The sequence below is a fragment of the Salvelinus alpinus genome, chromosome 25, assembly GCF_045679555.1.
Source record: "Salvelinus alpinus chromosome 25, SLU_Salpinus.1, whole genome shotgun sequence".
Taxonomy (NCBI): Eukaryota; Metazoa; Chordata; class Actinopteri; order Salmoniformes; family Salmonidae; genus Salvelinus; species Salvelinus alpinus.
In genome coordinates, this window is record NC_092110.1 from 15,598,134 (window position 1) to 15,706,081 (window position 107,948).

The 107,948-nt window shown below is 42.2% G+C and overlaps 3 protein-coding genes and 1 long non-coding RNA gene across 6 annotated transcripts; 2 read left to right on the forward strand and 2 right to left on the reverse strand.

Moving 5' to 3' along the window:
• Positions 1 to 12,589: 12,589 nt before the first annotated feature.
• On the forward strand, positions 12,590 to 46,854 carry LOC139553441 (gamma-aminobutyric acid receptor subunit alpha-2-like). 3 transcript variants are annotated; one of them, XM_071365759.1, is made up of 10 exons: positions 12,590 to 12,702; positions 13,138 to 13,223; positions 13,917 to 14,038; positions 22,573 to 22,640; positions 24,620 to 24,840; positions 25,163 to 25,245; positions 36,528 to 36,671; positions 36,971 to 37,123; positions 43,098 to 43,300; positions 46,240 to 46,670. In XM_071365759.1, exons 2-10 carry the CDS (start codon positions 13,153 to 13,155, stop codon positions 46,543 to 46,545), a joined length of 1,371 nt encoding a protein of 456 aa, XP_071221860.1. In that variant the 5' UTR covers positions 12,590 to 12,702; positions 13,138 to 13,152; the 3' UTR covers positions 46,546 to 46,670. The 3 variants fall into 3 exon arrangements, with proteins under 3 accessions (XP_071221860.1, XP_071221859.1, XP_071221861.1); XM_071365758.1 differs by having other exon boundaries at positions 12,638 to 12,762; XM_071365760.1 differs by lacking the exon at positions 12,590 to 12,702 and having other exon boundaries at positions 13,144 to 13,223; positions 46,240 to 46,854.
• An 8,860-nt stretch (positions 46,855 to 55,714) lies between these two features.
• Positions 55,715 to 71,641, forward strand: gabrg1 (gamma-aminobutyric acid type A receptor subunit gamma1). The gene is made up of 9 exons (XM_071365761.1): positions 55,715 to 56,077; positions 58,572 to 58,735; positions 59,444 to 59,511; positions 62,448 to 62,668; positions 62,972 to 63,054; positions 63,608 to 63,745; positions 63,870 to 64,022; positions 64,168 to 64,367; positions 67,826 to 71,641. The coding sequence occupies exons 1-9, from the start codon at positions 55,977 to 55,979 to the stop codon at positions 68,102 to 68,104; spliced, it is 1,407 nt and encodes a 468-aa protein (XP_071221862.1). The 5' UTR covers positions 55,715 to 55,976; the 3' UTR covers positions 68,105 to 71,641.
• Positions 71,642 to 93,031: 21,390 nt separating this feature from the next.
• LOC139553443 (putative nuclease HARBI1) lies at positions 93,032 to 95,497 on the reverse strand. Its single transcript, XM_071365762.1, has 6 exons — positions 95,411 to 95,497; positions 94,925 to 95,323; positions 94,271 to 94,825; positions 94,086 to 94,201; positions 93,878 to 93,989; positions 93,032 to 93,783 (listed from the first exon to the last, which is right to left on the reverse strand). The coding sequence occupies exons 3-6, from the start codon at positions 94,740 to 94,742 to the stop codon at positions 93,413 to 93,415; spliced, it is 1,071 nt and encodes a 356-aa protein (XP_071221863.1). The 5' UTR covers positions 94,743 to 94,825; positions 94,925 to 95,323; positions 95,411 to 95,497; the 3' UTR covers positions 93,032 to 93,412.
• Positions 95,498 to 95,515: 18 nt separating this feature from the next.
• LOC139553444 (uncharacterized) lies at positions 95,516 to 96,807 on the reverse strand. The gene is made up of 3 exons (XR_011670654.1): positions 95,996 to 96,807; positions 95,732 to 95,908; positions 95,516 to 95,641 (listed from the first exon to the last, which is right to left on the reverse strand). It is a non-coding gene; the product is annotated as an uncharacterized lncRNA (long non-coding RNA).
• Between the last annotated feature and the right edge of the window lie 11,141 nt (positions 96,808 to 107,948).

Here is a 107,948-nt window from a genome sequence, read left to right on the forward strand (position 1 = left end):
GGTTCAGGCGGAGCGGTTATTTGAAAAGGGAATAAGGGATCTGAATTATCTATCTGAACACATGAGGAATCAGCTTCATTACAATATGTCTCACTGGGACTCACTAGGGTCTGCACACAGTTATTTCTGTGTGGTGAGTTACTTCTGTAATATTTTTTACTTTCACACTTCATATGAACAAAAACTAAATAAAGTAATACATTTTTGGAAATTAGACAACAAGAGCCCCCACACCCTACGGGTCCACAGAACCAGGCTTGAAGAAAGCTGGAATAAACATTTTCTGACAGGAAACTATTATATTTGTCTGGCATGAAATTTGCATATTAATTGTACTGTGGTACAGTTTCCACATGATGCTAAATATGTATGGCCTCTTGAGTAATGACTATTGGTTTAGGTGAGACAGAAGGCAAGCCATCAGAGATAAATTAATCCTCTACACAATACCTAATGAATACTTAATGACCAAATATGTGAATTTTAACATTTTGCCACTTTAGCCTTCTTTAACTCATGTTACATGCGTCACAAGTGAAAGCAGATGTTTCGCAATACGGTATGTTTCAAGATCATGACAATTTCTGTGTTGACTAATCAAAGCTTATATGAATCATGGCCGTACTGTCAGGGCCAGATTAAGAAATAATAGGCCTGTGGCTTAAGGTTCGGGTTAGGGTTAGTGGAAGGGTGAGCTAACATGCTAAGTACTTGAAAAGTAGCAAGAAGTTGAAAAGTTGTCTATGATGAGACTAGAACTCACAACCTTTGAGTTGCTAGACATTGGTGCTATATGCTTACCCATCAACCCTCACCAACCACCATACTTTTATCTTTGCCTTATGCAACCATACCAAACATAACATATCATACTCATTTGAGTGTGCCGGATTTACATTTACAGGTGTATAAAATCGAGTATACAGCCATGCAATCTCGATAGACAAACATTGGCAGTAGAATGGCCTTACTGAAAAGCTCAGTGACCTTCAACATAGTCATAGGAAACATCTACAGTAGGAGCAACAACGGCTCAGCCACAAAGTGGTAGGCCACACAAGCTAACAGAATGGGACCGACGAGTGCTGAAGCAAAAAAAAAAACTGTAACGTTTGGTGGAGGAGTAATGGTCTGGGGCTGTTTTTCATGGTTCGGCTAGAACCCCTTAGTTCCAGTGAAGGGAAATTTACAATGACATTCTAGACGATTCTGTGCTTCCACCTTTGTGGCAACAGTTTGGGGAAGGCCCTTTCCTGTTTCCTCATGACAATGTCCCCATGCACAAAGCGAGGTCCATACAGAAATGGTTTGTCGAGATCGGTGTGGAAGAACTTGACTGGACTGCACAGAGCCCTGACCTCAACCCCATTGAACACCTTTGGGATGAATTGGAACGCTGACTGCGAGCCAGGCCTAAACGCCCAACATCAGTGCCCAACCTCACTAATGCTTGTGGCTGAATGGAAGAAAGTCCGTGCAGAAATGTTCCAACATCTAGGAGGCTGTTATAGCAGCAGAGGGGGGACCAACTCCATATTAATGCTTATGATTTTGGAATGAGATGTTCGCAGGTGTCCACATACTTTTGATCATGTAGTGTATTCATTTTTTAATCATTTTTTTATATAAATATCTTAATGTTAGAAATAGATTAGGTCATTAACAATCATAAGGTCCTGAAGCCCTCATAATAGTATCACAAACCTCACATATTAAAATTCAAGATCCTGAAAAAACTAGATACTGAATCCTGTCATATTTATATGCATGTCAGATGCTGTTAGATAAAGTTTATACAGTGATGTCATTATTTCATAGACCGCAGACATTGTAGACGCTTCCGTCACCAGACCCAACATATCCCAAGCTGCCTTTCCTGCAGCTCAACTCAGCAGCCAAATTAGTTATGACGTGTTCAGTGCAGTATACACATTTCTCCTGAGGGTAAAGACCCTTTTGCTCATAGGGTCAGACTGGGAATTTTATCTTGCTGCCTTAATGGCTCAAGTCATATACGGAACAGATACAAATTGGGGAAATGTCCCTTTCAAATAATTCTTCAGGGTGTAACACAGTAAAGATGTAATCTATAGCAACATTTTTAGTGCCTATTGAGCGTACTTGTATTGAATTGTAATCACACTTCTGCAACAGTGTCACAACCACAGCTGGGTTATGCTACAGTAATTTGAGCATTCGCTTACAGTGACAAAAGAGGTCAAGCTGCTGTAACTCTACAGAGTCTGTTGTGAGGTTATTTCAGCTCTGTCATGGACCGCAATAGCATTCAAAGACAGAAAGTTTGAGCTCTTTCTAAATCGAGTCTAATTCTAGGTTACCATTGATTCATATGATTCATAGCTACTCGACCAGGAGTGTTTCAAAGGTATCCTAGGTTAGGCTATATCTAGATCAATCTCTTTTTATGGTGTTAATTACTGTTTGGTCCTCCTAACTTTTTAAGGTTGGGAGCACCATTGCTACTAATTTTTATTTTTATTTAGAGCTCTGCTCATAGATTCTCTGGCTACTAAAGACTTGACTACACATAAGCTGTTAACTAGACTTTTTAATGGGTTAACATGGTCTTCTCTGGTTGGTGGGTCACTAACAATTCTTGTTAAAAAACAAGGCTGTGGAAGATAGTGTTATTATTTGGTCCCTCACTATTGAATTCTTGTTTTTGTAAACCCATGGGACCCAACCTCTGTGCAGTTTGTTGTGATAGGTCATTGTGATCCCACATTCACAAAGTAGACTCTCAGCTGGTGGCTGGTAATTACCCTTTTCTAAAAAAAAAAAGAATTATTCATACTTTAGAGGGAACACACTGCTCTTTCAGTCACTCATTCTCCTGCTAAACTACTGATTGTTATTCTTCCCAGGCCCCTATCTCACCCCATAGTCCATGTGCGTTAATTGCCCCTTCTCGCTGGGCAGGGCAAAGCTTGCCAAAAGACACCATGAACAGAGCAGCATGTCCCCAAACCCTTCATCTCTGAGAAAAGGAGTTGGCCTATTCTCAATCAAACACCCTAACATCATTGCAGGGAATTTTTATAACCAAAACTCTTTATGGCATGTTATTCAATGGAGCAATTTCAGTACCAACATAAATTGTATTCGAATTCCATAATTTAGAAATTGTATTACAATATTGAATTTGAATGTAATACTTTTAAATTTGTAACGCACAAATGTAATCATTGAAATCATAAATTGAACATGTATTTCATGACTTGAAATATATTGAATTCTGTTTTACAATTCAATTTCAAAGTAATTCAAAATCAATATTTATATATTCAATATCAATATGGTACATATTGTATTCATTGTCTGTGTGTCAAGTTTATAAACAATCATTTCAAGTTGATCAAAGTTACATATATTCAACTTCTCAGATGCATTCAGATTCAGTTTTCAGATTCAGTTCTCTATATTCAGATCAAAACCAGAGACAACACAATGGTACTTTTCCAGCCAGGAAAGGTAGAAGAAAACAGATAGAATCGAACACTCACTGTGGTAAACAGATGGGTCCGTGCTATCCGGGCTCATTGGGATGTCGCTATCTCATTGAAGTTGACATTTAAAATGGTTACGGTAAAGGTTAGAGTTAGGTAAGGGTTATGGCTAAGGTTAGGGTAAGGGTTATGGTTGATGATCACAGTCCGCGTTAGAAGGGAATGTCACAAAAAATGCAATTTGGCCCCCATAAGAATACAGTTGAATAGCCCTATCATAGCCCTTCTAAGGATAGCCTTTCCACTCTCCATTTCATTTTGCTATTGTGACTGACTGGGTTCAAACCACGTCTCCTGCATGTTTCAAGACTGTGTTAACCCACTTAGCTAAAGCCTATTGGAATAAGTTCAGGAAGTTAATGTAAAGGACGACAAGCTACCTGCCATAGAGCAGCATGTAACCTAGTGGTTAAGAGCGATGGACTAGCAACTGGAAGGTTGCTGGGTCAAATCCCTGAGCCAACTAGGTGAAAAAAATATATCAATGTGGCCTTGAGCAAGGCTCTTACTCCTAACTGCTTCAGTAAATTGCTCTGGATGAGAGCGTATGCTAAAAATGTAAATTAATTTGTATTTGTCACAGGCTGTGTACTGTAGACTAACAAAAACTGCAATAAAATGCTTACTTATGGGCCCTTCCCAGCAATGCAGAGAGAAAGGAGATAATAGAAAAGGAAAATACACAATGAGTAACAATAACTTGGCTATTTACACAGGGTACCAGTACTGAGTGAATGTGCAGGGGTATGAGATAATTGAGGTAGAAATATACATATAACTAGGAATAAAGTGACATAATACGCAGCAGAGTATATGATGCAGATAGTTACCTGGACGAACTATTGATCAGTCTTATGGCTTGGGGGTAGAAGCTGTTCAGGGTCCTGTTGATTCCAGACTTGGTGTATCGGTACCGCTTCCTGTGCGTTAGCAGAGGGAACAGTCTATGACTTGGGTGGCTGGAGCCTTTGACAATTTTTAGGGCCCTCTTCGGACACTGCTTGCTATAGAGTTCCTGGATGGTAGGGAGCTCGGCCCCAGTGATGTACTGGGCTGTACACACTACCCTCTGTAGCCTTGCGGTCGGATGCCAAGCAGTTGCCAAACCAAGCGGTGATGCAGCCAGTCAAGATGCTCTCAACGGTGCAGCTGTAGAACTTTTTGAGGATCTGAGGGCCCGTGTTGGTGTGTGTGGACCATGATAGATCCTTAGTGATATAGACATTGAGGAACTTGAAGCTCACCCCCACTCTACTACAGCCCCGTTGATGTGAATGGAGGTGTGCTTGGCCCTCCGTTTCCTGTAGTCCACAATCAGCTCCTGTAGTCCGTCTCATCGTTGTCGGTGATCAGGCCTACCACCGTTGTTTTGTTGTCAAACTTAATGATGGTTTTGGAGTCGTGCATGGCCACGCAGTCGTGGGTGAACAGGGAGTACAGGAAGAGAATAAGCACGCACCCCTGAGGGGCCATCGTGTTGAGGGTCAGCGCGGCGGATGCGTTATTGCCTACCCTCACCACCTGGGGGCGGCCCGTCAGGAAGTCCAGGATCCAGTTGCAGAGGGAGTTGTTCAGTCCCAGGGTCCTTGGCTTAGTGATGAGCTTGGAGGGCACTATGGCATAGAACACTGAGCTGTAGTCAGTGAACAGAATTATCACATACATGTAGGTGTTCCTCTTCTCCAGGTGGGAAATGACAGAGTGGAGTGCAGTAGAGATTGCATCAACTGCGGATCTGTTGGGGCAGTATGTGAATTGGAGTGGGTCCAGGGTGTCTAGGATGATGATGTTGATGTGAGCAATGACCAGCCTTTCAAAGAATTTCATGGCTACAGATGTGAGTGCTACGAGTCGATAGACATTTAGACAGGTTAACTTGGCTTTCTTGGGCACAGGGACTATGGTGGTATGCTTGAAACATGTCGGTTTAGACACTTGTCAGCTGGTCAGCGCATGCTCCGAGTACACGTCCTGGTAATCCGTCTGGCCCTGCGGCCTTCTGAATGTTTACTTTTTTGGGGTAGATCAGCTTTAATATCGCAGATAGATTGTGGGTTCTATCAATGTAATTTTTTGCATAATTTCTAATCTCCATTATTTTTATTTTTTAAATATATTTTCCTTCTTTATTATTTTCCATAACCCTACCACCACTCCCCTAATTGGAGTAAACTAATGGACAACAATACTTTGACTTCTACTTCCAGCTTATACTATATACATTTTAGGGACACAATACATTTGACATTGGTTATCTTTTTTAGTCCCACACTTCAGCTACCTTCAACCCCTCCCATGTACTGTATCTCTGAAAACCATCCACTTTTGAGTTCTACTTGCCATTCTTTTTTCAACTGTGCTGTAATGTTTCACAAAAGTTCTGAACCTTTCTATTCTAATATTTTGTACAGATTGTAAATTAAAGATTAACATTTTTACTAAGAGTATTATTATATTATACATCGATTGACTATAGATTTTCAAGACGCCCAACAGTGGTATTTTCAGAGTTAGTTTTAGGTAAATGTTGTGATTTTTCAGCCAATTCCTACATATGGGCAGCACCAAAACAAGTGATCTAATAATTCTGTCTCTTCGCAGCAAAATCTGCAGAGCTGGGATGGTTGTACCCCCCATATACATAACATTCTATTGGTCGCAAAACTGTTGTATAATCAATTACAGTGGCAAGAAAAAGTATGTGAATCCTTTGGAATTACCTGGATATCTGCATAAATTGGTCAACAAATTTGATCTGATCTTTATCTAGTCACAACAATAGACAAACATAGTGTGCTTAAACTAATAACACACAAATTATTGTATTTTTCTTTACTATATTGAATGCATAATTAGACATTCACAGTGTAGGTTGGAAAAAGTATATTGGAATGCATTTCAATTAATAGGTGTGCCTTGTTAAAAGTTAATTTGTGGAATTTCTTTCCTTCTTAATGCGTCTGAGCCAATCAGTTGTGTTGTGACAAGGTAGGGGTGGTATACAGAAGATAGCCCTGTTTGGTAAAAGACCAATTCCATATTATGGTAAGAACAGCTCAAATAAGCAAAGAGAAACGACAGTCCATCATTACTTTAAGACATGAAGGTCAATCAATCTGGAAAATTTCAAGAACTTTTAAATTTCAAGAACTTTTAAATTTTCTTCACAGACAGTTGCAAAAACCATCAAGCTCAATGATGAAACTGGCTCTCATGAGAACTGCCACAGGAAAGGAAGACCCAGAGTTACCTCTGCCGCAGAGGATATGTTCAGTAGAGTTACCAGCCTCAGAAATTGCAGCCCAAATAAATGTTTCACAGAGTTCAAGAAACAGACACATCTCAACATCAACTGTTCAGAGGAGACTGCGTGAATCAGGCCCTGCCAAATTGCTGCAAAGAAACCACTACTAAAGGACACCAATAAGAAGAAGTGACTTGCTTGGACCAAGAAACACGAGCAATGGACATTAGACCGGTGGAAATCTGTCCTTTGGTCTGATGAGTCCAAATTTGATATTTTTGGTTCCGACCGCTGTGTCTTTGTGAGATGCAGAGTACAGTAGGTGAATGGATGATCTCCGCATGTTTGGTTCCCACCGTGAAGCATGTAGGAGGAAGCGAGATGGTGTGGGGGTTCATTTGCTGATGACACTGTCAGTGATTTATTTAGAATTCAAGGCACACTTAACCAGCGTGGCTACCACAGCATTCTGCAGCGATACGCCATCCCATCTGGTTTGCGCTTAGTGGGACTATCATTTGTTTTTCAACAGGACAATTACCCAACACACCTCCAGGCTGTGTAAGGGCTATTTGACCAAGAAGGAGAGTGATGGAGTGCTGCATCAGATGACCTGGCCTCCACAAATCACCCGACCTCAACCCAATTGAGATGGTTTGGGATGAGTTGGACCGCAGAGTGAAGGGAAAGCAGCCAACAAGTGGTCAGCATATGAGGAAACACCTTTAGGACTGTTGGAAAAGCATTCCAGGTGAAGTTGGTTGAGAGAATGCTAAGGGTGTGCAAAGCTGTCATCAAGGCAAAGGGTGGCTACTTTGAAGTATCTCTAATATAAAATATATTTTGATTTGTTTTGCACTTTTTTGTTTACTACATGATTCCATGTGTGTTTATCATAGTTTTTATGTCTTCACTATTATTCTAAAATGTAGAATAAAGTAAAAATAAAGAAAAACCCTTGAATGAGTAGGTGTGTCGAAACTTTTGACTGGTACTGTATGTTCCGGGGAGGGTTGTCTTCCGGGGAGGGTCGCTCGGGGAGCGCCAACTCTCCCAACAAATCACAAGGTAGACATGCCAAAACGATGTGATTCAAAACCAAAGTCGGCAGGCAAAACTTTTGCAATGGTTTTTGTGAAAGTAGTTGTTGCAAACTAACGACTTGCGAAATTCACTCATAAAAAATCTTCAAAGGTTGCATTTTCAATCGCTTCATATAGCGACAACATGTGGCCAATTGGCATGGTATTGCATGAGAGGGTGTGGCCCATGACCCTTGATCACCATGCAAGGTTGTACCCTCCTAGGTCTTATAAATCTCACAGGAATTTGCCTTTTTTCACTGTAGTATCCTTAAAGGCTTCTTAGAATAACGACTCATGAGACTTACGGTTTAGTATTTAATATTTTAGTATTTAATTGTAACTTAGAATTACATTCTCTTATGCACCTGGCTTAAAACTACCTGAAGCTTTCTTAATCATAGTTAAATAGGCATACATAGGAAATAGCTACGGATAGCTGGAAGCAAACCACCGTCTTGAGTCAATACTGCCATCTATTGGTAAACATAAATATACCAGGTTACTACATTCACCAAAATGGCAGAAGAACTGGAATAACATTAGTGGACGTAAAACAGTAGGGAAATTCAACACAGCTTCGCTGCTTGAACCCCTAATAAAATACACTTCCCGACCCCACCCTGAGAGCACACATCTTATCATTATTGCATGGTATTGTTTACAGATGTCATGAAAATAAACTTCAATCTAACAATGTGTGGCAAGTCTAAAAGACAAGGCCATAATTCGCTGCAGGTTAAACTACATACAGTGCATTTGGAAATTATTCAGACCCTTTGACTTTTTCCACATTTTGTTACGTTACAACAATTGATTAAATTGTTTTTTTATCCTCTTCAATCTACACACAATACCCCATAGTGACACAGGTAAAACTGGTTTTAGTAACTTTTGCAAATTTATAAACATAAAAGTGTATTCAGACCCTTTAATCAGTACTTTGTTGAAGCACCTTTGGCAGTGATTACAGCCTTGAGTCTTCTTGGGTTTGGCGGTACAAGCTTGGCACACCGGTATTTGGGGAGTTTCTCCTATTCTTCCCTGCAGATCCTCTCAAGCTCTGTCAGGTTGGATGGGGAGTGTTGATGCAGAGCTATTTTCAGGTCTCTCCAGTGATGTTTTATCAGGTTCAAGTCCGGGCTCTGACTGGGCCACTCAAGGACATTCAGAGACTTGTCCTGAAGCCACTCCTGCGTTGTCTTGGCTGTGTGCTTAGGGTTGTTGTCCTGTTGGAAAGGAAACCTTCGCCCCAGTCTGAGGTCCTGAGCGCTCTGGAGCAGGTTTTCATCAAGAATCTCTCTGTACTTTTGAGTTAATCTTTTCCTCGATCCTGACTAGTCTCCTAGTCCCTGCAGCTGAAAAATATCCCCACAGCATGATGCCGCCAACACCATGCTTCACCGTAGGGATGGTGCCAGGATTCCTCCAGGCGTGACGCTTGACATTCAGGCCAAAGAGTTCAATCTTGGTTTCATCAGACCAGAGAATCTTGTTTCTCATGGTCAGTCCTTTAGGTGCCTTTTGGCAAACTCCAAGCGGGCTGTCATGTGACTTTTACTGAGGATTGGCTTCCGTCTGGCCACTCTACCATAAAGGTCTTGTTGGTGGAGTGCTGCAGAGATGGTTGTCCTTCTGGAAGGTTCTCCCATTTCCACAGAGGAACTCTGGCGCTCTATCAGAGTGACCATTGGGTTCTCACATGACCATGACCAAGGCCCTTCTCCCCCGATTGCTCAGTTTGGCCAGGCGGCCAGCTCTAGGAAGAGTCTTGGTTGTTCCAAACTTCTTCCATTTAAGAATGATAGAGGCCACTGTGTTCTTGGGGACCTTCAAATCTGCATAAATTCTTCCACAGATCTGTGCCTCTACAAAATCTTGTCTCTGAGCTCTATGGACAATTCCATCGACCTCCTGGCTTGGTTTTTGCTCTGACTGTCACGCCCTGACCTTAGAGATCCTTTTTATGTCTCTATTTTGGTTGGTCAGGGCGTGAGTTGGGGTGGGCATTCTATGTTTTTGTTCTATGTTGTCTATTTCTATGTGTTTGGCCGGGTGTGGTTCTCAATCAGAAGCAGCTGTCTATCGTTGTCTCTGATTGAGAACCATACTTAGGTAGCCTTTTCCCACCTGTGTTTTGTGGCTAGTTGTTTTCTGTTTTGTGTCTACACCAGACAGGACTGTTTCGTTTGTTCCGTTTTGTTATTTTTTGTTCTAGTGTTCAGTGTTATTAAAAGTCATGAACACGTACAACGCTGCACCTTGGTCCTCTCCTTCTTCCTCAGACGAACGTCATTACAGAACTACCCACCACCAAAGGACTAAGCAGCGTGGTGTAATGGACTCCTGGACATGGGAGGAAATCCTGGACGGCAAGGGACCCTGGGCACAGATGGGAGAGTATCGCCGTCCTAAAGAGGAGCTGGAGACAGCTGAGGCGGAGCGGCGACGCTACAAGGATTTGGCTCGAGGAGGCGTGCACGAGAGGCAGCCCCATAATTTTTTGGGGGGGGCACACGGGGAGATTGACGGAGTCAGGTCATAGACCTGAGCCAACTCCTCGTATTTGCCGTGGGGAGAGATTGACCGGGCAGGCACCGTGTTATGCGGTGATGCGCAAGGTGTCCCCAGTGCGCACTCATAGCCCGGTGCGCTACATCGCAGCTCCTCGCATCGGCCGGGCTAGAGTGGGCATCGAGCCAGGAGGGATGGTGCCGGCTCAGCGCATCTGGCCTCCAGTGCGTCTCCTCGGCCCGGGTTATCCTGCACCAGCCCTACGCACGGTGTCCCCGGTTCACCAGTACAGCCCAGTGCGGCCTGTTCCAGCTCCCCGCACTTGTCGGGCTACAGGGGGTATCCAGCCAGGACGAGTTGTGCTAGCTCTGCGCTCGAGACCTCCAGTGCGCCTCCATGGACCGGTGTATCCGGTGCCTCAGCCAAGGAAGAGGCCTCCTGCATGTCTCCCCAGCCTGGTGAGTCCTGTGCCTGTGCTAAGCCCTAACCCTCCTGCATGTCTCCCCAGCCTGGTGAGTCCTGTGCCTTCTCCCAGAGCCAGGCCTCCTGTGTGTCTCTCCACTCAAGTGGTGATCCATGGCAAGAAGCCTCCAGTGATGATCCATGGCACGAAGCCTCCAGTGATGATCCATGGCACGAAGCCTCCAGTGATGATCCATGGCACGAAGCCTCCAGTGATGATCCATGGCAAGAAGCCTCCAGTGATGATCCATGGCACGAAGCCTCCTGTGTGTCTCTCCACTCCAGTGATGCCAATGTCTCTATTTTGGTTGGTGTTTTGTGGGTAGTTGTTTTCTGTTTTGTGTCTACACCAGACAGGACTGTTTCGTTTGTTCTGTTTTGCTATTTTTTGTTCTAGTGTTCAGTGTTATTAAAAGTCATGAACACGTACCGCGCTGCACCTTGGTCCTCTCCTTCTTCCTCAGACGAACGTCGTTACACTGACATACACTGTTAACTGTGGGACCTTATATAGACAGGTGTGTGCCTTTCCAAATCATGTCCAATCAATTGAATTTACCACAGGTGGACTCCAATCAAGTTGTAGAAACATCTCAAGGATGATCAATGGAAACAGGATGCACCTGAGCTCAATTTCGAGTCTCATAACAAAGGGTCGGAATACTTATTTAAATAAGGTATTTTTGTTTTTCATTTGTAATACATTTCCAAACATTTCTAATAACCTGTTTTCGTTTAGTAGGAAAAAACACACATTTTTTGTGACTTCATTCAATGCATGATGGGCAATGGTGTTCTACACTGCCTTTTTTGTGCCCCACATTTATTTATATATATAAATATATATTTATAAATATATATTTATATATATAACAAACATTTGTTAACAACCCAATATTTTTTATCAACCAGGTTGTCACCGACATAATTGTAATATAATGGTAGCTTTACGATAATTGCATTTTTATTAATGCCAATATTATTTTCCGTGCTCACGTGTGGTTCAGTTGGTAGAGCAAGGCACTTATTTCGCCAGGGCTGTGGGTTCGATTCCCATGGGGGACTAGTACGGACAAACATGAAAATGTATGCTCTCACTACTTTAGTCTGCTAAAATGTAATAAGGTTATGTCATCCAATTTGTATGCTATTTTATAACTGGGTAAGATACAGTCTAATATAGTATATGTCCTAGAATGCATATGATATTGTACAACTGCTATTCTATTCATAATGTAACCTAATATACAGTATTATACTAAATGGATTGTCACAAAATAATACCAATTGCCCTGAGACCATGTTTATTTCTGAATTAATTACGATAGGCGAAGTCACGCAGCCTCTTGAGCGCATCCAAAGTGCCTCAAATAGCATCTATCCAACTCCTTTACTTGAAACCAGTTCTAGTTTTTACATGGTGGTGGTGTGCTTTGTGTTGCAGAAAAATAGCTTTTCCAAAACCCACAAACATAAATTTGTCACTGGAAATCACATCTGGGATTTATTCTGATGGTCAAGGGTGGAAGCTATCTCTAGGACCTAGTATATCTGCCTCGCTCGTCTTCCTCACTTTTGTCAGTGGCTCGAGCCACGCGGAATTGGGCGCGCGGGTGCATCTGTTACAGGTGAAAGGCGGGAGCCAATATCGAATATAATTGTGAACCACGGCACTTGGATACAGATGGACAGACCTACATTCGGTCTTTTGGATTTTTTAGGGTTTGGAATATAATCATAATCTTTACGCGCACTCCGGGTGCATTGCCAAATCTCCGTGGTGTAATTTAGATAATGCACAGAGCTCTTGGGCGCAACTTTACAGCTGAGTTCTCAGAAAGAAAATCAAAGGGGGATACCTTGCGCTAGTCAGGTAGCCTAGCTGTCAACCGCCTCATTGTTTTGCTGCGACTAAGTGACAGTTGCCTTGAAGGTTTGATGATTTCCAAAACGTTTTTAAAACATCTTCTTGCTCTCCATTCCAGCAAATAATAATGGAATTTTCAATAACTTCAATACGTTTAAAAAAATAATGTATCATGTTTTTTATGGAGTGGTCGAATTTATTTGTGTTTGCATGTTGCCATCACATTTGATGTCTTTGCATGGACTTTATAGAGTATACAGCGCATGACTATTTGATTTTGGATAGAGAAAACAGTTTATAGAATTAGTTTGCATTAATTTGTTAACATAAGGCAATAATTCAGAATGAATGGTATTGCTTAGCATTTCAATCGAATGTCTTCATGAATGGAATTTCGGGCTCTGAATATTGCCTTTAATTGGGCATCCTCCCATTCTATAGGTTTGGATTTCAGCAATGAGCAAGCAATTGGATTTATCACATTATCTAGCGGTGTTCTTCTCTATGATGGTACTGTGGCAGTCAAGGTAAGTTTCGTTGTATTTTCTTTATAAAAAATAAACAATCAATAGATAAAACAGTAAGCGGTGTTTGCGTGCACTGCATCTACACGTTCTAAATCTTCTAAATTTTGGCCAATCTAAATGGTTCTCAGATTGGAATAAAGCAGTCACGCGAAATTACTATTTATTTTAAAATTATCGTGATAACATGGTGGCACAATTTGTGTGGAGAGCGGAGACACCAATTGCGCGGTGACCTGCGAAGTAGACTCTAGGTGGAGATTGCGCACAGCTCCAGGAAGTTAGAACATTTGTATGAATCTGAAGAAAGAAAACTCAGTAATGTGATAATCGACTAATGCATTTCTTGGTGCCTTCCTTCATTTATCTTCGGAAATGTTTAGGAATTTCTTTGGTGAGGTGGAAATGTCTGTTCTATAATGAACAAATGAGAGCGAGAGGCTGGTTGTCTTTGCAAGAAGCCAACTGAGCCACATTAATTCACTTTTGTGGTCTTTAATAGTTGGCTACAGAACAATTGTTTGCCGCGTAGTGCTCTGTCCCATTTCAAGAGAGGAAGTTGGCAGAGAGAGGTTGAATTAGGTTTTTATGTTCCTTAGGAAAACACACAAAAACAATGTTTTTCCCACATGTCAATTTTCCCCTCACATCTCTCCTAATCATTGATGTTTCTGCTACTTAATGTTACCTACATAGATCAAGAGTGGAATCATCGGCATATGCCTCAGAAGCCTTCAAAAACAATATCACTCTGTTCACCCGGATCTTGGACAGCCTTCTGGATGGCTATGACAACCGATTACGACCTGGACTTGGCGGTGAGCAGTTAACATTGTATACTTTCCATATAAAACGAAAGTTAAATTGGTTTTAAATGTTGATCAGCTGCTCAGCAGGACCTTGATTAGTATAATCAGGTGTGTTAGAGTAGAGCTGGAACAAAAGCCTGTAAACCCAGTAGGACTCCAGGACATATATTTTATTCAAAGTTTTAAATATCTTTGAGATTAAACATGTTCTTGTGTCAATCTCTTGCATTTCCCCAGATAGAAGCTTGTTTAAATTCCCAAATAACTTGTCTGGTGTCAGAATGAGTTACTGAGCTTGTATTTGCATCCCCCTTATCACCAAGACAACAACACAGAAGGTATTATCTGCTGTAACAGAAGAGATACTGTAAGAGCTATTCTAGGCTGTTTTATTTAGGGAATGACCCAGTCACATTGAAGTTTTGTTTGCGTGCATCCATTTGAACCGTTGACACTCAAATTTCTCTGTGTGTTTTGGTGTGTCTGGCTCACCATGATGATTGAGTTGTGTATGAGTGTACGGTTCACTATGATTGTGGAATCTCTAATTCATAATGTCCCAGGGTGCATGACTCACAAGGCAAAATAGCTCCCAATACCTCAATGGCTCCCTTTGTCCCAGTTCTGATGAGCAGCATAGACACTGGATGTAGTGTACAAAGATTAGTCTTAGTGACAACTAGGGAATTCTGTTAGAAAAAGGTAAGATAACGAAAAACCAAATGCCTACTGTGCCAATGTGATTATCCTGATAACTGTGTCACAAGGCTTTGCTGAAAATTCACATCCAGAAAGATACAAATTTACATTTGGGACAGCCCTTTAGTCATGTGGTACTATACCTCCAACTGTAAATTGCTGGCAAGGATGTACTTTGCTTCTGGCTTCTTACTGATCCAGGAGCAGCCCACATTAGGTGTGAGTGGTGTGATTTATTATGCCTGGTCCGTAAAAGATGACTGATCATAGTTATACAGTAGCCTCTCACTGATCCCAGTACAGTCACTGATCCCATTTGTGTGATTGAATATGCTTTCTTGACTCGTTTAATGAGGACTTACTGAGGTTTTAACTTTTCATGGATCCTATAATAGCCCATAAGGTGCTATGATTTATGTTGATGTTTATCTACTGTAGTTGTAGATATTCCTTCATGACAGAAGCACTCTACAGTCAGGCAGTAAAGTTAATTTGGTTTCCCCATGAGACCAAAGAAGACAGATGCACCAGATGTGTACTGGGAAATGGCTGTTTTATTTATGGGAAATGGGATTTTTTTCACTGAGAGATTTTAGAATCGCACAATAGCTCCCAGGTTTGGCTTAAATCAAGGCTTACAGTTGTAGACAATTCAGTGCAATTCAAAATAAGTAGACTGTTTGTTTGTTTTTCACTCCTGAAATGTAAGAAGCTCAGCAAACCTCATAACAGACAAAAAATGCATGAATTCTGGCACGTTGAGATGACAAAGAATTTGAAATAAGTGATAATGATTTTCAAAACAATTACCAAAAACTGTTGTTGCACAATTTGGGAAAGTCAATGTAAACCTTGTTTGAGATTACCCAGGGCTCCAATGTTTCTGCACCCGGTCATCACACAGGTTTTAGGAAAATCCATGTTCATGGTGTATTTAATAAAAGTGAAAACATATTTTTCAAAATGTTTGCAAATGTGTTGAAAATGAAATACAGAAATATCTAATTTACATAAGTATTCACACCCAAACTCAATACATGTTAGAATCACCTTTGGCAGTGATTACAGCTGTGAGTCTTTCTGGGTAAATCTCCAAGAGCTTTGCACACCTGGATTGTACAATATTATTTTCTAATTTCTTCAAGCTCTGTCAAATTGGTTGTTGATCATTGCTAGGCAACCACTTTAAAGTCATGCCATAGATTTTCAAGCAGATTTCTCTCCTCTACTTTGAGCCAAGAGAGATTAACATGCATATTATTAATGTTAGCTCTCCGTTTACATTTAAGGGCAAACCGTGCTGCCCTGTTCTGGGCCTATTGTAATTTTCCTAAGTCCCTCTTGGTGGCACATGACCACATGACTGGATAGTAGTCCAGGTGCAACAAAACAAGGACCTGTAGGACCTGCCTTGTTGATCGCGTTGTTAAGAAAGCAGAACAATGCATCATTATGGACAGACCTCTCCCTATCTATTAGCTACTGTTGCATCATTGTGTTTTGACCATGATAGTTTACAATCCAAGGTTACTCCAAGCAGTTTTGTCTCCTCAACTTGCTCAATTCACGTATTATTCATTACAAGATTTAGTTGAGGTTTAGAGTTCAGTGAATGATTTGTCCCAAATACAATGCTTTTAGTTTTGAATAATGTAGGACTAAATTATTTCTTCCCACCAATGTTTTAACTGCATCTCTTTGTTAAGATTTGCAGTGATTTCACTTGCTGTGGTAGCTGATGTGTTTAGTCATCAGCTTACATAGACACACAGGCTTTACTCAGAGCCAGTGGCAGGTCATTAGTAAAGATTGAAAAAATTAACGGGCCTAGACAGCTGCCCTGGGGAATGCCTAACTCTACCTGAATTATGCTGGAGAGGCTTCCATTAAAGAACATCCCCTGTGTTCTGTTAGACAGCTAACTTTCGATCCACAATATCAAATCACATGTTATTAGTCACATGCACCGAATGCAACAGGTGTAGACCTTAGAGTGAAATGCTTACTTACGAGCCCCTAACCAACAATGCAGTTTAAAAAAATACGGATAAGAAATATAGTAACAGGTAATTAAAGAGCAGCAGTAAAATAACAATTGCGAGACTATAGTATATAAAGGGTACTGGTACAGGATCAATGTGTGGGGGCACTGGTTAATTAGGGGAATATGTACATGTAGGTAGAGTTATTAAAGTGACTATGCATAGATGATAACAGAGAGTAGCAGCAGTGGGGGAGAAGTGGGGGGCAATGCAAATAGTCTGGGTAGCCATTTGATTAGGTGTTCAGGAGTATTATGGCTTGGGGGTAGTAGCTGTTTAGAAGCCTCTTGGACCTAGACTTGGCGCTCCGGTACCGCTTGCCATGCTGGAGCAGAGAGAACAGTCTATGACTAGGGTGGTTGGAGTCTTTGACAATTTTTAGGGCCTTCCTCTGACACCGCCTGGTATAGAGGTCCTGGATGGCAGGGAGCTTGGCCCCAGTGATGTACTGGGCCGTTCGCACTACACTCTGTAGTGCCTTGCGGTTGGAGGCCGAGCAGTTGCCATACCAGGCAGTGATGCAACCAGTCAGGATGCTCTCGATGGTGCAGCTGTAGAACCCTTTGAGGATCTGAGAACCCATGTCAAATATTTTCAGTCTCCTGAGGGGGAATAGGTTTTGTCGTGCCCTCTTCACGACTGTCTTGGTGTGCTTGGACCATGTTAGTGTGTTGGTGATGTGGACACCAAGGAACTTGAAGCTCTCAACCTGCTCCACTGTAGCCCTGTCGATGAGAATGAGGGCGTGCACGGTACTCTTTTTTCTGTAGTCCACAATCATCTCCTTTGTCTTGATCACGTTGAGGGAGAGGTTGTTGTCCTGGCACCACACGGCCAGGTCTCTGACCTCCTCCCTATAGGCTGTCTCGTCGTTGTCGGTGGTCAGGCCTACCACTGTTGTGTCATCTGCAAACTTAATGATGGTGTTGGAGTCGTGCCTGGCCGTGCAGTCATGAGTGAACAGGGAGTACAGAAGGGGGCTGAGCAAGCACACCTGAGGTGCCCCTGTGTTGAGGATCAGCGTGGCGGATGTGTTGTTACCTACCCTTATCACCTGGGGGTGGCCCGTCAGGAAGTCCAGGATCCAGTTGCAGAGGGAGGTGTTTGGTCCCAGGGTCCTTAGCTTATTGATGAGCTTTGAGGGCACTATGGTGTTGAACGCTGAGCTGTAGTCAATGAATAGCATTCTCACATTGTTGTTCCTTTTGTCCAGGTGGAGTGCAATAGAGATTGCATCATCTGTGGATCTGTTGGGGCGGTATGCAAATTGGATGTGGGTCCAGGGTTTCTGGGATGATGGTGTTGATGTGAGCCATGACCAGCCTTTCAAAGCACTTCATGGCTACACACGTGAGTGTTACCGGTCGGTAGTCATTTAGGCAGGTTACCTTAGTGTTCTTGGGCACAGGCACTATGGTGGTTTGCTTAAAACATGTTGGTATTACAGACTCAGACAGGGAGAGGTTGAAAATATCAGTGAAGACACATGCTAGTTGGTCAGCGCATGCTCTGAGTACACGTCCTGGTAATCCGACTGGCGCTGCGGCCTAGTGAATGTTGACCTGTTTAAAGGTCTTACTCACATCGGCTGTGGAGAGCGTGATCACACAGTCTTCCGTAACAGCTGATGCTCTCATGCATGTTTCAGTGGTATTTGCCTCGAAGCGAGTACAGAAGTATTTTAGCTCGTCTGGTAGGCTCGTTTCACTGGGCAGCTCTCGGCTGTGCTTCCCTTTGTAGTCTGCAATGGTTTGCAAGCCCTATCACATCCGATGAGCATCAGAGCCGGTGTAGTACGATTCAATCTTAGTCCTGTATTGATGCTTTGCCTGTTTGCTGGTTCGTTGGAGGGCATAGCCGGATTTCTTATAAGCTTCCAGGTTAGAGTCCCGCTCCTTGAAGTGGCAGCTCTAGCCTTTAGCTCAGTGCGGATGTTGCCTGGTTGGGGTATGTACGTACGGTCACTGTGGGGACGACGTCATCGATGCACTTATTGATGAAGCCAATGACTGATGTGGTGTACTCCTCAATGCCATCGGAGGAATCCCGGAACATATTCCAGTCTGTGGTAGCAAAACAATCATGTAGCTTAACATCTGCTTCATCTGACCACTTTTTTATTGATCTAGTCACGGGAGCTTCCTGCTTTAATTTTTGCTTGTAAACAGGAATCAGGAGGATAGAATTATGGTTAGATTTGCCAAATGGAGGGCGAGGGAGAGCTTTGTATGCGTCTCTGTGTGTGGAGTAAATGTGGTCCAGAGTTTGTTTTCCTCTGGTTGCACATTTAACATGCTGATAGAAATTTGTCAAACGGATTTAAGTTTCCCTGCATTAAAGTCCCCGGCTACTAGGAGTGCCGCCTCTGGGTGAGTGTTTTCTTCTGGCGGAATACAGCTCATTCAATGCTGTCTTAGTGCCAGCCTCTGACTGTGGTGGTATGTAAACAGCCACGAAAAAAACAGATGAAAACTCTCTAGGTAGATAGAGTATCTCATGATAAACTGTAGACCACACTATCTCAGGCGAGCAAAAGCTCGAGACTTCCTTAGATATCATGAACTAGCTGTTTTTTACAGAAATACATAGTCCGGCGCCTCTTGTCTTACCAGACGCCGCTGTTCTATCCTGCCGGTGCAGCGTATAACCAGCCAGCTGTATGTTGACAGTGTCGTCGTTCAGCCACGACTCTGTGAAGCATAAGATATTACAGTTTTGAATGTCCCGTTGGTAATTTAATCTTCCGCGTAGGTCATCTATTTTATTCTCCAGAGATTGCACGTTTGCTAGCAGAATGGAAGGAAGGCAGCCCACCCGTTTGCCACTTTTTCTCCACCTCCTCTTCACGCAAATCACGGGGATCTGGTCCTTTTCCCGAGAAAGCAGTATATTGTTCACGTCGGGCTTATCAGACTCGTTAAAGGAAAAAAAGGATTCTGCTAGTCCGTGGTCAGTAATCGCAGTACTAATGTCCAGAAGTTATTTTCGGTCATAAGAGACGTTAGCGGCAACATTATGTACAAAATAAGTTTAAAAAAAATAAGTTACACAAAACACAAATAAATGAACCAAAAAACACTATCGGTTGGGGACATGTAAAACGTCTTTCTCCTGTGACATTTTTAGATGAGGGATGTAAAGCAGGGTATTGGATAGCCATGTTTTTTCAGCAGCAGATTATGATCTATAATATCAAAAGCTGCGCTGAAGTCTTACCAAAACAGCTCTCACAATCTTTTTATTATCAATTTCTCTCAGCCAATCATCAGTCATTTGTGTAAGTGCCGTACATGTTTAATGCCCTTGCCAGTAAGCATGCTGAAAATCTGTTGTTGGTTTGTTTACTGTGAAATAGCATTGAATCTGGTCAAACACAACTTTTTCCAAAAGTTTACTAATAGCCTGATTGAGCCTGTATAGGGTGCTTTGCTATTCTTTGGCAATGGAATTACTTTTGCTTTCCTCCAAGCCCGAGGGCACACACTGTAGGCTTAGATTGAAGAGATGGCAAATAGGAGTGGCAAGATCGTTCGCTATCATTTTCAGTGATCTTCCTTCCAAGTTGTCAGACCCAGGTGGCTTGATGGACAACAATACTTTTTATCACCTCTTCCACACTCACGTCACAGAATTCGAAATGTTAATCCTTGACTTCCATAATTTGGTCAGTTATGCATGGTTGTGTAGGTTCAGAATTTGTTGTTGGCATGTCTTGCCCAAGTTTGCTAACCTTGCCAATGAAAAAAAAAATCCTTAGGTCCATTTAGTTTATTTTTTATCCTGAAACTTCCCAGTCCTTAACAATTACGAGCATATTCAGAACATGATGCAGACACCACCATGCTTGAAAATATGAGGGGTGGTACTCAGTGATGTGTTGTGTTGGATTTCACCAAACCTACCATTTTGTATTCAGGACAAAAGTTAATTGCTTTGCCACATTTTTTTCTGTATTACTTAAGTGCCTTATTGCAAACAGGACGCATGTTTTGGAATATTTTTATTTCTCTCTACAGGCTTCTTTCTTTTCACTCTGTCAATTAGGTTCGTATTGTGGATTAACTACAATGTTGCTGATCCATCCTGTAACTTTAAAATCACCATTGGCCTGGGCGGCAGGTAGCCTAGTGGTTAGAGCGTTGGACTAGCAACCGAAAGGTTGCAAGATTGAATCCCTGAGCTGACAAGGTAAAAATCTGTCGTTCTGCCCCTGAACAAGGCATTTAACCCACTGTTCCTAGGCCGTCATTGAACATAAGAATTTGTTCTTAACTGACTTGCCTAGTTAAAGGTAAAATGGTGAAACCCCTGAATGTTTTCCTTCCTCTCTGGCAACTGAGTTAGGAAGGATGCCTGTATCTTTGTAGTGACTGGGTGTAATGATACATCATCCAAAAATGTAATTAATTACTTCACCATGCTCAAAGGGATATTCAATGTTTGCTTTTTTTTACCCATCTAACAATAGGTGCCCTTCTTTACGAGGCATTGGAAAACCTCCCTGGTCTTTGTGGTTGAATCTGTGTTTGAAATTCACTGCTTGACTGAGGGACCTTACAGATAATTGTATGTGTGGAGTACAGAGATGAGGTAGTCATTCAAAAATCATGTTAAACACTATTATTGCACACAGAGTGAGTGCATGCAGCTTTCTACTCCTGAACTTATTTAGGCTTGCCATAAAACAGGAGTGGAGTACTTATTGACTCAAGATATTTAATTTTTAAATTTTTAATTAATTTGTAAAAAATGTGAAAACGAAATTCCCGCTTTGATGTTATGGGGTATGGTGTGTAGGCCAGTGCCAAAAACACCTCAATTTAATCCATTTTAGTTTCAGGCTTTAACACAACAAAATGTGGAAATTTCTGAAAGCACTGTACTCAGTGTTATTGGTCACTGGGGTGCTGCCTGAACAATTTTGCTTTTGGCAGTTGTTTGCTGTTCCTTCACTATAATTTTGAGAGTGTGAATTATGAGTATGACTGTATTTGTGTGTGAGGACCTGTGTTTGTGTATGTGTGTGATGGCCAGTGTATCTGTGTGATGGCCTCTCTATGTGTGTGATGGCCTGTATTTGTGTGCACGCATGCATTTACTGTATATAAGAATGATCATTGATGATACTTTAGTGTTAGATTGGATTTGTATTGTACTTTTCAGTAGGTATCATGTGTCCCTTACTGGGATATTGCTTGGGAGTACTCCCATATATGGGAGTACATTAAATCACCCTACCCATGATCAATATGTAACTCCGACCTGGTAAAAATGAACATTGCTTTTACTATACTTAGGTCAGAATTAATTCCTTTGCATGGAGAGTTGGAGACCAGGAAAGGAGGCCACTTTAGCCAATTGAGATGCCCCTAAAGTGTCTGAAGGGCAGTGAGGAGAGTGAGTGTGTTTTCCCCATGAGGACAGCGCAGACGTAACATGATATAGTGCATGTTCCCATCCCACTGTTCACCAGGGAGTCTGAGGCAGGAATATGAGCGATGAGAAAATGTAAATGTGGAATCATGGACAAAGCGTTGCCATGACAGCACAGACATCTAAGTTTAATGTGAAATCATGGCTTTCAGTGGCTGGATTGATCTCAACCACATCTCATTCCAGATGTACCTCACTGTTCTCAAAAACATGTGTTTTAACATGGGATTTGCGAATGGATGCCTTGTTGACATGAACAGATTGACCTAAAAATATATGTATGAATCATGAATGAAGCATTAAAAACAGTTGTTGCGACTATATAAAAACAACAATTTTAAATATTTTTTGTGTTTATATATTTTACAGATCGGGTGACAGAGGTGAAGACTGATATTTATGTCACAAGTTTCGGTCCAGTGTCAGACACAGACATGGTAAGTGTTATACTAGGTATTAGACTACTATGATAAAGCTCTTAGTGAAATATATTCAGCTTCTTTACAGTAATTGATTATTTCATTATTTTTATATATAAGCTTATGTTTAACAATAGATATAAATTGATATATGTTAAGTATTTCACATATTTTGAGTAGGACAGAGACTGACCCTTTAAATTGTGATTGGTCCATCAACATTTCATGTGATTTTGGGGTAGCATCACTACTGTGTCTGTCTCTGTTGCCGTTATAGGTGCACTTTTTTTTCTTAGACACACACACACATACTGTAAATACACAGGCATATCATCTTCACAGAGTCCTCACTCTCTGTGTCCCATTTCTTTTTTCTTTCTCTGTCTCACCCTCTCGCCCCTGTCCTTTGGCCTTGTTCTCCAAGCTCCAGGCTCGTACCTGCTGGGCTTTAAAAGCTTTTCTCAGTTTCCCTCCATCACACTCTCAGCCCTCCATTTCAGCCTGCTCTCAAATATTTAAACCATAAAGAAGAGGGGAAAATGGTTGCTACCGAACTAGCGCCTTAAAAAAAAAAAAAAAAAAAAAAAGCCTTAAAAAAGAAGAAGAAAAAATGGCACATGTATAATTCATTTAGAGGCTCCTTCCAGCTCACGGTGGATAATTTCACTCTTGGGCCATCACTCTGCTTTGATAGTGTTTCTCTGATAGTGGCATCTCTCTCTCTCTCTCTCTCTCTCTCTCTCTCTCTCTCTCTCTCTCTCTCTCTCTCTCTCTCTCTCTCTCTCTCTCTCTCTCTCTCTCTCTCTCTCTCTCTCTGTCTCTCTCTCTCTCTCATATATTTGACAGCATCCCTGCTGCTCCCTATGCTTTTTGTCTGTAAATATATGGCTTCTATATTTCCCTCTCTCCTTATTGTGATCCCTCCACGGAGCTCTTGTGGCATAGAATCAGTGTTATAGTGTTAGACAAAACGAACCATTATTAGGCCGAATATTGGACGATACAATTCTAGACTACTTTCATTTGACTGACCAGGGCCCAGTTTTTCCAAAGTTATCTATTTAGATTTTGCCTATCAGACATTAAACGCATAGAAATAGAATGAATAGAATGGACAACTCATTGACTTGAATGGGGACACCAGTTCTGTTCATTTTATTTCTATGCATTTAATTCTATCCAATAGCTGAAATTATCCGTATAGATAACTTTTTAAAAATTGGACCCAGGTGATAATAGTGGATTGGACTGGTTCAGAGCGTTTCGCTAGGCTTTCTCATAGGGCTTTCTCTGTTTGGGGTAACTCAACCCATTAACATCCATTGTGAGACATCACAGTGCTAACTTGTGCTCTTGGAGTGTGTTAACAAAGAAAGTAATTTTCTCTGGTATAAATGGATTGCAACTTCACAGTTGTCATTGAAGTCTTTGAGCATGTGTTTTTGTTTAAGGGCTTCAAATTCAAAGGGTTTCAGAGTCCAGGAATCATTTACCCTTGTGTGTCGCCCCATGAACTGCTCAGTAAAGCCCTTTGGGGTCAGGAGCCTGGGGGCTGTGTGTATGGGAAGGGGGGCTGTACCCATCAGACCCCAGAGGGTCAGATGTTGACGGGATAGGGGGTACTGATGTAAATCCACCATGACATTTGCCAGAGGGCAGGGAGCAGGCATCCACCACTGACTCTGCATGTCCCCAGACATAACAAACCAGGTGCAACCTCAAACACTGACTCAGGAGGCACCACTTTAGAACACACTTTTTTAATTTTATTTTATTGATTGAGGAGATTTAATACCCTTAACGTTTCACTATACTTATTCAATTATTCAAAACACATGTTATGATGTAGCAGTAGGTTTACCAGATCGAACGTGTTTGTATAACACCCTCTGCCATTGCAGTCTCTTCATTACATATTGTGAGAATTGTGATTGGGGGGGGGACATTACCCATATCTCAACCTGTGCTGAAGTCTTTTGTACTCTGCTCTTTGTCAGGAATACACTGTGGACGTGTTCTTCCGTCAGAGCTGGATTGACGAGCGGCTGAAGTTCAATGGGCCGATGAATATCCTGCGGCTGAACAACCTGATGGCCAGTAAAATCTGGACGCCAGATACCTTCTTCCACAATGGGAAGAAATCTGTCGCTCACAACATGACCATGCCCAACAAACTGCTCCGGATCATGGAGGATGGAACACTGCTGTACACTATGAGGTAACAAGTGCTTGTTTTTTTATTACTCCTGGTTTCATTAGAGGGCTAACAGAGCTGTCCTCAGGTCTAAGGACAAGGTGATGTCAGTGCAGCAGCCAATGCCAGCATTGAGATCTACTGCTATTGTACAGGCAGTCAGCATCACCCTATGAAAACCATACAGGATGTGTACATACAATGTCTCAGCATAGCCTGAAAGTGAGGAGAGATGAGGCCATTCAAAAGAAACATGGTAGCACAACAAAACAACTGCACTGCGAGAGTAGCCCTGAGGTTCTGGGGTGATGTGAACTCTTGCGTCTGTATTTTTGTATTTACTCAGGTTAACGGTCCAGGCGGAATGTCCCATGCACCTCGAAGACTTCCCTATGGATTCCCACTCCTGTCCACTGAAGTTTGGCAGTTGTAAGCTTATCTCCTCATTCTTTCTTCTATTTTACTTTGTAAGGAACTGATTGAGCTAGAGGCAGGACTTTGTTTCTTGCTGGATGTTTAACTGGTTGCCTGTGAGACTGAAACATCTAGTTAGTTGGGTTCATTCTGAGTTCACAAGTAAAATTAGGCTTTTCATAAACAGCAATGCGGTACAGGTACAGGATGGCAACAACAACTGCCCGATTTACACCAGGAACACACAATCCCTCCATCAGTGCTCAGACTGTCCGCAATAGGCTGAGAGAGGCTGGACTGAGGGCTTGTAGGCCTGTTGTAAGGCAGGTCCTCACCAGACATCACCGGCAACAACGTCGTCTATAGGCACAAACCCACCGTCGCTGGACCAGACAGGACTGGCAAAAAGTGCTCTTCACTGACGAGTCGTGGTGTTGTCTCACCATATGATGGCTGCGTGGTCCCATGGTGTTTATACTTGCGTACTATTGTTTGTACAGATGAACATAGTACCTTCAGGCGTTTGGAAATTGCTCCCAAGGATGAACCAGACTTGTGGAGGTCTACAAGTTTTTTTCTGAGGTATTGGCTGAATTCTTTTGATTTTCCCATGAAGTCAAGCAAAGAGGCACTGAGTTTGAAGGTAGGCCTTGAAATACATCCACAGGTACACCTCCAATTGACTCAAATGATGTCAATTAGCCTATCAGAAGCTTCTAAACCCATGACATAATTTTCTGGAATTTTCCAAGCTCTATAAAGGCACAGTCAACTTAGTGTATGTAAACTTCTGACCCACTGGAATTGTGATACAGTGAATTATAAGTGAAATAATCTGTCTATAAACAATTGTTGGAAAAATGACTTGTGTCATGCACAAAGTAGATGTCCTATTAGGACCTGGAAGAGGTTGTGCCACAGATTATTTTCAGAAGGAGGAACCACACCGTGCGGTTACATACCTAGGTAGAGACGGGTGGGTTGTATTCTTAACGGCCAGAACACCGTTGTGTCAGAACACAAGTTAACTATCTTGGTATTGTCACTGATTGCGAAGAGACAAGGAGTTGTGTGCATCAGTTCCTGTCATGGTGCCCTTCGAATTCACTACAATGTTATCCTCAATCCCCTGTGTATGCCACCACCTTGCATAGTATCTTAGAGAGTAACAGCTAGGCCAGCAGCCTATTTGTTGAAACGAAAAGTAAAATAAAATAATATTTGTCACATGCGCCGAATACAACAGGTACAGATAGATCTTACCATGAAATGCTTACTTACAAGCCCTTAACCAACAATGCAGTTCAAGAAATAGAGAAAATATTGACTAAATAAAGTAAAAAATACAATAAAAAGTAACAATAAAACTACATAACAATAACGAGGCTATATACAGGGGGTACCGGTAATGAGTCAATGTGCGGGGGTACAGGTTAGTCGAGGTCATTTGTACATGTAGGCAGAGGGTAAAGTGACTATGCATAGATAATAAACAGCGAGTAGCAGCAGTGTAAAAACAAAGGGGGAGGGGTCAATGTAAATTGTCAGCGTGGCCATTTGATGAATTGTTCAGCAGTCTTATAGCTTGAGGGTAAAAGCTGTTAAGGAGCCTTTTGGACCTGGAGTTGGCGCTGCTGTACGGCTTGCCGTGAGGTAGCAGAGAGAACAGTCTTATGACTTGGGTGACTGGAGACTTTGACAATTTTTCGTCCTTCCTCTGACACCACCTAGTACATAGGTCCTGGAGGGCAGCCAGCTTGGCCCCAGTGATGTATTGGGCCGTACTCCCTACCCTCTGTAGCGCCTTATCATCGGATGCCGAGCAGTTAGGATGCTCTCAATGGTGCACCTGTAGAACTTTTTGAGGATCTGGGGACCCATGCCTCATAATTTCACTCTCCTGAGGGGGGGAAAAGGTGTAGTTGTGCCCTCTTCATGACTGTCTTGGTGTGTTTGGACACCAAGGAACTTGAAACTCTCAACTGACTCCATCAATGTTTTATTTTTATTTTATTTAACTAGGCAAGTCAGTTAGAAACAAATTCTTATTTTCAATGATGGCCTACAGTGGGTTACATGCCTTGTTCAGGGGCAGAACGACAGATTTTGACCTTGTCTGCTTGGGGATTTGATCTTGCAACCTTCCGGTTACTAGTCCAATGCTCTAACCACTAGGCTACCTGCCGCCCCAGGTAGCCTCTACCTCTGTTAATGGGGGCCTGTTCGGCCATCCTTTTCCTGTAGTTCACAATCATCTCCTTTGTCTTGTTCACATTGAGGGAAAGGTTGTTGTTGTGACACCACACTGCCAGGTCTCTGACTTCCTCCCTCTCATTGTTGTCGGTGATCAGGCCTACTGTTGTGTCATCAGCAAACGTAATGATGGTGTTGGAGTCGTGCTTGGCCACGCAGTCGTGGGTGAACAGGGAGTACAGGAGGGGATAGAGCAGGCACCCCTGAGGGGCCCCGGTGTTGAGGATCAGCGTGGCAGATGTGTTGTTGCCTACCCTTACCACCTGGGGACAGCCCGCAGGAAGTCCAAGATCCAGTTGCAGAGGGAGGTGTTTAGTCCCAGGGTCCCTAACTTAGTAATGAGCTTTGTGGGCACTATGGTGTTGAATTCTCACATGGGTGTTCCTTTTGTCCAGGTGGGAAAGGGCAGTATGGAGTGCGATTGAGATTGCGTGATCTGTTGGGGTGGTATGCAAATTGGAGTGGGTCTAGGGTTTCCGGGAGGATGGTGTTGATGTGAGCCGTTACCAGCCTTTCAAAGCACTTCATGGCTACCGAGTTGAGTGCTACGGGCGGTAGTCATTTAGGCAGGTTACCTTCGCATTCTTGGGCACAGAGACTACGGTGGTCTGCTTAAAACATGTTGGTATTACAGACTCGGTCAGGAAGAGGTTGAAAAGGTCAGTGAAGACACTTGCCAGTTGGTCCACGCATGCTCTGAGTACACGCCCTGGTAATCCGTCTGGCCCTGCAGCCTTGTGAATGTTCACCTGTTTAATGGTCTTGCTCACATCGGCTACGGAGAGCGTGATCACACAGTTGTCCAGGACAGCTGGTGCTCTCATGCATGCTTCAGTTTTGCTTGCCTCGAAGCGAGCATGAAAGTAATTTAGGTCGTCTGGTGGTTTCCTGTCACTGGGCAGCTCGCGGTTGGGTTTCCCTTTGTAGTCCGTCATAGTTTGCAAGCTCTGCCACATCCGATGAGCGTCAGCTAGAGTGTAGTAGTGTGTATTGATGTATTGATGCTTTGCCTGTTTGATGGTTTGTCTGAGGGCATAGCGGGATTTTTTACAAGCGTCTGGATTAGTGTCCCACTTCTTGATAGTGGCAGCTCTAGCCTTTAGCTTGGTGCGGATGTTGCCTGTAATTTATGGCTTCTGGTTGGGATATGTACGTACGGTCACTGTGGGGATGACATCGTCGATCAACTTATTGATGAAGCTGGTGACTAAGGGGGTATACTCCTCAATGCCATTGGATGAATCACAGAACATATTCCAGTCTGTGCTTGCAAAACAGTCCTGTAACGTAGCATCTGCGTCATCTGACCACTTCCTGCTTTAGTTTTTGTTTGTAAACAGGAATCAGGAGGATAGCGTTATGGTCAGATTTGCCAAATGGAGGGCAAGGGAGAGCTTTGTATGCTTCTCTGTGTGTGGAGTAAAGGTGGTCTAGTTTTTTTCCCTCTGGTTGCACATGTGAAATGCTGGTATAAATTAGGTAAAACGGATTTAAATTTGCCTACATTAAAGTCCCCTGCCACTAGGAGCGCCGCTTCTGGATGAGCATTTTCTTGTTTGCTTATGGCCTTATACAGCTTGTTGAGTACGATCTTAGTGCCAGCATTGGTTTGTGGTGGTAAATAGACTGCTATGAATAATATAGATGAGAACTCTCTTGGTAAATAGTGTGGTCTACAGCTTATCATGAGGTACTCTACCTCAGGCGAGCAATACCCCAAGACTTCCTTTAATATAGACATTGCGCACTAGCAGTTATTGACAAATAGACACACACCCCCACCCCTTGTCTTACCAGACGTAGCTGCTCTGTCCTGCCGATGTACGGAAAACCCAGACAGCTCTATATTATCCGTGTCATCGTTCAGCCATGACTCGGTGAAACATAAGATATTACAGTTTCTGATGTCTCGTTGGTAGTATAGTCTCCACCGTAGATCATCAATTTTGTTTTCCAGTGATTGCACATTGGCTAATAGAACTGATGGTTCTATTAACTTACAAATTTGTGCATAATGGCATGGTGTTTTATGTACACTTCCAAGTAATCTTACAGACCTAGGTTTATAATCTTGTGAATGTAAGTCACGGATTGCGTGGAGAAGGATTGCGTGGAGAAGGATTGCGTGGAGAAGGATTGCGCGTTTCGGTTGGGCTCAAGGGCTGCCGCAAAACCCCTGTCATTGACCTTGCATAGTCACGGGGCAGGGGGTTTGGGCAAAGCCCCGTCTGAGACAGCAATTTTTTATCTAATAGGTCTAGCCACTAGCCTCTATAAGGTGAACAAGTGGTAGCCTAAGTTAGCGGTATATAGCTGAGACAAATAGCCTATAACGGAGACAATGCCCCTGTTTTGGGATTACCCATGTGTCCTTCATTCCTCCCATCCTTGAAGACATCACCAATAGATGGATAGTGAAAAGAGATTTTACTCTAGACTACCAACCAAGTCATGTCAGATCAGTGATTATTTATTTATACATAGCCTATGCTCATTGATCATCATTGATCTAATAGGCCTATATTTATATCAAGGATTATTTCAAGAAAGGGAGAATCCATCAATTAATATATTCAAACAGAGCCTAAGAATAGCTACTTTAAACATGCAGGAGTGGTCCTTGAGATGCCTCTTCTCCCACAGACAGGTGCTATAGGTTTATAATGGGCTGCAAAATAGCGGTGTTGTAGCAGCTTGACATGAGACACATACACACGCATAGCCCTCGGTCTTCAGGATCCCAAGATAATTTGTTTAATTGGGTGTGCTCACATAGCCTAGCCTATAGTCGTTAGAAGGAAATACTACTGTTAGTAAAACACCATGGATAAGGTCATTAATGGTTGCCATTATGCACAGATGTTTTATTCCCCTCTATTCTGAACTTTCTTTTCTCATATAGGTCTAGCTGTAAGACTCTCTAAGCTACTGTCTGTAGTCTATGCAAGGTGTTCGCCTAAGATACACAGAAGAACATTGTAGCAAATTCAGAGGGCAGACTGACAGGGACTAATACCCCTTTTACATCATGGCGTAATGCATATGTCATCTTCACGGAGTCTCGCCCCACTACTGATCAGACAAGTGTAGTGATTGTAACGCAAGAGAGGCGACGCTGTCTCTCGACAGAGATTGCATTTATTGTGGGAGATTGCTAAATATTACCTTTTTATCGAAGACAGGATAAATATATTGTTTCAGGTGATAATAAAACATGTTTTGTTTAGTTACTTTATCCTCAACTTGTTTCTCTAACTTTATAGCATGTCAAGCAAGCTAAAAGCCAACGCTAGGTTGAATGTACCATTGTAGCTAGCGACCTCACCTAGTAATGACTTTTGGTTTTTATAATAATTATTATCACAATAAACTTCAACTGAAGGCAAGTCATATAATATAATGGGTATTATTTAACCTGAATATTAAAATATGACTCACTTTTATGGAATGGGTAAAGTTGCTAGCGATCCCATAAAGCCATCAATATTTTAATCTTCTTCTATGGTTTGGTAACTTCCTGTTCTTTGACGGACTGAAAACGACTCAAAGTTATAACAATTTCAAAGTATGCTCTGTCCTTCTCGCAACGGAGCCTATAATCACAAGGGCGCGTTGCGTTTCCACTCTGTTGTGGGTGCAATGTAACAGAGTTCGTTGGGGTAATGTGAACAGGGCTTAATGCCTTGATCACACCGACAGTGTCACTGCATTTTAGTACACCAGAAGTACATACATTTCCAATGGAACACTGTGTTTGCCTTGCAGAAATACATTGCAGAGGCAGTTGCAGGGTATTTTGTCTGGTGCATAGTTGGATTTATTCAACGTATGCGTTAAACTGTATGCATAGATGGCTTGACAGGAATGACAGCAGAAAGTTGAGCTTTTGTTGCACACACATCCTATTGATGCTGTGTACCATTTTAAGCAATGACGCTGTCGGTGTGATCAAGACATAAGGCCTCAAACACACCTACAGCACCATTGTGCAAAATGGTACGCAGCATCATCTAGATATATGTGCAACATACAGTACCAGTCAAAAGTTTGGACACACCTACTCATTCAAGGGTTTTTCTTTTTACTATTTTCTACATTGTAGAATAATAGTGAAGACATCAGAACTATGAAATAACACATATGGAATCATGTAGTAACCAGAAAAGTGTTAATCAAATCAAAATATATTTTAGAGTTTAGATTCTTCAAAGTAGCCACCCTTTGCCTTGATAATAGCTTTAAACACTCTTGGCATTCTCTCAACCAGCTTCAACTGGAATGATTTTCCAACAGTCTTGAAGGAGATCCCACATATGCTGAGCACTTGTTGACTGCTTTTCAACATATTTACCTCTGCAATGCAGTACTGCAAGGCAGTGCTGCAAAGCAAGCACAGCGTTCCATTGGAAATTAAGGTACTTCTGGTGTACCAAAATGCAATGACGCTGTAGGTGTGATCGAGGAACCCCAGGTCTCTTCGCAGTCAGTGACAGAGCCAAGAAAGTTTTTTGTTTGCGCTCATAATGCACCATGGCCTTTAGAAGAACATATGCCTATAGTATGAAGTTTTCAGGGGGAAACTTGATGTGTGTGTGTGTGCGCGTGCAGTGACACCTGTTTGAACTGAGTTATTAGATAATTAGACTGATAAGCGTGCGCACGCAGTGACACCTGTTCCAACAAGTGTATTAGATCATTAGATTAATGGCCATTTGTTTGTTTTGCCCCTACCCTTTAACACCCACACACCTACCCATCTTTACCTATGTATGTAACCACACAGACTTGGATGAAATACCTCATCCAAGTCTGTGTGGTTCCTCCTTCTGAAAAGACCCAATCAACCTCTTGGCTCAACCTCTTCCAGGACCTAATAATTATAATAATACTTTTTGGGGGGATACTACATTTGGCCTTTAGTACCACATCCCATAGAAACACATTTATTTTATTTAACCAGGCAAGTCAGTTAAGAACAAATTCTTATTTACAATGATGGCCTAGGAACAGTGGGTTAACTGCCTTGTTCAGGGGTAGAACAACAGATTTTTACCTTGTCAGCTCAGGGATTTGATCTAGCAACCTTTCAGTTACTGGCCTAACGCTCTAACCACTGGGCTACCTGCCACCCCAAATAACACATCCATAAACGGCAAAAAAGACAGTAAATAAAAAAAAGGAATAAGGGTTTGAAGTATCTGTCCCATACATAATTATTAACTTTTTTTTACACATAACCCCTTTTTTATGATAGGCACAAAATGACCTCCATAATTCCATAACAAATTTTAACCGGTATGGTTACCTTCAGACGAGTCCGTCACACTTGTGGGGGTCATAGAGCAAAATGGAGAACACCATAGTGTTTGTGAGAATCTCCCCTTTCCATAGAGTGTGGTTTTGTCTACCTTCGCAGACGATGCAAAAAAACATATCTCTAGCTTAAACTGACGTATTTTGATGTGGATCTTTTATTATACTACTTATATTGACGCACCAGTGATAATTATGTGCTAAAAGAGCAAGGATTTCCAGTGTTACTGAAGCCGATTTTAAAAGTATAGTTTCACCAGTCATCTAACTCCGGCATTTCAAAGGTGGCGCGCACAGCAACAGGGAGCCAGAGAGGTATGCAATTAATAACCAAATCCCTTACTTTAATCGCACGTTGACTTTTATTGCCAAGAGTCTTGTCCTGGAGGCAGAACTGAGCGATTTCCCATTAGATAGGCCAGCTATAATGTCAAAATTGGCTAGATTATGAAAACAAAAATTAGTTTCTAAAGTACTATCTCTTCACTTGGTCATAATTCAAAATTACAGTGCTTGTCTTTCATAATTTGGTCAGTTATGTATTATTTTTTCAATATTTTTATTTATTTCACCTTTATTTAAACAGGTAGGCCAGTTGAAAACAAGTTCTCATTTACAACTGCGACCTGACCAAGATAAAGCAAAGCAGTGTGACACAAATAACAACACAGTTACACATGGAATAAACAAACATACAGTCAATAATATAATAGAGAAAGTCTATATACAGTGTGTGCAAATGAGGTAGGATAAGGGGGTGAGGAAATAAATAGGCCATAGTGACGAAATTATTACAGTATGTCAAAATAAACACTGGCGTGATAGATGTGCAGGAGATGAGTGTGCAAGTCGCAATACTGGGATGCAAAGGAGAAAAATAAATAACAATATGGTGATGAGGTAGTTGGATGTGCTATTTACAGATTGGCTATGTACAGTGATCTGTGAGCTGCTCTGACAGCTGGTGCTTAAAGCTAGTGAGGGAGATATGAGTCTGCAGCTTCAGTGATTGTTGCAGTTCGTTCCAGTCATTGGCAGCAGAGAACTGGAAGGAAAGGCGGTCGAAGGAGGAATTGGCTTTGGGGGTGACCAGTGAAATATACCTGCTGGAGCGCGTGCTGTGGGTGGGTGCTGCTATGGTGACCAGTGAGCTGAGATAAGGTGGGGCGTTACCTAGCAATGACTTATAGATGACCTGGAGCCAGTGGGTTTTGGCGACGGATATGAAGCGAGGGCCAGCCAACGAGAGCATACAGGTCGCAGTGGTGGGTAGTATATGGGGCTTTGGTGACAAAACGGATGGCACTGTGATAGACTGCATCCAATTTTCTGAGTAGAGTGTTTGAGGCTATTTTGTAAATGACATCGCCGAAGTCAAGGATCGGTAGGATAGTCAGTTTTACTAGGGTATGTTTGGCAGCGTGAGTGAAGGATGCTTTGTTGCGAAATAGGAAGCGATTCTAGATTTAATTTTTGATTGTAGATGCTTAATGTGAGTCTGGAAGGAGAGTTTACAGTCTAACCAGACACCTAGGTATTTGTAGTTGTCCACATATTCTAAGTCAGAACTGTCCAGAGCAGTGATGCTGGACGGGTGGGTAGGTGTGGGCAGCGATCGGTTGGAAAGCATGCATTTAGTTTTGCTTGCATTTAAGAGCAGTTGGAGGCCATGGAAGGAGAGTTGTATGGCATTGAAGCTCGTCTGGAGGTTAGTTAACACAGTGTCCAAAGAAGGGCCAGAAGTATACAGAATGGTGTCGTCTGCATAGAGGTGGATCAGAGAATCACCAGCAGCAAGAGCAACATCATTGATGTATACAAAGAAAAGAGTCGGCCCGAGGATTGAACCCTGTGGCACCTCCATAGAGACTGCCAGAGGTCCGGACAACAGGCCCTCCGATTTGACACACTGAACTCTGTTTGAGAAGTAATTGGTGAACCAGGCGAGGCAGTCATTTGAGAAACCAAGGCTGTAGAGTCTGCCGATAAGAATGTGGTGATTGACAGAGTCGAAAGCCTTGGCCAGGTCGATGAATACAGCTGCACAGTATTGTCTCTTATCGATGGCGGTTATGATATCGTTTAGGACCTTGAGCGTGGCTGAGGTGCACCCATGACCAGCTCGGAAACCAGATTGCATAGCGGATAAGGTAGGGTGGGATTCGAAATGGTCGGTGATCTGTTTGTTAACTTGGCTTTCGAATACCTTAGAAATGCAGGGTAGGATATATATATAGGTCTGTAGCAGTTTGGGTCTAGAGTGTCTCCCCCTTTGAAGAGAGGGATGACCGCGGCAGCTTTCCAATCTTTGGGGATCTCAGACGATACGAAAGAGAGGTTGAACAAGCTAGTAATAGGGGTTGCAACAATTTCTGCGGATAATTTTAGGAAGAGAGGGTCCAGATTGTCTAGCCCTGCTGATTTGTAGGGGTCCAAATTTTGCAGCTCTTTCAGAACATCAGCTATCTGGATTTGGGTGAAGGAGAAATGGTGGAGGCTTGGGCAAGTTGCAGTGAGGGGTGCAGGGCTGTTGACCGGGGTAGGGGTAGCCAGGTGGAAAGCATTGCCAGCCGTAGAAAAATGCTTATTGAAATTCTCAATTTTCGCGGATTTATCGGTGGTGACAGTGTTTCCTAGCCTCAGTGCAGTGGGCAGCTGGGAGGAGGTGCTCTTATTCTCCATGGACTTTAGTGTCCCAGAACTTTTTGGAGTTAGTGCTACAGGATGCAAATTTCTGTTTGAAAAAGCTAGCCTTTGCTTTCCTAACTGCCTGTGTATATTGGTTCCTAACTTCCCTGAAAAGTTGTATATCGCAGGGGCTATTCGATGCTAATGCCGTACGCCACAGGATGTTTTTGTGCTGGTCAAGGGCAGTCAGGTCTGGAGTGAACCAAGGGCTATATCTGTTCCTGGTTCTAACTTTTTTGAATGGGGCATCCTTATTTAAGATGGTGAGGAAAGCACTTTTAAAGAATAACCAGGCATCCTGTACTGACGGAATGAGGTCAGTCATGGTGTACAAATACACCATGACAGCGCAATACACAAGGGGTGGAACAGTGGCAAAGGTACCCACAGGACAAACAGAATAATATTAGTCTGAGGAGAGATTAAATAGCATTAATACAACAAAAATAATTCTAAACACACCTTTAGTTTACAAAGTTAAACAGATGTATTTTTTCTTCATAATAAGCTGACATCCTCTACTGACATAATAATCCTTCTAGGATACCCGAGCCAGGTCGATTTTAGAAAGGCCTGCTCGCTGAAGTGTTTTAGGGAGACAGTGATGAGTGATGGTCGCTTGACCGCAGACCCATTACGGACGCAGGCAATGAGGCAGTGATCGCTGGTTGAAGACAGCAGAGGTGTATTTGGATGGATATGTTTGGCTATGAAGGTTCAGAGTTTGTTGTTGGCATGTCATGCCTAAGTTTTCTAATCTTGCCAATGAAAAAGTCATTCAAGTAGTTGGCAATATCAGAGGGTTTTGTGATGAGTGAGCTATCTGATTCAATGAAGTACAGTATGTAGCTGAGTTTGCCTTTTTGCCCCAAATTTATTTTAATGTGCTCCAAAATAATTTATCTTTGTTTCTTAGTACAGTTTCTTCTTACTTTTGTTTAGTTTAGTCACATTTACAATTAATCAATTTACAGTACATTTGCCAATCAGCTGTTGTGGCAGACTTATTGTACAGACTTATTGACCTTTATTACTTTCTGCAGATGCTTACACAATGGCTGAAGTGACGTACATTTGGACTCGAAACGCATCAGCGTCAGTAGAGGTAGCAGGAGATGGATCCAGACTGAACCAGTATCACCTTCAGGGACAAACTGTGGGGACAGAGACCATTAAATCAAGCACAGGTGAGTCTAGACCAGAATAATCAAAAAATGGTGTGCTCAAATCAAATAGTCTTTTAAAGAAAAGTATTTCGGTGAAGGGTTGGAAAGGAAACATCAACTGGAAAATGAAAACCCACACTCACTAGTAATAGTAACCTGTGAGTGTGTGTTTTCCAGTTGATGAGTCTACACCAGTACCCATTATTGGATCTGAGCAGCGACACCAAGCAGAGACAACAATCTCCTGAACCAATATAAAAAAATACAATTATCACAACACACTCTCACCTGTATTTGTTCTGCTTCTTCCCTGTCTGCAGGTGAGTACACCGTCATGACAGCCCACTTCCACCTAAAGAGGAAGATTGGCTACTTTGTGATCCAGACTTACCTGCCCTGCATCATGACCGTCATCCTCTCCCAGGTCTCCTTCTGGCTCAACCGAGAGTCTGTACCCGCCAGAACTGTATTTGGTAAGCACTTTCTCACACAATTTCTTGATCACAGCAGATAGGGATTACTACCACAACGGTGCCATGTTTGCAACGTCTCATATGTGATTTTGTCTTTAGTCAGGCTGAACATGTTTGCCTATGTAGTCAAGTAAAACATATTATTCCACTGGAAGTCTCTGCTCTTTAGTGGTTGAGAGTGCTCCTCAATGTTCAGGTCAAACACATTGATGGTCATGTCATACACATCATATGTTCCATTTTTCTAGTCAATCAGCCCTTGTCAGATAAAATGCATTCCACCATAGCTAGTTCGAACACCTGTTACTCTACAGTCAGGCCAAACACCTGCTCTTAAATAACAGCCTGGTCAAATGGTCAGATAAGTCACATGCTGCACATACACTCCTATCCCTGAGCAGGAGTGTTACATCTGACAGGCTAACACTATCAGAGCATCACAGCATGCTTATCACAAGAAGCCCAATCGACCCACAGAAAAAATAAAATAAAAGCCCAGACCCTTATATCCTGTTTGGAAATATCAGGGACCTGTCGGTCTCTAAACTGGGGCTTCTATACACTCTCTCCGTCTGCCCCATAATGTAGATTCCCCTCATATAATCAGTGCTAATTATGCATTGGAGTTCCATGTATTCAGATCCAGTCAGTGTATTCACAACCTTAATGACATGAAGATTATGTTCTGAATCAGTTGAATGGTTTAACATTAGGGGAACTGGAATGGTTTTTAATAGGCCTTTAAGAGGAGCAAATTCATGGCTTTTAAGTTGACTTAACATAAAACTACCACTTTAGCCCTCAATGTAACCATAGACCACAGGCGTATTAAAGATCAGTTACTCTAAATGCCCATGGTTGCCAACATAACAGACAACATATGAACAAAAACGTTATCAATTTTGTCTTTATATGCATTGTTGTTGGTTTAAATTATTGTAGAATAGTTTCTAAAGTTTTAGGAAATAGTATATCCATGTATTTGTTTTCCTTTGAATACTTCTTTCTATATTATGAGTCCTTTCTTTTTCTTATTGTTTACATTTTGGGGTCAACTCACCATACAAATTCAACACCTGCAGGATTTTCTGTCTATACTTTTAATTTGTCCACAATTCCCCCTCAGTCTTCTAGTGTATCAAACAGATTGATAACTATACTAAACATGTTCAATGATAATCCTCATGAATATCACTCATTGACACAATCTAGCTCAGCATTTCCTAAACTTGGTCCGCCCTTACACTACAAAGCTGATTCAAATGATCAAAGCTTGATGATTAGATTATTATTTGAATCAGCTGTGTAGTGTAAGGGCAAAAACCAAAACGTGCACCCCTTGGGGTCCCGAGGACCGAGCTTGGGAAACCCTGGTCTAGCTATTCATGCAAGGTTATTAAACATTTCAAATTCAGATAATAGCTGTTAAATCCAGCTTTCTAGAGGGGTCAAAGAACTGTGGCTGATTGCTCCTTTTTTTCATTGGGATTTGGCACATTCTACACTGAAAGAGTGAACAGGTTTCATGAAGTTTTTTTATGAATATGCTTCAAAGGGGGGCTGAACTTCCTGATCTAGCCTCGGTTTCAATTATCCTCATTATGAGATGCCACTGATAACGAGGCGTGCTTTGATGTGGGTGTCTCTTTTGTGTGTTCGAACGTGGGAAGCGATGGCACATTCGCTCTGCTAAAACAGTACACAGTTAGTCATTCACCCTTCCAGATAACTTAAAACAGTCTAACCAGGTCTTGTCTGGAAGTAGGCTAGACTAGCTAGCAAGCTAGCCAACTTCTTTCACCAATTAGCTTCAGCCGGCTGGTGTGCGACCATGTGAAAGTTGGTTTGACTTTGAATAGCCTAGCTCTGTGGCTAGTTAGGGACCGTCAATAAATTACACAATATGTTCATGTTGCATATCTTTAGTTGTCTCATTAAATGCTTTCAATATTTGCATATTAATTTCTAAAATTTATAGTTGGTTTGAGGTTTTTAAGTCATTGAAATTTGGAGCTATTGACATTTAAAAGATTGTCTCATGTACTTTTACTGATGGTCCCTAACTAGCCCCATAGGGATATCGAATGTCAAACCAAATGGACCATGGGCATTACAATCGGGTCCCATGCAGCTGCGCTCCGAATTGATGATTACTTGGGTGCTGCCAGCTGTGGGCATGTGGGCAGGATTGAAATAAACCCAACCCAAGGAAAACTGTTACGGTACCCTTCATTCTGTGACATACAATTTTTTCCTAATTATCTCGCAAATCTCAGTTTTGGATGAGATTGACTTTATGACGAAAATTATCCTATTTACACTAGTAGTAGTACATTTTGACACTACGATAATTGTTTCTGACTAATATCGATGCCACATTGGCCGTTTTCTACCAGAGAAGTTGTTTATTGCCTTCAGTTGCTCTTTAAAGGCACACTGTAACTTGTAACACTGTGGTAGCTAGGAATGAGTTACATAAACAATGATGTTCGACAAACTCCTAACAAATATCTCACAAATACACTGTAACATAAAGGGCTCGATTCAATCCGTAGCGCTGAAGATCTGCGCTGTAGCGCAATTGAAATTTAAAGGCATTGTTCTCGTGTTCGCGGCGACTGCATTCATGGTAAACGCTGCATATATTGGCTCAATCGGAAATAAATCACGATATAATGCAGATTTTCAGCAAAGGCCATCTAAGGAAAAGTGTTCCTTTTTAGAACTGTGTTCCTTGTTGTCTCTGTTCTGTGAGGTCTGGCTCTGTGGTGGTGTTCTGGTTAAATTATTAATGTAGTCACCACTTCAAGCCTCCACAGCACATCCCCACTGGGCATTTTATCCTCGCAATCGGAGGATTGTTATTTTACGTTAGCCTGCGGTATGTTGTTTGATGTAGTTTCATGTTTCCTCAAATGCATTGAAAAAAAGCCACAAAAAAAACCTATCCATCAGCAGCCATGTGGGAAAAAAACACCCATTATTTCACTATCAATGTCATCTTAGTCAGAGGTTTGAAGGAAGAAATGATAACTCGTTGTCTATTTACATGCCTGTGTTTGCATGTTTAGAGTACACAATGACAATGTGTAGATTGTCAATGGAAAACATGTTTTCCAGATTTGTTTATCCTCTCACCTTCACCTGCAATGCAGTAATCTAAGTGTATTTTTTCTCTCTGAAAATGATGAGGCCAGGCAATTAATAAAGAGACAGGGAGATGCTTTGCATTTTGCTTTGACTGAATTCATAGAACAGGGACTTAATTTAAGGGGGAGAGACACCTATTGATCATTTCGGAGGAAACTCAAGGAAGCGGAGGAAATATGGTAGATGCCTCTATGTGTGTGTGTGTCTGTTATTTCTGTGTGTATTCCCGTGTATGTATGAGTACATGTCTGGGAAAACACATTATCCTCTCAAAGCATTGGAGTGGTTTGATAGGGTGGGATTCCCGCATGTCCTCCAGCAGCTGACAGTCTTTAGTGCACCATGCCGAGTACTTCGTATCAGCCTGTTGGTAATACTTTACTTGAACTGCGCTGCCGAAATGCCTTCTTAAACACATCATGGAAATGATGTGCTAGACATCATAAAAGGTCATGACAACAGCTCACCTTTGACTTGAGACAATTGAACAGTAAAACATATTTTTCCAGATATTTATCTATATATCGTGACTGTGTTATATAAAGATTATTTTTGTTAGGACTGTCAAAAGTAAATGCGTTAATAATGCGTTTAACTCGTGACATGTTTATCGGTGTACATTTTTGGGACGCCATTAATTGCATCTTTATTTCTTCACTGCACAGAATCTTAACGCCTCGATCGCACTAACAGTGTCTTTGCGCAAAATGGTACGCAGCATCATCAAGATATGTGTGAAACATAAGATCAACATTCACCTTCTGCTACCATTTCTGTCAAGCCGTCTACACATACAGTTTGATGCATACATTCGATAAATCCAACGTATGCACCACACAGAACGAACTGCAACTGCCTCTTCAATGCAATGCTGCAAGGCAAACACAGCGTTCCATTGGAAATGAATGTACTTCTGGAGTACTAAAATGCAATGATGCTGTCGGTGTGATCAAGGCGTAAGTGCACATGTTTCCGCACGGACCCTTTTTAAGCGCAAAGCACAACACTTACCACAACTACGGTCAATGGGTGTTTCTAGAAGGGACACATATTTTGTCAAAATTGACTTGTCGGAGAATTTACGCAGCAGGGTAAATAACGTAGGGTTAGCTAAAAACTACTTTTGACATCATTTTGACAAACTATTCCATCTAGACATGACCTAGTCATGCTTGCGCCTTGACATGAAACCCCTTTACATCGCAGAAGACCTTGTGCCTCTAGCCAAAATCATGTAAAAATGATGCCCAATATTACCAGAGCTGTTTTTCTTTCTGCCGCAGATTTGTGCGCATGTCACGGGCCACTCGCGAGCCACTATTTTTTGGGGTTTGATAACAAAATATATTTAGCTAGCTAGTTATGTTACTTGACCACAGGAAGAACTGACATTTTATTTTTTATTTTTTTATTTAACCTTTATTTAACCAGGCATTCTTATTTACAATGATGGCCTACCAAAACGCAAAAGGCCTCCTGCGGGGACGGGGGCTTGGATAAAACTTTTTTTTTTAGGACAAAACACACATCATGACAAGAAAGACACCACAACATAACATAAAGAGAGACCTAAGACAACAACACAGCATGGTAGCAACACAACATGACTTCAACATGGTAGCAACACAACATGACAACAACACGGTAGCAACACATGGCAGCATCACAACATGGTAGCAGCACAAAACATTGTGCAAACATTATTGGGCATAGACAACAGCACAAAGGGCAAGAAGGTAGAGACATCAATACATCACGAAAAGGAATAGGCTACTCAAAAAGATGCTTTAAAGGTAGGCTGCATATGCAAGAGTGGGGTGTTTGTGATTGTGTGTGTGTGAGAGAGGATGTGTGTGAGAACGGGATTAAGTGGGAGAGTTCGATTTGCCTGGCCCGTTTCCTGGGTGAATGGAGATTTCACTGAAGGATCAACGGAATGGCCTAAAATGTTCAAACTCCGCTCACCCCGGACACTGAGCCATGCAAAATGAACTTGCCCAGCAAGAGCGAGAGGAGGGTGAAGGTGGGAGAGTGTGTAGGCCTATGAGTGTAAAGTTATCTGAACAGTACAGATGGTAACAGTGCTTTCATAACATTGTTAGACAAGTTTAAAAGCTCTTTGTTCTTTGTATCCATAGAGCCCGTTCTTTTTTCCTATAGTCACACTCATTTAGAATGTTTGAAGCTTTAACAGTACTTAAAGCTGTATGTATGTGTGTGTGTGTGTACGCGCGCGCACGCAAGTATTAAACTTCAAGAATATTGATAAGAGAGAGTTAGCTTTCTTAACCATCGGGAGTGTTAATAAGCTGTATGTTGTGTTTACTGTGAAAATGCTATTAAAACAGTCTAATTTTGTGTTTCTGTCCCCAATCAATGCATAGTATGCCTGCAACTCAATGCAAAGTTTTTTTTTTTATGGAAAAAGCTTTCTTTAGGGCCATTAACTTTATTTAATTATTGTAATCGTTTGACAGCCCTAATTGTTGTGCATGGTATGGGGATGGGCATTTGTAATGCTTGCACTGTGAGGAGTTTCCCCCGGTTTTCAGTAACAGCAGCCACAGCAGTTACATCTTGAGAGAATGCTTCACTCAACACGCAGTGAGCTGTTTGCCACTACATGTGGGAATACTTTTTTTGTAGCCTACCAGAGAATCATCCACATGAATAATCGATTGTCATTGTGGATGGAAATACAATTTTCTGTTACACATGGAAATACAAGTGAACAAGGAAAAAACTACAGTACTCTTCATTGAAATTAATTGTCAACATTTTTGATTTAGATGGTGATCACATTTCTCTTTTTGTGATGACACAGGTGTGACCACTGTGCTCACTATGACGACTCTCAGTATCAGTGCCCGTAACTCTCTGCCGAAGGTGGCCTACGCCACGGCCATGGATTGGTTCATCGCGGTATGCTACGCCTTTGTGTTCTCTGCCCTCATCGAGTTTGCTACTGTCAACTACTTCACTAAAAGAGGCTGGGCCTGGGACGGCAAAAGTGTGGTCAACGTCAAGGTAACCAGGGCAACCCCACTGACCACTGACAGTCCCATATTGCTGTTCATTAAATTGAATGTCACATGCAATCCTGCATTTGAGATAACACTGCATCTTTATCATGGTACTGTACTCACTAATAGCAGTTTTCATTTAGTAATGCTATAAGAGGTATGTGTAGAACAAGTGAACAACGGCTGTCAAGACAAATACAAATCTGAACAATGTCATACATTCGGTTAATGTACAGATTCTACAGCCCCATGGCATTGCAGAGATAAATGTAAAGGAAATGCAAAGACCTACCTATAAAGCATAGAAATAAATACATTATATTCAAAGCAAGCCAGGCTCTCTAATACTCAGAAATGTTTGCCTGAATATCCATGTTGAGATATTGCATCTGAAGCGGTACCTTATTAAAAGAGAGGGAGGGATGAAAGAAAGAAAGAAAGGAAGATATGAGGAGCTGCGTGTGGGTGCTTCAAAAGCAGAGGCGAAACGCACAAATGATCTGTGATCTCTCAAGTAGGAGATGGTTGATAGAGTTACAGTGCCTTCAGAAAGTATTCATACCCCTTGACTTATTCCACATTTTGTTGTGTTACAGCCTGAATTCAAAATGGGATTAAATAGATTTTTTTCTCTCACCGATCTACATACAATACCCAATAATGACAAAGTGAAAACATGTTTTTAGACATTTTTGCAAATGTATTGAACATTTCATACAGAAATATGTAATTTACATAAGTATTCACACCCCTGAGTCAGTACATATTAGAATCACCTTTGGCAGTGATTATGGCTGTGACTCTTTCTGGGTAAGTTTCTAAGATCTTTGCACAGCTGAATTGTACAATATTAGCATATTATTCAACATTTGCATAAAAATTATTCAAGCCACGTCAAGTTGGTTGTTGATCATTGCTAGATAGCCATTTTCAAGTCTTGATGTTCAAGCCGATTTAAGTCAAAACTGTAACTCGGCCGTTCAGGAACATTCAATGTCATCTTTGTAGGCAACTCCAGTGTATATTTGGTCTTGTGTTTTAGGTTATTGATCTGCTGAAAGGTGAATTCATCTCCCAGTGTCTGTTGGAAAGCAGATTGCACCAGATTTTCCTCTAGGATTTTGCCTATGCTTAGCTCTATTCTGTTTTTACCCCCCTATTAAACTCCCTAGTCTTTGCTGATGACAAGCATACCCATAACATGATGCAGCCACCACCATGCTTGAAAAAAAGAGTGGTACTTAGTGATGTGTTGTGTTGGATTTGCCCCAAACATAACGCTTTGTATTCAGGATATAAAGTTAATTTCTTTGCCACATTTTTTGCAGTTTTACTTTAGGGCCTTATTGCAAACATGATGCATGTTTTGGAATAGTTGTATTCTGTACAAGCATCCTTCTTTTCACTCTGTAATTTAGTTCAGTATGGAATCACTACAATGTTGTTGATTCATCCTCAGTTTTCTCCTATCACAGCCATTAAACTCTAACTGTTTTAAAGTCACCATTGGCCGTCAGGGTGAAATCCCTGAGCGGTTTCCTTCCTCTCTGGAAACTGAGTTAGGAAGGACGCCTGTATCTTTGTAGTGACTAGGTCTATTGATACACCATCCAAAGTGTAATTAATAACTTCACCATGCTCAAATGGATATTCAATGTCTGGTTTTTTTACCATCTACCAATAGGTGCCTTTTGAGGCATTAGAAAACCCTCCATGGTCTTTGTGGTTGAATCTGTGTTTGAAATTCACTGGTCAAATGAAGGAGCTTACAGATATATGTATGTGTGGGGTACAGAGATTAGGTGGTCATTAAAAAATCATGTTAAACACTATTATTGCACACAGAGTGAGTCCATGCAACTTATTATGTGACTTATTAAGCACAGTTTTACTCCTGAACTTATTTAGGCTTGCCATAACAAAGGGGTTGAATACTTATTGACTCAAGACATTTCAGCGTTTCATTTTTAATTAATTTTTAAACATTTCTAAAAACATAATTCCACTTTGACATTATGGAGTATTGTGTGTGTGTGTGTGTGTGTGTGTGTAGGCCAGTGACACAAAATCTCAAGTTAATCCATTTTAAATTCGGGCTGTAACACAACAAAATGTGAAAGTCAAGGGGTGTGAGTACTTTCTGAAGGCACTGTAAGCCAGATAAATATGTGACACCATGGCTGTGTTTAGACAGACAGCCAAATTTTGATATTTTTTTTTGACCAATCGGATCAGCTCTGAAAAACATCTGATGTGATTGGTCAAAATTAGTGGAAAATAAGATCAGCCCAGCATTCAGATTTCATAAGTGTTTCTGAGTTCCGAATTCTGATTTCAGCTCATTCCTTTCCCAGCATATCTGATAATTACACTTTCTCCCCACAACTCACATACTCCGAGGAATGTATGTGACAGCGACAGTGATGGGTGTGCTTTTACTTCAGCTTAACTATTACTAACTGAACTGGTTGTAACCTTATACATATCCTGCCATAATACAGATTTGATAAGTGAGGCCAATTAGAATGGTCATGAGAATTCAAAGAGATTCACACTCCATAAGGACCTCAAGGTTACTGTTCATTTCAATCCAAATTGATATTGAAATCAAACCCCATAAGGCTTAACAGGCAATTTAGCAGATTATACACTTTTTTTTGGTAATACATCATAGATTGTTAAAGGCAGAATCATAATTACTGTGAAATAGCTACTGTACAACAGATGCTCCATTCAAATCAGAAGAATAATTTCAATCACATTATGTTGTCTGGGTATTGTGCCTTGAGATTAGATTTTAGCTGTGTGAGAGATATTGAGAAAACAAATGCAATGATCTAGTAACAATCAAACACTTGAAGGATCAGTTAGCCTTCATAGTAGTACAATGAGAGACACTACAAGCCAGTCTCTAATGTGTATTTTATTTCTCTCCTACAACAGAAGAAGGAGGCATCCGTCACGAAGAAGAACAATGCCTACGCTGTTGCCGTGGCAAACTACGCTCCAAACATCATCAAGGACCAAGGTGGTATGCCCACCATCTCCAAGAGTGCCACCTCTGACCCCAACAAGGCCAAGCCAGAGGTCAAGCCCGAGCAGAACAAGAAGACCTTCAACAGCGTCAGCAAAATCGACCGTATGTCCCGGATTATGTTCCCTGTGCTCTTCAGCGGTTTTAACCTGGTCTACTGGGCCACCTACCTGAACAGAGAACCAGTCATAAAGGACATGGTCCCGTCCAAATGAATACAAAATATTCACTTTGCAAGGAGACAGGATTCACTTTACACAGCTGACCCAGGACTGATGATCTGTGTGCTTTTATGTGTGTGAGTTTGGTTACATGGAGCCATGGCATGCACTGGAGTCAATATGGCTGCTTTCTTTTGTAGGCGCATTCATTACGAGGAGATACCTAGGTAAATTATTACTAACTTCTAGTTGAATTGTAATTTGTTTGAAAGATTATACTTGTAAAGAGGTTAACATTTAACGATTGTTTGTTTATAGTGATGTAAGGATCTTATACTTACATAAATAAAGAAATCACTGGTGCTTTCTCTACCTTCTATTTGAACCTCCAAGAAACCAACTGCCATAATTCAGTCAACACAAAAAATAGTTACCAACTCCTAGTTATAACCCTGTATTGAAGACTCCTGTATAAGAAAGCACAGACAACCATTTCCTGTTTTTGTTCCATTATTAACCTATATCATGCTCTTCATATCTTACGATGTAAATGTTTACGTCTCCACTATTCTTTACTTTAATCGGATCAAATTCATAAGTTGGAAATAAAGACCGTACAGTCATGTTGCACCATTTTTTCATCACACAGTGAACACAGATCTACACAAGTGAGTGTTGATCCTGCAGGTTCCGGCAGTACACAGCTAGGCTCACCATAAGTTCAGGGATGGATAAAGGATCACTTCCTATCACTTCCTATCGTAGGCTCAAAGACACTGTGACAGAGGACAGTGAATAGACACAACGTGTGAGTAAGGCTTGCAGGAATGTACTGTATGCCAATATTTAATATCACTGTTATCTATCATAGAGTTATGACTCATAATGACTCAAGTATGTGATTTCCTGTTGTCACCATTTTATATGCAATGTAGCTTTTTTTCTCTGATGCAGATCAAAGGATCCAGATGCATACAGTGGAGTTGGAAATTGACACCCTTGATAAAGATGAGAAAAAATAACTATAAATTAAACCATTTAAATATTGAGCGATATTGTATGCATGTTATATGCTTAAAAAAAATGGGCCCCAGTACAAGCAAAGATCCACCATTTTACAGTAGGTATGGGGCCAAAGAGCTATATTTTCATGTCACCTGACCAAAGCACTGGTTCCAATCCAAGTGCCAATGCCATTCAGCAAACTCCAGGCATTTACATGCATTTGTTTTAGGACATCTTTCTGTGTTTTATATTTCCACCCTATGAGGTTGGAGTAATAATGTGAAATTGAGAAAATTATGATAATGTCCTTTTAGTGTATGAGCTGTTTCAAAAGGTCACCTAAAATATCTGCCATTTTTTGTGGGATGGAGTTTTGGTCTTCCATGGTGACATCACCATGCGGTAAATGTGTGAATAGACCAATAAGAAATAGAGTTCCAAACCTCTCGGCTAATAACATTTAATTTTCCGTTTTTCCCTTCCCACTCAGACCACTCCCAGACCGTCCATTCAAAATTCTTACTTGAGAAATTGTTCTTTGCTAAGAAGCTATTTTTGTTTATTTTTGGCCATTTTAATTTAAAACAATCACAGTAAGGTACTTAATTGTTCCCCAGACATTTTAGTAAAAACCTGGTTGCCTCTGCCAGGAGGCTGAAACTTGGCTGCAAGTGGATGATAACCAAGACAATAACCACAAGCCAAATCCACAAATAAATTGTTAATTGGCCACAAAGTCAACATTTTGCAATGACTATCTCAGTCTCCTGACTTGAAACCCAATGAGATTCTGTGGTCTGAATTGAAGAGGGCAGTCCATAAGTGCCGATGAAGGATATCAAGGATCTGGAAGGATTCTGTATGGAGGAATCTAAGTCTCAGTGCCGTTATCCTCCCAAGGTGAGGTATTGAAAGGTTTTGAAAACAGGGGTGTCAATAATTTTGACCCCTACCTTTTTGAGAGAAAAACAATTATATTAGTTGTTAAACAAAATCTGTTTCTCTGATTAATTGTCATACTATAAAATAATAAGATGACCATTTTTTTGCATACAATATAGCTCAGTATTTGAATTATTATTTTATACCGGCATTTTTGCTCATCGTTATCAAGGGTGTCAATAATTTTGGACCAAACTGTAAGTGCTTCTAATGTAGTCATATCAAGTCCACCAGGTAACACTTTGTTTGAAGGTCTGCTTATAAACTGCTTATAAACAGTATTACATAAATTGTTAACATTGAAGCTAATGCACAATATAAAGCTGTTATTCATTATGTATATATGATTACATGTCCTCATAATAAATGGTTCCTTAATTGTTTAATTTAGTTCATAAATAGTTAATAAGCATGCTTAAAATACAAATTGTAATAAAAGTTCACAAATCAGTTCATATGGACAAGGTTGTCTCTGTTTGTTTCTCTTTGACTCAACTTGTGAGATATTTTTCTTGGTCACATCACTGTTTCTCTTTCTATTTTAGCAGTGGGTGAGCGTACCATGCCATTGGACTTTCTATTGTAAGTAAATATGTAGTTTAGTGGGATTTGTTACTGTGTTGTACACACATTTGGAATATAACAAAATGTGGCACAAAACATTACACTTACTTTATGATGATATACCACACACAATACAATCATAAAGTAATGTATTTTTCCAATGAATGCATTTTAAAATGTTACTGTAAGTCTAGAATTCTTGTTATTCTCATGCTTTTCCATAGTGATATTGTCAAAATCACAGAAAGAGTTATACTCTTAAAACTTTGAGCACACAATCGGATTTCACTCCCATTCGAAGGTGTCCTCTTGAACTGAACATGTTCTTCTTGCAGAGTCCCATGAGTTACCATATTAATGGCATTTCAGTTTGACATTGCAAACTGTCAGATGAAAAATACTTATCATGAGCTTCAACAAATCTTGTAGATACCCTATCCTATTACTTTAGGTGACAGATTGCAGAGGTTTAACAACCGTAACATTTCAAATAGATATGATACAGAAACTTAAGATATCCTGAAGGGATGCACCCTGACGTTAGATGTGACTCTTAATGAATAGTCAAGAATTGAGCTGCCCTATTAAGGGTTTACTCAGCGTACTCACACAGTAGCCCAAAGCGTCCAGCTGATGAATCACATAACCGGACATGTGCGGACATCCTCCTTCAACCTACCAGCTTTAGTTAGACAGTATTTATTTTTCACTTGACTTGAGGAAGCCATACACACAACCTACATAACACTGCCATAAGAGTGACATAATGCCCAAGGATTGAAAATGTCATATTTATGCCAGTAATTATATGAAGCAGGAAAATATTCAACAAAAATGGCTGAATTACTGTTAGACTTTTATTTTAAATTGCCTGAAAGGGGGTGTCACCAACCTGACTTCTGCCCTTGCCTGTCCCGGATTATTACTGGCTTGGTGCTTCAAGCCTGAGTTTAGTGACTGAATCACAGATCTAAATTAAGTAAACAATAATTTCCCTTACTGTCAACACCAACACATCGTTTCATATAGCAGATATTTCATACTGTACAAAACCCCCAAATGCTCAAATTAAAGGGATGTGTACACCACACACACCACACACCCACCACACACACACACACACACACACACACACACACACACACACACACACACACACACACACACACACACACACACACACACACACACACACACACACACACACACACACACACACACACACACACACACACACACACACACACACACCTCCCTTAGACAGCCTCAGAACTCCCAGAGCCAACACACGACTGTCAGCAGCAGGACATCTAGCAACCAAATCCCAGCCCTGCTAAAATTATAACACTGCTGAAATCCCTACACTGCTGATACCCCAACACCGCTGAATACCTAGTGTTGCTGAAATGGGCACAATTGATATCAGAGCAGACTGTACAGTATAGTGCTCTAAAAGAAAACAGCAAGCAGTGCACTGTCTGTCAGCAGAATTACCTCACTGTGTGCTTCTTCCTTTCTGCTCGCTCTTAATCCTCAAATTGTCTCTCTACTTATCTGTTTCAGTGTTTGTCTGCTTTTTAATGTGTCGACTGCAAACTCCACTAAGATTAACCTCCCTAGAAACCCATATAGGCCTAGATACTAGCCATAAATTAGCAACAATTTGAATGTTGCGTTAAAGACCTGTTCAGATGAACTGTACGGTCCTCTTATAGCCTATAATTGCATTGGAAGGTAAAGTGGTGCTTGATGAGGTTGTTGAACCATGGGTAGTGAATATAATGTAGGCCCTCTATAAACTAGGGTGATAGAAGATAGTAGGGTTATATTATTTTATTCTCTATTCTCTAGTCTAAATTCCACAAATTCTCTGACACTTTCCCATGCACACACATGCACTAAGGATGCCTTCAAACCAGACAAACTGATGCATAAAACTGAACAACTCAATGTTTTTCAATGGGAACAATGCGTTGGGGCAGGGCCTAGGGTTGTGTTGCACTATCCATCAGAAAAGTTCAATTGAAAACGTAGAACAGCGTTTCACGGAATTATTTCTCCCCACCACCACGTTTTTGTTTGAAGGTACCCTAAAGCATAAGGACATGTATGTGTTCACAGGCTCACAGAAAGATACTGTACACAGACACACACCCATTCTTTGGCTCTGTTACATTTGTCAACACACACACACTTATCCCCCTGGCCATCAGGGGCAGCACAATCTCTCTTCCCTGATCTCTTTTAAGCTGGACCTATGAGGCCAATCGCCAGCGGGCAGAGCTGTCGAGTGTCATCAGAACTCTTATCTCCGCTCCCGCATCCCACTGTGCCCCCTTAACCAGTTGGCCTGTTTGTCTGCAGATGTCAAGGGAGCTTGTCTTCATCTTCCCACTATACGAGCTCAAAATCATTGGTGTATCAGACTGAAAATACACAATGGCTTAGAAAACCTCAAACACGTGCTGGTTTAGTAGGGGCTTGTTCTATCAGCTTGATGTAAATCAGGGATGAAATACTCCAAATAATGGAGGGCTGAGAGTCATCGGGTTCTGTTATTAAGAACTAAACAGCCAGGTGAGTGTACGGTTTCTGTGTGCTTCTTTGCACTTTCTTCCTCTGTGCAAAAATGTAACAATAAAGTTACACCTGCATTGCTTGCTGTTTGGGGTTTTAGGCTGGGTTTCTGTACAGCACTTTGTGACATCAGCTGATGTAAGAAGGGCTTTATAAATACATTTGATTGATTGATTGATTGACTATAGCTGTATATTAGTGAGCATGAAATGAGACTGATCTATTTTTTCATCATCATTTTCTTTATTTTTGGGGGGAGGTTAAGATGAACTTACTCCTCCAATAAAGTTAGTTACATTTCACTGTTTATGCACAGATTTCCTTTAACTAAGTTGATGCCACATGAGACCACATGAGATCCCAATCACAGTGCCAACCCAGACAAACCACAGCATCAGCATAACACGCACACTGAACAGTGAATACATGAGCACAGACCACATACCGAACACAATTCTGCCTTAGCTCTCGTTGTACACAGACCTCGACAGATCCCGCCAAACATAATCAATAGACTCCTTTGCCAGAAGATCCAAAGACGAGTAACCTTGGCTTAAAAGAGAGCTCAGTGCAGTTTGTCTGTTTACGTACCTCCTGCCTACTCTTTTGGGCTACTCTTATTTTTTATGTAAAGTGTGTGAAACCAAACAGAAAATTCATTTTGGGAATTAACATATACTTGCCTTGCTGTGTGATTACTGCTAATGCATTCAGAAGCTGCATCTATAGTCAGTATGTGATTCATTTGTAGGCCAAGGTCACTGCAGAGTCTACTCAATTTGATGCATGTTAATTAGGCCCTGGAGAAGTTCATAATGTGAACAAAGACAATTCTTCTCCTTCTCTCTTACTGTTAACCTTCATCACTCATCTACTTCTTGCCCCTTTAAAATAGAAGTCAAGGTAGTTTTGTTCTGAAATAATCTTTCCTCTTTGGAGACTGGCATTTGGAACTGCTTCAGAAATGCAAACTTAATCAGGGTCTTCCCAAATACTTAGCTTTCAGCCATTTTAGAATTCCAACAGCGTGTCTGTTCTCACTTTAATATATATTTTTTACATTATTATGATTACTTTTCTAAGCTGTGGAAAGATTTACCCTGGGAATGAGAAGGAATGGAATTGAACTGCGTTGGTGTTAGCATGAGAGGCTTGGCTAACCTGATAGAGCAAGCTTGTGATTACATTTGAATGAGGTCTTCTCTCACAGGTCTCCTAATGGGTACGCAGAAAGACACAGCTCTGGCAAAGAGAGAAAAGAGGAGGAAACAGTGAAGACAAACGGGGAGATGTGAGATTCCCCTTTAAATGCACGCCAGTCAGGCATGAACAAGGTGTTGATACAGTTGCCTAGCAACAGAGGATAGGTCTCCGAACAGAGGCTTTGATGTTAAAACTGAGTGAACGTCCCCTTTGAGTCTAGATTGTGTGTCTGGATTATCATTAGGATCATTTCATAAGATAAGACAGGTGAGAGGTGAAAAGTAATCCATCCAACAGAGAGGCTTCACCTTGACTGCTGAGTGGGAAGAGAAGTGGTTAGTCACCCCTAAGACAGCCATACAGGGTCATGTTGGCTACTCTTCCTCTATCTTCAGTGAACTCCTTCAGCCTTTTATTTACCATGGCCTCTCCTTCAATGTCATCCTCCATGGAAATTAGACTTCTATTGGGATGGATGGTATTTTGTTAGAGACAGACATCACCTTGGACCATTGGTGTCAGAACCATTTCAAAAGAGATACGCTTTTCAACAGGAAATTATTGTATAGTAGCTCTGAAACAGAAAAGGAAAATGTATAACATGCCGGCTGACATTTTAAGAGGATGGGTGGGGCCTGGACCCCCTCCCCTTTTCTATGTCCATGCCCAGGCGGCCTAGTGAAGAAGTACATGTACATCAGTAGCTTTGTTTGGCAGAGGGAGACAGTCTCTGATGTTAGCCAGCCAGACGATTCAGAGCAGTTTGGAATGCTAATGAGGGCATTGCCATGGTGACATGCAGTTCCATCATGTTATTGCATTGAGAACTTCTGAAGTGCGTCTGCATACTAATGTGACTAGCATTTCATTCTCCCTGCCTAGGCAGCACCTATTATGATCATAATAATAATACAAATAATAATTAGGTGGGTGTTTACATTTGTCCTATTTCTTGAAACGTCGCTGGTTCGAATCCCCGAGCCGACTAGTGAAAAATCTGTCGATGTGTGTCACGTTCCTGACCTGTTTTCTCTTGTTTTGTATGTGTTTAGTTGGTCAGGGCGTGAGTTGGGGTGGGCATTCTATGTTATGTGTTTCTATGTTGGTTTAAATGGGTTGCCTGATATGGTTCTCAATTAGAGGCAGGTGTTTTACATTTCCTCTGATTGAGAACCATATTAAGGTAGGATGTTCTCACTGTTTGTTTGTGGGTGATTGTCTTCCGTGTCTGTGTATGTCGCACCACACGGGACTGTTTCGGTTGTCGTTCGTGTATGTAGTCTGTTCCTGTTCGTGCGTTCTTCGTGTCTATGTTAGTTCTCATGTTTAGGTCAGTCTACGTCGTTTTGTTATTTTGTATCATTCAAGTGTAGATCGTGTCAGTGTTCGTCTTGTCAATAAATTCATTATGTCAGAATACCTCGATGCGTATTGGTCCGATTCCTGCTTCTCCTCTTCAGACAAAGAGGAGGAGAGCAACCGTTACAATGTGTCCTTGGGAAAGACACTTAACCTTAAATGCTCCAGGGTCGCTGTCAATAATGGCTGATCCCTGGCCATGACCCCACCCCCCAAGAGTGACTTAGTGGGAGTGGGACGTGCAAAGAACATTCACACAAGCGTATAATAGGTATTCGCTCACATGTAATGGGGTTGGCAGAGAAAACTACAGTAATTTTCAGTTACCAAGTGGGAATTTGGTTCTTTTACATCAAATTCCACAGGTTAAATATCTGATGAATAATACAGGAGTTGTGGCATATTATCATTATTGATCTGGTTAATGATTGACTTCCACTGTTAAAGACTGGATGCATAAAAAACATTTTTTTAAAGAAAGTTGGCTACTGTCCATTGGAAGCCTATCTAGTGAGAAATGTTCTGTAAGGCAGACTTTTCATAAGTTTTGGCTTGGGAACATGCGCGGGTGGCTGGAGTCACACACAGAGGTACAAACACACACATAACATACACACTGTAGACATGTACACCTGGATTGTGTGTTGTAGTAGAGTAGTGGCCGGTGGGCACACACTTAATGCATTGTAAAATCTGTTTAAAATGTATTTACAAATTGTATTATAAGGTATATTACTGCCTTCATTTTTTCTTGACCCCAGGAAGAGTAGCTGCTGCCATGGAAGCAGCTAATGGGGATCCATAATAAATACAAATACAAACTCCTTGTCACTCATTTTTGGCAATGCTATTCCATAAGGAGTTGGAAAAAGAGCACAAACGGCCGAAATACAGCGTATTTCACCACTACGGCCTATTTATTGCCTTACCTCCCTAATCTTACCTCATTTGCACAAACTGTATATATATTTTTTCTATAGTGTTATTGACAGTACGTTTGTTTATTCCATGTGTAATTCTGTGTTGTTGTTTGTGTCACACTGCTTTGCTTTATCTTGGCCAGGTCGCAGTTGTAAATGAGAACTTGTTCTCAACTGGCCTACCTGGTTAAATAAAGGTTCAATAAAATAAAATAAAAACAAAGAGACCGGCACCAAGGCTAGAATGGCTGCACATGAGATGGAGCCATTCGACAAAGTCGCCACATAAGGATAGTCCTCAACTTGGTTGGTTTGTACGAACATTGAAGTAGAGTAATTTACAGTCAATGAGTTATTCATTCTCCATAGGTTGGTTTGTGATAACATAATTATATAGGTTGGGTTCTGTGTTTGCGGGAATGTTGAGGGACAGTTGTTCAATTGGTTGAACTGTGGGAATATTGAAAGATATAGCATCGCTAGTCACTATATCCAGGTGTGCTTATGGAAATATTGAAGCATAGATTCAGATTATGTTGTAATTTTTTAAAATCCAAAACAAATAACATTTTTGATAAATGTTAATCTACTGCAGAACAGTATAGGCTATATAGTATATACGGCCGTGTCAGCAGGTTAGAGATGCAAGATGAGCGTAAAAAACCCACTGGTGCAGCACTCGCTGAAGCATTTTTCTTCCGACAAAGAGTACGCAGGCTCTCTCAAGTCATATTATAGGTCTGTCTACCCTATCCTCGCCCACCTTACTGGAGCACAACACCATAAAGATAATGTATGCATCACTCAAATTCGGAAACATCTGTAACCATACCTATTCCTTCTGAATAACAAAGAGGGAGACATCGCGTTTATTTTCTAGAACTAGTTCCGATATTTTTGTGTGTTTTGTTGAAAATGAACTGTGGGATTTCCGCAATATGTGCCAAGCTTCTGCTGCAACATGTCAAAGGCAAAGCGATGAATGCGTGGCTGTTGCTAGCTCTTCTCGGAGTCTGGTAAGTTTGCACTGGACTAGTGGTGATATGAATGACCGATGAGCTTTCGGTGGTTCTGAATTAGGGCAGTAGGCGACAATACGTCCGTTTATGGTACTAAATAAGGGTAAAATGGGTTGAGGGTCATACTGAATGTGTTGATTAGCTGCTACCCGTAGCATTGTGCCGGATTCGTGCGCGGTTGTCAACACAATCCCGACAAAATCTATAAAATGTCTTACAATATTGTTATGTTAGACGCATATAACTGCAAAACCTAGTGTAGCCTAATTTGTTTAGCGTAAAGAATGCCAAGTGTAATAGCCTACCCTTGACTATAGCCTGTAGGGAGTATATACTATTCCGTAATTTCAGCGGGCAATGTCAATTAAATCAGAGGGACAACCTTGAGCAAAACCAAGGCTACTGCAGATTATCGTTTTCATTCTAAACGAATCGCGCAATACTCGTTCAGAAATATTTTTCAAGCAGCAAACATTAGGTATTCTAAGCCTCGGCACCATAATTCCCACCTCCTGCCAACACTTCCAAAAATATAATGATTAAGCTTAGCGTATAAAATGTTAGATACTGTACATTTTGCTTAATAAGTTTCATGTTGGCTATATTCTTGCCTATAGAGCAGATTTCACATAGGCCTATGCGGCAAAAAGGACCTTAATCTGAGTCTTCATGGCAATATCAGCTGTCACTTCAAGAGCAAGATATATGATTTATGAGTTTGAACCTTAAATTTAATTGACTAATACCACAAATTGACCAATATATATCCGTGGGCCATAAACTAATTACAAAATCAAGGTAAAAAAAAGTTAGCTGTGAAGTTAGAATGAATGACTATTAGGCTATGTCACTACAGTTGGCTCTGTTCCTTGTATTGATAACCACCATGAACCTTCAGACATATTTTTGTCATAAACTTATCTGTCACCTTGTAGTAGATTGGTTCTGCCCCTACAATATAGTTTACATCAGAATTGCATGGCTTTGATCAGCACAGTATATTAGTCCTTCATGCTTCATGCTGAGGGTTGGGGTTTTCCGTTGTGCCCAATAGTAGTGAGCTATATTGACTCAACTCACTCACTGTTTTCCAATACAAAGACCCTGACCACCGACTTACTGATCCCTTGGCTTTCCATGAGCATCCAGCCCCGCTTTCATCATCTCTTCTGGCAGCCAGCTAGAGGGGTAGTACCAAGTGCTGGTCTAGGATCAGTTCTGGGTGTTACAGTTCTGTTAAGGTGGCTCCAATCAATAGATCAATCAATAGGCCTGTAGCAGTTGTCACCAACCCTGGTCCTGTTCCAGGCCAGCAGCACAATTCAACTGGTGAAGGTTTCGATGAGCATTTGAATAGTTGAAGGTGTGTTAGTGCTGGGCTTGAATAAAAGTTTACACAACCAGTAACCCAGGACCACTGGGGTAGATTAAGCTGATCCTAGACCTGTGCCTTGGTTGTGACACTACAGTGTCTTGGTCACCAATTCTTGATCACCACAACATTCTTGCAGCCCTCAATAATATGCTTCCATACAATTTGCTTAATTGTAGTGTTGTGATATATTTGTGAGTTTACAAAACAAAATATGTGGTATAAATCCATTAAAAATTCAAAGTCATTATTTGACAGATTTAAATTATGTATTATATGATAGAATTTATTGAGAGTTAGCTCAAGTTGCCTTTTCTAACTCTCAGCCACCTCTTATCATCTAAAAGGGCCCACTTGCTTCTAATGGACTATCAGTAGAGTAGGGTTATGGACATTTAGTGCTTTTAGGTTGTTTAACATTGCGGGGTATGGATACTCAGTGTTATTGGGATTGTGAACCATTGTTGTAGAGATTACAGATTCAGTGGCACTGAACAAGTGGGTCTGGCCATATCGATTCTGTTTAAAGGCAGTTGTGCATTAGCATCTGGGAGGGACTGCTGAATGGCCTGGGCGAGGTGCCAAGTCCTCAGGTCTCTTAACGGTATTGGATACATGTTAATTAACACGAAACAACAGTAGCTGGGCTTGGTATTACCGGAGCACTTGCTCATTTGTGACTGCCAGATACAGTGGCACAGTTACAGGGCGGATGGAATGGGATGTACAATTCCCAGATCTACCTCTATAGCTTCTCCCTGAATCAAACCCAAGACTCTACTGTAAGCTTCAAAGTGTGGTCTTTGGCCTTCTTTATAAAAAAAAATTTTTTTTAGAGAAGCTGTACATCTGGACAGACTGACACCTTTTCCCCTATAACGTGCCTTAATGACACTGGTCTGAATTCCAGTAAGTGTGTGTCTTGTAAACCCTCAACCTTTAGCCCCACTCTACCCCAGATTCTTATCCAGCTCTTCTGCCAAAACACCTGCCTTAATGGATTGCTTAGTAGTCATTCCAGTGTTCCATCTGCAGAACCAAACTGTCTCTCTCTATATATATCTCTCTCTCCCTCCCTCCCTCCCTCTGAATAATTTTCTCTCTCTCCTCTCTTCGCAGTGTGGCGTCATTTGGGCCCAGTACAAAGGAGGATGAGGACTATGAAGACGTCCCCATAAATAAGACCTGGGTTTTATCGCCTAAGGTCTATGAGAGCGATGTCACCTTGATCTTAAATAGATTGCTGCAGGGCTATGACAACAAACTCCGACCTGACATTGGAGGCAAGTCCCATTGTGCTCACACTGGTTGAATCAACTTTGTTTCAATGTCATTTCATTGAAAAGACATTGAACCAACGTAGAATAGACGTTGAATTGACATCTGTACCCAGTGGGGTAGTTCTACAGCAGCCAGTGGGAATCTGCTTTGTTTTAAACATTTTAGTTCCCCATTAATTATGTAAGCTTGTGATAGATCATCATTAACTTACTCAGCATTGTTTAGCACTTACCAGTCATTTTCAGAGTGTTTATAATTGTAGAATAAGTTGTGTCTGCATGCATATCTCAAAATCAGGACTCAGCCCAATGCCTGTTTATTACTCCTTCCTAAAATATCCCTCCAAAGCAATGACGTAACTGTGCTGTGTGCAGGCCAATGTGAATATATTTTTAAGCAGATTTATTACACACAGTGGATAGAATGCAACTGAGTTCAGTTTATTCGATTGTTGTGTACACTGACGGAGGATACAAATGGTTTGCGAAAAAATTATTATTCTACTTCTAAGCATAGTAGCCTAAAGTTGTTTGGTTAGTTTGAGATTGTGGACTGTATAGCCTACTGTGTATAGCAGCATGGAAGCAGTAAGAATGTGGTTCTTTCTTTCACCTCGTACATACTTGCATTATTTGAGAGCCCCTGGTAGGCTATACTGTAGAGATAGGTTACATTCATAAAGGTGAAAGGTGTTGTGTTTTTTGTTTCAGTAAGGCCCACAGTGATTGAGACAGCGGTGTATGTCAACAGCATCGGACCAGTCGATCCTATTAACATGGTGAGTCTGGTGGCCTGGGGTGGTCTAGCTGTCTTAGCCGCTGCCTCTGGAGCACATGTCTTTATCCAATAAACATACAAAATACTTAAAAAAATATATACAGTACCAGTCAAAAGTTTGGACACACCTACTCATTCCAGGTTAAGAATGTGGTTCATCATGGCAAAGGGGGGCTACTTTGAAGAATCTCAAAGATATTTTGATTTGTGTAACACTTCTCTGGTTACTACATATGTTCCGCATTGCGTCCAACAACAACATGGACGAATATGCTGATTCGGTGAGCGAGTTCATTAGGAAGTGCATTGACGATGTCGTACCCACAGCAACGATTAAAACATTCCCAAACCAGAAACCGTGGATTGACGGCAGCATTCGCGTGAAACTGAAAGCGCGAACCACTGCTTTTAACCAGGGCAAGGTGACCGGAAACATGACCGAATACAAACAGTGTAGCTATTCTCTCCGCAAGGCAATCAAACAGGCTAAGTCCCAGTACAGAGACAAAATAGAGTCGCAATTCAACAGCTCAGACACAAGAGGTATGTGGCAGGGTCTACAGTCTATCACGGATTACAAAAAGAAAACCAGCCCCGTCGCGGACCAGGATGTCTTGCTCCCAGACAGGCTAAATAACTTTTTTGCCCGCTTTGAGGACAATACAGTGCCACTGACACGGCCCGCTACCAAAACCTGCGGGCTCTCCTTCACTGCAGCCGAGGTGAGTAAAACATTTAAACGTGTTAACCCTCGCAAGGCTGCAGGCCCAGACGGCATTCCCAGCCGCGTCCTCAGAGCATGCGCAGACCAGCTGGCTGGTGTGTTTACGGACATATTCAATCAATCCTTATCCCAGTCTGCTGTTCCCACATGCTTCAAGAGGGCCACCATTGTTCCTGTTCCCAAGAAAGCTAAGGTAACTGAGCTAAACGACTACCGCCCCGTAGCACTCACTTCCGTCATCATGAAGTGCTTTGAGAGACTAGTCAAGGACCACATCACCTCCACCCTACCGGACACCATAGACCCACTCCAATTTGCTTACCGACACAATAGGTCCACAGACGACGCAATCGCAACCACACTGCACACTGCCCTAACCCATCTGGACAAGAGGAATACCTATGTGAGAATGCTGTTCATCGATTACAGCTCAGCATTTAACACCATAGTACCCTCCAAACTCGTCATCAAGCTCGAGACCCTGGGTCTCGACCCCGCCCTGTGCAACTGGGTCCTGGACTTCCTGACGGGCCGCCCCCAGGTGGTGAGGGTAGGTAACAACATCTCCACCCCGCTGATCCTCAACACTGGGGCCCCACAAGGGTGCGTTCTGAGCCCTCTCCTGTACTCCCTGTTCACCCACGACTGCGTGGCCATGCACGCCTCCAACTCAATCATCAAGTTTGCGGATGACACTACAGTGGTAGGCTTGATTACCAACAACGACGAGACGGCCTACAGGGAGGAGGTGAGGGCCCTCGGAGTGTGGTGTCAGGAAAATAACCTCACACTCAACGTCAACAAAACAAAGGAGATGATTGTGGACTTCAGGAAACAGCAGAGGGAGCACCCCCTATCCACATCGACGGGTCAGTAGTGGAGAAGGTGGAAAGTTTTAAGTTCCTCGGTGTACACATCACGGACAAACTGAATTGGTCCACCCACACAGACAGCGTTGTGAAGAAGGCGCAGCAGCGCCTCTTCAACCTCAGGAGGCTGAAGAAATTCGGCTTGTCACCAAAAGCACTCACAAACTTCTACAGATGCACAATCGAGAGCATCCTGTCGGGCTGTATCACCGCCTGGTACGGCAACTGCTCCGCCCACAACCGTAAGGCTCTCCAGAGGGTAGTGAGGTCTGCAGAACGCATCACCGGGGGCAAACTACCTGCCCTCCAGGACACCTACACCACCCGATGTCACAGGAAGGCCATAAAGATCATCAAGGACAACAACCACCCAAGCCACTGCCTGTTCACCCCGCTATCATCCAGAAGGCGAGGTCAGTACAGGTGCATCAAAGCAGGGACCGAGAGACTGAAAAACAGCTTCTATCTCAAGGCCATCAGACTGTTAAACAGCCACCACTAACATTTAGCGGCCGCTGCCAACATACTGACTCAACTCCAGCCACTTTAAAAATGGGAATTGATGGAAATTATGTAAAAATGTACCACTAGCCACTTTAAACAATGCCACTTAATATAATGTTTACATACCCTACATTACCCATCTCATATGTATATGTATATACTGTACTCTATATCATCTACTGCATCTTGCCATCTTTATGTAATACATGTACCACTAGCCACTTTAAACTATGCCACTTTATGTTTACATACCATACAGTACTCATCTCATATGTATATACCGTACTCTATACCATCTACTGCATCTTGCCTATGCCGTTCTGTACCATCACTCATTCATATATCTTTATGTACATATTCTTTATCCCTTTACACTTGTGTGTATAAGGTAGTAGTTGTGGAATTGTTAGGTTAGATTACTTGTTGTTATTACTGCATTGTCGGAACTAGAAGCACAAGCATTTCGCTACACTCGCATTAACATCTGCTAACCATGTGTATGTGACTAATAAAATTTGATTTGATTTACATGATTCCATATGTGTTATTTCATAGTTTTGATGTCTTCGCTATTATTCTACAATGTAGAAAATAGTAAAAATAAAGAAAAACCCTTGAATGAGTACGTGTGTTCAAACTTTTGACTGGTACTGTATATAAAAAAGAAACATGGTAAGTCCTGTCTTGTCATGTACTACATTGATGCTCTTTGTTGAAACAGAAGGAAAACAGGAGAGCAACAATCTAATACAATGCCCAGAACATAATCATGGCAGTGGCACAATACACTGGCGTACAATAACTGTTCCAAGGTTAACCCATGTGTCCATCTTGTTTCAGGAGTACACCATAGACATCTTCTTTGCCCAGACGTGGTATGACAGTCGCCTTAAGTTCAACAGCTCCATGAAAGTCCTGATGCTCAACAGTAACATGGTGGGAAAGATCTGGATTCCTGACACCTTCTTCCGGAATTCTAGAAAGTCTGACGCCCACTGGATCACCACTCCGAACCGTCTGCTGCGACTGTGGAACAATGGGAGAGTGATGTACACGCTGAGGTAGGAGGATGACGGCTGCCATTCTTTGTTTTTCCAGGACTCTGTGTTTAGTACTCGTGGTATGTGCAGCTCTAGTTTGTGCATCTGTACTTTTGTCTTGTAGCCCTCTTTTAGGCACCCGCTATTTGTCGAAGCATGATCTTGAAGCCATTGTTATTTTTCCCTAGCATTTGTTTAAATAAAAGAGAGGGAAACACTTTGTTTGTAATTGTTACGATCAAGCCTGTTTGGGGAAAAAAACACATTACAAAATCAATGTAACACATCATTAACTTTTCTCTGTCACAATTCTGTTTTTGTCAGGTTGACTATTAATGCGGAATGCTACCTTAAGCTGCATAACTTTCCTATGGACGAGCACTCGTGTCCGCTGGAGTTTTCGAGCTGTAGGTGTTTAAACACTCTCCCCGTTTTGATCCGTCATTTCGACTTCAGCTTCAGTAGCCAGCCCAGAGAGGGCGTCAGAGCGGGCCAGCATTAGGAGCTGAGCCCTAGCCCCACACAAGCCCATCTGCTTGAGGCTGTCCCTTCAGCCTGTATGATCTATCATCTGCTCCACCGGGGGAGAAAGGAGGTCACAAAGTACCATTCTCTGACAGACTAATGAATTATGCAGCGCCCCCAAACTGATTCATGCTCTGTCTGTGTCATTCTCCATCCGTCCTGCATTGTGCTTCAGCTTCTCATGTCTCGTTGTCATGATCTTAACCCCCACACACCCTGTCGAGCGCTACAGTGTAAACTGGAAGGGCATCCCATGGTTAGAGGAAAGATGTGTACCATCCTGAATGCTCCCCTGCTTGGCCATATAGTATGCCCCTGTGGTGTACTGAGATGCACTGTTGTGTTCTGGATTGTGGAATCTACAAGGCTGGACATTGAGCGGTTCCTAATTTTACATGTGTGTGTTTGTGTGTGTTCAACCGTGCACCCTTCTAGATGGCTATCCTAAAAATGAGATTCTGTACCGTTGGCAAAAGCGTTCTGTGGAAGTGGCCGACCAAAGGTACTGGAGACTCTACCAGTTTGCGTTCGTCGGTTTACGAAACACATCAGATGTGGCGCATACACAGTCAGGTAATGGATGACATGCATCCTTTTAGAAACTGCACTCTTACCTCTGGTTTTTAAGTTTTACAAAATTATGCAAAACATTTTCACTTCTTTTATATGTGTGTATGATTCTCTTTTGAATGTCTAGGTGAATATGTCATCTTGACAATCTTTTTTGACCTGAGTCGGCGAATGGGCTACTTCACTATTCAGACGTACATCCCCTGCAGCATGATTGTGGTGCTGTCATGGGTCTCTTTCTGGATCAATAAAGATGCTGTCCCTGCCAGAACCTCTTTAGGTATGATTAAACCTCAGTAGTTCCTTACACCCCTCTATAACGGACAGAAAAACTGCTTTTCTAATGGCTAGTGTCAGTTAGGTGAACACACAAAGTCAGCTCAACCAGCGAAATCATTAAACTGGCTTTGTGACTTCCTGTGCAGGAATCACCACGGTGCTTACCATGACAACGCTGAGCACCATCTCCAGGAAGTCGCTTCCCAAGGTATCCTATGTGACAGCTATGGACCTGTTTGTGTCTGTCTGCTTCATCTTCACGTTTGCTGCTCTGATGGAATATGGGACTCTACACTACTTCACCAGCAACAGGCAGAGCAAGAAGGATACGGACAAAAAACCACAGGTAGTGACACCACTGTTGCGTCCCAGTAGCTTCTGCTATTTAATTTGAAGATGTACATTTTTTTATGGGAATATACTATTTGTACAGTTTTAAAATCAAGGCAAGTAATCAAATTACAGCAATGTAAATAGGAGATTTCAATGAGTTGTGTGAACACTCACATACCATTACTTAGTAATCAACTATGAAATAGTGCATAACAGCATATAACCTTGACAATGAGTCAATCTGCATACATCAGCTACACAAATGGAGGAAGAAAGGAAGCTGCAGTAGCTCCGTTCTCTGACATGAACATTAACATAATTAACTTTAACACTGCCATTTCCAAGGTCAAACTCGTTAGTCGTTAGTAACAATGCTGCCTATAACTCAAGGCCTTATTTTGTTTTCATTATGGTAGATTTCCTTAGTCTGTAATCCTGTTTATCCAGGTTTTAAAGACTTTGTGAGAATAGGTTTCTGTGGGAGAGTAAACACACACTCAGCAGAGGAGTGGGAGTGCAGAGAGGGCATAAGTCATCGCTGTAACCGGCCATGCATCCTTCCAACTGGGACTGAGAAGCAGTGACATTGAGCAGAGAAAAGGAAATCCCTGTAAGCTACATACAAATGGCAACGTCGTCTCTTACAAATAGCAAACGCCATGAAATGCAGTGAAAAATGCCTATGCCAATTTCCTACCGAGGAGAGACTGTATGCCTTTTTATTGACTAAATATGGCTGAACAACTCTGCTCTTCCTAGCATATTCCCACAGCCACCGTGATGAATTTGAATGTGATATATTGCATTTATAATATACATCTATGATCTTCATCTCTCATTCACCACAAATGGCATCCAATATGTGGGATAACGCTCACCACACAAGTGTTGTCAGCTACAGTGCCTTCGGAAAGTATTCAGACCCCTTGACTTTTTCCCCCACATTTTGTTACGTTACAGCCTTCTTCTAAAATTGATTAAATAAAACAATTTCCTCAGTAATCTACACACAATACCCCATAATAACAAAGTGAAAACATGTTGTTAGAAATTGTTGCAAATTTATTAAAAATAAAAAACAGAAATACCTTATTTACATAAGTATTCAGACACTTTGCTCTGAGACTCGAAGTTGAGCTCAGGTGCATCCTGTTTCCATTGATCATCCTTGAGATGTTTCTACAACTTGATTGGTGTCCACCTGTGGTAAATTCAATTGATTGGACATGATTTGGAACCACCAAGTTTTAAGTTCCTCGGCGTACACATCACGGACAAACTGAAATGGTCCACCCACACAGACAGGGTGTTGAACAAGGCGCAACAGGCCTCTTCAACCTCAGGAGACTGAAGAAATTTGGCTTGTCACCGAAAACACTCACAAACTTTTACAGATGCACAATCGAGAGCATCCTGTCGGGCTGTATCACCACCTGGTACGGCAACTGCTCCGCCCACAACTGTAAGGCTCTCCAGAGGGTAGTGAGGTCTGCACAATGCATCACCGGGGGCAAACTACCTGCCCTCCAGGACACCTACACCACCCGATGTCACAGGAAGGCCAAAAAGATCATCAAGGACATAAACCACCCAAGCCACTGCCTGTTCACCCCGCTATCATCCAGAAGGCGAGGTCAGTACAGGTGCATCAAAGCTGGGACCGAGAGACTGAAAAACAGCTTCTATCTCAAGGCCATCAGACTGTTAAACAGCCATCACTAACATTGAGTGGCTGCTGCCAACATATTGCCTCAAATCTCTAGCCACTTTAATAATTAAAAATTGGATGTAATAAATGTATCACTAGTCACTTTAAACAATGCCACTTTATATAATGTTTACATACCCTACATTACTCATCTCATATGTATATACTGTACTCTATACCATCTACTGCATCTTGTCTATGCCGCACGGCCATCGCTCATCCATATATTTATATGTACATATTCTTATTCATTCCTTTACACTTGTGTGTAAAAGGTAGTTGTGAAATTGTTAGATAACTTGTTAGATATTACTGCATGGTCGGAACTAGAAGCACAAGCATTTCGCTACACTCGCATTAACATCTGCTAACCATGTGTATGTGACCAATAAAATTTAATTTGATATGATTTGGAAAGGCACACACCTGTCTACATAAGGTCCCACAGGTGATAGTGCATGTCAGAGCAAAAAAACAAGCCACGAGGTCGAAGGAATTGTCCGTAGAGCTATGAAACAGGATTGTGTCAAGGCACAGATCTGAAACATTTCTGCAGCATTGAAGGTCCCCAAGAACACAGTGGCCTCCATCATTCATAAATGGAAGAAGTTTGGAACCACCAAGACTCTTCCTAGAGCTGGCCGCCCGGCCAAACTGAGCAAGAAGGGCCTTGGTCAGGTAGGTGACTAAGAACCCGATGGTCACTCTGACAGAGCTCTAGAGTTCCTCTGTGGAGATGGGAGAACCTTCCAGAAGGACAATCATCGCTGCAGCACCACCAATAATTTCTTCATAATAGAGTTCTTCATAATAGAGTGACCAGACGGAAGCCACTCTTCAGTAAAAGGAACATGACAGCCCGCTTAGAGTTTGCCAAAAGGCACCTAAAGTACTCTCAGACCAGGGGAAACAAGATTATCTGGTCTGAGGAAACCAAGATTGAACTCTTTGGTCTGAATGCCAAGCGTCACGTCTGGAGGAAACCTGGCACCACTCCTACGGGTGCAGTGGGGATGTTTTTCAGCGGCAGGGACTGGGAGACTAGTCAGGAATGAGGGAAAGATGAACGGAGCAAATTACAGAGAGATCCTTGATGAAAACCTGCTCCAGAGTGCTCAGGACCTCAGACTGGGGTGAAGGTTCACCATCCAACAGGACAACGACCCTAAGCACACAGCAAAGACAATGCATGAGTGACTTCGGGACAAGTCTCTGAATGTCCTTGAGTGGCCCAGCAAGAGCCTGGACTTGAACCTGATTGAACATTTCTTGAGAGACCTCAAAATAGCTGTGCAGCAACACTCCCCATCCAACCTGACAAAGCTTGAGAGGATCTGTAGAGATGAATGGGAGAAACTCCCCAAATACAGGTGTGCCAAGCGTATAGCGTTATACCCAAGAAGACTCAGTTCTGTAATCGCTGCCAGAGGTGCTTCAACAAAGTACTGAGTAAAGGGTCTGAATACTTTTGTATATGTGATATTTCCGTTTTTTTGTATTAATAAATTAGCAAACATTTCTAAAACACTGTTTTTGCTTTGTCATTGTGGGTATTGTGTGTAGATTGATGAGGGGGGAAAAACTATTTAATACATTTTAGAATAAGGCTGTAACATAACAAAATGTGGAAAAAGTCAAGGTGTCTGAATACTTTCCGAAGGCACCATACAACTTAAAGTGAATGGTAAATAAAAATCCAATCTTGAAGTGTATTCCCAGAAAGATATGAATAACTCAACCCCAATTGTAATATTTACCTACAGAAATCCAGCAGCTTGGTGAACATTAGGCCAGGGACGTCACTGCTCCAGATGAATAACATCGCCCCCTACCAAGACGAGGACGATTACGCCTACGAGTGTCTGGATGGGAAGGACTGCACCAGCTTCTTCTGCTGCTTCGACGACTGTCGCTCCGGAGCATGGCGCGAAAACCGGATGCATGTCCGAGTTTCAAAGATCGATTCCTACTCACGAATATTCTTCCCCACCGCCTTCGGCCTTTTCAACCTGGTCTACTGGATTGGGTATCTGTACTTATAAATCTAGTCTAGCAAAGAGGAGCAATAGCCTTTTACTTCAGAGAAAACAGGTCAAACTATTTGTTTACTCTCTTTACTTGCTAGTCTTGGCACTGTTGAGGATAAGATGGAAGGGGGGTGGGTGTGCTGCTTTGCAATTTAAAGCCAGGGTATGAATGGGTAAAATTGCTTCTTCTCACCAATATTTGAACAGCTCCCTATGTTTGTATCTGTACTATTTTTCTAGGTGATGGCTCACAGATGAAGGCAGCAGGGTCAGAACAGGGCGAGACTCTGGGTCATACCCACCAGCAATTGCATGATGTTTGGTTCCTAACCTCTATGGATTTAAGGAATTTTATAAAACGGGTTGTTTGGATGCTAGATGCTAGTTGGTTGAAAGCAGGGAGTTATTCATCACAATCCCTGGGAAATGCCTGTTAACAGTTTAATTTGAATTATCAATGCGCATCCACTGTCCCACAGTCCAGCCAGGCAATTTATAAAAATTTATAAACTCCCCTGGGAAAAAGTATGTAGACATTTTTTCCCCAAGCTACTAGGCTAGCATTTGGTTTGTAACAGTTAGGGTTTGTCTAGACTCTAAACCTTGCTGCCTGCCTCTCCGACCTGTGCAACAATGTTGTAGTTTATTTTGCGATCTGCACCGTGCCATAGAGAGAATGAACGTGATGAGTCAGACAGCTTCTCTGAGCTAGGCACATTAATTTATTAGGATCATTGTAATTGATATATAAAAAAAAAATGGCAAAAGATACAAAGGTAAAACAAACGGAAATGCAAAAAGTTTGCTGTCATTTCAGCTGCTTTAGGTGATTGTGTGTTAACTTTACTAGTAACTAGACTGCATGGCAACCTTTTTTAGCTTAGAACGTTTGAAATGGGCGACCAGCTCGTTTGTCTAGCAACTTCAGAATCTCAGAACTAACAATTGGCTATTGCCTGGACTATATCCTCTGGTGGAAGGATGAAATAAAACAAATTTAATAATTCAAATAAAGTTTTTAATTAAAACGTAATTTCTCTTCAACATTTTTTAAATAAAAGTAATAAGGCCCTCGAACCTGGGAATAATCTTAAATAACACCCTCCTGATGTCTGTTTCCCCGGCCCGCCGCTCCACGTTGGGCCTTAGAACAGCCCTTCGTCGAAAACTATTCACACCATAATTCGCATGCCTTATTGCTTAATTGATACACAAAGGTTGTGTTTTACAACAGCCTGGTTTTGTAACCTGTAACTTATTAAAAATTGCTAAATCTATTTGAATATATAAATATACATAAAATAAAGTGTGCCTATGCGACAAAAAATAAGTAGGCCTACATTTCCCCCTTCAATAATTATATCTGACGTCATGTTTTCTGCGCCACACTTTTACTGTAAGCAAAATGAATACAACATTTCCACCAGAGATGATTCAACACAGTTTATTTCCATACTTATTGAGGCAGTTCATGATTTGAGGTTTGAAATAATCATTAGGCATTATTTAGGCTTAGCTCCTGTATTGACACAAAGTCAATAAAGCAAGAAATTAATAGCATGTATTTTCATATTATTATATTCTAATAATACACATTATATATCCTTCTTGATGTGATTACCCCAAATTGGCAGCTGTAAATAGCCTTCCTCATTATCATATATAAAAGCAGCAAAAAAAGCAAGACAAGAAAATCTACTTTTCATTTGGCTACATTGAAACTAGAACATAGCTTTCCATCACTCCTCTAGGTTTATAACCAGAGGCGCATTGTGCTGCAATTGTATCAGATCTGATTAGCGATGCATACTTAATAAAGACATATTAGACTAATTTAAACCATATTTATACAACATAGACTACCTGAATAATATTCATGCAGCTCCCAAACCCTTGACTTATTTTGCTTGACAAGGGCGCAGTACTTACACTTTATAAAATGTAGCTGTGGATATAATCTTCAAAGCATATTTTAGCTGAAGCAATGGCAGACATGAATATCTTTACTAATAACAGCGAGAAGGGTTACTACTTTTTTGATAAATAGAGCAAAACTCTTATAGTGCTTTATTCCACATAAAACCAAAGAAACTGTTGATAATGACTTTGTAGCATAAGTGTGTTTAATGTTACATTCAAGATCAATGTGATTCACAGAACCTCCATGTTTGGGCGATACTTAAGAGAAAAAGTCAAGAAGAATGAATAACCAAGCCTGAAATGGACCATACAAATTTGATTAACAACGTAGTTTGTTTATTAGTTTATGAGTGTTTCTTTCAACACCACATTGTGATTATATCCCAATGTTAGGTGTATTGTCGAGCTGAGAGACCATGTAGGCTGAAAGTCCAGTGATTAATGAGGGAAACATGACTTTAGTTTTAATTTGAGTTCATTTACATATGCAAGGTTACCCCATAGAGTTTGCCCACATCTGGTCCAATTACAAGAAAAAACAATTCTTTGATTTACTGTAAAGATAATATAGGTGAGGCAAGTTGGTTATAGTGTGTTGTCATTACATGCAGTGAAGATGGGAGTAGTTCAATCACAAAGAAATTACGCTTTTTATGCTGACTCTTGTAGGATTCTCTCTCATTCATTTATCACAACTCCTTTGAAACTGCAGCTGTACTGTATAGAAACATGGTAAAATTGGAAATTCAGTCAATGAAAGTCAACAAGAGGAGTAAAGGATGGAGATAAACCTTCTGAGCCTCGTTTATAGCCATAATAATAGTGTTGAATATCTTTGATAATGTCATACTCCTTGTTATCCTCCATTTTACAAAACACATTTGTAGATATGATGCTTGCTGAACATGTTAACTCTGGCTATAAAGCTTTAAATGTGATATGTGTTTACTTGTTTACTGATGTGAAGAGAAAATTATTATTACACTACAAGAATGGATTGCATTTATATAGTGCTTTTTCACCAGCTTTTAAGGCACTTTGTATTGTAATGTTGTAACTAAGCTCATACACCACAAGTGAGGTGACGCACAGCAGCAATATTGTTCAGAGCACTGTATCAATAAGAAGTGATTGCAGTGGAAAGGTGAGGAGATTAGATGAGATCAGACGATTCCCCTCCTTTTGGGTCTCGAAAACGTAATTTACCTCCCAGCTATAACATACTATTGTTGCATTGTCCTTATTGTATTTGAAAATTAAAAAATGTATATATATGCTATATTTTTTCCATGATGACAGCCTCAAAGACATTAATATGTTAATACTGTGTTAACATGCATATTGTTTGTGTTTGTTCTCTATAACACTGACGGACATGGAAATCCATTATGTCATTGATGTTTTGTCATTGACATCCTCTCTGTATACCGTTTAAACATAGGCATATTTAATCCTGTCTTTCACCTTTGTACAATGCGCCATTCCTTCCAAATGTTTCTGTGTTGTTATGTGAAAACGAACTCAATACACTGTGAGAGAATAAAACAGTGCCTGAAAAAAACACAAGTATCTTCCTCTTGAAGTACATTTCCTTCAATATTGGTTTTGGAAATAAAATTGATCTGAAATGCATTCTGACTAATGTGCATGTACAGGGGTGTCTGAAATTACTGACACCCTTGAGATTAGTATTTATACTTTATACTTAGTATTTGGTCCAACTACATCAAGCTTGTGACTCTACAAACTTGTTGGATGCATTTGCAGTTTGTTTAGGTTGTTTCAGATTATTTTGTGCCCAATATAAATGAATGGTAAATAATGCATTGTGTCATTTTGGAGTCACTTTTATTGTAAATAAGAATATAATAGGTTTGACCCTCTGTAACTTTCTCACTCATCATCATTCATCATTTATTCTGGATTATCCGTAATCATGGTAGCATCCACATTAATGTAGAAGTGTTTAGAAACATATATTCTTATCTACAATAAAAGTGACTTCAACTGCAAATGCATCCAACAAGTTTGTAGAATCACATGCTTGATGTAGTCATTGCATATTAGGAATATGAAATTCCTGTTTCAGGAATATGAAACTCCTGTTTTAGGAATATGAAGCTCCTGTTTCAAGAATATGAAACTCCTGTTTCTTAGTCATCGTGCCTCTACTCCTTTCTCTTCCTGCCTCTTGCTGTGCTCAGGTAGCAATTACAAGCTGGGCTGATTGCCATAGTCAGGGAGGAAATCAGCAGAGCCAGAAAAAGTCTGTTGTTTCTGATAAATTAATTAATGTCCCATTGTCATTTCCTGACACAATAAGACGCGTAAAAATAAAATAAATAAGGTTATTGTCCCCCTCCTCCTTGTTGGGAATATAAATACTGTGTGACAGCAAAGCCTAACACAACTCCAAATAGACTCCCAACTCCCTGTTCTGGGTCTTCATTGACACAAGCACAGTGGTAAAAGCCCAAAGGCCCAGGAGAAGCATACAATACCCAAACCCCAATACCAACCCTATTTTTATTTATTTATTTAAATGTAACCTTTATTTAACTAACCTTAAGTATTAGGTACAACACCAACCAAACTGGCCTTCAGATCAGCACTCACAGGCTTTTTCATCCTTCACCTGACTAAACCAACCCTATCTTACGGAAAGGTAGAAAAGCCTCTCCGTCTGTCCAACCATCTGCCTTGACTCATCCCTATACAGAACCGGATGCCTATGCATATTCCTAAATATAATTGGATATTCAATGTCTGCCTGCTACAAACTTTCTGCTACTTGGCTACTGCATTACTCATGTAGAAAAGATGGGGTCATGCCCCTGACACATACCAAAAGGTACCACACATGGCTTTTAATCTTCCTGGTCCACTGCTCTGAGTAGACATGGGATTGTGCACTTCTGGAGTCCCTTAGCTCTGAGCAGGCAGAGAAATATTTAATGATGGCACAATGTCGCTCAGCTGAGTGCTGTCTTGAGTACATGTGAATTTAACATGTGAGATGTAAAGGTGGAAGTCAGAGGTATAGAAGAGAAGAGAGGGGGAGAAGCAAATAGACTGTGACTGACAGGAAGTGTTTCAGGGCACATGGATGTGGACCCCCATCCTTTGCATATTTTTGTTAAGTTATTCCAACACCACTACGTCTGATTTAGCTTGTCAAACGAATCATCAAGCCATTGATTAGTTGAATCAGCTATGCTAGAGCTGGGTAGAACATCAATGTGCACCATCTCGGATTCCCAGAGGAACGGATGAGGAACACTGGCATACACAGACATTTTTCAAAAGACTCTTCCAACCGTATTCAAAGTTCACTGCTTCAAGGCATGACATCCTCCCACACTTTGATGGATGTGCCAGGAAGTGTCAAAACAGTGGGTGGAAAGAAGATCGAAATTCCCCAAAGTACATTACATCAGTAATGAACAAGATCAAAACACCACAACCTTTCGCTTCTAAAGTGACTTGTAATTTTATTCTCAAAGCAATCAGAAACTAACATAATTAAATTCCATGGAATTCCTCATTCGTACCTCAGTTGTGACAATTGATTGAAGCATAGTGGAAGACACCTTTAATTCGTATCTTAAGTTTAGATTCACCATCCTGTTAAATTGTAATTAATAACCAGCTCTGTTGAATTCCAGTAATCTATTGCTGTGCTCTCTGTACCTACATGAAATGAACATCAGTGGTACAGTAGGTAATCAGATACTTTTATTTTCAGATTTATTCGCTGACACAAATAAAATAGTACTTTCAGCATCCTAATGACTAATGTAGCGTTATATCACTTTTTATATATTAGTCAGTCAGATCGTGGCTTTTCCATTCTTATTACTTGGCCGGTGCTATTCCTAGCTGGGAATGTTCTGTAATTCTGTGGTTATCTCTGCACGAAATGTGAAGTTAAGTAGTCACTCCTTGGCACACATAGAGCCTCACGAAAGCACACTTCAGAGTCAGAGGGGCAAAAGACTTTCTCACTGCAGGAGGGTGGCTTAGTAGAAAATGAGTGTGCCTGTGTATAACCTCAATAAAGAACAACATGGTGCACAACATCCAACAGCAATGTACTTTATCCAGCCCCGCTGGGGCACTTGAACATGCATTACACTTCATAATACCCCAATAATTCACTACCAGCTATTCCAGGCCCACCGGACCTCATCTACAGTATTCAGCTCTATTGCTCCACAATATTGCTTTCATTTCTATCAGTCTCAAGTCATTAGACACAGACGGGCGAATTGTTAACTGTTGAATATTTCTCTGTCTCTCATTCACATATGAATCAGAGACAACAGGAAAACAAAGCCATTCCAGTCCAGAGTGGATGTGTGCAGCAGGACAAAGAGATGGGCGAAAATGGGATGAATATAACATGAGGCTGGCCTGTAAAATATGCATCTCCATCCTGGCAATGATAGACCTGTTCAGCTGCTCAGCCCCTTCACTTAATTTACCCAGTCCAATGTTTTTAGAACACGACTCACTCATAACATGAGAGAGGGAGAGAGGGGGAGGGAGAGTGAGAGCGCAAAAGATAGAGAGAGAAAGAGAGAGAGAGAACCTTCAACAAATCACGGATGTCAGTTTGGGATCAGGGTGGTGTGTTGACAGAGTGAATTATCGGCAGGGGATCAGATGGTGCTTGAGCAGCATATCGACCGATCTACTGGTCTATCAGATAGGAACTGAACCTTACCAGGGGAACATTAGTGTCAAATAATGACTGAGACAGCAGGTCTGTTTCCTTTATTTGGAAGGGGTCTTGTCTATGCCGAAAATGACATTACAGTATGTAATAAAGTACTGAGTATATGTTTGTTCTTGTGAATTTACAGGGCTCAACAGGTTAATGCTTTCCATGCCTTGGTAGACGTGAGAGTTAGGCGTAATAGGAAGAATGACAAGAATTACTTAGAGATGAATAGAGAGATGGACAGAATGAGTGTCACCAATGCTACACACCTGACTAATACACTTAGAAGTTTTTACACCCTATAAATCAGCCCCACTGTCCAGATAAGTGGGAAACCAAATGCCTCTTCAAACCCAGGACCAATGGAAAACAACGACAACTCAATCACGGGTTGACAATCCCTCCATTGGCAGATTGGATGCCAAGGCTCGTTTAGTGCGTGTTGTTCGTTGCAGTTTTGCTTCCGAGCTTCATTTACTGTGTCTTTTTTAGAGGAGCGTGGGGAATGACGGTCTCCTACTACAGGAGTGGGAGACAAACATACAGTCATTAATGCAGGTGTGAAGTGTAAACCTCTCCAGGTGGTCGCCATCGCACGACTGCCTAGTCTTATCGTCGTCGTGTCAATCATGTCTAAAGTGAGCGGAGGGCGTAGGAAGTGGGGAGAGGGGGAAGGTGGCATGTCTTGTAATGTGGGCATGTTAGAGTGCGGGTCAATTTAATATGAACTTAGTATTCCTTTTAGGGATTGAATAGAACAAGTTTAAAAAACAGACATTAGTACCACTTCGAGAAGACAGAGGAACATTTTTTCTAAAAGAGCATAGCCGACATGTACATCTTTTATCTTATCACGCACCACTTTGCAATCTTTTAGCCAACATTTCAAATCAGTTGTGTCTGCATCCTCTTATTAAGGATGTGCTCTCCTTACCAGAGAATAAATGCATGTAGTGACATTATCATCAGATTAACATTGGTACTGTGTGTGTGGGGGAAAGGCTTCAAAATGACGTTGCCATGGTGATGTTGTCTCTGTGCAGCTTCGACTTGGCAGTGTGTTGAATCATTGAGATGCGGCATGTTGTTGACTTGAATACAATGAGATGAGATACAACAAAGCCACAGAAGCTAGCATGACATCCCAAACAAGGCCATGTAAACCAGAATGGAATCACATTCAAAGTCATGGCAAACAGCACAAAATCAAAGCCATGGCAATAGCATTATCATTATTAAAGCCATTATTGAATCACAAACCAATCAACTGCATTATTATATAATTACAGTGCAATTATTGAAATACTGTGTAACAACATGTTACTATAATGTGTAAAACTTGTGTGTCACTGTAAACGCTGTCACCCATTCAAAGGGTTATTCAATGCTATGCACTTCTTCTAATCAGGTAACATTCAATTTCCATCCATGCCCAGGCTTCATATCACTGGACACTGCTGCTATTCAGGCACTCTGCCCAGGGTTCACTACCATGTTCCCTATGCAGGGGTACAGGCACCATGTACATCATGGACCTAAATCCCCATAACTGAAAGGTACACAGATCTACTTTAGCCTACGCCCCAGTGAGCCCTATAGAGTGGACTACCATGCTGATCCTAAGTCTTCCAAGCAGCAATGTCATGTCCTTATGACTCAACTGTACCAGAGCTATGGCAATCAAGTATGCTCCAACTCAAAGCAGCAGGAATCCATTCGCCTCCGTGCACAGTCAAGGCCTGCACAACTCAGCATAAATGGGATTGTTAATGATGGGGTGAGCATCCACACACATGCACTCCCTCACTCATTCCCACACACGCATGCACATACGCACGCATGCATGCACACACGCACACACACACACAAACACATTTTAAGTTAAAAAAAAGTTTGGAGGCTCTTTAATTTCTGATGATTCATCCTGGGTCAAATGACCTAACAGCAACAAAGTGTCCTCAGTGACTCCAGATTGAACTCTGGTAAATTTGCCAGTAGAACACAGGGCCAGTGTCATGCAACTAACTGAAAGCTACTGGCCTCAATAAAAATAATACAGGCCAGGTCAAGATCTGAAAGGAGAGCGAATGATACATGCATTAGGCTTGGGCGGTGTACCATATACAGTTGAAGTCGGAAGTTTACATACACCTTAGCCAAATACATTTAAACTCAGTTTTTCACAATTCCTGACATTTAATCCTAGTAAAAAATTCCCTGTCTTAGGTCAGTTAGGATCACCACTTTATTTTAAGAATGTGAAATGTCAGAATAATAGTAGAGAGAAGTTTCGGGTAGCCTTCCACAAGCTTCCCACAATAAGTTGGGTGAATTTTGGCCCATTCCTCCTGACAGAGCACACACTTTTCCAGTTCTACCCACACATTTTCTATGGGATTGAGGTCAGGGCTTTGTGATGGCCACTTCAATACCTTGACTTTTTTGTCCTTTAAGCGATTTCACCACAACTTTGGAAGTATGCTTGGGGTCACTGTCCATTTGGAAGACCCATTTGCGACCAAGCTTTATCTTCCTGACTGATGTCTTGATATGTTGCTTCAATATATCCACATACTGTTCCTCCCTCATGATGCCATCTATTTTGTGAAGTGCACCAGTCCCTCCTGCAGCAAAGCACCCCCACAACATGATGCTGCAAACCCGTGCTTCACGTTGGGATGGTGTTCTTCGGCTTGCAAGCCTCCCCCTTTTTCCTCCAAACACAATGATGGTCATTATGGCCAAACAGTTGTATTTTTGTTTCATCAGACCAGAGGACATTTCTCCACAAAGTACGATCTTTGTCCCCATGTGCAGTTGCAAACCGTAGTATGGCTATTTTATGGTAGTTTTGGAGCAGTGGCTTCTTCCTTGCTGAGCAGCCTTTCAGGTTATGTCGATATAGGACTCGTTTTACTGTGGATATAGATACTTTTGTAACTGTTTCCTCCAGTATCTTCACAAGGTCCTTTGCTGTTGTTCTGGGATTGATTTTCACTTTTCGCACCAAAGTACGTTCATCTCTAGGAGACAGAACGCGTCTCCTTCCTGAGCGGTATGACGGCTGCGTCTGTTTGTACAGGTGAACGTGGTACCTTCAGGCGTTTGGAAATTGCTCCCAAGGATGAACCAGACTTGTGGAGGTCTGCAATGTTTTTTCTGAGGTCTTGGCTGATTTCTTTTGATTTCCCATGATATCAAGCAAAGAGGCACTGAGTTTGAAGGTAGGCTTTGAAATACATCCACAGGTACACCTCCAACTGACTCAATCATCACATTTTCAAATGTATTTATATAGCCCTTCTTACATCAGCTGATATATCAAAGTGCTGTACAGAAACCCAGCCTTAAACCCCAAACAGCAAGCAATGCAGGTGTAGAAGCACGGTGGCTAGGAAAAACTGCCTAGAAAGGCCAAAACCTAGGAAGATACCTAGAGAGGAACCAGGCTATGAGGGGTGGCCAGTCCAGTCATAGCCAATCATTGAGAGTATCTCTACCGCTCCTGCTGTCTCTAGAGAGTTGAAAACAGCAGGTCCGGGACAGGTAGCACGTCCGGTGAACAGGTCAGGGTTCCATAGCCGCAGGCAGAACAGTTGAAACTGGAGCAGCAGCACGGCGAGGTGGACTGGGGACAGCAAATAGTCATCATGCCAAGTAGTCCTGAGGCATGGTCCTAGGGCTCAGGTCCTCCGAGAGAGAGAAAGAAAGAAAGAAAGAGAGAATTAGAGAGAGCACACTTAAATTCACACAGGACACCGGAATGATGTCAATTAGCCTATCAGAAGTTTTTAAAGTCATGAGATAATTTTCTGGAATTCCAAGCTGTTTAAAGGCACAGTCAACTTAGTGTATGTAAACTTCTGACCCACTGGAATTGCGATACAGTGAATTATAAGTGAAATAATCTGTGTGTAAACAATTGTTGAAGAAATTACTTGTGTCATGCACAAAGTAGATGTCCTAACCGACTTGCCAAAACTATAGTTGTTAACAAGAAATTTGTGGAGTGGTTTAAAAACGAGTTTTAATGACTCTAACCTAAGTGTATGTAAACTTCCAACTTCAACTGTATACCAGGGTATTTGGAAATAGCCAGGGGATGGTTTTTCAATACCGTAAATAGGTTGAAACTACTTCTTTGAAGTCTTTAAATATATTTCAATATTTGTAGTTACTTTAAGTAAATACCTGCATTCAACTTATGCAATTGTTAGGAGATTGTAATGAACACGATGAGAGACAGAGAGCTGGTTTCAAGCGCAGGGCGCAGCAGGTGTTTATTGTAAAGGACCACAGGAGGAGGTTGGTAGCTGGGTCCAGGGGCAGGTAGAAGGTCATGCACAGGGGTCCAACAAGGCAACAGTACAGGCAGGGAAAAGGCTAGTAACGTTGCCTGGGAGATCAGGCAATAGGTGGATAACAGGAAATCCAATAGGCTAAAGTACAGGCAGGGAATAGGCATCGTTAGTGAGGCAGGCAAAAACTATCATACACAGGAGGAGTAAATTATTGGAAAAACAGAGCTCCGACTAGAAATGTGTCACAAAACAAACAATACCTCACAATGATGGGATGCAAAGAACTGAACTAAATAGTGTGTGATAATGACATACAGGTGTTTGAACAGGTGATCAGAATTCAGGTGATTGGGATCTGGAGAGTGAGATCTATGTGTTTTAGAGTGTGAGCTGGAAAGTGGGATGGAAAGTGAGCTGTGTTCAGGGGTGTTTGAGAGTGTGATTTAGAAGCAGACATTACAGAGATAAAGCAGATTGCGTTCTTCATTTCACCTGTCACATAATTTTACATTATGAAGCTTACCATAGATCCCCAGGACAGTTGAGCCAGTCACGTGCATGTTTGTAGGTGAGTCCAGTTGTGTAACGTTTTATATTGAAAGTCAACAGTGTTTTTTTGGTTTAATCCATTGATCAGGGACGTGCAACTATAGTTTCCTTCACAGAAAATACATTAGTGCAACATATACAGCAGAAAATAGCTTCATTGTCATCAGATGTGTAACGGTTGTCGTCGGTGGAAGGAGAGGAACAAAGCGCAGCGTGGTTAGTGTTCATCTTATTTAATAAATCCAAAACTGAACACTTCAAATACAAAACAACAAAGTGAAAACCGAAACAGTTCTGTCTGGTGCAGACACACAAAGACTGAAAATAACCACCCACAAAACCCAACAGAAAACAGGCTACCTAAATATGGTTCCCAATCAGGGACAACGATTGACAGCTGCCTCTGATTGAGAACCATATCAGGCCAAACACAGAAATAGAAAATCATAGAAAAACTAACATAGACAACCCACCCAACTCACGCCCTGACCATACTAAAACAAAAGACAAAACAAAGGAACTAAGGTCAGAACGTGACAAGATGACAACAGAAGTGCAACACTATTTGGCTGGCAGCTACACAAGTAAATGAGCTTACAATAACGTATTTGTTTTTGTAAAGTTTATCATAGCAACATAGTAGCCACCTACATTTGCTAATGTTTTGATTCAAATTAATCTAGCATTTTACTGGAAAAAAGTAGACTGGCTACATGGAGAAAAGTAGCTACACCAGGCAGAGCGCTGTCTGCTGGAAGAATGCCTGTCAGTAGCGGTGCTTGGGTAAAATCACCAGAGAAACCAATCCAGAAGAAATAAAAAGCCATATTACAACCTATGTGTTGTGATAACTGCGTTGTTTGCTCTATAACCTGTTACAGTAGTTCATATGCTTTGACACATATTGCATGTAACAAACAGTTACCTGACCGTCAGCATGGTCAAGCAAGGTAATGTTTTCGACATTTTCGAACTACTAAATAACTATTGATTTAGAACCATGGAGAGTTACCGCAAGTTGCAGAAAAACAGGAGCTGCCTCCACAATTCCAGCACCATTTCAACTTCAACATTTCAACATAATCTAATCACCTATGTTTAGTCCAATAAAGTGACAACTAAAAGATCTAAAAAACGATTTTGTCCAATCAACGTAAGCTAAATATGATGTGGCTGTCCATGGCACTGATTTCTGTGTGTGTGTGGTGTGTGCATGTGCGTGCAAGTAGAAAAAACATGTTAACTCACCCTATTTGTAGAAAAACGCCAATGCCATCCTCCTCTTTCATGTTGCCTAAACGGTCTATGACTCTGTCATGATACAGTACATGCTTTTCGTTTCTGTTGTCCTAGACTACCTGGCTAAAATACTTTCTCGCTTGCCTAACTTCCTTTCCTGGGCAACGTTAGGTAGTTAACCATAACCTTAACCTTAAACTAGTTACAATGAATATTAACCTTCTACATTGCCATTACAATCATTGGCCAGTACGGAGAATTAAGTAAAACAACAAGTCCAAATCCCTATCTCCATCCATGGCTAATTTAGGAAAGGGCCAATTTTAGCTAGCTAGCCACTGGATAGCCACTGGATAACATCACGAGATGAAACAATTCAGTTTGTTTCTGTCAATGACATATGCTCTCAATGCGATTTGATAGGTGTCACGTTCTGACCTTAGTTCTTTTGTTATTTCTTTGTTTTAGTATGGTCAGGGCGTGAGTTGGGTGGGTTATCTATGTTCGTTTTTCTATGTTTTTTTTCTCGTTTGGCCTGGTATGATTCTCAATCAGAGGCAGGTGTCGTTAGTTGTCTCTGATTGAGAATCATACTTAGGTAGCCTTTTTTCACCTGGGTTTCGTGGGTGGTTGTCTTCCGTGTCTGTGTGTTCCACACGGAACTGTTTCGGTTTTCGTTCGTTCACTTTATTGTTTTGTATTTCAGTGTTCAGTTTGTTCCATTAAATATTCATCATGAACACTTACCACGCTGCGCTTTGGTCCTCCTCTCTTTCTCCCAACGAAGATCGTTACAATAGGAGTGACGCTAAATCCAAACTGGATTCCCTTTGCTCTTTTTTTTGGTGCACCAGGACCATTCACAGTTGAGCTCACACAGATTAGCTCAACGCTGATTGGCTATTGTTTTATATATTTTTTTCAAGGGAGGCCAAATGCTCGTCAACAAAAAGTGTCAAGGGATGCCAGTTCCATGCTACAGGTGTCAACAATGCTACGAGCGGCAACAATGTCATACTCTTTTGGACCAGACCGTTACGTCCGTTGTTGGAATGAGACCAAGGTGCAGCGTGGTAAGCGTACATCTTTCTTTAATAGATGCACACCCCCCCCAAAAAATATATATAAACAAACGTAACGTTCTGCAGGCTACACAGTAACTATACAAAAACAAGATCCCACAACTTAAGGTGGGAAAAAGGGCTGCCTAAGTATGATCCCCAATCAGAAACAACGATAAACAGCTGCCTCTGATTGGGAACCATACTCGGCCAACAAAGAAATAGAAACATAGATTTACTCACCCAAGTCACACCCTGACCTAACCAAATAGAGAATAAAAAAGGCTCTCTAAGGTCAGGGCATGACAGTACCTCCTCCAAAGGTGCGGACTCCGGCCACAAACCTGAACCTATAGGGGAGGGTACGGGTGGGCATCTCATTTCGGTGGAGGCTCCGGTGCGGGACGCAGACCCCGCTCCGCTTGAGGCTCCCCCCACTTCGGTGGCGCCTCTGGTGCGGGGATCGTCGCCGGGGACTCCAGACCGTAGATCGTTGTCGCGGGAGGCTCCGGACCGTAGATCGTCGTCGCGGACTCCGGACCGTAGATCACTGCTGGGGGAGCCGAACCACCAATCGTCGCTGGAAGCTCCGGCCTGGGAACCCTCGCTGGAGGCTCCTGACTGGGAGCCCTCGCTGGAGGCTCCGGACTGGGGACCGTTGCTGGAGGCTCCGGACTGCGGACCGTCGCTGGAGGCTCCGGACTGGGGACCGTCGCTGTAGGCTACGGACTGGGGACCGTTGCTGGAGGCTCCGGACTGGGGACCGTCGCTGCAGGCTCCGGACTGCGGACCGTCGCAGAAGGCTCCGGACTGCAGACCGTCGCAGGAGGCTTCGTGCCATGGATCCTCACTGGAGGCTTCAGGCCATGGATCCTTACTGGAAGCTTCGGGCCATGGATCATCACTGGAGGCTTCGGGCCATGGATCATCACTGGAGGCTTCGTGTGTGGAGCAGGCACAGGACGTACTAGGCTGGAGACACGCACTAGAGGCCGGGTGCATGGAGTTGGCACAGGATATACTGGACCGTGGAGGCGCACTGGAGGTCTGGAGCGTAGAGCTGGCACAACCTGTCCTCGCTGAATGCTCACTTTAGCCCGGCAAGTGCGGGGCGCTGACACAGGACGCACTGGGGGCTTCGGGCCATGGATCACCACTGGAGGCTTCGGGCCATGGATCATCACTGGAGGCTTCGTGCCATGGATCATCACTGCAGGCTTCGTGCCATGGATCATCACTGCCGGCTTCGTGCCATGGATCATCCCTGCAGGCTCCGGGCCATGGATCATCACTGCAGGCTTCGTGCCATGGATCATCCCTGCAGGCTCCGGGCCATGGATCATCACTGGAGGCTTCGCGCCATGGATCATCACTGGAGGCTTCGTGCGTGGAGCAGGCACAGAACGTATTAGGCTGGAGACACGCACTGGAGGCCGGGTGCATGGAGCTGGCACAGGATATATTGGACCGTGGAGGCGCACTAGAGGTCTGGAGCGTAGAGCTGGCACAACCCGTCCTGACTGAATGCTCACTTTAGCCCGGCAAGTGCGGGGCGCTGACACAGGACGCACTGGGCTGTGCAGGTGCACCGGAGATACCCTGCGTAGAGCTGGCGCAGGATATCCTGGACCGAGGAGGCGTACTGGAGACCAGGAGCGCTGAGCCGGCACAACCCGTCCTGGCTGGATGCTCACTTTAGCCCGACAAGTGCGGAAAGCAGGCATAGAACGCACCGGGCTAAGGGTGCGCACTGGAGGCACGGTGCGCAGAACCGGAAAACATGGTATCTGAACCGTGACCAACTCCTCATCGTAATTACAGGGAGTTGGTTCTTGTTCCCACCTTTGCTCCGCTCGCCACCCCCATTTTTTTTGTTGAGGCTGCCTCTCGGGCTTCCGTCGTTTCCTTGATTCCTGGTTTCCTCCCTCGCTGCCTCCGTCTGCTCCCATGGAAGGCCAAGATCTCCTCCCATGTCCAGGATGTCTGCTCCTCCTGGCCACACTGCTTAGTCCGTTTGTGGTGGGATCTTCTGTTACGTCCGTTGTTGGAATGAGACCAAGGAATGAGACCACCCCCGCTTACTTCCATTCTGCTAGCAAATGTGCAGTCTCTGGAGAATAAAATAGATGACCTACGCAGAAGATTAAACTACCAACAGGACATTCAAAACTGTAATATCTTATGCTTCACGGAGTCGCGGCTGAACAACGACACTATTAACATACAACTGGCTGGTTATAAGCTGTACCAGCAGGTAAGACAAGGTGCGGCGGGCTATGTATTTTTGTAAATAACAGTTGGTGCACGATATCTAAGGAAGTCTCGAGCTATTGCTCGCCTGAGGTAGACTCTCATGATCTCATGATAAGCTGTAGACCACACTATCTACCTAGAGAGTTATCATCTGTATTTTTCGTAGCTGTTTACATACCACCACAGTCAGAGGCTGGCACTAAGACAGCATTGAATGAGCAGTATTCCGCCATAAGCAAACAAGAAAACGTTCACCCAGAGGCGGCGCTCCTAGTAGCCGGGGACTTTAATGCAGGGAAACTGCATGTGCAACCAGAGGACAACAAACTCTGGACCACCTTTACTCCACACATACAAAGCTCTCCCTTGCCCTCCATTTGGTAAATCTGACCATAATTCTATCCCCCCGATTCCTGCTTACAAGCAAAAATTAAAGCAGGAGGCACCAGTGACGAGATCAATAAAAAAAGTGGTCAGATGACAGGACTGTTTTGCTAGCACAGACTGGAATATATTCCGGGATTCCTCCGATGGCATTGAGGAGTACACCACATCAGTCATTGGCTTCATCAATAAGTGCATCGATGACGTCGTCTCCACAGTGACCGTACGTACATACCCCAACCAGAAGCCATAGATTACAGGAAACATCCGCACTGAGAAAAAGGGTAGAGCTGCCGCTTCAAGGAGCGGGACTCTAACCCGGAAGCTTATAAGAAATTCCGCTATGACCCCCGATGAACCATCAAACAGGCAAAGCATCAATACAGGACTAAGATTGAATCGTACTACACCGGCTCTGACACTCGTTGGATGTGTCAGGGCTTGCAAACCATTACAGACTACAAAGGGAAGCACAGCCGAGAGCTGCCCAATGACACGAGTCTACCAGATGAGCTAAACTACTTATATGCTCGCTTCAAGGCAAATAACACTGAAACATGCATGAGAGCACCAGCTGTTCCGGAAGACTGTGTGATCACGCTCTCCGCAGCTGATGGGAGCAAGACCTTTAAACAGGTCAACATTCACAAGGCCACAGGGCCAGACGGATTACCAGGACATGAACTCCGAGCATGCGCTGGCAAGTGTCTTCACTGATATTTTCAGCCTCTCCCTGTCTGAGTCTGTAATACCAACATGTTTCAAGCAGACCACCATAGTGCCTGTGCCCAAGAACACTAAGGTAACCTGCCTAAATGACTACCAACCCATAGCACTCACTTCTGTAGCCATGAAGTGCTTTGAAATGCTGGTCATGGCTCGCATCAACACCATTATCCCAGAAACGCTAGACCGTCTCCAATTTGGATACCGCCCCAACAGATCCACAGATGATGCCATCTCTATTGCACTCCACACTGCCCTTTCCCACCTGGACAAAAGGAACACCTACAGTGGGGAGAAGAAGTATTTGATACACTGCCGATTTTGCAGGTTTTCCTACTTACAAAGCATGTAGAGGTCTGTAATTTTTATCATAGGTACACTTCAACTGTGAGAGACGGAATCTAAAACAAAAATCCAGAAAATCACATTGTATGATTTTTAAGTAATTCATTTGCATTTTATTGCATGACATAAGTATTTGATCACCTACCAACCAGTAAGAATTCTGGCTCTCACAGACCTGTTAGTTATAAGAAGCCCTCCTGTTCTCCACTCATTACCTGTATTAACTGCACCTGTTTGAACTTGTTACCTGTATAAAAGACACCTGTCCACACACTCAATCAAACAGACTCCAACCTCTCCACAATGGCCAAGACCAGAGAGCTGTGTAAGGACATCAGGGATAAATTGTAGACCTGCACAAGGCTGGGATGGGATACAGGACAATAGGCAAGCAGCTTGGTGAGAAGGCAACAACTGTTGGCGCAATTATTAGAAAATGGAAGAAGTTCAAGATGACGGTCAATCACCCTCAGTCTGGGGCTCCATGCAAGATCTCACCTCGTGGGGCATCAATGATCATGAGGAAGGTGAGGGATCAGCCCAGAACTACACCTCCCTGACCATATAAATAGGCCCATTTAATTCTGACTGGCTTACCGTTCCTAATCACAACGAATATTTTTTGCTCATAAAATTTTAAAAACAAGTTGTGAGGTGTAGGCAAGGGGATAAGCAAATAGGTACACTGTGATATGACTAAATAGTTAATCAGGGTGTTTTTTTACACAAATAGACAGGTATTTTTCTTTCCGTGGTAGCAATACCTTATCTATTTTTGCTAACTTTCAATTAAAATATATTGTAGTGAGATAATTTACTTGTTTCGGGATATGAATACAGAGTATGTCCACTTCACCGTCACACCATTTTATTGGTAAACTACACGGTAATGTAAAAGTTTTATTTTTGAGTGATCCAATACATAATGTAGTACACTTAGTAGTACATAGTACACTGTAGTACATCATAATTCGGTTGTAATCCAGAGAGGTTAGAAAAATGATCTAGATCCTCTATGAGGCTGTGGAGGGATCCAAATTGTGAATTAAAAAGAAAACATGACTCATCAGCGTACAATGACACCTTTGTTCAGAAGCCCTGACTGTCTAGCCCCATGGCATTATTGTTGGATATAATGCCCATAATAAATAGATATGCTGATAGTGGACAACCCTTGTTTTACTCCTCTTGACTGTTTAATACTTTCTGAGAAGAAGCCATTATTTATGAATTTACCTAGGGTTACTATAAATAACTTTACCTCATTGTTTAGGAGATTCTCCTAAATTGAAATATTTCAGGCATTTATATATGAATTCTAGTCATACTTTATCAAAAGCCTTTTCAAAGTCAGTTATGAATACCAGGCCTGGTTTCCCAGATTTTTCATAGTGTTCATATGTTTCCATTACTTGTCTTATATTATTTCCAATGTATCGTCCATGTAAAACACCTGTCTGATTAGGATTAATAATATCCAACAATACCTTTTATATTCCATTTGCAATGCATTTTGCTAACATCATTGCATCACAACACTGAAGTGTAAGAGGCCTCCAATACCTTAACTGGTTTTCCCGGACTTAAATGCTTTAATTGCATCAAGATGTTCCTCCTCTGTAATTTGACCTTTCTGTACAGCAGTTAATTTTACATTATTAATAGAAAAAAAATCTTACATTTAACTTCGGTTAGTGGAGATGGAGGAAAAGATTAAAGTGGAGATGAAACGAAAACATATGCTTAAAGTACTTTGCTTCCTCTTTCAATTTTTGGGGGTGAATCATGGGTGACTCCATCATTCGTAACAAGTTTCATGACTCCGTCATTTGTAACAAGTTTTAGTATGTTATTTTTGGTAGCATTTCTATGTTGAAGATTTTAAAATGATTTCATGCATTTTCCCCCATATTTCATCTAGTTTGCTTTATTTTTATAATATATTACACGTGATCTTTCTTGAATAAGTCCCAACATTTGTTTTTGTTTTACCTCTAACATATTCTGTGCCTCTATGATACAGTTTTTATTACTTTGTAAATATGAACTCTTTTGACCTACTGTATATTGCATTTGCTTTAAAGATGAGTATTGAATTGCATGGCTTCTAAAGGCACATTTAAAAGTGTCACATACAATAAGGGCACCTGCTGTACCTACACTACCGTTCAAAAGTTTGGGGTCACTTAGACATTTCCTTGTTTTTGAAAGAAAAGTAAAAAGAATTGTCCATTAAAATGACATCAAATTGATCAGAAATACAGTGTAGACATTGTTAATGTTGTAAATGACTATTGTAGCTGGAAACGGACAAATTAAAAAATATATATATATTTCTTTGTTACCCCCTTTTTCTCCCCAATTTCGTGGTATCCAATTATTAGTAGTTACTGTCTTGTCTCATCGCTACAACTCCCGTACGGGCTCGGGAGAGACGAAGGTCGAAAACCATGCGTCCTCCGAAACACAACCCAACCAAGCCGCACTGCTTCTTAACACAGCGCGCATCCAACCCGGAAGCCAGCCGCACCAATGTGTCGGAGGAAACACTGTACACCTAGCAACCTGGTCAGCGTGCACTGCGCCCGGCCCGCCACAGGAGTTGCTAGTGCGCGATGAGACAAGGATATCCCTACCGGCCAAACCCTCCCTAACCCGGACGACGCTAGGCCAATTATGCGTCGCCCCATGGACCTCCCGGTCGCAGCTGGCTGCGACAGAGCCTGGGCTCGAACCCAGAGTCTCTGGTGGTGCCTTAGACCACTGCGCCACCCGGGAGGCCGTAAACGGACAATTTTTTATGGAATATCTACATAGGCATACAGAGGCCCATTATCAGCAACCATCACTCCTGTGTTCCAATGGCACGTTGTGTTAGCTAATCCAAGTTTATCATTTTAAAAGGCTAATTGATCATTAGAAAAGCCTTTTGCAATTATGTTAGCACAGCTGAAAACTGTTGTGCTGATTAAAGAAGCCATAAAACTGTGCTTCCTTAGATTAGTTGAGTATCTGGAGCATAGGCATTTGTGGGTTCGATTACAGGCTCAAAATGGCCAGAAAAACTCGTCAGTCTATTCTTGTTCTGAGAAATGAAGGCTATTCCATGAGAAATTGCCAAGAAACTGAAGATCTTGTACAACGCTGTGTACTACTCCCTTCACAGAATAGCGCAAACTGGCTCTAACCAGAATAGAAAGAGGAGTGGGAGGCCCTGGTGCACAACTGAGCAAGAGGACAAGTACATTAGAGTATCTAGTTTGAGAAACAGACGCCTCACAAGTCTTCAACTGGCAGCTTCATTAAATAGTACCCGCAAAACACCCGTCTCAACGTCAACAGTGAAGAGGCGACTCCGGGATGCTTCCAGGTGACTACCTCATGAAGCTAGTTGAGAGAATGCCAAGAGTGTGCAAAGCTGTCATCAAGGCAAAGGGTGGCTACTATGAAGAATCTAAAATCTAAAATATAGATTTTCCCAAGCATCTCTGTGCAGTCAGACCTTTTGATTATTTTGTGCCACCAGAGCCACAATAATTTGCCCCCTCTCTGATTGTCTGAGTGTGACCCCCTCCCCATGGGTTACTGCAGCTAGTGTTGCCAACACTGCCACTACCTGGGTGGGGGCACCCCACCGGAATTCCCACCGGCTATGTATAAGGTTGTCAAGGTTCTCATTAGCAGCTTTGAGAAATTATACTCACCCATTCGGGGGCTTTGGCTTTGTTGGACCAACCCTGCCAGGCAGACTTAGACTCTTGAGGGGGCAGTGCTGCTTTAGTGGGTCTCTGATCGTGTTTATATTTCTGTCTTGGCTGCGTATAGGTTACTTGCAGTAGGCCTATAAAACAGATAAGGACTTCTTCTTAATGTGTGGGTCGCTCAGGTGGGTGTTTAGGGATTAGGGTTGGGGATCCTTCCATCATGATAGGACAATAAATACATTTTATTTTAAAATGTATATTCCATATCTGCACAAAATTGAAAGCTCTATCTGTCACAACTCCTGCTCGCAGACACACATGGGCTCTGGCATTTGCAACCATTGTCCTTTTTCACCCACTTAACTCCACACTTCCCCAACATCAAAACATACCCCACCTTCCATGCCTTCTATGTCCTCAGTTTGCTGTGTTTTTATCCCTACCATGTTGATTCCTACATCATTTCAGGCTTTTGAGTACTTTTTTGTTCCAGTTCCTTATAGTTGAATATGTATTATTTTAATAATTATCCTTTCTTCTAATGCTGTCTTGTCTATTTATAAAATACTATAAATAGAAAGCTGAATACTAATTATTTTACAACATTCCCCATCTTGAAGGGTATTTTGTATTTGTATTTTATTTCTTTATCAATTGTTGTATTTGATTGTTTTCCTGTTTTTATTATTACAATCCCTACCATGGATAGTATTTTCGTGTTCCATTATTTGACTCCTCTATGGGAACTTTGTATTATTTAGAATAGCCATGGAGTAGTCTTGGTGTCTCGTAACAGTTGGTTATCAATGTACAGTTTTTCGACTACGAGAGCTACACATTTCCCTATTCACCTTGAAGAGTTGGTATAGAACTTTGCGCCATTTTGCAATTTCCTTTGGGAACTGATCATTCATGCCTATTTTCATGCCAGCGAGTCTTTTCCCCAGGCTTTTAACCATTATTTTATCTTTAAAGGATTCAAATTTGGCAACGATTGGGCGCTTGTATTGCTGTCCTCTCTGCCCAAAACAGTGTACACTTTAGAGTTTGCTTTTGTCAACAGTATCACCTGGGATTTGTAGCACTTTAAAAATGAATTATTTCACCACACTTTCAGGATCATCCCCCTCATTTTCTTTAATACCAGTAAGTACGAGATGTTCTTGCATAGATATAGTCTGTATTCCAAGTCAGGCTTCTCTCAGAAACATTTTCTCCTTGTTAAGTTCTTTAATGTCCATTTCAATACTATTGACTGTCCCTTTTTAGCTTGTTTGTTTCTTTCTCCATTGTCGCAGCTTTTTCATCACTCATCCCGAGGCTCGCCTTCAACTCCTTTATACCTTTACTAACTAGTTCAAGTATGCCCAATTTATAATTTATCGACTTTATCAAGTCAGTTTCTACACTTACCATTCCCGTTGGTGAAAAGCATACATCGTCTGTGTCTGTCGAGGAGTCTTGTTTTCTTTTGGGAATTGGTTCTCTTTGCTTACTCTCCGACATGTTTTTGTGTTGATTGTATTGGTGATATTGCTCTATAAATTTCCCTAACCTTATAATTTGTTTTGTGTTGTTATTCAGATTGAAAATTATTGCCCACAATTATATGGAGTGAAGTGCTAATATTTAGTCAAATGTACAGACATTGAATATTACATTTTTATCTTGAAGCATTCTGCACTGCTGTCTTCAGTCCACCATTGAAGCTTGCGTTGTGTTAATAACATCAACTATATGTAGGCTACTTAGCTTGTTTGATGCTATTAATATTTAGCTAACAGTCTCCATGGAAATGTACTATTACTTGTGCTAATTTTGTTAGCATTCTGGTAATAGATGCAGAATGGTAGTATTTTTGGCGCCCCCTTGTGTACTAAGCCGGTAATACCGTACATTTCGGGATGAGAGAAGGATGGTATGACGATATGAAAATCTGGATACCACCCAACTTTAGCGTGCATATTTCCAACAGCAGGTGATTGTATCTTTAATTTGTGGGCTGAGAGATTACCCTATACTCGGTTCATACCGGCATTGGCATGGCAAATTCAAGGACTTTCAAGGACTTTTTCAAGCACTTAAGTGTAATTTTCATTTTCAAAACAAGCTCTCACAATCTCACTGCAGAATTAGACGTTCATCTATGTTCTCCAAACGTCAAATTTCAAAGTTGCTCCAAGCGTCCATTTTCAAAGTGTTTTTGTTGCTCTTGTGGCTCAAAGGTCAAATTTCGAAGTTAAGGGTTAAGTTTAGGAGGCACTCACTCTGAATGGTTAAATTAAGGATTAAGGGTGGGGATAGGGATTAAAACATTAAGTTTAGGCAATCATTCCAAATGGTTAAAGTAGGGGTTAAGGTTTGGGATTTAAAAAAATTCTCTGTCCACAAAACTTTAGCAAAAGCCAATCCTACTTGATGATAATAGCGCTCACTGTTGCCCCAAGTGGCCAGTTTTGAAGGCATTTCCCGACGTCCTCAGGACATGGACAGACATCCAATTTCGATGTCACTCTTGATTGACTTGGCTGAATTTTCAAGTACCTATATTTGAAATTTAATTGATGTAATAGCCTATAGAACAAGCAACCTAAATCAAGGCTCAAGGGCACAACGAATTGCAAAAATCACTGAAGCTGGAGACATATCTCCCTCTCTAACTTGAAGCATCAGCTGTCAGAGCAGTTTACCGATCACTGTACCTGTACACAGCCAATCTGTAAATAGCACACCCAACTACCTCATCCCCATATGTTTATTTATCTTCTTGCTCTTTTGCACCCCAGTATTTCTACTTGCACATCATCATCTGCACATCTATCACTCCAGTGTAATTATTTAGCCTCTATGGCCTATTTATCGCCTTACCTCCCTAATCTTCTACATTTGCACACACTGTACATAGATTTTTATATTGTGTTATTGACTGTACGTTTGTTTATGTGTAACTGTGTTGTTTTTGTCGCACTGCTTTGCTTTATCTTGACCAGGGGCCTGTTGCACAAAACTAGGATAAGGGATTAAGCCAGGATATCTTGGTGATCCTGGCTCAATTGATCCGTAATCCGGTTGCACTAAAGATGGATAGGGGGCAGGAGGATATGTTATGGTATAAATTACCATGGAGATTTATTCTGTGGAGCTAGCCTGCTCCAGACCAGGCTAAATTCCAGGATCTATTTAATCTCATCCCTAATGTCAGTCAGCAGTCACCACAAATGGAAACCAATAGTTATTTCACTGCTCACTATACATTGTTATCACATATAACTAGACCCACTGTTATTATTTAAACGTTTGTGATCATTAATTTCAATGATTTTGGATAAAAAATGATTTTTAGATGATGTTGCTATCATTAGATAATTTACAGTTTCCCATAGACTATAAGGCTATATATAAAATGATAGAATATTAGGGCCACAGAGGGGAAAAAAACACAAGTCATAATATTGTAACCAGTTGTTTTAAAGGAGGACAGTTGTTAAAATGACAGATGTGGGGCATTTCGTGAAATTGTACTTCAGTATGGTTTCATAAACAAAGACATGCTGATGTGCCAGAATATTAAGTATCACATTGTCATAAGTATCAAAACTGTAAAAACAATATGTAGCTTTTCTGCAGAAAGAACCAGCCTCATAAATTTATGACTTTATCCTTTTTCTTCAGTGTGGCCCTAGTACTCTGTCATATAAACAAATACACATTCCATATGAATATAAAAACACAATGTGTAACATTATGTTCCTTTATTGAATAAGGACAAAACAAAGCAGGTAAACCATCAGCTCCTTTCGAAACTGAAGTCACAGTGACTCTACAAGATGGAAAGCACAGAATCCAAGCATATTATACAAAATGATACATACACATTCAAAGGTCTGTATATAACACACCCTGCATGTCTGCACACTAAAATAAATGCAGGACAAATCCATACACATCAACTGAACAGACAAATGAATGGATGCAGTAGCCTCCCTGCAGCCTTGTATTACACACAGTATACCGCACAAACATCATAAGAGGCCAAATTCGTCAAAAAACGAACCCAAAAAAACCCAAATTCCTCTGCCACCGCAGGACATATTTAACCAAAATTGAAAGCACACATACTAACTAAAATAATTCAACACATATTGGTCCCTCAGCAGCCGACCACTGTCGTCATCAGGGAAGATTGCCGGATTGTCCCAGTCCATGGCTGGTGGCACTCTGGGGGCCCTCTCCTTCCTCAGGCAGGCCACATTGTGGAGGACAGCACAAGCCACAGTAATATCACATGCCCTAACAGGGCTGACCCTTAATTTGTGAAGGCAGTGAAAGCGTGCCTTCAGGAGGCCAAAGGTCATTTCAACTCTGGCCCTGGTCCTGGCATGGGCATGGTTGTAGGCCTGCTGTGCTTCCTGGGGGTCTGTGAAAGGTGTCAGGAGAAAAGGCTGGCAGCCATACCCCCTGTCTCCCAGCAACACACCAGAGAATTCACCTGTCAACACAAAATCTCATCATTACTACCTCATAAACACAGTGATATTCTTGACACAGCCATGATGGTTATAAATAGGGGTTGTGTGGCTTACCTTGTGATAGGCACTGATAGATTTCAGAGGCCCGAAAGATTCTGGAGTCATGGACTGAGCCAGGCCATTTTGCCACAACATTGCTGATCACACAGTCAGCATTGCAGACCATCTGAAATCATAAGATGAGGAATATTACACCAATCAATGCACATCACTGGCAATGCAGAGTGTTCGTCAATGGACAATATCAAAAAGTTATGTTCACCTGAACATTAATGCTGTGAAAGGATTTCCTATTCACAAAATCGGCCTCATGGGCACCTGAGGGGGCTTTTATCCTTATGTGTGTGCAGTCCACTGCACCAATGACATTGGGGAAACCTGTCACACAAAGTAATGAGTATCCTACTATGTGTTAACAGTTGTCCTGTAATTTGTAGATCCTCTTACCTGCAATCCTATAGAACTCCTCTTTGATGTCACAGAGTCTTCTGTGGCCAGGGAAGGAGATAAAGACATCTGCTAATGCTTTGATAGCCAGACACACACTCCTTATTGTGCGGCAAATTGTGGCCTTGTTCAGCTGTTCTGCATCCCCCACTGAGTACAGGAAGGCTCCACTAGCAAAAAAGCGCAAGGCCACACAAACCATTTGCTCCACACTCAGTGCATGGCTCCGTGCAGTGCGGTGCTTAATCCTGGGACCCAGTAGTCTGCATAGATACCTGATGCCATCTGCAGAAAACCTGTATCTTTCATATAGATGGTCATCAGGGAAGGCCAGTGGGTCCAACCGGTCCCTGAAGACCCTTTCTCGCCTGAAGGCTCTCCTCAGCACAAGTGCTTCTTCATCCACCACATCTCGCACGAATGGGCATGCCATTGTCAGAGCAGAAAGGAACACACAATTTTGGGCCTTCATATAGGCTAGTGGCCACACCTGGTGCTGGGGGGGTGGGCAAAAGAGGGCGATGCCTTATAACGATGACTTGGTTGTACTGATTGCTGGGAAAATAAAAAAAAACCTTAGAAAGATGCCACCGTCCTGTGTGCTCACAATAAGAGCTCATATGTCATGGCTCACTTGACTTTACGAGAATATACCTAATTTTTATTTTGAGCTGTGTCATCTTCTTGGAGCTGGGGGAGGAAAGAAAAATAATGATTAATACATTTGTGTTACAGTTAGCATACAGTGTACATTGAAGGCATATCTCACCTCCCTCTCAAGTTTTTTTATTTCAAGGTCCAGTTTCCTAATTGTCCTCTTTTTTATTTCGGACTCCAGTGCAAGATTTTCCATCTTTTTCTTCTTGTACTGAATGTCTATGTCTGCCAGTTCTATTTGGCGCCGGAGGTGGTTGCCATACAACTTTCTGATAGCTTGTGAGCTCTGTGAACACAATACAATTAGCGCAGCTGGAATTTGGCAGGATGTGGTGTCCTTTTATTAATACGCACTATGTTGCCAGGCTGGTTTTCCCACTGTATAGCATCTGGGTCCTGTAAAAGAAATTAGATTTTTTGATTTTGATGAGGACTCCTCACCATTGTAGAGTAAATAGTACTTTCACAGTCTTAACATGATACCTCATGCCTTCTGGAATCCAGAGAGATGGTCTCCTCCTCATCATCGTCTCCATCATGTGCTGTTGCTGCTGCACTGGGGCCTTCACCCTATCACATTTAATCGGATTCATATTGAAGCTAGTAGACAAGACATGCCAGGCCTACAGTATGCCTTTGATGGAGTACTCACTGGATCAGCATCGTCTGGTGCTTGTGCTGGTGGCTCTAACAGGAACACAGTGCTGCCAGACACTGCAAGGCAATAGGTAAACCAAAGTCAGACAGTCCAAATTGATTCAATATGAATGTGGTTGTATCCCATGTAGAGATGGAAGGACATACCTTGAATGAAGCGGGTGGCATCTTGGGAGGAACCTATGCTCGTCTCTTTCCCCCCAGGGATCCCCTCTAAGACGGGCCTGCCTTTATTTAGCTCCAAGGCCATGTCCTCTGCTGGGGTAAGGTCAGCCTTTGGTGACCCACCACCCGTGCCTTGTCTGTGGGTATTCTTTTTCACTGCTAAAACAGTACAGACAATGTGTGAGCAGGCACCTTCTGGGTACAATATATGCTTGTGCTTTGTTAAATATTAGTCAGGGACCATACCATTCTGCAGAATGTTCTTGTATTTGATTTTGACCTGCTGCCATGTCCGTTTTGGCCCGTTCATGTTTAATCTACACACACACACACACACACACACACACACATTTAATGGAGTCACACTGCAAAAAATTACTTGGTATTTTTGTCTTGTTTTCAGTAAAAATATCAAAAAATTTATCATAGCTTTATACAGTGTGATGGAGTTACTTTACACAATTTCACTCATATCTGCAGTGCATTTCAATTAAAAATTTAACCGTTTCATAATTACAGTACAACTGCATTTTTGGAGATGTGAATTAAATATTTGAATTGTAATTGTGATGTTTCAGCGGAGCGGTGAGTGTGTAATTGTGCACTACTTACGCATTCAGGCGGTCTGCAATACTTTGCCACGCTTTTTCTCTTTGCTTTATCACTGTGGCGGTGTTGCCTTTCTTCTTAATTATATCTTTTACCTCCTCGTATGCCTCCATGAGGATTTGTGCTTCCGACGGGGAAAAGTACGCGGCTCTAGTTGCCATGGTAAATCAGTTAATCTGTGATCTATGGCGGGGTCTATTTGAGTGAGCCGTGAGCGCGCACCTATCCAGGATTGGTTTCACCTGGCTTAATGAATCCGTGTCTGCTCATCCTGGCTTGGTCTTTGTGCAACCAATTAAGCCTGGACGCACATGTTTTGGCTTCATTGAGCTCAGCTGAGTCATTTATCCCGGATGTCTTAATTCTACTTTTGTGCAACAGGCCCCAGGTCGCAGTTGTAAATGAGAACTTGTTCTCAACAGGCCTACCTGGTTAAATAAAGGTGAAATAAAATAAAATAAAATAATAAAACAAGCCAATTCAACTTAAATTACATTATATTGCAGTTTGTTTTTGTCTGCACTGTAAACAACAGTTTAAAGTAAAAGTCCAATAAAGAGATGAAAGAAATGGAAGAGAGATGGAATAAAAGGAAAAGAGGAAAGAAAGACAGACAGTGGTGCTGTGAATGTGTAAGGATTTAGATGCCGTCCTCAAACCATCAGCAAGATGGAAAAATGACCCTGCAATACAGTAAATAAGTCTCCTTTTGAAAAGCCAGCAAAACGTGTATTTGTGTCAGGAGCAGTCAGCATTTTTGGGACACAGACAGGATTGGAGTACTTTTCATACATTATGTAATTGAAGAGATAGCTCTGCCTCTATTGTAACCTTCTTATCAACTAACCCAACATATGAGGCAGATTTCTTGTCAATGTGTTCAGGCTAAAATGGGTTTAGAGCAGTAGTGGGGCCTCAGCCCTATAGCGGTCTTTGGCTCTGCCTGCTCTGGTTGGCCCGTCCCCTACTCTCATGACAATTTGTTTGTTCTCCTCAGAGATGTGTCGACAGCTCGACTGTTCTCCTCGGCTTTGAGTTGTGATTGATTTATCCACAGATTCACCTTTACTAACGGCGTCAGACAGCAGACATAATAGTGATGAGGGTAATTATCATTGTCTTAGGCCTGCTTGGTTGATTGGCATTGGACATTTGATTTTGGACTGCAATTACAACCACTCATAATCAATCCTGTCGATCTGTTTTAGCATGGCTTGACTGTATTATTTAGCATGTTTTAAAGCCAAACTCAGTAAGTCAGAAACACTACCCAACAAGTTGCTGTTTTTCCATAAAAACATGTTGTTGTGGAAATGGGGCCCACTAAATCATGGTCTGTTGGGCAGATTTTTTACTCCAACAAATGCCTATTGAGCATAGTGAATCAAACAGACAAGCGCCAACAAACACAGAGAAGCAAAACAATCAGACAAATCAAATCAAATGTATTTATATAGCCCTTCTTACATCAGCTGATATCTCAAAGTGCTGTACAGAAACCCAGCCTAAAACCCCAAACAGCAAGCAATGCAGGTGTAGAAGCACGGTGGCTAGGAAAAACTCCCTAGAAAGGCCAAAACCTAGGAAGAAACCTAGAGAGGAACCAGGCTATGAGGGGTGGCCAGTCCTCTTCTGGCTGTGCCGGGTGGAGATTATAACAGAACATGGCCAAGATGTTCAAATGTTCATAAATTACCAGCATGGTCAAATAATAATAATCACAGTAGTTGTCGAGGGTGCAGCAAGTCAGCACCTCAGGAGTAAATGTCAGTTGGCTTTTCATAGCCGATCATTAAGAGTATCTCTACCGCTCCTGCGGTCTCCAGAGAGTTGAAAACAGCAGGTCTGGGACAGGTAGCACGTCCGGTGAACAGGTCAGGGTTCCATAGCTGCAGGCAGAGCAGTTGAAACTGGAGCAGCAGCACGGCCAGGTGGACTGGGGACAGCAAGGAGTCATCATGCCAGGTAGTCCTGAGGCATGGTCCTAGGGCTCAGGTCCTCCGAGAGAGAGAAAGAGAGAAAGAGAGAATTAGAGAGAGCATACTTAAATTCTGTTTCACCCATCCTTGTGCTTGGCTCCACCCCCTCCAGGTGTCGCCCATCTTCCCCACTTATCCTCTGGGTATTTATACCTGTTTTCTGTCTGTCTGGGCCAGTTTGTTTTGTTTGTTCAAGCCTACCATCGTTTTCCCCAGTCTCTCGTTTTCTCTGCCTCCTGTTTTTTTTATCCTTGCCTCTCCTGACCCTGTACCCGCCCGCCTGACCACTCTGCCTGAGCCTGCCTGCCGTCCTGTACCTTTGCTCCACCTCTGGATTACCGACCTCTGCCTGGCCTAACACTGAGCTTGCTTGTCGTCCTGTACCTTGGACTCTACTCTGGATTATCGACCCCTGTCTGCCTTGACCTGTCGTTTGCCTGCCCCTGTTGTTACAATAAACATTGTTACTTCACACAGTCTGCACTTGGGTCTTACCTTGATTCCTGCTAGAACTGTGCAAGTGCCTTCAGTTTGTTTATCGCAAAAGCTCTTGAATAAACATTTGTTTGAACTTATCAAAAGGAAATCTGTTTTTTCCCCCTAGATCTAATTGAAAAGGGGCATTATTGTATGCATAAATAATTACTGAGTGGAAATGTATTATCATGCTACCGTGTGGTTGTGTATCCTGTTCCAATTTATGTAAATACAGTCGCTGGAGAAAGTATGAAGCCATTTGATTAGGCTGTCAGATAGGTGCTTCAGGATGACACGGTGTCGCCTAGAAACTATCTTACGGCACCATTCACTCAACCAGGCATATTTTTTATATGCAAATTATCCATCCCTCAGACAGCTCAGAAACAGAGAAACGGGTTAATTGATAAATGTATTCTGGTGGTGTAACGGCTGTTCTCCTCCTCTTCGTCTGAAGAGGAGGAGTAGGGATTGGACCAAAGCGCAGCGTTGAAGGTAGACATAATTTATTAAATGAAACCGACGAAACACGAAAATAACACTTGACTAATACAAAACAAATAAACGATGTAGACCAGGGGTGTCAAACTCATTTCGCGTCGTGGGCCACATACGGCCTAGGGAGATGTCAAGTGGGCCGGACCATTAAAATTATACCATACTCTGCTATAAATAACCAAAATATCATGTCTTTCCTTTGTTTTGGTGTAAAGAAGCACAAGAACATTAGGAAAATATAGCTGGCTTTTACCGCTGCTTCACTGACTTCTCGGCTCTGGATGAAAGTTGACTGCTGTTTCCTCAGACCCGCCAGCAATTCGTTAATCTTATCTCTTCTCAGTTGTCCTTGCAAGCCGTCATATTTTTCGCTGTGATGAGTCTCGTAGTGGCGTCGAATATTATATTCCTTCAATACCGAAACTTGTTGCAAACACACCAAGCACGAAGGTTTTCCGTGCATCTCTGTAAATAAATAGGACGTGGTCCATTTTTCTTTGAAAATTCTACACTCCTTATCTACTTTTCTCCGTTTGGATAACGACATTTTGGCTAATGAGGGTGTAGCGGAGAGGTAGAGACCAAGGTATTAACAACGTCGTAACAAGCAGCAGATGGCGCATTGATACCGTCTGCTGTTTTCAGTCTGTCTCAGTGATGCGGCTTGTCTTCTACTCTGATGGAAAGAGTGCGCCCCTTAGCGGATAATCCATGAATTGCAGCGAATTAAAAATATTAATTCCATGTCTTTTATGCATTTTTTCCACTTTCAAATTATCCTGCGGGCCTGATCGAACCTCCTTGGGGGCCGGTTCCGGCCCGCGGGCCGTATGTTTGACACCCCTGATGTAGACAGACCTGGACTAGAGAACTTACATATAACGAAGAACCCACGAACAGGTATAGACTACAAACAAACGATACAGTGCCGTGTGGTACGAACATACAGACACAGGAGACAACCACTCACAAACAAACAGTGAGAACACCCTACCTTAATATGGTTCTCAATCAGAGGAAACGTCAAACACCTGCCTCTAATTGAGAACCATATCAGGCAACACATTAACCCCAACATAGAAACACAAAACATAGACTACCCACCCAGCTCACGTCCTGACCAACTAAACAAAGTTAAACAAAGGAAAAATAAGGTCAGGAACGTGACATAACCCCCCCCTTAAGGTGCGAACTCCGGGCGCACCAGCATAAAGTCTAGGGGAGGGTCTGGGTGGGCGTCTGTCCACGGTGGCGGCTCTGGCGCTGGTCGTGGTCCCCACCCCACCATAGTCACTACCCGCTTTCGTAGCCTCCTCAAAATGACCACCCTCCAAATTAACCCCACTAGATTAAGGGGCAGCACCGGACTAAGGGGCAGCACCGGACTGAGGGGCAACACCGGAATGAGGGGCATCTCCGGAATGAGGGGCATCTCCGGAATGAGGGGCATCTCCGGAATGAGGGGCATCTCATTCCGGCTGGCTGGCTCTGGCGGATCCTGGCTGGCTGGCTCTGGCGGATCCTGGCTGGCTGGCTCTGGCGGATCCTGGCTGGCTGGCTCTGGCGGATCCTGGCTGGCTGGCTCTGGCGGATCCTGGCTGGCTGGCTCTGGCGGATCCTGGCTGGCTGGCTCTGGCGGATCCTGGCTGGCTGGCTCTGGTGGATCCAGGCTGGACGGCTCTGGCGGATCCTGGCTGGCGGAAGGCTCTGGCTGATCCTGTCTGGCGGAAGGCTCTGGCTGATCCTGTCTGGCGGAAGGCTCTGGCTGATCCTGTCTGGCGGAAGGCTCTAGCGGCTCCTGTCTGGCGGACGGCTCTGAAGGCTCAGTACAGACGGGCGGCTTTGCAGGCTCAGTACAGACGGGCGGCTTTGAAGGCTCGGGACAGACGGGCAGCTCTGACGGCTCGGGACAGACGGGCAGCTCTGACGGCTCGGGACAGACGGGCAGCTCTGACGGCTCGTGACAGACGGGCAGCTCTGACGGCTCGGGACAGACGGGGAGCTCTGATGGCTCGGGACAGACGGGCAGCTCTGACGGCTCGGGACAGACGGGCAGCTCTGACGGCTCGGGACAGACGGGCAGCTCTGACGGCTCGGAACAGACGGGCAGCTCTGACGGCTCGGGACAGACGGGCAGCTCTGACGGCTCGGGACAGACGGGCAGCTCTGACGGCTCGGGACAGACGGGCAGCTCTGACGGCTCGGAACAGACGGGCAGCTCTGACGGTTCGGGACAGACGGGCAGCTCTGACGGCGCTTGGCAGACAGACAGCTCTGGCCGGCTGAGGCGCACTGTATGCCTGGTGCGTGGTGCCGGAACTGGAGGTACCGGGCTAAGGACACGCACGTTCAGGCTAGTGCGGGGAACAGCAACAGGGCACACTGGACTCTCAAGGCGTACTATAGGCCTGGTGCGTGGTACCGGCACTGGTGGTACCGGGCTGAGGGCACGCACATCAGGGCGAGTACGGGGAGAAGGAACAGTACGTACAGGACTCTGGAGACGCACAGGAGGCTTGGTGCGTGGTGTAGGCACTGGTGGTACTGGGCTGGAGACACGCACCACAGGGCTAGTGCGTGGAGGAGGAACAGGGCTCTGGAGACGCACAGGAAACCTGGTGCGTGGTGTAGGCACTGGTGGTACTGGGCTGGGGCAGGGAGGTGGCGCCGGAAATACCGGACCGTGCAGGCGTACTGGCTCCCTTGAGCATTGAGCCTGCCCAACCTTACCTGGTTGTATGCTCCCCGTCGCCCGACCAGTGCGGGGAGGTGGAATAACCCGCACCGGGCTATGTAGGCGAACCGGGGACACCATGCGTAAGGCTGGTGCCATGTAAGCCGGCCCGAGGAGACGCACTGGTGACCAGATGCATTGGGCCGGCTTCATGACATCCGGCTCAATCCTCAATCTGGCCCGGCCGATACGAGGAGCTGGTATGTACCGCACCGGGCTCTGAACACGTACAGGAGACACCATGAGCTCTACTGCGTAACACGGTGTCTGCCCGTACTCTCGCTCTCCACGGTAAGTACAGGGAGTAGGCGCAGGTCTCCTACCTGACTTCGCCACACTCCCTTTTAGCCTCCCCCCAATACATTTTTGGGGTTTCTCTTCGGGTTTCCAGCCTCGCTTACGTGCTGCCTCCTCATATCGCCGCCTCTCTGCTTTCGCTGCCTCCAGCTCAGCTTTGGGACAGCGATATTCTCCTGGCTGTGCCCAGGGTACCTTTCCGTCCAGAATCTCCTCCCAAGTCCACGAGTCCTGTTTTTTTGGCCGTTGCTGCTGGTTCCTCTCACGCTGCTTGATCCTTGTTTGGTGGGTGGTTCTGTAACGGCTGTTCTCCTCCTCTTCGTCTGAAGAGTGGGTACCTGCTTCTATAAACCAATGAGGAGATGGGAGAGGCAGGACTTGCAGCGCGATCTGCGTCAGTAATAGAACTGAGTTCTATTTTAGCCCTTGGCAACGCAGACGCTCGTTGGCGTGCGCGAGCAGTGTGGGTGCAATAATTGAATAATATAGATTTCTAAATGTATTTTGCAACGCTCGCGCACGCGACGCGAGCGGTGTAGTCAGCCTGTAAGCCATCTATACTTACAGAGTAGCACTAACAAGGTTGTACAAAATGTCCAAGTTGTGAAAGGCTTTGAAGAGGCCAACTTGCTGAGGTTCCTGTTTGTCACTTAGGCGAGCCAAGCTGCCATGTGTTGGTTCTCCAGGCCTTCACGGCAGGAAGCCTGGGCTGCAGGCAGAGACAACTGCCATCCACCCCCAGGTTACTCGCTCTGAGCTCATAAAACGAAGCGAGGCTATCACTGGAGATTTAAAAAGAACTGTCAACATTGTCCATGTTTACTGACATACTTTTGAGGCTTGTATGCTGTGTGAACGGCGTATGTAATGGTGAAACAATACCTCTTTTAACAACAGACTGACTTTAATTATAGCAGCTGATTCCTCATCTGAACATCTATTTGGTATCTCTTTAATCTTTAATTATTTAAACAATTATTTGTATATCCTAGTTTTTGTGAGAGAACCACGAAATATTACATTTTTCAAAAACGGAGGAGATGCCAAATCCGTTTCAGTTCCATTTTGCAGAGCAAAGACAAATTGTCTACTGTACAAAGCATTCAACAAACATTTTCTTATCGGTGTCTGATTCAAACAAATGTTTACATTCTTGTTTACTTTTGTCTATGCTGTCCTTTCAGGGCACCTGAGTGTTCCTGAGTGTTCCAGGCCAAAAAGCACAACAATAAAATCAAGCACACACCTCTGGATAATGACAAAGCCCTGGCCTATATGTCTTGAGCTACCGGCCCTAGCGTGATGTCAAGCTAAATCTGGGAGAACAACCCCCCAGTTTCCTTGGCAACAGAGAAGAAATACAGTGCCTTCAGAAAGTATTCAAACCCCTTGACTGTTTCCACATATTGTTGTGTTACATCCTGAATTTAAAATTGATTACATTTAGATTTTGTGTCACTGGCCTACACACAATACCCCATAATCTCAAAGTGGAAATATGTTTTGGGAAATGTTTACAAATGAATTAAAATTAAAAGCTGAAATGTTGTTATGGCAAGCCTAAATACAGTACGTCGAGGAGTAAAAATGTGCGTACGGTCTCTCAGTCGAGCAGTGAATTTCAAACACAGATTCAACCACAAAGACCAGAGAGGTTTTCCAATGCCTTGCAAAAAAGGGCACCTATTGGTATATGGGTAATTTAAAAAAAAGCAGACATGGAATATCCCTTTAAGCATGGTGAAGTTATTAATTACACTTTGGATCAATACAGCCAGTCACAAGAATGATACAGGCTTCCTTCCTCACTAATTTACTGGAGAGGAAGGAAACCCCTCTGGGATTTCACCATGAGGCCAATGGTGACTTTAAAACAGTTACAGAGTTTAATGGCTGTGATAGGAGAAAGCTGAAAATGGATTAACAACATTGTAGTTACTCCACAATACTAACTGAGTGAAAAGAAGGAATCCCATCCAGCATACAAATATTCTAAAACATGCATTCTGTTTGCAATAAAGCACTAAAATAAAAGCGCAAAAAATGTGTCAAAGAAAGTAACTTAATGTCAGGAATACAAAGCGTTATATTTGGGGCAAATCAAACACAACACATCACTGAGTACCACTCTTAATAATTTCAGGCATGGTGGTGGCTGTATCATGTTATGGGTATGCCTGTCATCGACAAGGACTACAGAGTTTTTATATGATAAAAATAAATGGAATAGAGCTAACAACAGGCAAAATCCTACAGGAAAACCTGATACATTCTGCTTTCCAACAGACACTGAGAGACAAATTCACCTTTCAGCAGGAAAATAACCGAAAACACAAGGCCAAATATACACTGGAGTTGCTTACCAAGACAACATTGAATGTTCATGAGTGGCCTAGTTACTGTTGTGACTTAAAATCGTCTTAAAAATCTATGGCAAGACTTGTAAATGTCTAGCAATGATCAACAACCAACTTGACAGAGCTTGAAGAATAAAAAATGTAAATACAATCCAGGTGTGCAAAGCCTTTAGAGACTTACCCAGAAAGACTCACAGCTGTAATCGCTGCCAAAGGTGACTCTAACATGTATTGACTCAGGGGTGTGAATACTTATGTAAATGAGATATACTATCTGTATTTCATTTTCATTAAATTTGCAAAAATGTATAAAAACATGATTTTACTTTGTCATTATGAGGTATTGTGGGTAGATGGATGAGAAAAAAAAGTATATTTATACATTTTGGATTTGTAACACAACAAAATGTAGAATGAAGGGGTATGAATCATTTCCGAAGGCACAGTAGATCCTCTGGTTTTAACAGTTAAATACCCCATAAAGTCCACACTGTTGGAAATGTGAAGGAATATGCAGGACAGCAACCCCCTGCTTCTCCTCAAGCAGACTGTTTTCCAGTTACTAATCCTGTACAATCCTGGCTTGAATCATCACAGCACAGACTGGCATTTCTTCTAGCTTAGGTACATAGCATGATCCTCTAGGCCCCAGGGATCTCTATCTTCCTTCAGTAACAATCTCAGTTGATACATTGATGTCACTGCCTGTGTGTCAATGTCAATGTTTTCTGTACCGGCCTGCTCAGGTGGAAACTACAGCTGGCTAATTTAAACTCAGGACAGAAGCCATCTGCAAAAATAACAACTCTTAAACAAATCTTGTTTGAAAGTTTGTTGATTCAGATGAGTAGATTTGGACGTCCATGCTCTAACGTTGCCATGTGATAACCCCAATGGTAAACAACAGAGTTAGTTTTTTTCACCCAGGAGAAATCAGTTAGTGGTCTGTCAATGTGACAGATGTCAAAAGAGACTCAGATGCCAACAGAGTAGCAACAGAACCACAGACAAAAACTCAACACTATGCCAACAGCAACACTGCAGGAACACCTCGCTGAAGAGTTTCTCGCTAAGTCTTCAAGGTCGTGTCTATGTTTAATCTAATATTTGGTTTGTCGTGAAAAAACACTTTTCATTATATATACTGCATGCTCATTTGGAAGCATACAAGACTGTGTGGCTTTTTGAGTGCTTCAGTGTTCAATGGTCTGCCATGCTGAAATAGCGTGTTTGATGAGGGAGATAATGCTGACCGCCACATTGTTTGCGCCCAAGGGGACTGTGGTTGATGCCGTGTCCTCAGCCTTGCACTGTAATTAAAATTGAAACCCAGCTCTAATAAGCTTTGTTTATCATGAATATCTTGCATAATTCTGCAACTTTTTCATTATAAAAGTTAACTTCTGTTTTTGTCACATAAAATGCCTCTCTGGACTATTTAGGCTTTTGGGACAATTTTTTAAAATCAGATATTATGACATTGTCCCTAGCTTTTGTATTTATTTAGTGGATGTTATCAACAGCGTAGAACTCCGAAAGTCAACTTTAAAGAGAAAAAAACACATAGAAAAACATGTTACCTCTCAAACCTGAATTAACAAAGCATATTGTCAAACTTAAAGGGCGACTGCATTTCCTGATTTGGCTTCGTTTTAGATTTAGTTCACTAAGAAATGCTAGCGGCCATGACTGAATTCAAACGTGACATGGGAAGAGTTAGCCAAATTATTTGGCCAATTAACTTCAGCCAGCTGGTGTGTGACCGTGGCAAAGTTGGTTTGACTTACGGACCGTCAATAAATTACACAATGTAAATGAGACAATATTTTAATGTTGCACACCTTTATGTTTCTTACTAAATGCTTTCAATATTTGTATATACATTTACACAATTTAAAGTTGGTTTGAGGTTTTTAAGTCATTGAAATTTGGAGCTATTTTAATTTTAACATATTTTTCCATGTACATTGTGTAATTTACTGATGGTCCCTAACTAGCTCTATAGGGATATCCAAAGTCAACCCAAATTTACCAGGGGCATTACGAATCGTAATTGATGATTACTTGTGTGCTGCCAGCTGTGGGCATGTGGGCAGGATTGAAACAAACCCGACCTTCATTTACGTTGTGATGCAGTCACAACTACAAGTCTCATAAAACTCTGTTTTTGAAAAGACTGATATTATCCTACCATATTTACACTTTGTAGTAAATTTTGTCAGTATAATAAATGTTTCATATCGATGCCACATAGGCCGTTTTCTAAATGAGAAGTTGGTTTTAGGGGCAGTTGCTCTTTAAAGAGTAACTTTCTTCAAGAACACTGACAAAGGGAAGTGAGACTAGAACAGTATACGGTGGCTTTCTATTTACATTCTGATGGTTAATTGTGTAATCTTTAACATTGGCAAAATCTTGTTTCTTGACCAATGGATGCACCCAAGCGTGTGAAAAAAGCCTATGACCCTGAGGTCTATTCCAACTCAATGCTGCTTTGCCATGGTACCTCGAGTGCTGTGCTCGCATGGCTGCTTCTCTACACACAAGGCTAAAGATAGATATGAGGCCTTTTCGTGAAGACATTCAAAATCTGTCATTTTTAATAAATAATAACCTAATCTCAGTGGCAGCCTATTTAAAGTGTAACAAATTTCAGCAGATAAACCTGAGCTCCATGTTTGTCTTCAAGTGGTTCTTAGTTAAATTAAACCAGGCAGTCTTATACCGAAAAACCAAGTAAATAATGTATGATATACTGTATGGATGAATGGCAGGAGCAGAGCTCCTTTGGATTTTCTTTGAAGTGATATTTTGTTTGGCAGGGTGGTGCTATACTGTATGTTCACATGCCTTTTTCCTGCTCATATTACTTTATTGGAAATGGTAATACCGTCGCTTTCAACACAGTAATGTCAGGAAGATAATTGTATCTTGTTTCTTTGTATATTGGCCTCTTTTTTATCTCTGCGGTACGTGTGACCTCACATTGTGCAAGTGATTATCCTACAGTCTCTGTGAGAATGCAAAGAGATTTCTTACCCCTGACTGATAAATTAGTCAGTTTGTGGAAATTCAACAAAAGCACAATTGCAGCAGGCGCAAACAAGCGCTTGCCTTTTATCTGTTTCATCAGTCTTACATTCACACTCACTCACACAAACAAACTCACACATGGGGTAAACAACTATAAAAAGGATTATACATTCAAGGAACAGCAGTGTAGGGCCACATATACGTATATAACGACA

Bases quoted from the DNA above. Each gene is read 5' to 3' on its own strand.
- LOC139553441 (XM_071365759.1), top strand. From the start codon at position 13,153: ATGAGCAAGCAATTGGATTTATCACATTATCTAGCGGTGTTCTTCTCT. The intron at 22,641-24,619 runs GTAAGTGTTATA...GCTCTTTGTCAG, and splicing joins CAGTGTCAGACACAGACATG to GAATACACTGTGGACGTGTT. The intron at 25,246-36,527 runs GTAAGCTTATCT...TACTTTCTGCAG, and splicing joins TCCACTGAAGTTTGGCAGTT to ATGCTTACACAATGGCTGAA.
- gabrg1 (XM_071365761.1), top strand. From the start codon at position 55,977: ATGAACTGTGGGATTTCCGCAATATGTGCCAAGCTTCTGCTGCAACAT. The intron at 62,669-62,971 runs GTAGGAGGATGA...TGTTTTTGTCAG, and splicing joins AGAGTGATGTACACGCTGAG to GTTGACTATTAATGCGGAAT. The intron at 64,023-64,167 runs GTATGATTAAAC...CTTCCTGTGCAG, and splicing joins CCCTGCCAGAACCTCTTTAG to GAATCACCACGGTGCTTACC.
- LOC139553443 (XM_071365762.1), bottom strand. From the start codon at position 94,742: ATGAAGGCCCAAAATTGTGTGTTCCTTTCTGCTCTGACAATGGCATGC. The intron at 93,990-94,085 runs GTGAACATAACT...TTATGATTTCAG, and splicing joins TTCACAGCATTAATGTTCAG to ATGGTCTGCAATGCTGACTG. The intron at 93,784-93,877 runs GTAAGCCACACA...TTGTGTTGACAG, and splicing joins CTATCAGTGCCTATCACAAG to GTGAATTCTCTGGTGTGTTG.